Source organism: Marmota monax, unplaced genomic scaffold, assembly GCF_021218885.2.
Source record: "Marmota monax isolate L192 unplaced genomic scaffold, Marmota_monax_Labrador192_F-V1.1 WCK01_AAM20220418_F8-fsc00245, whole genome shotgun sequence".
Lineage (NCBI taxonomy): Eukaryota > Metazoa > Chordata > Mammalia > Rodentia > Sciuridae > Marmota > Marmota monax.
Genome location: NW_026693895.1, coordinates 1,737,405 through 1,860,292, shown reverse-complemented (window position 1 = coordinate 1,860,292; position 122,888 = coordinate 1,737,405). Strand labels below are relative to the sequence as shown.

Below are 122,888 nucleotides of genomic sequence, written 5' to 3'. Positions count from 1 at the left end.
AAGGCCGGGATGCTGGTGTTCTTTCTGGACCCACTTGGTCCCTGGAGAATTGGCGGCTCTGGGTTGCCTGTAGACGGTGTGTTTAACCCAGACCTTGATGGATAAGACAGAGAAGAGTGAAGTGTCAGGCTGAGGTTGTTGAGAGCCATGAGTGAGGTGCCTTACCTGGGTCATCTCAGAAAAAGGTGTTGGGGACACGTCAGGAGCAGCGAGAACTTCCAGGGCTTCTGAGTCAGGACCAGGACATTCAGATGAGTCACAGCTGGAGACACCTGGTGACCCTGAGACATAACACCATCAAATCTGTTTTTATAGCAAGCTTTCACACAAAGCACGTGGACGTGCTATTCAATTCTCACAACCAATCTGGGAAGTATCTCGGTCTTGGTTTTCCAGGTGAATAAAAACAGCCTCAGGAAGCCTAAGTCCTTCAAAATCGCCAGGGGGATCCTTAAGGGGCAGCTGGACCTCGTTCCTGAGGGCCCTCACTTCCACCTGGAGACCCTCCTGTCCGTCTCGCTGTGTCCTGTGTGGACCCAGGTGTGCTGGGCAGGCTCCCCTCCCCTCCGCAGCCTGGTCTTCCTGACGGAGTTTCTCAGAAATGGTGGGAGAGGACCTGTGTGCTTTCGCAGGGGGTCTGAGAGGGCAGAAGCTCTGCCCCCAAAGAACTTGATAATAAGACGACTGTAACGTCACAGTTCTGCTCCCCTGTGGAGGGGGCCCGGGGCCCAGCACTGTACTTTGGTCTGTGTTTGGAGACCAGTGACACCAGGGGCCCACTGGGGTGGCAGGAGGTGGAGAATCGCGCGGGCCAGCGCTGGAGAGGGCCGGAGACCGAGCAGTAGGGCTCCTCAGGAGCCTGCCTCACGGGGCAGCCAGGGAGCCGGCTGCGCAGGACACCTCAGGCTCCAGGGACAATGTGGCCGCCTGTGCCGGGAACTTCGTTTGCTTTTTCTAATTTTTTTTCTTTTTATTCTCTTCAGTTCATTGTATCTCATCCTCTGTGGTATCTCTGTGGCTCTCTAGAGGGAAGGCGCTGGGGACCCAGGGCTTGCTCTGCACGCTGTGGGTGGACACAGAGACCCCAGGTCACTACAACCACAAGAATGGGATCCTAATTAGAATCAGCTATACTCCATGTACGTGTAATATGTCAGAACACTCTACTGCCCTGTGTATCTACAAAGAACAAGTAAAAAACGTAGAGGACATTATACTAAGTGAACTAAGCCAGTCCTGAAAGGGCAGATACCACATGATTCCACTTATAGGAGGCGTCCACAGCAGGAACACTGATAAGAGCAGAACGCAGAACCGTGGTTGCCAGGCTGGGGAGTGGGAAATGGGGAGATGCTCTTCCACGGACATAAAATTTCTGTTAAGCAAAATGAAAACGTTCTGGAGATCTGCTGTGCAACCTCGTACTTAGAGTTAGCGATGCTATATCATATACTTATAATATTTTGTTTGGAAAAAGAAGAAAAAAATTCTTCATTATTGGAGATCCTGATGGTCCAGAGACCAATATGTGCAAAAGCCATGATATTGGCCGAGATGTAGAAGGATCAGCTATGAATGTGGTGTCGTTTTAGAAATAACTTAACCAACTTATTGAGTTGGTTAGGAGGACACAAGCCAGTTGGATCTCTGGAGTGGAGTATTCTAGAAAAGCAAAGCGTGGATGGGAAGCAGGTGTGATTGATGTACTTCAGGACACGTCTGCAATGTGCTTTCAGGTTAGTGGCTCAGAGCTCTGGAGGTGGCAGAATGCAAAACACTGAGTCCCTAACTTAAGGCACTCAGGGAACAGTGCTCATGGCCCTGGGAAAGGCCCCAGTGCTGGGTACATCAGGGGGCTGCACCTCAGGTCCTCAGGGGGTTGGAACAGAGCCAGCCACTGAGGGCTGGTGTGGATGCTCCTCAGTGTTGCCATGGAAACCATCCCCCAAGAACCTGGCTCCAAGGAGATTTTATAGGCTTTAGGTGGGGCAGCAGGAGAGAGGCCTCACCAGAAGGGAGCCTGCGGCCCTGAAGGGGAGGACTCCAGAGTTCCCCAGGCCTGTTCACGCTGCAGAAGAGCTGGGCTTCCTTGTCATCTCCCACCAGACCTGCACCTGCGGAGCCCCTCCCTGCGCTGCAGCCATAGGTGTGCACGGGAAGGGAAGCGACCTCTAGGCCACACGAGACCATTGCCAAGGTGAGAAGGGGAGGTGACCGTGTGACCCACCGTGGCCCCAGGAAGAAGGCCTTGGCCGTGGGGCTCAGACATGCCCATCTCCTGGCAGGAGCTCCTTGGAGTGGAGCTGGAGTACAGGAGTGGGTGGCCGAGGTCATTGGCACTAGGACAGCCCCTCTGCTCCGAGTCTGTGTCAGCTACCCCTGGTGAAAGGATGTGAGTGTGATTGTCCCTGAACAGATCCATTCTTCACTATAATAAATGTCTAAGTCTTGTATCTGTCTTTGAGGTCTCCATCCACCATCCACCAACACTAAAAGCCCTTAGAGAAAGATCATTGGCCAGTATGTCCCCCCAGCCCTCAGTGTCTCACAGGGTCATGGACACAACAAAGCAGGCATTTCCAGGTTTTATTGTAACAGGGTGTAAGAAGCTCTCCACCCAATGCACACAGCACCTGTCCACCCTGTGCCAGCCAAGGGCCAGGCTCAGTCCCACAAGACCTGACTCTCACACAAGTCCTGCTCCCTCCTCTGAGAAGCTTGGCCTGGAGGGGAGCCAGACAGAGGCACAGCCAGCTTCCACTCCAGTGTCTGGGTCAGAAGTGCCAGAATGGGCCAGCAGGAGGGACCTGGGGAGCCACATCTGCACATTGCCCTCTCAGGCCTCCAGGGCTCTGCACTGAGTCCAGCAGGTGGGGGTGTGTTCCGGGGCTGAGGGGGTAGGATCAGTTCCACACTTGAGTCGGCCATTCAGGGAAGAGGTCTTCAGCAGGAAGCTGGACCTGGGAGGGGGGCTTTAAAGCAGGTCCAGAAGGCCCTTGGAATTTCCTGGGTCTGAGCCTCTGGAGAACAGACATTAATCAGATACTGTCAGGGGCCAGGCCCTACATGTACACTATGAAATGTTTACCCCAAATTAGTTTAAGTGAAAATGTTTAAATGAAAAAAAAATAAATTTTTCCTCGAGAGAAATCCAGAGTTTTCTTAGGGAGTCTTTAAAGCTATAACCTCCTACACTCTGAGGTCTGCAAAGCTTAACATTCCTCAACTGAACCAATGGCAGTGTTTGTGTTTCTGGGGACCTTTCCAGAATAGCATCAGGCACGTTTGAAAGGCTGCCCCCTGGTGGACATTTCCTGAGCTTCTTTTCTTGCCCCCTCCATACTTGAGGCAGTTGGAGATCTCTTGGTCATTCTGGCACATTCTTTGGAAAGTCCCTAGTACCTCTATTCAAATGTTCTTCAGTTAGAGGTGAAGAACCCCCAAATCTATTTCCAATCTTCCCGACATTTCCTGATAAAACAAAGTTTAATATCAGCTTGTTGAGATTTGCTGCTGTGGCTTAGGGATTTCATAGTGACCCAAAGAGAAAACACAGAATTATTTGGTTTCTCCAAGTTTTGCAAAAAAGTATTCCCCAATTTGGCAAAAAAAGCAAAATGAAAAGTGAACCTCAAAGAGTCTTAACCAGTCTTGAGATTGAGAAAGTAGAAAACCTTCTACCTTTAGCCCAATTTAGCAAGTAGTTGAAATGTACCGCTGACTTGGAAAGGATCCCCTCCCCAAAGTGAGGCCATCTGCCTCCTTTACATTGACAGACACTGCCAGGTGTGGGCAGCTAGGAGGACGTGGCCTCAGGGCCCCAGAGGGTCTCAGCAGTGGCTGAAACGTCATTGTGCCACCCAGGCCACCAGGCCAGAATCTCTGTGGGGATGGGAAGGTCAGGTATTGGCACTGAATGCAGATCTACTCCAGTCCCTTCCTTTTACCAGCGAGAACATTGAGACCCAGGAAGGAGGGACCGCTGGACTTGGCCACGTTATTGAGAACTGACGGGAATGTGGGTCAGAAAACCTTGAATTCAGTTGGAAATTTCCAAACTCGTTCTGGATTCTGTGGTGACACCTAGAGGTGATGATGTCCCACCTGGGTGCTTGTTCAGGTCTCTTTCTCTGCCTTTCCTCCCACAGAGACCCTCCTGCCTCTCAGTCACCTTGCACTGCCTCCTAATAGCCTGGCCTGCTCCCCAGGCCTAGCTGTCCAGAGCCACCTCCCCGTCCTCGTATCACACAGAGGAGCCACAGCTGGGCTCTGGGTACTGAGTAGGAAGTGGGTTTCTTTGTTGTAGGCTGAGACCAGATCCGTTAGCTCAATACCTCACCTGCCACCAAACTCAAATGTTTGCACATCCAGTGACTTAAATACAGTCCAAAGAGGCGACTGTTTCTCCATTCAGAGCTGCTTGCTTTTCCTCCTGCATGAAGCTGTACCCAGGAACAGGGACAAGGACCTGGCTCCAAGTTGCTGCCCTTTGGAGCCTTCTGAAGCAGAGACTCCCCATTGTACTGCAGAATGACATCTGGGCACACAGTCCACCTCCTGTTCCCTGTCCCTGGGAATCCCCTTGGCCTCTCCCCACCTCCGCACTGTGACCTCTGGACAGACCCCTGCTGTGAAGAAATTCTTCCCATCACAAACCATCCAGAGAGCATCAGGGCATCGCCCAGCATTGCTCATACTACTGTCACCTCATGGTCATATCTTTTCCTAGCTAGGTCCCCAAGTCCCTTGAATCCCTGTTGATATATCAGTGGCCAAGTCATTGATTTTCCAAGTAGCTGATGCGTGCAGAGCATGCCAAGCCTCGAGCTGGGGACTTGGGACACACAATGGAAGAAAGCAGACAGAAACCTCTGCCTGTGTTGGGCTGACATTTTGGCAGAGTGGTGACAGCCAAAAGATTTCCCTTAGAACAGCTGGAGTCAAAGAAAGGCAGGAAGAGGGGAGTTTGGGGATTGGTCCCAGAGCTAGTGGGATGGAGAGCAAGGACAAGAATTGGGTTTGAACTCATAAGAATCCCCTGGATAAATATGTCAGAGCTCGCACGCTGCATGGGGGCTGCACTTTAGAGCAGCCTTTCTCAGACTTTAACCGGCTGGGCTCACGGAGGCTGGGTGAAGACCAAGATGCCAAGCTGGGAAGTGTGACGGGAGGCCAGGCGTGTGCATTTTAACTCCGAGTGGTGCTGACAGAAAGGACCCACAGACCACACTGGGAGCAACAGGGCTTTAGGGCAGATCGCTCTGCACACAGACTCTTGCTGGACTCATTGCAGTAACCACAGATGGCTGTTGCTGGGCTCTCTGCATTATCTCTTATTTACATTGACAGATAAGAAAACTGAGCCTCTGAGATTGGAGCTGACGCCAGTGTGCCCATGGAGCAAGCAGGAGAGCCAGGGTGTGGCTAGGCTCCCAGAGCTCCCCTGAGGGTCCCTGGGACTGACTTGGCTGGACCTGGCTCACACAAAGCCTCTGGGCCCTCGGGATCCTCAGACCCCACATCATGCTGTAAGATTTGCCTGTCACGTCGGGTGCCGCTGGCTGTGGCTTATTCACTGTCTTTGCTATGAGGGTCACACTACATGCAATGGATGGAGGTGATGGGCATTGGTGGTTTTTCCGGTTGGGGCTCTTTGTGGACAGTGCTGACCACACCTGCCAGGCTGGGACATTTGCTCCCATGTAATCCGGTGACCGTGAGGACCAAGGAGGAAAGGACTCTCAGACGAGAGGCTCTCAGAGAGAAATGGATCATTGGCCTGCCTATCCACCCAGCCCTCCGTGCCCCGAGCCTCACAGGGTGACAGACATCTGCAACACAGTAGGCATGTTCGAGGTTTTATTGTAACACAGCGCTGAAGTCACAAGGAGTAAGTTTTCCACCCAACGCACAGAGCACCTGTCATTGTGTTCTGGCCAAGGGCCAGGCTCAGTCCCAGGGACCTGAGACACACACAAGTCCTGTTCCCTGCCCGAGGAGCCCACGGCCTGCGGGGGAGCCAGACGGAGGCAAGCCAGTCCCACTCCAGTCTCCGCATCAGAAGCGCCAGAATGGGCCAGGAGCAAGACTCCTCCGTCCTGGCAGAGCAGGAGGGACCTGGGGAGCCCCATCTGCCCGGTGCAGAGGAGGGGACTTATGTGGAGTGCAGATGGTGCTCGGGGCCAGGCATGGGCTCAGAGTACGGGAATGTTTCAAAAAGAACAAGAACAGGACTCCAATACAGTCCACTAATGTTTAATTTCTAAAGTTTGGGACATTACAAAAGGAAGGGACATGAGGTCATATGCCGCCTGCTTTCTCGTTTCCCGCCACCTCACAGTTGCAGGACATCCTAATGCCCCATCCCTCTCAGAAGGGATCCAACCTCCAAATTCCTTCATAGGGAGTAGAGTTGGCTAATAAATATTACCATGAACTCCTTAATCTCTACTTTCCATAGACCCTTAAAGACTTTGCCACGGCCAGGGATGGAGCTCAGTGGAAGAGCTGGTGCCTTCGCACAGGGAGACCCCGGGTCCAATCCCCAACACCAAAACCAAAACCAACAACAGCAAACTTCTCCAAGGACCAGCCTCAGCTGGTAACACGGGTCATGAAGCCACCTGGGGAGGGCACTGCCCTGATGGATGGGGGTCATGTGTGGGGCAGGGGGAACGGAGCAGAGGGAGGAGACCAGGGGGCACTCAGAGGGCAGGTGGTCTGGATTTCCCCACCTCACCTCGCCCAGAGAGAGGTCAGAGGCAACCTAGAAGGGTTTGGAGCAGGGGCTGCTGGGATCCCATCTGCACTTGGAGAGATGATCATTCTGGAGGCAGCATGGAGGTGGGGGTCACCAAAAGGCTGCAGGCAGAATCCTGTTGTGGGGTTCTGATGCCTCCTTCCAGGGTCCACCCTGCAAAGGTCCCGCCTCTGACCTCACAGCTGTCAGGAGCCCCCAGGCAGGGGTGGACAGGCAGGCCCTGGAGTCATCGATGGCCCGGGAGTGTGGAAGGGCAGGTCTGGCCTGTACTACTGGTCCTCCTGGAAGTAGAACTTGGTGACCACAAGGGTGTCTTCGGGCCTGTTGGTGAGGCTGACAGGCTGGTCAGCTTCCAACGCCGTGCAGATGAACCAGCCCGGGCAGGCTGCAGACTCAAAGCTGGTGGTGGGGCCGTTGTCTGAGCGGATGAAGGAGAAGCGCTTGTCCTGCTCCTTGGTCCTGCTCAGGTCGGTGATGTTAACTGCCTGGAAGTCAAGAGTCAGGTGGGTGATGGCTGAGGGCCTGGGAAGTCCTGCCCTCACCGTGCTGTGGGCCCCTGGCTGGGCCAGGCTAAAGTGTTGGAGAAATGCCTGGACCCAGCCAGCAACCACAGCCCAGGTCTCATAGGACAGCACCAAGGTCTCCAGAGACCACAGGTCCCAGGTCTCATAGGACAGCACCAAGATCTCCAGAGACCATGGGTCCCAGGTCTCATAGGACAGCACCAAGGTCTCCAGAGACCATGGGTCCCAGGTCTCATAGGACAGCACCAAGGTCTCCAGAGACCACGGGTCCCAGGTCTCATAGGACAGCATGGATACAAACAGTTGGCCCCTCATCATACCCTGACTTTGGAAATGTGGTCACTCTGGCCACAGACCAGGAAGTCTGCTAAACACAAGACCCATCCACAGAGGCCAGGGCTGGAGTCTGTCAGGGTTGAGCCTCCAAGGAAAGTGGGTGGAGGAGAGATGGGCAGAGTCTCAAGGCTCATTTGATTTGTTACATGAGCTATCCTGGCCAGCCCTGCTCCACACAGAACAACTGTCACCCTCCAAAAAAGTTCTCTTGTCTACTGGTGGAGGGAAGTGACATTGTCATGGATATGGACACTTGCATTTGGATGAAGATCTTGCCCAACAAGCCCCTGAGACAAAGCCATCTTTCCCCAGACTGGTACAGCCCATTACTATTGAATGGGACCAGGAGTAGCCAGGGTCAGGATGGGATCCCTACCATTCAAGCTAAATAGATAAGATTCAGAAGAGAAAGGTCCTGAGGATAGGCCTTGTTCAAAGAGGCAGGTCCCCCGGGCAGTGCTGTGGCCCATAGTAGTTCAGAACCTGTGATAAAGTGTCATGTTGGTGGTCCCAATGAACTGTGCCCCCTCCTAGCGTTCACACTCTTGGACCATCCCCTCCCAAGCTGAATCCAGACTTAGCCATGCAGCCGCCATTTGCGGATAGGAGCACACAAGTAGAAGTTTAATAGGTGCTTTCCCATTGAGGCTTGTCTCTTTGGGATGATCCCTTGTGGAGGCCAGCCACCATGTTGTGAGGAAGTCTGGCTAACTCCCAAACATTGAGAGCCTCGGGGGCCAGGAACCATGGTGGACACCAGCACCAGTCAAGGTCACTGAGGAAGGCAGCCGCAGGAGGACCCCAGCACCTTTCTCCAAGTGAACCCGAACAGCCCAGCTGATCCTGGGCCACTCACAGAATCATGAGAACAAACTGCTTTAAGCCACTGGGCTTTGGAGGGGTTGGATGCCCCAGAACAGATCCTTACCTCCAACTGGAGCCGGATGTCATCACCAGACTTGACACAGGACAGGCACAACTTCCCCCCATGGATCCCCAAGAACATAGCATGAGGGTCGATGGGTACCATGTCTATCTTTTCTGGGGAAGAGAAGAGAGGAGGATCAGGAGGAAGGAAGAAGAGGCAGGGATGTGGAGGAGACCCTGAGTATTGTTTTTGGTCCCCTCTCCACAGCTAAAATCCAGAGTCAGAAGGACAGGGAGGCCCCACCTTCCTGTCTGTGTCCAGAGGGAAGTTCACTCCCTGCTTAAGCACTCCCCAGAGGCTGAGGCTCTAGTCTCTGCTTCATGTGACTTCTCCCCTCGCTCTCCCAGGACACCTGTGCTCCAGGTCAACAACCTGCTGCCAACCGCCAGGGACAGCAGCACACAAGAATGAGTGGGGCTCCAGGGGACCCTGGGGACTGGGAGTCCAGCTTCCCCATGCTCTTGTGTAGCAGGAATAATCTCAGCCTCCCTGTGCTTCAGCAAGTTCATGGGGAGAACTACCAGCAGGACAGGAAGGGTAGGTCTCTGATTCTTTCCACGTAAGGTAGGGCAGAGGGAGCAAGGGGTTGGGCAGGGTGGGGCAAGGGAGACAGCACCACGCTACCTACCAAACAGGGAAGTGAGAGTATCTGGATGCCAGGGCTGAAAGAATCTCAAATCCTCCACCCCAGGACCCTCAGCTTACTAAAGGGAAAACTAGGCACGGGGTGAAGTTCATCCAAGTTCATCCAGCTGGTTTGGAGTGTGAACCAGAACACGGTGTCCGTGATTATTCATGGGACATGGCCCAGCCTTGCACAGGGGGTCTTAATCAGGGGCTGGCTCAAGTTTGAATGACACAGGAATGTGGGAGCCCTAATAGGCACAGAAGGAAGGGAAGGTCCCGTGTGACCTGTAGTGGTTCCCATCTCCCCAGCTTCCAACTCACAGGGATTAGAACATGGCACCTGAAATTGCAGGGACAGATGGCAATGCTGGGACTCCTGGAACAGAGTGAGCCAATTCCCATACAACACTGGTTCCCCTGGAAACTACTCACCTTCTAATTTGATATTTGGCCCCTGCAAGTATCCGGCGACTAGTTGGTTGTTCCTCAGGTAGAAGGTTTTCTGATTAATATCCCAGATCCTGAAAAGGAAAAGAACCCAGTTGTAGTGGACACCTGGTATGTGCATGGTCCACTCATCAGCACCTTCCTGTGTCCCCCAGAGCTCACCTAGTCTGCTTCCGGTTCTACCAGGAGTGTGGACTTGCACACCCAGGACATGGGTGAGAAGACTGAGGCCGACAGCCCAACTCCCCCAGCTGGTGAGTGGAGAGCCCCTCCTACCCATCCCCTCAGCCTGCTTCTCTACAAGGGATTAAGGTTATTCCTGGAGTTATTGATTCTGATTATGCTGGAGACATTAAGATTTTAGTAGAGCCCTCATCTCAAAAAAGTTTGATTATTCATTAAGGGCAAAGGATTGCTCAGATCTTGTTACTTTCCTATCGATGATAGGAAATTGAGCTATTTCAGAAGATCAAAGACAAACTAGAGGTTTTGGTTCTAGTGACTTGGCATTCGGGGTTAAAAAAAATTCAAATCTCTCGTCCTATGAAAAAATTAAAGATTCAAGGAAAAATAATTGAAGGCTATTGGACACAGGAGCAGACGTTACTTGTGTAGCAGGAAAAGCTTGTCCCTCGACCTGGCCTACAATGGTGACTCCGTCAATACTCAGGGGACTTGGAACTGCTACTAATGTAAAAAAAAAAAAAAAAAAAAAAAAAGCACACAAATACTTAAATGGGCTGATGACAAAAATTCGGTCACTTTTCTGCCATACGTGATTCCTCCTCTTCCTTTTACTCTATAGAGTCGAGACATAATGTTTAAAATGGGGGTTTCTCTCTGTACTGCTCTTGTAGAAGAGGCTCAACAGGATTTTTAATTGGGGCCATTGTTGAAACAGCAGATAAAATGACTTGGAAAAATGATGAGCCTGTATGGGTAGAACAGTGGCCCCTTATAACAGAAAAATTACAGGCTGCAGACTTGCTGGTTAAGGAACAGCTAATTTAAAACACATAGAACCCTCCAATAGTCCACGGAATACTACTATATTCGTTATTAAGAAATCAGGGGAATGGAGATTACTACAAGATCTAAGAGCTATCAATGCCACCATAGAAGATAGGGGGTCCCTACAACCAGGACTCCCTTCTCCAACAGCTGTCCCTAAAGGATCTCACGTTATGGTAATAGACTTACAAGACTGCTTTTTTACTATTCCATTACATCCTGATGATTGTAAGAAGGTTTGCTTTTAGCCTTCCCTCTGCCAATTTGAAACGACCATGCCAACAATTTCAGAGGAAGATATTACCTCAAGGTATGAAGAACAGCCCTACTCTCTGTCAAAAATATGTTGCATCGGCAGTACAACCACTAAGAGATAAATATAAAGATGCCTATGTTATCCATTATATGAATGATATATTAATTGCTCATGAAAACATTCAATTGCTTTATCATATTTTATTGATGTTAACAATCTTTAAAAATTTTTGGTCTAATCATTGCCCCAGATAAAATTCAGCAATCCCCTTCTTATAATTATTTGGGTAGAATTATAAGTACTCAAGCTATTTCCCATCAAAATTTAAAATTAAGAATTGAGCATTTATAGACTTTAAATGATTTTCAAAAACTTTTAGAGATATTAATTGGATTCATCCTTTTTTGAAACTCACTACTACAGAACTTAAACCATTATTTGATATTTTGAGAGGAGACTCAAACCCACATTCTCTTCGGGTTTTGACAGAAGAGGCTAATCTGGCCTTATGCAAGGTAGAAGCGGTTAATAACAGTTGCAAAGAGTTGGCTATACTCAGATTTGGGATTTTCTTATTTTAGCTACTCCTCATACACCCACAGGGGATTTGTGGCAGTCAGGTCCTTTAGAATGGATGCATATGCCAGTTACCTCTGAGAAGGTTATCTGTTCATATCCTGCTGTGGTTGCATTATTAATAATCAAGGGAAGGCATAGAAGTAGAGAGTTATTTGGGAAAGATGTGCATAATTTTGTGATTCCTTATGCTAGAGATCAACCAAATACACTATGGAATATTCTGAAGACTGGCAAATAGCCCTACAGGGATTTTATGGTCACGTTAAATTTCATCTGCCATCTCATCCTTTGTTATACCTGGTTAAGAACCACCCTATCATTTTTCCAAAATTGTTCTCTTCTGAGCCCTTACCTCAACCAGCAGTCTTAGTTTTTTTCACTGATGGTTCTTCAAATGGACAAGCATCTTTAGTTATTAGTGATAAAACTTATGTTCAAAAGACAGAGGAAACTTCTGCTCAGAGGGCAGAAATGGTACCTGGAATCATGGTCAAATGTGAAAATCTTTCCTCATATAGAAACAGCCTCTCTTTCTCAGCATAAGACTACAATTTTTCATTAATTCCTTACAAAAGTTGATCCTAGAAAGACAACATCTATTTTATAGGACACATCTGAGGACATTCTAACTTTTCAGGAAAGTGTCACAAGGTAATGCTTTAGCAGATTCATAAACCCCCAATTCTTACTGTTCAAGAAGCTACAGCTAGTCACACTTTGTATCATCAAAATGCCTCCGCCCATCGACAGCAATTTCATATCCCTAGGGAATCAGCTAGGACTGTTGTTAGAAATTATCAAACCTGCCCAACATTATGGCTCTACCCATGGGGGTTAATTCTCGGGGTTTAAGACCTAATGATTTATGGCAAATGGATGTCACTCATATTCCTTCATTTGGAAAATTAGTTTATGTTCATGTCATTGTTGATACATTTTCCCATGTGATTATTGCCTCAGCAAAAACTGGGGAAGCATATAAATATATGGTCCAACATCTGTTTATTTGTTTCTCATATTTTGGGGATGCCTAAAGCACTAAAAACAGAAAATGCACCAGCTTATACTTCAAATGCCTTTAAAAATTTTTATGACATGTTCACAGTCTCTCATTCTACGGGGATTCCCTGTAACCCTCGAGGACAAGCTATAGTTGAGAGAGCTCATCAAACACTAAAGGCTCAAATTGCTAAACTTCAAGGAAAATATAAATACAGTTCTCCTCATCATGGTCTACAACATGCCTTGTTTGTGATTAACCTCCTTAATTGTGACTATAAAGGAGTAACTCTCATGCTAAGACATTGGGAAAATGAGAAAATATCAGCAAAACCCTTAGTGAAATGGAAAGATCTCTTGAAGGGAAAATGGAAAGGACCTGATTAATATATTATTAACTTGTGGGCGAGGGTATGCTTGTTTCTTCCCACAGGATGCGGATTCTCCCATTTGGATCCTGATAGACTGATTCTGTGTCCCAGCCTTCAGAACAGGAAGCGGAACAGATGGTTCCCTCCAAATCTCTAATACTTCCCACAGTTGACCATGGTGCCCAAGGAAGATCTGACAACCACCTTGATTCCACCTCTTTCTCAATTACACTTCAACACTTCTCAACTCTTACCCAAACAAGCATCTTCTATGAGATCCGCAAGACCACCAACTTGGGGACAGATAGAACAACTGACTGATCAAGCTCCAGTACTTATTTTTTCTCAAATTCCTACGCACCATTAATCCTTTTTGCCTGTCAAGTAGCAAATATATCTTCTGAATATTTTGGGGCACATTATCCTGACCCACCTTTGTTTCATCTTACTATCTGGGGAAAAGGAGACATGAGGGTATTTACCAATAATACTGATCTAATTATTTTATTACTCCTGTATCGACTCATAATTTTAATTTTAAGGGTGACAGTCATTTATCTCTTCTTTGTTTTACTCATTGTGTTGCTAGACCAATAGGCTGTTTATCACTTAATTATAGGACATTTTAAGCAGATTCCCCATCTAATAAAAACAAAAAGGATCTTTGGGCACTTTCTATTTTAACCTTAGGTTTACATAATTTTAAAGATTATTTATGTACAGAAAAGGCTCCTCCTGTGGTTCAAAACTGTTCCCAAGTTGAGGTTCATCTTAAAAGTTCATGGTCAGGAATAGATAGACTATTTGGATTTCCTTCCTGGAATAAATGTGTGTATATTGAAAAAGGATTTAAATTTTTCCCTCGAGATTCTTCTTTTCCAATATGTGATCATTCTATCTTTTTCTCCTGATCATGATCATCACAGATTTTCAACAACAAAGTCCTTTCTTTGCTAGACAATGGCCAAGTATTATGTTGTCTAAACCGGAACCTATTTATCAATGGTTCTCAGTTGGATGGGTTACTCCTATCCAGGAGTAGACTTTAAATTCTAGATGGCCAAGAACATAACTGGTGGTTCATGACTTAAAGGCTGTTTTACTATCTCTCAGGACCTTGAGGACAAAACAGAAAAATATCCACAATCATTCTGGGAACTGCTACAGGAACTCTGGACACCACAATTGATTATATCAACTAAGAATCCAAATTCATGTCCTCAGTCTCTTAAAAAGCCTAAGCAGATAGTTATCATGCCTGTGGCACGAAGCCCACCATATGTAGCCTGTTTAATTAAGGATAGGTTATGGTATTCATCCAGGGGAGAAAAGGTTTGTAAAAGTATGTTGTCCTTCTAATAGACCCTCTCTTACTTTCGGGATTTATGATGAACATAGATGATGTTATCGGCAGGGGGATTGACAGGCAGAACCTGGCCTTTCGTTAAAGATTACAAAGATTTAAGACTGCTGTACTTTGACTAAGGAACAAAGACACTCTCTGAAGAAGCAGCTTAACCAGTTTTATGAGAATCAATGTAGGCATTTTTAGATGCTTTTAGAATATATTATAAGATTGTTAGAGGGGTCTTTTAGATGGGATCTTAAGTACAGGTGTGTACCCATAATGACGAGAAAAAGCAGAATAAAAGGAGAGAGAGAGAGAGAGAGAGAGCAGCTGACAGCTCTCTCTCTGGAGATTGCTCCAACAGAACGACTCCTGTCTCATCCTTTGCACCGATGCCACTCGTCCTTCAGGACCCCTTGGACCCCACTGGGGCAGGACCCCAGCAAACACCCTCCTGTGTCCCCCAGAGCTCACCTAATCTGCTTCCAGTTCTACCAGGAGTGTGGACTTGCACACCCAGGACATGGGTGAGAAGACTGAGGCCGACAGCCCAACTCCCCCAGCTGGTGAGTGGAGCCCCTGCTACCCATGCCCTCTGCCTGCTTCTCATCCCAGACCCCAGCACGGGCACCTCCTGCATTAGCAGAGCATGCTCTAGAGCATCCCTGTCCCATAGACCTTCCTGGGATGCAGAAAGGCCTTGCAGTCACCCTGTCCAATATGGCAGCCACCTGTGTCCATTGAATTTCAGAATTGCCAGTGGGGGGGTGGGGGTTGACTTGAATTTTGACTCTATTGTCATTCATTTCAATATAAACAGCCCCCTGAGATTGGGGGCTACTGCAGCTCAGTGTAAGAAGTTCCAGGGACACAGCACCTTGCCGCTAACTCACTGAGCCTTGGACCCACAGGGTCTGTTGCTAGAAACCTTCTCCTATCTAGTGACCTGCCCTGGGTCTGGCAGGGGCAGCTGTCTCCCCGGGGGACAAGTTGGCTTCCTCTAGCTCACCCAGTCACCTGTTGGTGGATCCCAATCCTCTCTTCTCGCTGACGTGTCCCTGTGGCTGACAGCAGGACTGGCAACTTGAGATGGAGTAAACAGAGCCAGCCCGGGGCCCAGAAGGGCCTCATCTCCTCACCTGTGAAGCCCTCTGATGACACCTGCCATCCTGGGGTTTGAGCAGCACTAGCTCAGGGAGGGGTCCTCAGGCCAACCAAAGGGCTGTGCACGTGTGAGCATTGGACTTCTTTTGATTGTCCTTAGTTCCCAGATGAGTCTCAGCCTGAAGGGATCCAACATCCCTGCTAGAGAACCCCAGAGCCCTTCTGCAACCCCCAGCTGGTGAGAGGCACTCAGAAAGCAGACAGTCCTGCGTCTGGGAAGGGAGGGCCTCGTCTTGGGACCCACACGGACCCTGACACACTCAAAGTCCCAACCTGCAGCCATGGACCAGAAACATCCAGGGACGGAGATGGATTTCGCTGAACATGCCTTCCCTCCTGGGACGAGTCCTGGCCCGGGGGACCCACACAGGCAGCACACTCATATGCACTAGCGGTGCCATCGCCTGGGGCTCCGGACCTAATCTCAAAACTCACAATCATTTTTAGGCACTCTCAGTCACCAGGACACTGTTACACTGTCTTCGGTGCAATTGCTTTTCATTCACGACAACCCATAAGACACGCAGGAAGTCATCATGAGCCCAAGTCAGAGACAGGGAAACTGAGGCACCAGGAAGTGAAGCCTCCAATAAGTCAACACAGACCGGGGTCTCCACAGTCAGTGGGGGTCTCCGGCTGTGTCCTGCCCTGCCCCGCTCTGCTGGCCCAGACACCAGCATCTCTGCACGTGCCTGACCCTGGGTGAGCTGCCCTAGTCTCTGGGGAGGTAGCTGTGCTTCAGCCCTGCTTCACACATCTGGGGTATTCTAAAACACAAGCCCTAGAGACAGTCCAGGCAGCTCGCAGATCTTGTGCACAGCACTTCTGTTGCCCACCCAAACCCAGCTCTTGGAGCCCGCAGAGCCGGTGGCCCCAGAAGGCCTGTGTGCCCTCATGTCCTTACCTGAAGGCTTGCATCCTGCAGGGTCTCCTCCCCAGGGGGCGGCAGGCTGCCTCTGAGTGGAGCAGGAAGAGGAGAAGAGAGATTAGGTGGCTGCAGGTACCCCTGCACATTTCCATCCTGTGGTCCCAGCGAGGCAGTGGAGACTGCCATTTGGGGGCCGGTGTTGCTGCTTATAAAGAAGGTAGTCACTCACCGGGGCCAGGCTGCTGCCACCAGTCCCACTGCAAGAAGCGGAAATACCCTCGCAATTCCAAAACGAGAAACCCTTGCTGTTGTCACTTTCAACCCCAACGAGTGTCGCAATGGGGTGTTGTAACCGATGCCCTCCCCTTTTTCCCCTGTGCAATTTCCCCAAAATCAAGATTTCTATTTCCCCTTCACTGGGTTCGTGGGAAGAGAACAATGAAAGTCCAAGTCCCTCCTTTGCCTGACAGGTAGTCTGGGATGTTGACTTGTTAAAACCAGATCTGAGCAGAAATGTCCCCTTGTCCCCACAGAGCCCAGAACAGGGCTCCCAGTACGTGGGATTGTATCATGTCACTCTGTTTTCTGTGAAGGAGGGATGGCCTGCTGGACTTTGGGCAGGGGACTGCCAAACACTCTGTACAGAAGCAGATTGTAAATATTTTGGGCTTTGTAGGCCGTCCAGCTGACGCGATCACCCAACTCAGCCGTCCCACTGAACAAGCGGCTACGGACTGTCTGCAAACAGGAAGGTCACACTGTGCTCCAACACAACTTTATTTACAGACCAGGGGGCCACCAGAGTGCGCCAGAAGTGTGCTGATCCCTGTTCTAGAGAAAAGCGAGTCCTTCCCGAGAGGTACTCTCAAACCAGTTCTCTCCCCACTCCCCACATCTTTAAAGACATGGTCTTGGAGAAATGGAGGGCACTCAGCCCTTGGATAGAAATAGGCCCAAATTCTCCCTCTGCATCTAGGCCTCAGCATGAAGATGACGGTGTCCTCCTTGCAGGTGGCGGGGTGGGGGGGGAGGATGGCAGGATGGAAGGAAAGGGCAACTCCTGGCCCGTTCTGGGTTGATAAACATGAATTTCCTGTCTTCCAATATTCTAAACAGGAAAAGGCCATCATGATTCCCGTTTATGGATGCAAAAAGCTGAAGGGGGTTTCTATGTGATGGGAAAGGGCATTGCAGAAGCACAGATTTGGCATTTTTAGATAAGAGGGTAAGGATCAAACATCTCATTTGTTTTAAGGAGATCTGAAGGTCCCAGAAGGGAGAAGGGGCATGCCCAAGGTCACAGAGCTTGTTAATGCCAAGTGTATGTCCAGGAATCCTGGTCTTCTCACCTGCAGCCCGGGATCCTCCCACCACCACACTTGATCTCAGTGCATTTGACTTCATCTTCAACCAACAAATCAAAGTCTGTGGAGGTTGCAAATGAATTCCCTGGGTCTTTAAAGCAAATGAACATTTCTGCAAAGCTCACTCTGGGTGATAGCTTTGGCAGGCAAGGTGGCTCGCCTGTGTCCCTTCACAGTCCTCAGAAGCTGTGTGGACTTGAATGGATCATTTGGCCTCTTTGAAACCATAGAAAACTATGAACCCACGGGGCTGTTTGGTCTGCTCATATGTTTGCTTTGGTTGTTCTCCTGAGCCCTGGTGGAATGATGCGATGAGCATGGACCTGTGCAGTTATTGGTCACTTCCAGAATTCACTGAAATTTCTGGAACAGCTATTAATCATCTGGGGCATATCACTGTCATTACGTCTGCGGAAGGGCAGGCAGCCAGCCCGGCTGTGACAAGCTCCCTCCTGCCCGGCTCCCCTGGGCTACTCTACAGCCCCCCTGAATTTTAACTTAGCACTCTCTCAAAACACATCTTTAGAGATGGGAGAGAAGGGGCTCTCCGGGGTGGGGTGGGGTGGGGTGGTCTCCATCCTGGTTCTGCCTTCAGGCAGCATTCCAAGGAAGGGTCTCACCCACGCGGGTGAACCGCTTTTCTGACTCCAATTTGAATTCAAAGGGAACGAGATTTCTCCTGTGGAACAGAGTTCTGGGCTCCTGGACTCTCTAGGCTCTGCATCCTTTTCCCATGCTCTCTGCAAAAGACCCCCAGCCAGTGGGGAGGGAGTCCCTGGGGCCCAGCTGAGCCTGAATCCTCCCCTGTCATTTACTAGCTGGGTCATCTCAGACGATGAGCCAGGCTGTCTGGGTGCCAGTTTCATTATCTGTTAGATGGGGCCAATAACAGAAGCACATCCTGGGTTGCTGTAAGAATGAAATAAGATGCTGTGTGTGGTGTCCTTAGCCCTGTCCCTGGCACGTGAGAAGTAGCCAAGTAGCAAAGATCATGTGTGCTCTTTCACCCTAGGTAAAGTGGGAGAAATGAGTCACACTGCCCCAGCCCCCACACCCTGCCCTGCACTCCCAGCCTCTCCTCTGCTTACGGACTTACCCTCCTTTCCCTGGGTACTGATCCCTGATCTTTTCCCTGTGTACTGACCCACCTTCCTTTCCCTGGGTACTGATCCCTGATCTTTTCCCTATATACTGACCCACCCTCCTTTCCCTGGGTACTGATCCCTGCTCCTTTCCCTGTGTACTGACCCACCCTCCTTTCCCTGGGTACTGATCCCTGCTCCTTTCTTCATGTACAGACTCACCCTCCTTTCCTTGGGTACTGATCCCTGCTCCTTTCCCTGTGTACTGACCCACCCTCCTTTCCCTGGGTACTGATCCCTTCTCCTTTCCCTGTGTACTGATCCACCCTCCTTTCTTGCTCCAGATGCAAGTCTGCTCCCCTGCCCAAAGGAGGAGACAGGGAGAAGGGGGACGGGAAGCTCTCTCCCTGTCCTCACGCTTCTGGCCACAGTTCCAATCCTGGTTCCATTTATTGCACCAAACCAGTTGGTGTCCATGTGATTTCTGCCCACAGGACATCTCTGACTAAACTTCTTCTCAGTTCTAGGTACTTAGCCCCCAACTCTGCTTCCTGAATGAAGCTAAATGACCACAGTACTTAAAGGACCCTGCTCTCCTGACCAATACTGGTGACTTCCCTCTGGGCTTCGGGTCACACAGCTGTATCTAGTGCCTTCTAGACACTGAGCCTGATGCTAGTAGACAGTGGCACCATCAGAAATGATGAGGACCTGCTTAAGGGGACCCTGCCGAGCGGGAGATGGAGGCAGGCTGTCCACGTCTTAGGAGGCAGCAGAGTAAAAAGAAGAGTGCTACCACAGGGGACCGGGGAGCCCCGAGGAGACCCTGCAGGGAAGTGGGAGGGCGACTTTGCCACTGTCTTCTGATGCTGCCTGTGAAGTGCTAACCATGGCCCCGGCCACGTGGGGCGTGTTCAATAGTGTGAGCTGTTTCTCAATCCCAGTTAATTATATCTTTCCGATCTAGGATTTCCATTTGGTTCCTCCTTTGCATGCTCACAGCTCTCTGCCAAAGTTTTCAATCTTGCCTTCTAAATCTTTGAGCATATTATCCACGGGTCTTTTAAAAGCTGACAACTGCATTATTTGAAGCCCTGCTGGGTCTCCTTCTGCTGTCTGTTTTTCTTTAATGCACAGGTTGTCTCGCACATATGCTGTGGGTCGGATAAGTGCTCCCCCAAGGTTCTTTTGCGGGAGGACTCGTCCCAGAGTGGCACTAGGGGAGGTGGAGAGCCTCCAGTGGCGGGGCTCGTTGGGTTCCTGGAAGCGTGCTCCCGAGGGGGGTCATGCTCCCCAGCCCCTTCCCTCCCTGTTGCTTTTCCTTCTTTTCTTTTTCTTTTTTTCTTTTTGGTGTTTTCAGTATTGCAAACCAGGGGCGCGCTCTACACTGAGTTGCACCCCCAACCCTTTTTATCTTTATTTTGAGACAGGGTCTCACTAAATTTCTCAGGCTGGCCTTGAACTTGTGATTCCCCTGCAAGTTGCTGGGAGGACAGGTGCACACCCCCACCCCTGGCTCTTCCTGCTCTTTGCCCTTTGCTTCCCGGCTGGCAAGGTGAGCAAGTTTGTCCCATCATGCACTCCCTGCGGTTGCCACCTGTTACCCTCACCAGAGACCCAAAGCAATGGGCCCACTTGATCTTGGACGGAAATTTCCAAAATCATGAGCTGATTGAACCTTTTCTCTCTGTAAATTAACTATCTCAGGTATTTCATTATGGTAACCCAAAACTTACTAATGTAACATGCCTGATTACTTCTTATTGATTGATGGACACTATACATCAAAACCTGTGGAGATCATTGGCACCGCTGGGTGGGGCTGTCTTTACTCCAGATGAGTGACTTTGTTCCTGCCGGGAGCTGGGTAGGGAGAACTGCAGCCCCAGGTGACCTTCACCCAAACATGACTTGAGGTGGTTCACAGGGGGCCTTCCCTGCTGGAGAGGGCTGCTGAATTTCTCCCCCACTTTTACCCTCCAGGTACCAGCCCATACTGTGTGGGAGTTTTCAGGACCCTTCATCCTAAATAGAGTATAGTTCAAATCTCACCCACGTGCCCCCACCAAGGAGGACCCAGGAATCCACAGCTCAGCTTGGTGGGCCGGGTGCTGGGGACGGAACCAGGGCCTCACCCATGCTGAGCATGTGCTCTAGCACTGAGCTACCCCAACCCAGCCAAGCCTTTTGGAACCTGCAGATGGCCCTGGTGAAAGGCCTCTGGGCTGGCCCCACCTCCCTGGGCCCTGCAGTCCTTCAGCCTTGGCACCTTCGAGCATCTTATCTGACTGTTCTAGATGTTTTTGCAGGAGGGTCTATCCTGAAAAACCTAGCCAGAGGTAGAACCTGGGGCCATCTTATTCGGGAAGGTTGGAATGTGAGTGTCACCCGAGGGTAGAGGCAGAAGTGACTGCAGAGCTGGGGGGAGACAGAGCAGAAGGACCTTGGTGTCATCCCAAGGATCGGGGAATTGACCTTTGGTAAAATTGAATCAGAGCATGATGTCATATTTTTTTTATGTTAAGGTCCTCCTGGTTGGTGAGAGTGGACAGATGGGGTAGATTTGAATCAGCGTGACTAACCCTGAAATCAGGGCTGTGTTGAGCTGGTAAACAGCAAGTGTCCACTTGTGGCATTTGCTGGTCCCTGTGGTATGAGTCCTCCCACCAGAGATGAGCTCAAGCCACTGACGTGACTGCACTGAACGGGAACTGGGGAGACGTGGGCACAGTCAGACCCTGCAGGCTGCAGCGCCCCAGGGCGTCAGGGAGGCTTGGCTGCTCTTCATCCATTCTAGAGAAAAACCATCTCCACATGTTCCAACTCCCACCTCCTTCCTCTCAGCACAAGTGACTCTCCAGAGGTCCTCTCACCTTTGCAGGAAATAATCCTACTGATGAATCCAGTGTATCAGAAACACTTACTGAATCTGGATGCAGACACTTTCCATGAGCCTGCTGGATCTGCGAGTGCATCAGCCAGTGCTGTGGCTAAGACGCAAGCACCCGGCTTTGGTGAGCAGCTGTGCACCCTGGGTTCCAATGGCTTTATTCACCATCTTCCGCCAGCATGCCATGCCCTAGGGCCTACCACCCAGAACAGGCACTACTGTCCAAACTTTGTAATTTTTTACTAAGACAATGGTACAAACACCCTAGTTGTTCTTTCCAAGTCATGGATATATATTTTAATATGAAGAGGAAGAAAACAAAATACAAACCCCTACAGTATAATTTGATGTCTCTCTTTGTCTATCTCCCCTCAGCCAGCCCTGCCAGGTACTAGTTCATTTGAACCACATCTAGCAGTTTATTAGAAGGTGCCCTGGCAGCAAGCCAGGCTTGGAGTCTGGCCTCCGGGGCGTCTCTGCCCACCAAGCTACATCCCTCCCGCTAGCTGACATCAGAGTGACCACATTTGCTCTTCTGGCTGCTGCAGAGCATTCTTTGTGTATAAACCAACCATTATGGCTCACTGTTTGCAAGAAGCTTGTTCTCCTACCAGATCCAAATAGTAACTCCTACGGATCCTTTCTGAAGTTCAGTCTTGCCAAGTGGTTTTTGCTCCCGTGTGTTACTACAGATCTGCAGGGAAAGTCAGCATTTGTCAATTTCCCTTAAGTTTTTGGAGATACGTGTTTGCTCTTGCCTTCTTGGCTTTGATGATTAACTCTGCAAGACAGCTTCTCTGCAGGCAAGAGGAGCCAGAGAGGAGGAGGAGACAGCTGGGTGGCCGCAGCTGCGCTGGGGAGTGGCCTGGGGCCTCGTGCATGCTGGGCTCACCTTGCCACTGAGCTGGGCCCCAGCCTGTGTGACACTACCTCCTCCAGATCTCTGGTCCTCTGGTCCATAACAGCACCCATTTTCATGATGGAAACATTCTCGTAGCTACTTTGCAGAGAAAGAACTTAAGGCTCAGAAAGATTAAGCCACTTCTCCAGACCCCAGTGAGCTTGGATTTGAATCCAGTTTGGTTAGTCCTTCCCACACTGGAGTCAGCCAGAGAGAAAGCTCGGGTTTCTCTGCTCATTGAATGGTTGAAAGAAGCAAGAATTGTGTTCATTCTTGTGGCGCTCCATTGGTTTGAATTTACACTGCTTAGGCAACTATTTAGTTCATATTTTGGAGGTTATTTTTTTTTTAATTTGTAGTAAGGAAAGAACAAGTCTAAAACTTTAATCGGGGTCACAGGGCAAGCTTTTCACCTAATTGTGTCCTCAGGTGACCAATTGCCCTAATTTGCAGGATTTGACTTTTTTGTTAGCCTTTGACACATGAACATTTGGAAGACATTCCAGATCCTACCGTAACCGCATTATGACTGCAAGTTCTTCATCTCAGCAAACCTCTCAGCCCCTGATAAACCAGGACCACCGGTCACTCGTTCTTTTTCTGTCTTTTTGGTACTGGGATTTGATTGACCACTGAGCCACATCCCAGCTCTCTTTATTTTGTACTTTGAGACAGGGTCTCTCTAAGTTGACTAAGGCCTAGCTAAGTTGCCAAGGCTAGTTTTGAACTCGCAACCGTCCTGCCTCCGCCTCCCAAGTCGCTGCTTGTGGGTCATTCTAACTTATGAAGGCTTAAAAGGCAAAGGCACCTCTGACGGCTGGTGCCACAAATTGCAGACACAATTAGTTTATCCTTGTACCCTGCCAATTCAGCTTGTTTTTGTTGGCAGAGAGGTGACCCATCTAGAGAGAGATCCAAAAACCACAGTGAGTCTCCACTCAGGAAAAGAGACTGCAGCCAATGCGGCAGCGATCAATCACAGCAGTCAACAACTGCCACTCTGTCAAGCTAATTTTCAACTAATCCATTCATCCTCAACATCTTCCAGCTGCATGATCAAGATACCGTGGACACGGGGTAGCTTAAAGCTGTGTTCAAACCTGGGTCCTCAAAGGGATGGACATTTTCTTCATCTTCTCCTTCCTCTCCTCGTCCCCCTCCTCCTCACACACGTCAGCTGCAGGGTAAGTGGGGACCTCGTTGTACAGAGAGGAAGCAGAGTCCTGGAGCAGTGGGCCCGAGCCGTGCTAAGCGTGTGCAGTGACCCCATCCTTGTCCTTGTTCCTTGTCCTTTCTCCTAGCTTTCATCAGAACACACATCTCCCCGGCTTCTCTGCCTGGCAGGGTCGATGCCTGCCGTAGTCCTGGCTTAGAGGGAGACTGTGGTTCCTTCTTCTAGGTAGCATGGTGTCTTCTCTGGGCTTGCTGGTACTGGTTTCCTGAATCCAATCCAGGTCAAGCTCATGCACATTTATTTAGCACCTATCTGTGCCAGATCAATCTCGCAGCTCTGGGGTGAAACCAGGGCCTGGCACACACTGGGCAGGTGCTGTGCTCCTGTGCTACCCACCCAGCAACTGCCTTTCTGGAATGGACTATTTAAGTAAAGAAATTTCTTCACAACGTACCACCGTCTGGTTCTGACAGTGGTTTCAAGCTCCAAGCATTGTCTGTACACCTGAGGAAACCACACAAGACCCTGAGCTAGATCTTAGCACATCCCACTAGAGATGCCTGCAGCCTGGGGAGGGGCGGATCTGCTGCCTCAGGATCACTGCTGTGGCTTCCCCAGCTCCTCCTCCCATGATCTCATCCAGCCTAGGCCCGTACTGCAGCACAGCATGGTGGATGGGAGATAGACTCGTCTGCAGTCCACCCGGGCTTAGACTGGCTGTCTGGCTTGGGCAAATGACTTCATCTTTCTATGTCTATTTCCTCTTCTTCATCTGGCACTGTGAGGACAGAACAAGACGAGCCGGGTAAGGGCATCTAGCGGTAAGCTGGCGGGAATGTGAGCATCCTCCTGACCGTGAACCCCTGAGCATTTACCCCCTTTCTCCTGAGACCAGGAAAGCCAGACCAAGCAGGGAGAAACTGTCTGCTCACAAGGGCCAAATAAATGCAAATAGAATCTGGGTTCTCAGATCAGCAATCCTAAGATTTTTTTTTCCTTTGCCCCATACGTATCCTAATGAGAGGTTAAAACTAGTGACTCATAGATGGAATATTTTACCTGCTTGCTTTATGGTCTTATTTAACCGGAGCATTACTCACAATGAAATCTGAATATTTGGCTTTTCGAGAGAGAGAGAGAGAGAGAGAGAGAGAGAGAGAGATCAGTTTGGCTCCAGGCCTGCATTCTTACGGGTCACCCATCTACTGGAACTACCTGGTGTCAATCATTTAATTCTCTGCAGGCCCCACCCTCCCCTGTCACCACTCCGACCTTGTGAATCACGGCTGGGTTCTATTGGTATCTCTCATTACACACAGACTCTTCTTTCCCTCGTTTTACAGAGATATTTCCCTGGTTCTATCATTGACCAACAGACTCCAGGGCTCCCTGAGCGGTCCTGTGGTGGTACAGCCTCGAGCATGGCCCCACTTCCCTGGCCTCCCAGACAGACAGGCCTAGAGGTCATGCTCTCAACGCTCCTCTGGAAGCACTGGGTGAATACTGGCCCTTCCACCAGTGGAACACGTTTTCCTCCCCCATGTTTCAGATGGGAAAATGGGATTGGAAGGAGCTTACCTAGAGCCATGAGGGCCTGATTGGATACGAGGTCTCCCGAGCTCTCCCGAGGTCCTCAGCCTCCAGCTCTAGACCGACTTGCTCAAATAAAGACTGTGGGGGCGGTACCTGTGCCACCTCCCAGTGTGGCGCTGTCCTCCCTCCTGACCACCTGAGGACAAGGGAGGAGGGAGCGGCCCTCCCACACACCCACACAGGGCCAGACAGCCCCAGGAGGAGGTGGGCCCGCTGGGGAGTTGAGCTCAGCTTCCAGGAGGGTGACTCAGGCCGCAGAAGCCAAACTGGTTCTTATCTGCATAAAACGGGACAGTAGGTAGAAACCCAAGTGGGTTTATGGGCTTTGTGCCCACCCCAGCCCCGACCGCCACCAGTTCAGACAAGTGTACATACATTCATCCAAAAAGCATGTGTCGGCCTGACCCTGCCTATGGGACTCTACCAGGCATGGGAAGCAAGACAGACAAGGTCCCTGTGTCCCAAGGAAGAAATCAGACTAGAAATGAATTGCAAGAATGAGGCTTGAGGGGTGGGTGAGTGCTCTTGGTCACCTGGAAAGCATGGCATGCCTCTGAGGGACACAAGGGTGGGTGGGTATACAGAAACTAAGAGCAAGTGGCACTTGAGCTGGAATCGGAAGGATGCCTAGGACGGGGAGAACATTCCAGGTGGAGGAAATCTCAGGCAAAGGCCCTGGGGCAGAGTCTTGGGCCACTTTGAGTATCACCTGGAAGCTGGTGTGGTCACGTGTGACTTCAGCAGTCACGGAGCGTCCACCCCTTCTTCCATTAACACTGAGCCTCACATGCTGGCCACTGCTGGACTCTGTCCAGAAGGCCAGATCGGCTCCCTGCACTTTCTCTGGGAGATCCCAAAGGTCTAACCCTTCTGCCTCTTTGCCTCCCAGCACCCACCCGCTCCAGCTTCACACCCCTGTGCCTGCCATCAGGGAGCCCACACCCCTGTGTGCTCAGAACCATCAGTGGATGCGTGGCAGGTCGCAAGGGCTCCCTGGGTTGGTCCCCAGCTCTACCCAGCTGGGTGAGTCTAGGCACCTCACTCTGCCCTCCGGGTCTTGGTTTGATGGTGGCAAAATGACCCTGGCACTTGCTGCCCTAATTGTGACATGGGCTGGCTGGAAGAATGAGCAGCCTGCACGTGACAGTTCCCTCTATCAACTGTGCGTTTGTGCAGGACCTCACTCCAGGCGGGGACGGGGAGGGCGTGCGGCTTCCAGTTCTGCCACCTCTGAGTGTTTAGGGAGTCTGGACTGGTTCCCAGGATCTCCTCAATGGACTCACATGCCTGGCAATGGGTCCGGGAGATACAGGAGCCCAGACAAGAAAGGCTCCCTGCCAGGGTGCCCCTGACCACAGGGACTTCCCGGCCTCACTTCCTGCTCTCGTTGGTGGTGGCTTCCCAGGCTAGAGGGCTAAGACCGCTAAGCTTTGCCTGACAAGTCTTCAAGTAGCTTTTGAAGAGAAATGCCTGTTTGCTGAGGAATCAGAAACCAAACTTGCAAACCTGGAAACTTTGTAAAGGCCACTTTGCAAACCTGGAAAGTTGAGCTGAGCGCAGCCTGTGAAGCTGCTGGCGAGCTGGTCACATCTTGTGACAATGCACATCATTGTGCATTTCTGGGATGACAAATAGGAAGTCACGTGGTGCAGGGGGCTCTGGTGCCCAGGAGGTCAAATCTCAGCCTCACAGATTTTATCTCGGTGCTCTTTGCAACATCTACAAAATGAGGGCAGACTGCTGCCACGTCATAGTGCAGTTTAGGACTGAGCGGACTAGTGGAAGGAGCTTAGAATAAGCACGAAGTCCTCAGCCCTCTGTGTCCGCAGCTCCGCATCTGTGGGTTCAAACAACCGTGGACTGAAAATAACTTCAAAAAGGCCTGTGTTGAGATGCTGTGGAATCCCAGCAACTCAGGGGGCTAAGGCAGGAGGATCGTAAGTTCAAGACCAGACTCAGCCACTTAGTGAGACCCTGTCTCAAAATAAAACATAAAAAGGGCTGGGGATGTGGCAAGGTGACTAAGCACCTCTGGGTTCAATGGCCGGTACTAAAAGAAAAAAAAATACTTAAAAAAAATGGCCCCTGTTCTGAACACATTCAGATGTTTTGGGTCATTATTCCTTGGATAACACTGTGACAGCTATTTACATAGCCCTCACATTACATCAGGTGCTAGAAGTGATCTAGAGATGAGTCCAAGTGTACAGAAGGACGTTCTCATCGTGTGTAAACACTGTGCCACTCCACATAAGGGACTTGAGCACGGATGGATTGGGTATCTGCATGGGGTCCTGGAGCCAGTCCTCTATGGACACTGGGGGACCACAGCATGAGCTATGATTATCGTGGGCTTGGGTTTGATTTCTTCCCTGGGAAGCTTGCATCTGGACTAGTCTAGGGCTGGTCACTAAGAGTAAACTTGGCTGCCAGTCAGGGCCAGAGTATTACAAGTCCATCAGGGCAGGAGCCTGGGGTTTCCTGTTGGCCCTGACACTGAGCATGTCCAGAGGTCGTGAGGGTCCTGTTATGGGCACCTGAGCCCCCCAGTGCCTGGCCCACCCAGAACTCCCCTGTGCAGGATTGCCACCACTCCTCCAAAGCTTTGCAGCTTTGAGGGGGACAGTGGACTGGCAGAGGGTGCTTGGAGCATCTTTCCCAGAGCTGGGGGCAAATGGTAGAAGTGAGGAGGACTGGAACTCAAGGACTTGGGAATTCCAGGTGTCCAGGGACCCTGGTCCATGGGAAGGGGCTTCTGAAGAACGTTTAGGAGCCCTAACCTCAGTGACGGTGATGCATTGCTTGCTCCAGCACTGACCCACCTGGCACCAGAACACTGCCTGGAGACGGGACAAAGGACAGACAGAGGAGGGGGGAAGGCAGGAGGTAGCAGGGGAGAGGAGTGAGACATGAGGTCAATGTCCTCAGAACCCCTCTCTTGGTTTGTCTCAAAGGTTTGTCTCTCAGGTGAGAGAGACCCCCAGACTCCCCAAGGGAAGTGTCCTGGGGGGACAGAAGTCTGGGCCATTAGCTGGGCTCAGGGCAGGGCTCGCGCCGCTGTGGGAAGACCAAGGGTTTTAGCTGTGGGAGCCTGAGCAAGAACCCTGAGGTCTGAAGAGGGTGGGATTGGTTTCACAGTACCGATGACTAAACCGTTGAACTTTTCCCATGGTCACAGGTAAACCCCAAAGACCTGGTTCAGAGTCTGCAGAGCTGGATCCAGGTCAGCCTATAAGACAGCCCCTGTTCTCTGAGCCGCGTGGGCCTTCTTTTAGTTCCTCACAGTCACCTCCTCCTTCCGCCTCAGGACGTTGACATGCACCAGGCTCCCTACGCTGCTCTGCGCTCCAGCTGGACCATTTCCACCTCAGCTCAGATGCTTCATGGGGGGTCCACCCTGTAATATCTGTCCCCTGGGCAGGTCACAGTAAGAACCACATCCGTTTTGTTCACCATTGTGTCCCTAGCTCATAGCATGGGACCCGCCCATAGATGAATGGACCCACACGTACTAAGACTCTCCCACCCTGGCGTGCAGACACACACACACACACACGCACAAACACACTCTCACACACACACATACACACACACTTAGATATTCACAGGTGACTGAGACTCCTGGACATAATGTTCACAAGTGGCCGCACATTAAGCCACACAAGCTCACATCAACTGAGTCAAGACGGGCCCGCTCTGCCAGGCCGAGGGTCTGTTCTGCTAGGAACAACCCCATCTCCGTCACCCCAGCTCACAGGCAGTCAGGTGAGACCGTACCTGACCTTGTCCCCAGGTCATGGCTAACTGACCAGTGGCCGGTGCCTGGTTTAAACTAACACACTTCCAGAAGTAAGGAGTGACCTCAGAGAGGCCAGGCCACATACTGTCCCCAGGCTGAGGACTCCTAACTCCACGAGCCGTGGGGTGGCCACCTTCGCAGGGGCACGGAGCAGCAGGGGTGGCCACCCTGCAGAGAGAGAACCACACAGGTGGACAGATGCAGAAAGCGAACACGGTGACCTGGAGGGATCCACCATCGCGGCTGCCTTTGCTCCTCCCAACTCTCCTGTTTCCAGTGAGCGTCTCTCACGAAGCCTGAACTTCCTGTCACTGTGTCCCATCCCTTTGCAGCCAGAGCAGGTTCAGACGTGTCTGTCCCCTCTATTATTTAGATAATCCTACAAAATCCAGCAAGCCGCACAGAAGGAACTGAAGAAGCAGGAAAAGCAGGAATGCGGAAGGGCAAGAATCCAGCCAGACCCGCTGAGGAACACGAAGCGCCACTGGAGGCCACTCGGCTGTGACGCAAGTGGACTGGCCTGCGGCTTCGTCTGCCCGACCCCGCCTCGAGTTGGTGACCTATTCCTCTTTTTCTCACTCCAACCAAAATGTTTAATGATGATTTTATTGGGGTACAATCAACATCTGAAAAGCCGACCACGTTTAATGGATGCCTCTCAACTAGCTTGGGGATGATTATACACCTGTGAGCTAAATTGTCACCCCCAAGGCCAGAGATCATCTAATCTACCATCCCCTTTCAGCCTGCTCCTGCCCCTTCATTGTTATTGTTATCGTTAGCATCATCATTGGGGGAAGAATAAAACCTACTCTCAGGACAACTGGAAGCATATAATGTCGTTAGTGGCAGAGGCTCTTCTCACACAGACGGTCTCCAGAACCCATTGATCTTATGTAACCGAAACTTTGCACCTTCCCAGTCCCCTTCTCCAGCCTCAGCCACGGAGACCAGGGCAAAGGACAGGTAGCTGATTATCAAAGGAAAGGAAATGGGTAGAGAGCATTCCTGCTAACCGCCTCCAGGGGAGGGGAGGATTCCATCTCCAACAGAAACAGTCACCCGTGACTCTCTTCCTGCCCTTATGGTCACGTAGGCAGGATGGGAGGGAGCATGAGAAGAAAGGAAATCTGAAATCTATAAAAGGGGCAGGACACCCCACTCCCTTGGGCACCAGCTTGGACCCCTCCTCTACGGAGGAGTGTCCCCCACCCACCCCACCCCCACTCTCTCTCCTCTCCTTTAAATAAACGTGTTTGCTCTCGCCCCGGCCTTTCCTGGGCACCCAGTCTTCGACACCGGGGGAGCAGGACCGATCCGGGTTTGTTTCCACACTGGTGTCATCCTCTCCTGCAGAGGCTCCAGAACCCGTCCACCTCTCACACCTGAAACTTGGCGGCTCTTCCCCCTCACCTTCCCCGCGCCCCTTCTCCCAGCCCTGGCAACCGCGGGTCTCTCTTCCGAAGTCCGACTATTCCAGATCCGTGTGTGGGTGAGAGGCACTGCATTGCCGCTCAGTGTCTGGATCCTTCCACGTCACACCATGTCCCCCAGGTCTGTCTGTATCTCAACAGCAGCAGGACGCCTCATTCTCAGTTTAGACAGCACTCCATGTATGGTCACACCATGGTCACTTCCCCTCTCGCCCTTCCCTGTCTTGGCTCTTGCCACCAGTGCTGCCCACTCAGCCGTCTTCCCATCCTCGGCCACACACATGGGACACGGACCTGATCCCCAGTTGGAATCCTGCTGATATCCTTCAGGCTGAAACCCAAGGGGCGGCTCCTCTTCCTCTCCCAGTGGCCAAGGAAACGGCAGAGCTGTGGGCTAGTTCAAGGTGGGGTTTTGTCCCCTGTAACAACAAATGATGGAGACAGCAAGAGACCCGTGAGCTCCTCTCGGGCATCTGCTCTGTGACATTTGCTCCCAAGCTCCTGTGCCAGGTGCTGTGTTAGATTCTAAGGAGGCAGCGCGTCTCTTCACGGAATCCAGACCCTTTACACCCCAGAAAACTGCCAGCCATCGCAGGATAATACACAAGAGGGTGAAGGGAGCACAGGGCTCGGAGGGAGCTCAGGCTTGGAAATGGCTCAGGGGAGGAGGATGGGGGGAGGGAGGAAGAAGGACTCCAGGGTAGCGAGGCCAGGGGACCGGCAATTTAGGAAGCCTTCAGATCTGAAGCGTAGCACTCAGCACAAAGGGCAAGAGGGGGCACCTGGTCCCCAGACCCCTTCACCCCGAGAGCCTTGGGCTTGGGGCAGAGCCAGATGTCCAGTGGGGGGGCAGGCCAGATGTCCAGCCTGGCTGGAGGTTGCATTTCCTCCATTGTATCCTCTTGTGGGGGGAGGGGTTGGGGGCTACTGGTAATTATAGGACCCTCTGTCCCTACACCAACCAGAACCAAAGTGCCTCTCTGCTGGTTGCTCCATATAACACGGTGGCTGGGCCTTGGGAAGCTCTGCCTCAAAGCTACCAGGGTCACCTGAACTAGTTCCCTCTCTGAGGCCAGGGGCTTTCAATGGGAAAGTAGAAGGATTTAGACCGTGGGATCTTGCAGTGCCTCAGAAAGACCCAGGGACGCGCCTCTGTGTGCTCAGTACAGGAACGAGTGACCAACCTGTGGTCTGTAACAGAGTTGCATCACCAGGGAGAGGAGGCTGTGCCCAGGGACAGAATAGTCCACCGCTGGAGGTTGCTTCAGACCCAGGGCCGGAGGCCAAGGTCGTGGACCTAGATCTCAGGAAGGCCTGTCTTCCTTTCTTGCAAAAACACAGGATGCATAGCTAACCTAGACCAGCCTCTCTGCCACTCTGGAAAGGGGGCCCAGACAGAATGTGTGCGGAGCCCAGCATGCAGTGGAGATCAGCATGCGACAGAGATCAGCATGCAGTGGAGATCAGCATGCAGTGGGGATCAGTGTGCAGTGGGGATCAGTGTGCAGTGGGGATCAGTGTGCAGTGGGGATCAGCGTGCAGTGGAGATCAGCATGCAGTGGAAATCAGCATGCAGTGGGGATCAGCGTGCAGTGGAGATCAGCATGCAGTGGAAATCAGCATGCAGTGGGGATCAGCATGCAACAGAGATTAGCATACAGTGGAGATCAGCATGCAGTGGGGATCAGCATGCAGTGGAAATCAGCATGCAGTGGGGATCAGCGTGCAGTGGAGATCAGCATGCAGTGGGGATCAGCATGCAGTGGAGATCAGCATGCAGTGGGGATCAGTGTGCAGTGGGGATCAGCGTGCAGTGGGGATCAGCATGCAGTGGGGATCAGCACGCAACAGAGATCAGCACGCATGGCCTTCCTGGGGGAGACACGGCAGGTTCCAACCTGTGTGGGTGTGGAGGAGGAAGAACTGAACAGAGAGGAGCTGAGCTGGGCAGCCACAGCACACCCCTGGCATGTGGCACTTACTATTATCTTATTTCTACCCCATCCCCCTCCACATTGGTTTATATATTCTTTGTATAGAAAAAATAATTACTGTGAAATTTTGCCATAAATATTTGACTTTTGAGAGTCTGAGGTTTACAAATGTCTGATTTTCCTTCTCCCGGTACATGGTTAAGAGTGTTTTTAACTCCGATCATCTCCTTCTCAACCTAGACATTACTGCTGAATGGCATTTGAATGGCATTTTAATTCTATCCTTGTTCTAAATTTTTGGACATTTTTTTCCAAACAAGACAAGCTTTGTTCAGAGTTTCCCACTTGGTTTTGACATGGGCGCCCCTTCTCTCCCACTTCCCAGATCTCCTGCAGGAAGCAGAAAAACGCCTCCCACACCTCCTAGAGCCACATCCTCTCCCCTGGGGGCCGTGAATAGGTTATGTCACACGGTAGAGGGGGAATTAAGATTATAAGTGGAACTAAGGCTTCTAATCAGGTGACCTTGAAATGGGGAGGTTATTCTGATGGCCTAGATGAGCCAGATTGAATTCTCTGAGTCTATAAAAGTGGAAAAGTGAGGTAGGAGAAGAGCTCAGAGTAACCAAAGGGATTCAATGACCATGGCTGGCTTTTAAGATGGAGGAAGGGGCCACAAGCCAAGGAACTGGGTGGTCTCAAGCAGACTCTCAGAGCCTCCACCAGCCCTGTGACACCTTAGCTCTAACCCAATGAGGCTCATGTCACACCTGCAGAACTAGAAGATAACTTTGTATTGTTTTAAGCCACTAAGTCTGTGGTAATTTGTTACAGCAGCTAATAGGAAACTAATGCACCTCCCCTTTGGGGGTCATCTTGAAACATCCTGTAGGTATTATTTTTTAGGAGGTAAGCACATCCAGAAATGTCTTTATTGTGTACTCTTCAAAGATCATTTTGGCAGGTACACAATCTTGTCACAGCTTTGTTAACAATTAAATTTTTCCTCAGCATTTCTAGGATGTCATTCAACTGTCTCCTAGTTTCTGTGTGGCTGAAAAGTCGGCTGATAGTCTGATTGCCAACTAATCTCTTTAGCTTTGGGTTTTACGCCACTCTCTATGATGCATCTATGAATTCTGTTTTATTTGTTCTTTTTTGTAGAATCTCTGTTTGCAGAATCTGTGGAGTCATTTATTTGCAAGTTCTAAAATATTGTCAGACATTAACTCTTCAATGTCGTTTTTCTCCTTGTTCTATTTTTGCTTTAAAGAGCTGTGGTTAGAGGTGTTGGGGCTTCTCCTCTGACCCTCAGGCTCATGACATATCTGTTATACACTGAATTACCTTGCTTTATTATTATGTATTCTGTGTAACTTTTATTCTTCAAGTACAATGGTTCAACTTTATTCATGGTGCTGTTTAAACCCATTTATTTGAGTTTTCCTTTCAACTCAATTTAATTATTTTTCAAATCTACCAGATCATTTGTTTTTCTTATCTCTTTGCTCCTGTTTTTATTCAATTTTTAGCTTAAATGTTTCCAAAAAATATTTTAATTTCTGAATCTAATAACTCTGAAGTCCCCAAGGGATCATTTTCTGCTTGAATTGTGAATGTCTGCGTGTGTAGAAGAAATTCCCCCTGAAACTTGTAAAGAAAAGAGAAAAAGCAAATGAAGTAAATTAAATTTCATATTAAATTATTAATAAACTTGACCTTCTAGTATAACAATGTAGCTCTTTGTTAAGGAAACAAAGCAACAATTAAACAAGAATTCTGGTTGCAGCAATTACTATACATGGTTCTTAACCTGAGAGGTGTTTGTGGAAATGACTCAGAAGTCATATAATTTTTTTTTTTTTGCTGTTTGTAAGAGTACAACATTTGCTTTTTACTTATTCTGATTAGTTATGTAAGACAGTAGAATGCACGTTGACACATCATATATAAATGGGGTATAACTTCTCATTCTTCTGGTTGCACATGATGTAAAGTCACAACCATCACATAATCATACATGTACATAGGATAATAATGTCTGATTCATTCTGCTGTCCTTCCTACCCCCGTGCCCCCTCCCCTCCCTTGACTCCCCTCTACCTAATCTAAACTGACTGTATTCTCCGCTAGCCCCACCTTAATTTGAATTAGTATATGATATATAAAACATTTAACACCAAAAAAAAAAACCCAATCAATAAATGGGCTAAGGAATTGAACAGACACTTCACAGAAGACATACAATCAATCAACAAACATGAAAAAAAATGTTCAACATCTCTAGCAATTAGAGAAACGCAAATCAGTATTACTCTAAGATTTCATCTTACCTCAGAATAGCAATGATAATAAATAAATGTTAGCGGGGATGTGGGGGAAAAAGGCACACTCGTACATTGCTGGTGGGACTGCAAATTGGTGCAACCATTATAGAAAGCAGTATGGAGATTCCTCAGAAAACTTGGAATGGAACCACCATTTGACCCAGCTATCTCACTCCTCAGTTTATACTACAGTGACATAACCACTTCATTGTTAACAGCAGCTCAACTCACAATAGCTAAAGTATGGAACCAACCTACATGCCCTTCAATAGATGAATGGATAAAGAAAATGTGGTATATATACACAGTGGAATATTACTCAGCCATAAAGAAGAATAAAATGACGACATTTGCTGGTAAATGGATGGCGCTAATATCATGGTAAGCAAAATAAGTCAAACCCAAAAAACCAAAGGAGTCATTTAAATTTTATGCAATAGGTCAGGCTCATTTGGGAACTAAGAACCCTTATCTCAAAACTATGTATAATCTCAGAAAAAAATCAAGAATCACTACTCCATAGGTGCTTCAGAAATGGAAATAAGCTGTAAGTTATTATTCTGTATATTTCTCCACTGTTCTTGCACCTATTTCTTCAGTTATGTACCTTTGAAGAAAGATCTTTCCTTATCTTCTCATGTGTGACTGTGGCGTCACAGAAGGGAAAGAAAAGAATTTAAATTCCTGTAGATCAGTAAGCAAAGTAACATGTGCAAAAAGCAGAATTCAGATGGGAAATAACCAGTACAGAAAATGCTGAACTTCCATCATGAACGTGGAATAAGAGTTAAACTAAGGTCCTCACACCTAACGGCTTGGCCAATGTTAGGAAGGCACACTTCCAACTCCATGAGACAGCAGCAAAACTCAATACCACCAACAGCACACTATTGCTCCAACTCTTGGTCACAAAAGGAATACCAGTCTTTGTTTCAGTTGGCCACTGAAGCTCGTGAGTGAAAGGTGCTTTGAGAGCAAAGCATGGCGCAGCCTTCAGAAGGAAGACATTGATCCCCAATGATCCCACGCAATAGAAAATCATCCAAAGCGTAAAGCCTCACGATGATTCCATCACAGACCAAAGCAGCTGAACCGTGGAAGGACACCTACGTGTGCAAACCAAGGAAAACCAATCAGAAAGTCTACACTTGGAGAGAACCCCGCGTCTATGTGAAGTGCTGAATTTGAAAGTCCAGGAAGTAAATCTGAGAAAAGCTCATAACACGCTGCCTGTGTCCCAGGTGTCCCAGTGTGACACGGAGGATCCAAAAGGGGAACTAGATGAGGAACCGGAATGCAAATTTCCCCACGTTACAAAGTCCTGGGCTGCTGTTTCCCCACGTTACAAAGTCCCCCGTGGACCCGGTGACGAGGTGTGGCGTCGCGGTGGCAGGTCCAGAGCCCACATTTCAGAGCAAACAGTTCTCACGGGAGAAGACGCGAGTTTCATGGGCAAGCGGTGCCCGAGCCGGGGGATGAGCAGGGGAGGGTCTGCGGTCCCACCGGGGACCGCGTGTGGTCAGCCCGGCCCTAGGGCTCAGCGGGAAGGCTCACCGGCTCTTCTCAGGGGAGCTCCAGTCACCATCTGGGCCCACTGCAGCCCCTGATGTCATAAGTCCTCGACTCATTGTGCTGGTCACCCGCCCACTCACTCTTCCCCATCCATCCCCACCTCCATGCCCTTGGGCATGTCCTCCCTCTCCCAAGAATGCCCTCTGGTCAGACACTCATCCACCCGAGCCAGCTACAGGGCCAGCTCCTCTGAGAAACCTCCCTCTCGCACCTCCACGTCGGTGTCAGGGCTTCCTGCCAGGGTTCCTGTCCCTCTCTTTCTACATCACTGCACTGTGTCATGTTTCCTTCCTGGAACTGGAGTGTCTCAAAATCAGAACCACCGTGCTTCAGTCATGGCAGGATGGGCTGAGGATGGGATGTGGAGTTGGAAAGATCTGATTTTAAACTCCAGCTTCCCTCTTTGCTAGCTGTGTGATCTTGGGTGAGTTACTGAGCCTTTCTGAACTTCCATTCCTTCAGTACAAAGGCAGTCAAGAGAAACGCGCTTCAGAGAGCTTCACCTGTGAAGTACCCAATGAGCATTGGCTACGTCCCCGAGCCTGTGAACCACCAAGCGGAAAATACCAGTCTCTTGGATCCCAGCTCAGCCCCACACCAGAAGGACCAGGGGAGGAGTGGGAAGTCCAGAAGACCCCAGCCCCTTAAGCCAATAGGCTTCAGGTCTAAGGTTGGAAATCAGCCATGACTGGTCATGTTTTCTTGGAACACGGAGACATTGGGGAAGTCCCCCTGCTTACCTCTTCCCCTGTAGTGGGGAGGCCCACTGTGGGGGTGAGGAGCCCAGCCTCCCACCTCTGCCTCCACTGGCCAGCAGTCAGTGAGTCAGTGTTAACAGGGTCCACAATACCCTTGGACCTGGGGCCAGTGACCTCATGGTGTGGAGAACTTTACTTCCAGGAAACCTCCCCCCCAGGTTCCCAAGGAGTCCCCCCCTTCCCCCACTGCCATTGCCCTGAACTGCACCTACCCTTTACCCCTCTGTGCAACCCCTTTTCTCGACACCCCCCATGGGGGTGCCCACCTTCCGTGTCACTGAGATCCCTTGACTTTCTCCCTCAGTGCCGCTGCGGAACCACGAAACTATGCGCATCTCAGTCCACAACCAGACTGACCCTATGGGACCCGAGCTCTGTCTGTTATTAGCCGAATAATCTATGGCCACTTCTCCAAATCCGTGGCCACTTACCTGGTCCACTTTGGAAAAACCTGGTAAAACAAAACAACCCACTTCCTGGGTGTCACGAGAATCAAATAACTTGATGAGAGAACCAAAAACCTTGTGGGTCCTGACAATACTGATTGTCACCTGTTTCTCCTCCTTTCAAATTACTCATGTTCCTTTCTTCCTACTCCCAGTTTCTGTTTGTTGGATGTTTCCCTCCAAAATGTGCTTATGACACCCCGAATGTTCAGGATGGAGCCATTGGCTCCCCCACGCCCCCGACCTCCCCGGGCAAGCTGGGCCATCTTCCCCCGCTGTCCCTGTGAGGACAAGCCCGTCTTCTGTTCATTTCCTCTGGCTGCTCTAACCAGTTACCCCGGACGTGGTAGCTGCAAACATACACTTCTTGTCTTGCTGTCTTGGAGAAGTCTGAGGCAGGTGACCACGGGCTAAAGCCAAGGTGTTAGCCAGGCTGCGCTTCTTCTGGACTCTAGGGGACAAGCCACGTCCCGGCCTGTTCCAGAGTTAGGGCTCAGAACTGCTCCTCTAAAGAGCCTAACAGCCTCAGAAGCAAGGTTTCTCTGAACTTCTCCGGTCCTGCCGCCTCCTGTTCCCCTTCCTCCCCCACAAAGCAAGCTGAAGATACTCGAATTTTTCTTCCCGAAGATGGACATAGAAACTAGAGCCCTCCTTCTCCAAAATAAGTCATAGATCCTAAAAATATTATTTTTCCTCCACCTTTCTTCTTGGAGTTGGCCCCTAAGGATGCTCTGACCCACCTCATCGGACTTAGGTCCAGGAGCCCATGCCTGAGGGGTTCCACCCCAACCTGGGAGGAAGGAGTCTCAGAGATAACCAGGAAGGGTCTGAGCAGACGGCCTGGCAGGGGCTCCCTTCAGTGAAGGGGCCCCAGATCCCAGTCTCCATGTCCAGCCAAGTTCTATGTGGCTCCTGTGCTTCCTCCAACTTATGTGTCAAAACGAATAGTTGATCCTAAGTCCTTGGGGGTTCCATCTGAAAAAGTTCCATGTCACGTAAAACTAGGACCCAAAAAATGTGTTGTGCTTTTCTCCTGTCAACCTGTCACCAGGGATCAAGGTGTTGCTGGGCCCCTTTATGATTGTGCTCTCTGCCAATCGTCTTCTCGTGGTCACTCCCACTCCTGCCCCCCACCCTCACACTTCCTCCTCAGCCCCACCCTGCTCCTCCACAGTGAGGACCCTTGTGATCCCACAGGTGCCACCCGTGAAAGCCAGGATCATCTTCCCATCCTGAGGTCTTGGCTTGATCTCTTCTGTAAAGCCCCCCTTTCCATGTTCGCGGCCACACTCTGGCCAGACCTTCCGGAGGAGTGATTTCTGCACACTGGCCCTAGATGAGCGTCAATCTTAATAATGAGCCCAATGAAATGAGACCTGTGCTGGACACTCCACTGTGGCGGGGCTCTGTCCTCGTGCTGCTGTCTTGAGAAGGGTGGTCTTTGCTTCTGAGACCATGTCTCGTGGAGAAGAGATGTGAAAATGGCCTTTCTTCCTTCAAATAATGGTGATAATCGATGCGACTTGTTACTTAGTGTCTGTCCTCATTCAAACAAAAAGTTGGTTTCCCACATTTTACAAAAGGTTGCTGGTACAAATTGTTGCCTTCAGTCACAGCTCTGATCCTATCAGGTCCCCCTCCCCATCTGAAAAAGGGTGTGCCTCCCTCCATGGAGGAAAGGAAATGTCCCTGTCTCTTGGGCCACTCCAGGTGACCCCTGGCTGCCCACTGCCACCTGTTCCTGCATGTACTCCCACACACCTGCCACAGGGACCACAGACTCTCCCAAAGTCCCCCCCCCCCGCCCTCCTGGTTCCTTTGCCTTGTTTTGCTCCTGGGACTTCCCCATCCCACTGACTCATATTTACCTGTTGAAACCCTGGGGAACCCTCAGAGCCCATTCCAACCCTGAGGGCTTCATAAAGCCAAGGGAACCAGAGACCGTCCTCCAAGACCTGTGTCTTGTACGAGGACCATTAAGCCAAAGGCAATTAAGAGCAGCAGATAGGGTCAGGTGTGGTGGTGGCTCCCGCAGCCCTGGCTACCCAGGAGGCAGCAGGTCCATCTGAACCCAGGAGCTGAAGGCCCGGCTGGGCACACAGTGACATGTCTCCAGAAAAGAGGAAGAAGAAGGGGAGATGGAAGAAGGAGGAAGAGGAGGAGGAGGAAGAGGAAGAGGAGGAGAAGAGGAGGATGAGGAGGAGAAGGAAGAAGAGGAGGAGGAGGAAGAGGAAGAGGAGGAGGAGGAGGAGTTGCCGAGGGTGCAGGAAAGCCCTGACCCTCCCCCTGTTTGCCAACAGTAGGGTACAGATTTACAAAGGCACAAGGTGCCCCCCTTCCTCTTCCACCAGTGGGAACAAGGGTGACCGTGGAAGACCCGTGGGCATGGAAGGACCTACATGGACCCGTTTACTAGCTGGTTTCTATCTTTCACTTTATTTGGCTTCCCCCAACTTGCTATCCCTAGAGACTCAGAGCTCTTTGCTTTTGTCTTGTCTACACATTTCTTGCTCTTTGTTAAAGATGCTACACAAACGGAATTCAAAGCCACCTCTTTGACACTTCTCATTGCCTGATGTCTTCTGTGTACATGGAACGTACATTTAATAAACTCCTGTGTGATTCTCTCTTGTTACTCTGACTTTGGTTGCAGGGGTGCAGTCCAAACAAGAATTTATGAGGGCGGAGGGAAAAAAGAAAGTCTGTTGCCTTCCCTACACAGCTTCCTGATCTCCCGATAGTGCGGTCTCTCCTGACAGGTTGTTTGGATCTTCTTTGTGGCATCTAAATCTCAGCTTGTTGGAGCTTGTTGGACACCCTCCAGCAAGGAATGTGAGCATACAGTGATTTCAAACACGGCTTTCCATCAGAAAGGTCTGAGTGCCAATCTTGTCCCCTCCACTTACTAGGAAGGACATGTTGCTTAGACTCCCTGAGCCTCGGTTTCCTCACCTGAACAATGAGGTCATGGAGGTGCCTCTCAAGTGAGGCCCCACAGGTAATGCAGACAGCACGGTGCCCAAGGTCACCACTGGGCCCACTTCCTGGGCGTGTGGACCGTGGCTCATCCTGTCTCCCCTGGTGGCCACATGTGGCCTGATGTGCCCCTATCCCTCTTTGTCATTCAGTGCTACTCTGACGAGCGTAAACACTGTGACTAGCATAACTTGAATGTGTCCAACCACAAAATAATCTAATTTTTGTGCTTTTAAGGAAGAACAGAATGTCCTGGCGGGAGGGCCTTCCTCTGTCAATGGCCTCTCTTGTCCTTCCTCAGCTTCTCCAGCCTCCCCAAATGCCCCCTTAATATCTCTGTCCTGAGCTCGCTCCCACCACCCCATCCATCCCGGGAATTACGCGATAATCTTCTTCAATAAACTGTAATACATTTTTTTCAAACATTTCAGTAATGAATTCCTGTTTCAGTGAGTCTGAATTCACTCCACCGGCTGTCCCACAGAGCTCTGATGGCCACAGAGACGCACCGATGATGGTGACTTGTCACACCCAAATCGTGACACTTCACCCACCACCTACCCTTCATGTTTCCCTGTGGCAATTCCCCCCAGCGTGGCCATCTCTAGTGGTGCATGGGATAATTTCAGAACTCAATATTTTAAAATATTTAATAGCATAATTATGTGTTTAAGATGTAACAGAAACAAATACAGTCAGCACCTCAAAGACATGATTTCTTGGATTGATGCTCAGGGGAAGGCCAAAATAGGTGACCCTAATTAAATGCAGATGTGAAGGCCACATGCAGGGTGGAGTGGCCATTTTGCTCTCCGTTCATCGACCACACAGGCTTCCATGAACCTGGGGGACGAGCCCCTCCAAAGTCATGGTTTGGTGGCTTCCACGCCATGACCTCAAAGGACCCAATGCTCCCCGCTCCTCCCCAGGTAGTGAGGAGGGTGTGGCCCAGTGGGACAGATGGGTGCTCCTACTGAGGACTTTGATTTTGCAGAATGACCCAAAGTTGCGGAAAGCACTAGGTTCCAGGGTAGAGGAGCAGCCGCCGCCATAGTGATCCTTCAAAGTATCGTCATGTCCCCGTCATGTCCCCGTAGGCTACCATGGAGCACTGACTAAGACCCAGGACACTGACGTCATTCCCAGGGTCACACAGCTATTGAGGAGGGCTCACAGACAGAGGGGACCTTCTCCCACCCCTGAGGTGCTCTGCCGACCACAGTCCCCCACACAGAGAAGGTCAGATTGGTCACCGTGCATCAGCCACCACATGAGGACTGTCCCCTGATGTGCTCTCGGCTGTGAGGTAGAAGCTCAGCAAAGTGCATGAGCTGTCCCGATGCGAGGGTGGTGTCCCTCCTGACGTGGAGTGAATGACCAGATGCGAGGGTGGCGTCCCTCCTGTCGTGGAGTGAATGACCAGATGCGAGGGTGCTGTCCCTCCTGTCGTGGAGTGAATGACCAGATGCGAGGGTGCTGTCCCTCCTGTCGTGGTGTGAATGACCAGATGCGAGGGTGGTGTCCCTCCTGTCGTGGTGTGAATGACCAGATGCGAGGGTGGTGTCCCTCCTTTTCCTGGGTGTGAATGACCAGATGTGAGGGCGGTGTCCCTCCTGTCGTGGTGTGAATGTGCCACAAGCCCATACCGCCCACCAGGTGGCTGGGAGAGCAGGAGACATGGCCCTGCACAGGGCTTTGGCTACTGCTGCTGTCACACCCAAGCCATTTCTGGTCCTGGAAACTCAACGGATGTGGGAAGAGATCCTGTGGGTGGCAGCTGGGTTCCTCAGGACGTCTGTTAGGGAGACCGCGGGTCACTGGTGACGAGTCCTGCTTCCCCACATGCTGAAGTTTGAACACTGGAGACACATGCCCAGGCAAGCATAGAAAGAGGGGTTTATTTAAAAGGGGTAACAGAGTCTCCCGGGAGGGAGAAGGGGCCATAGCTGGTATCCTGGCATCCCCAGAAGCGAGGTGTTCTGCCCTTTTTATGTCCTAGGCTGCCTTTGTCCTGCCTTCTCCCCTTACCTCTCTCCTTCCTGCCTACGTGACTAGGCCCAGGAATGCTCGGTGGGGTGGCCCAAGGGTGGGAAGCAGGGGGTCTGAAGGGCAGGATGGAGCAGCCCAGGACACGTTAATTAACAACCCATAGCTGCCTGTAGGGAGGGCAATTCCTGGGACAGGTGACCTGGGCAACAGGCTGGAGCAGGGCAGTCTATCCTGATAAGGGTGGGGAAGGGTGCTGAAGGCAGTAGCCTGTGAATTCCTCCATTTTGGGACCTGACCTGGCCTAGCTGGCTTCATCTGCCCCCTTCCAGCTAGTCTCTGCAGAGCCCGGAAGGGGCACCGTCTTAGGATATTTTGTGTTACTATAAGAAATGGTTGAGACTGGGAATGTTAGAAAGAAAACAAGCTTGCTTAGCTCACTACTCTGGAGGTTGGAGAGCATACTGCTGGCCTCGGCCACTCTATGAGGGCCTCACGGGAGATGGCACCGCAGTGGTGACAGCACTTACACACACAGGAGGAGCTTGTGCAGGAGAGGGGGTCACGCAGGGGCCAGCCCCACTCACAGCCGCCCACTCTGCTGAGGGCTAATCTAGTCCCTCGAGACTTGACGCCCCTTGCCAGGTACATCAACCCACCCTGAAACCCCACGACCTGATTCCCTCCCACCAGTACTTCCACACTGCCACCCCGGGGACCGGGCTGCCCACATGCAGCCCTTTGGGGCAAACCATCTCCATGCCCATAACCACGCTTCTCAGACGCCCTTGCAGCTAGAGTTCCAGATGTCACTCCAACTCTGCCCATCGGACACGTGGCTGAGAGGCTTGAATTTGGCTGCATCATCAGGGGAAAGCCACTGGCCCTCTGACCCCGACTTCAGCCAGCACGGCTCGCTCCAGGCAGCAGGTTCTGGATCTCGACTGCAGGTGCAGCAGGGTGGTCCCGGAGCCAGCAGCCCAGCGGCCCCTTTACCCAGCTCCAGGGGTGGGCGACAGGGGCCAACGGAGCAGCAGCACCTTCCTGACTGTGACAGAGGGACAGGCAGCTCCCAGCAGGCCCCCTCTGGAGACTTCCTTGGGACGGTTCCCGGATGTGGACTAAGGCCCGCTCCTCCAGGTCTCCAGCCGAGGCTGTGAGGGTCCAGTTCCTTATGTGAAAACCTTCCCGACAACACCCCAAGTGCTTTCTGTCACCCGTCACTGAATCCTGACGAAGAGACCAGCATCTCGCCCTTTTCCTTGACTATACTTCAGGGCATTTCCCGGCTCTTTCCAGAAACTTCCTTTTACTCTTCACTTGGCACAGACATGGCCTCTTCCTGGAAGGCTCTGCTGCCCACTTCAGGGAGGCGGTGGCTGGCTCTCCTAGTCGTCCCTGTGCCCCGTTTCTTTCCCTCCTCCTCTCTGTCCCCCTCTCCCTCTCTCCTTTCTTCCTTCTTCCCCCTTCCTCATTTGTTCATTGTCACACATTGTTAAATGGCCCCCTTAAGACACTGGCGATGCGACCCATGGCGCAAGCCGCCCTCAAGTTGCCTGTGGAGTGTGGGAAAGCCTCCCGCAGGCACGGAGCTGGCAAGTCTATGCTGGCATCCAGGGCCACAGGTGCACAGAATGTGGACGGTGCTTACTCTGCTGCAGAGCTGCACATGGCGTCCCCCAGGGAGAGCTGAGCTCTGAAGCACGAGGAAGAGAAGCCAGCAAATGGAAGAGGGATGATTGTCTAATCCCAAAGAGTGATGCATGCAAGACAGAACTTGTGAGAGACCACGGGGACCTGGGGGACCTGCCAGTATTTCACGATGGCTGTTCTTAAATATACAGTGATACAACCGCCTCAATGTTGATAGCAGCTCAATTCACAAACTATGGATCCAGCCTATGTGCCCTTCAACAGATGAATGGATAAAGAACATGTCCATAGACGCAATGGAATATTACTCAGCCATGAAGAATAAAATCATGGCATTTGCTGGTAAATGGATGGAACTGGAGACTATCGTGCTAAGTGAAATAAGCCAGTCCCAAAAAAATCAAAGGCCGAGTGTTCTCTCTGATATGCGGATGCTAACACACAATGCAGGGGAGGGGAGCTAAGAATAGAAGTTCATTGGATTAGGCAAAGGGGAATGAAGGGAGAGAGGATGGGAATGGGAAAGATGGGAAACGCCTGGGACATAACTTTCCTGGTTCCTATATGAATGCACAACCAGGGACACTCCACGTCATGAACAGCCCAAGAAGAAGATGTTCTCCGTGTTCGTATAAATGAATCAAATTCTACTCCACTGCCATCGAGGTGCAGTGTGTGCACGGAGGTTGGAAGGAGGCCAGGCTTTGCAGTGAGGAGACGGGGTGTTGGCCTCCGTAGCCTCCAGACGAGGAGTCACCAGGAGGGGAAGAGCCTGGGAAGACATGACGATCAACAGGCCTCAGTGGCTGCTGAGTGACCACAGGGGTGACTGTGAAACATGGAACAAAGGGGAGGTCAAGGACATTCTTATCTTGAGGCTTAGATGATTGAAGTGGGAGGAGGAATAGGAGCTTCATTTACAGAGAAAGAAGACACAGGAGGAGAAGCGGGTGTTCCTGCAGGTAGCGGGGGTGGTCCCTTCTCTTTGAATGGCATTTTGGATGTAGCTGTGTAACCCAGCTGCCCAGTGGTGGCTGGACATAGAGACCCGGACATGAGCAGAGACAAAGGCCCATGTGGGATGGCTGCAGCTTGGTGCATGAGTGTGGAGTGGAGGGTAAACCAGTGTCTGCGGTATTTTGTGATGTCATTCAAAATCACTTTTTATTCTCCCTATTGCGCTAGGAATTATAACAATTTTATCCTTAAGTCCCTGTTTTGGGGACTAGTATGTTTGTTATAATTTGGATATGAAGTGTCAATGCAAGAAGATTCAGAGGTGAAATGATTGAGTTAGGAGAGCCTTAACCAAGTCAGTGGATTAACCCACTGATATGGATTAACTGGGTGGTAACCTGGGGCAGCTAGGGTGCAACTGGAGGAAGTGGGTCAAGAGATGTGTCTTGGGGACTTATATTTTGTGCCTGGGGAGCAGAGCTCTCTCTGCTTCCTGATTGTCACTTCCTGAGATGCTTGTCTCCAGAACACTCTTCTGCCATGGTGTCCTCCCTCATCTCAAGCCCAGAGCAATGGAGCCGGCTGTCCATGGACTGAGACCTCTGAAACTGTGAGCCCCAAATAACCGTTTCCTCCTCTATTTTGTTCTTGTCAGGTCTTTCGGTCACAGAGATGAACACCTTACAGGAACACCCTAACAACTCAAAAAGTGGGAATACGTGAATCAATAATGACCTAATTGGCCCATTTCATATAGCTCAAGATCGCAAAAGGCGCACAGGTTCAGGGAGAATCACGACAAAGGAACATCGGAGGGAGGGACACCAATCTCTAATTCTCAGACCATTCAGGGCACCAGAAAGGATCCCAGGAGCTCAGGGCCACCTCTCTGTGACTTCCCTGTGTGAGGACGCCCTCGTGTTCCCAGTTCCCATTGACAACCAGTTGTGACTCTCTCCCTGCAGGTACCGGTCCTGCTTTCCTCTAACAGCTCCAGACGTCTACTAAGAAAGCAAATTGCTCATGTTTACTAACCCTGGTGAAGTAAAACTTCCTTTTCTGTGCCCTAAAGACACGTCCTCTGAGCCCGCATGGTGTCATGTCTGAAGCGCTGGCCACTTCCCTTTGCTCCGCTCCAAGAGCTCTGTGGCTTCCTGAGCTGCGTGCAGATGGCCTGAGAGCCTGGGAGGCTGCCTCCAGCCCCCGCACGAGTGTCAGCTCTGCTTTCAGGGCTTCCATGACCCACGGGGATGTGGGCAGCGATTGCAACAGCCTGCCTCTGGTCTTGAGGTCCAGCAGGTAGGAAAGAGCCTGCACTGCCCTCGGCTGCCCCCAGGGGGCCCCAGTGAGAACACATGTCTGAGAGAACCTTGCAGGGCTGCAGGAGCCTCAGGGTCCCACAGGAAGGCCCTAATGTGCCGTCCCATCTGCTCTTCAGCAGAGCTGTTCACTCCAGCAAGCACTAACCCCCTGAAACCTATCTGGGCCTCTTGCTGGCCCAGCTCCCAGGGCACCTCCATTCCCTTGGGAGGATACGATTTGTGACAAACCTGTCCCCACTTCCTGCCCACACTGGTCAGTCTCCATCCAATAGCTTTCTTTTTTTCTTCATAACTTGTGTCACTGTCTGAAATTATGCCCAGTATGAATTTGCATAGGTATTTGTCGTCTGTTCCAACCGCTGAGATGTCCATTCCTCACCTTGTTCAGGAATGTGCCTCAGCGTGCTCCACAGTTTTTGTTAAGTAAATGGTTTTTACCTTTCTTTTTTCTTTTCTTTTTTTTTTGGCCCTGGGGATTGAACCCAGGGGCGCCTAACCACTGAGCCACATCCCCAGCCCTTTATTGTATTTTAGACAGGGTCTCGCTAAATTGCTTAGGGCCCGCTGAGTTGCCGAGGCTGGCTTTGAACCCCCGATCCTCCTGCCTCAGCCTCTCAGCCACTGGGTGACAGCGGGGGCCCCACTGCCTGGCCTGCTCTTTTTTCTGAGTATCCCTGGCTCTTCCTCTGGTGAAATCCAACACCTCCGCGCTGCGCTTCCCCTACGCTTTTTCAAAAAGAGAAAGCTCGCGCCCCACCCCCACCACCCAGATTCCTCAGGTCCAGGGGCTTGGGGGTGGGCACAGAGTCATCCCCACTGTCACTGCCGTACTGTGACTTCTCCCACTTTGTAGAACTTAAAAGCAACCTACGAAAACTAAGTTCCAGCCCCTCAAGACTCCTACCATCCTCTCCCTCTCAGTCGCTCCCAGTGGCTGACCCCTGGTCACTCTCCTTTACTTTTTAAGTCTTTGCACTTGGTACCAGTTCCTCATCTTTGTCCTAAACCCCAAGAGACCTTGATGTCCGTTTGGATGACCAGCTCCGTGGTCAGTACTGTGCCTCTCTCCCTGTGACTCCCATCCCTCTCTTACTCACCCGCCCCCAGGGCCAAGCCCTGTGGCTTCTCATCATTGTTACTGGAAGCCTGGCCAGGGAGACTTCCTGGTCCCCAGATGGCCGGATTCAGCCACCTACCCACATAAGAAACAGGCAAATGATAGAAAAAGGAGAAAGACTTTTTTTTTTTTTTTTTGGTACCAGGGACTGAACTCAGGGGCACTTGACCACTGAGCCACATCCCCAATCCTTTTTTGTATTTTATTTAGAGGCAGGGTCTCACTGAGTTGCTTAGCACCTCGCTGTTGCTGAGGCTGGCTTTGAACTCGCGATCCTCCTGCCTCAGCCTCCAGAGGGATTACGACATGCTCCGTGGCCCTGGGCAGGAGGAGGAATGTGAATCAGCATGATCCGACTGGGGAGAAGCACCTGGTGGCTTCCGCATCAGTTACAATCTAGAGAACCAGCAGCCGGTGGATGGATATACGTGGACGTAGCCAGGCTGCGCTAATCACAAAACCGCCACAGTCTGGAGTTGGGCGCCAGGCAGGCCAAAGGTGGTTTTTATTCACAGTGTGAAGAAGTTCAAGAACTTTCTGTTTCAGTTCACCTCTAAATAGTCCAACATAAGCATCCTGTTCTCAGGCCGCGGGACCCACTCTCCGTCACCCCCACTGCTCATGTATCAATCACACAGTGACCTCCAGACCTTGGCCTACTCAGCTTTGCTCTGCCACCTCCCCTTGGTGGTCTCCACCTCCATCCAGTCACTCACGAGACCCTTCCTGTGTGGTGTATCCCCCGTCTGTCTTCTCTGCCTGCCCGCTGCGCCGCTGGGCAGAGCTCTGGATCTGTCCAAGGTCTGTCCACTTGGACTCTTCGCCAAAACCACCGAGCCCCTAGGGAGAACAAGGAAGACCGTGCACACTGATGACATTGAAAACCAGTTGGCTTCTGTGGTTGCTTAGCAACCGCTCCCTGATCCGATGATTAGTCAGCTACTCCATCTCCACAGAAAATATTCCAAATCATCCCCAGTTTCTTCCATCCCTGGCCACACCTCCTGTTTCCTCACTGAGAGCAAAATAACAAGAGCTAGCAGACCTTCTCCATCCCCATCAGCTTAGCAATTCGAGAAGGATCCCCTCTTCCTCGGGGACTCAGGGGGAGGGATGTGGTTCTGCGACTCTAACTTGTTCACAGAATCCCTCTGGAAGGCGTTGGGTTGAGACCAGCCACAGGACCAGCTCGTTCCCCTGTGTGTCACCAAGAGTGCCAAGAACCCACCTATATCCCCAGCTCTTCTGGTCTCAGGTAGAATAAATAGACCCTTGCAAGCACTCAAACAAAAGGGTCTGATGAGACAGACGTTAAGGTCACAGAAATTGTTGCTGCCTCAGTAGAAATCACCCTGAAAAGGAGCCTGTCGTTGTAAGTTGTTGTCTTCATGGGCTCCGTGCTGCCGTCTGTGGTGGTCTTAAAACATGTCCACAAATCCTTCCAGACTTTTCTCATTCACAGGTGGAGCCTGGTCTCCCTCCCTCTGGGTGTCCGCTGGCATGAGTGATTTGGATGAAGCAGAAGGACTTTCAAAGCAAGGTCATCAAGAGTGACACAGTTTCTGCCCGTCTTTCCCAAGGCCCCTTCTTGGAACCCAGTCGCCATACTGCATGCAAGACCAAGGCATGGAAAGTCCGTGTAAAGGACCTTCGACTGACAGTCCTGCTGCAGACCCAGCAGAGCCAGCCAGACCCACACTCAGAGAGCCCTTAGCCCACGCCTGGTCCCACCTGGGGACCTCCTCAGCCTGTGCTCGCTGGAGCAAAGACATAATGTTCCCACTGATGCCTGAGCAACCGCAGAGTCACAAATAGAAAAAGTAGTGTCTTCCTTTATTTTTGAAGGCCACTAAATTTGGGGGGTAGTTCATTCCACAAAAGATAAAGGAAACCAATGCTTTGGAAATAATACTGGAAAACCACTTCGGTGTCTTCCAGTGGTATATAAAAGAGATTTCCCTTAAGTCTAAATGTCATTGGTACTTTTCTCCCAGATGTGTCATGGGACAATCAAAGCACATGGTTTTGCTGCACTGAGCACTGCAAAAGTAATTGGAGAACATCTACCTATGCCACGTACTCAGGTGAGAGCCACACAGGGTGCTCCGAGCCCACACAGGGCCACTCACCCTTGCTGCGGGTGTCCCGTCCTGTCATCAGCCTGTCCTTCTCCACGAGCCCCTTCCTGCCAGCTCTCACACTTGGCTCAACCATCACATCTTGAAGCTTTCCTGAGCTCCACGTCATCCTCTCTCCTCCCCTTCACAACCAAATTGATTACAAGAGTCCTCTCCGCCCACCGCCCCATGTTCTCACCTCCTGAAGACCCTGTGCTTCTGCTCAGCTCCTGTCTTTGAATGTGCTCCGGCGTCCCCCAACTGAGGCCCGGTGGATGCGTCAATGTGTGTGCCCCTTGCTCTGAGACCCTCTCTGATCTGGACCCCGTGACCCTACCTCCTGGCTTCCTTCTGCCCGTCCTCCCTGGCCTCCCCCGAAGGTCTCCACCTGCCATCTGCCTCTCCATCTCCCTCTCTCCTGGGCCATCTTCTCTTAAACTCCCCTCTGCCCACTTCATTCATCCCATGAGCCCAGTCACCTTCTTGATGCTGAAAACTTCAGAATTTCCATCTCCATCCCAAGTTTCTCTCCTGCACGTGTAACTGGCACTGAACGCCCTACCTGCTGTTTATGTGCCGCTTAGAATCCAACCGGCTCAGAAGCTCAGCTTACCCGTCTTTCTCCCCAAACTCCTCCGTCATCTCCTGCCAGGGAACAGACACAGGACAAGCCTCTACCTTCTGCCAGCAGGGGTGGGGTGGGCTGTGCCACACTCCTGCCCCCTCACCTGGACCTGTTCAAGGCAAAGGCAGCCATCACTCTGGCCAAGTGACTGCCAGGCCTAGGAGGTGCCATCTATAAAGCTGTACCCCAGGACAACACAGCAAGGAGAGGGGCCCAATCCCAGATCAGGGCAGGAGGCAGCAAAACCTTGAACTCACCCCAAACCACCTTCCTGTCCTCCACTAGCCAGCCCTGGGCACAGCCCTGCCCGCCCCCGGTGGGGCCTGGACCCTGATTTTCACATCCCTTCCTTTGGGAAAAGACATGAATTCTCAGAACCAGTCTCCCCTGGATTTCTGTTTGGGGTCACAGACTTTGCCTGTCTTGTGGGGACATGGGGGAAGTGGTGACAGATGAGCAGCCTCTCAGACTGAGGACATTTTTCCATGATCTTTTCTGACTAATAAGGCTGAGCAGAAAGTGACAGACTGGTCCCCCACGGTTCCACAGAGGGGAGCTGGCTGTTGATGTTTGACTTCCTGTTTTAGTGACTCCCTTTCTGTCATGGAAACCCACACAGAGGGTCATGTACCCTGCTTGGCATTTACTCCTGTAAGGCTGACTCATGGCTCCCAGCAGGTGGCTGCGTTTTAACATCACGTGACAAGCACATCTCGGAGCTGGGTCAGAGATTCTGTCGGCTCAGCACCGATGGCGGAGACGGATCAGGCGGCAGGAAAGTGCTGCAAACTCCGGGAATCCTCAGACTCTTCCCAAACCAGGTGCCTGGGAACAGCACTGTGGTCTGCATCAGCAGCGGTGGGGGTGGCAGGGGTCTACTCACCCCGCACCCTGGCTGGTGCTGACACACATGGTCAAGGCAACGTGGGAGTCTCCGGTGCTGAGACGCACACTATGGAGCGGAGCACATGGCAGACACTACCGCGGGCCGGTGAGGGAGTGGCAGCCGCTGGACATGTGCTGGGCACATAGCGCGTGTCCTGCAGGAGGCCAGGCTGCCCTTATCTGTGAAAATGTCCTCTGGCCTCCCTCTCAGGGTGCCTCCGTGGCTCTGAGCATCCGGAGCCCTTAATTCCACAGTCTCAGGTTGCTCACCACTGAATCTTGGGACAGTGAGAAGGGGCAGGGCGGCGGCTTGAACTTGAAAGCGAAGCCCAACCCCGCACGGAGCTCCCGACATAGAACACGCTGAAGCAGCACCCAGTTAGTGGACCCCCCTCGGTTTGCAGGGAGATGCAGTTCCAGGACCCCCAGGGGCACCCAAACCCAAGGAGGCTCAAATCCCCACATGAAATGGCACGGCAGTTCCGTGTAACACCCACGTCCTCACACATTTCCGAAATCATGATGGGTCACTGACGGTGCCTCATGCCAGGTGAGTGCTGGGGAACAGTGGTCACTCTGTACTGTTTACGAAATAGCAACAAAAATCAAAGTCTGTATGTGTTCAACACAGACACGCTTTCTCCCGAAGATTTCAATCCGTGATTGATTGACCGAGTGTGTGTCTGTGTGTGTGTGTGTGTGTGTGTGTGGAAGCCACAGGTATGGAGGGTTACTGAGCACATGGAAGGGGTGGGGAGAGAAAGGACGGAGGCCCTGGGAGAACAGCACGAGCCCTTCTCATCATGGGGACCCCAGCAGTTAGCCCTTCGGAGGCAGAGGGGCTTCTCCACCTAGGATCCTTTGCTTTCATTCCAATGCTCCTCCTCTGGGTTCTTGGGGTCTCCTCCAGCTGTACTGACGTGCCTGAGCCCCTGCCCTCAGTGTTCCCATTCTGGGGTTCCGATGGGGCATCACCTCCCTCTGCACGGCCCCCCAAGGGCTGACCCTCTCCCCAGGTTCCCAGTTAGCATGAAAACCACTGAGCAAGATAAGGAACCCAAGAGGGCCTGGAAGCCTGGCCTTCCCATCGGAGCAGGAGCACCACGCACTGGGACCCACTCACTCCTGAGTCCCCGGTGCCCAGACAGCATTGAGCCACGGGGTGCCCGGTACCTTCTGCAGAATGAGTGAGTGGGCATTGCCAGCCTGCCTGGCCCACGTCGCAGCTCCTCACCAAGGTGGCACAGCATGACCGACAGGATCGGGCTTTCAGGGGTCAGGCAGCCTGCTCTCAGCCCCCTCCTCCCATCTGCTAGCAGTGACCTTGAGCAGTTCTCTGCAGCTCTTCCCTTCGACAGGTAGAATCTACTTCTCTGACAATTTCTCCCTTCCCTCAGGGCAGCCTGCTTTGACTAAGGGGATATGCGGCAGTGGTTTTGTGAGCTCAGGACCCTGAACCTCAGAGGATTTTCAGTGTCCATTTCAATGTGGCACCAAAATTGTCACATAAGGAAGTCACTCTGGTCTGCCAGAGGGTGAAATACCTGGAGGGAAGCCAAGGTCCCCTACCAATAGCATAACTGCCAGTCCTGTGGGAGGGTCCACCTTGGACCCTCTAGCCCAGCTGACCTCCCACTGAATGTGGGTGAGCCCCAGCAGCCCAGCAGAGGACCCACCCAGCAGGTCCACAGAATAGTGAGGAATGACAAGTCGTTGCTGCTCTATCACTAAGTTTGGGTCGGTTTGTTACACACCAATAGCTAACTGAGACACCAGGTAGGCCCTTTCTCCACGACTCCCACCTGCAGCCACAGTCCTTCCTGATGACTCAGGACACGTGACCCAGCACAGCTCCACGCTGGAATTCTACTTGGGCTTCCTGGGACTGGTATCCATGACAACCCATCAAACAAGAGTTCTCCACCCCTGCTGTGAATTTGTCCCTTTGTTACTTAGCAGTGTTACTGAGAGCCCCCGGCACAGGGCACAAACACTTGCACCTGCCAGTCAAATACAAATGCACAAAGCAGACCAGAGCCTCTGCCTGTGGATCTTGTGTTCTAGCAGACACAGAAGGAAAAAAGTACAATAAGTAAAAAATGAATCACAGTGTATGTCAGATGTAATGGTACCATGGTGACATAGGAGTGCTAGGATTCATGGGGGTGCATACAGTGATTTTAAATAAAGTATCCAGGGCAGGCCTCCTTGAGGAAATGAGCCATGCAGGTCATTGGGGAACAAGCCTCCTAACAGAGAGTGGGTTCAAATGCCCTGGGGTTGCATGGTGCTGGAGTTGGAGTGTCTGTCTTTGGAGAGCTGGGAGAGACCAGTGTGGCTGAAGCAGAGAGAACAAACAGGCAGAGACACACAGGAGAGGTCAGAGATAATCCACTCTTCCTATAAACCTATGAGCATTCACTTTAAAAAGTGTTCCCAGGAACCAGTTTGGAAAATACTTAGCTAAGGGATGCTGAATCCGTGGTCCTCTATGTAGACGAGATCATGTGATCAGTGCTAGGACCATGATTTGGCTGTGGACCCTCAGAAAAACATCCCATAGAAGACACTCTGCCTTAACGCAGAGCCTGGGTAAGGGTGTCCCAGGAGCTGGAGGGTGCGGGAGGATTGTTCCCTGCAGCCTCTGTTTCAGGGTAAGAGGGCCAGGAATGCATGCCCTGCTCCTTCACATTATGCAAGAAACCCCAATGTGAGTGTGTGCTCAGTGTCTAACTTCCCACCGGGCCTGGCACTCTCAGGGGGCAGGGCCAAGTCCCTCTTGTTAAGGGGGTGCTAGGAGACTTGATATGGGCTCCAGAGGCAGGCAGAGTTGATTGGGACCCCTCCTCTTTATTCCAAGAGGCTCTGGAACAACTTTGCACAAGAGAGAAATGTGTTCTGGGTCTTCATAGGATCCAGGTCTGACTCCCTCTCTGTTTCAGAAGGATGAATCCATTGTGAGACAGACTTTTGGGGCACAGGGGCTGCCGGGTAGGAAGTGTGGGTCTTCAGGGGCTCAGAGAGCTCCCAGGCCTGCAAGGCAAACGCAGAGCCTGATCTCTGCCGCCCCCTGCAGCCCAAAGGCTGCACTGCAGGCTGTGGGTCTCAATTGGAGGTTGTCATTTGGGGTGGGGTGGAGCATGCTTTGGTAGAATGGTAGCATGCCCTTGTCGCCATGTACATGTGAAATAAAATTGTAGATTCACAAATAAATAAAAACTGAATGTAAATACTTCTATCCAAGATGTTAACTTCGGTTTATGCTGAATGCACTCACCTGTCAAGTTCATTTACGGACTGATAGTATATTTCAGAGAATTTTCTAGGAACAGTGATGTCCATTACAGTTTCCTTTGCTTTTCTTCAGTTTTATTTTTCCTCCCTAAACCTAGGTCGACTTCCTGGAACTTACATGTGTTGTGTGTGTGCTGCAGGGTTTTTTTGTGTGTGGCTTTTAGAGCAGTTGTTCATAAATCCTGAGATGAAAAATTGGGTCAAAGGGAAGTGGGACTAGATTCTGAGTCTTGGTTGGAATGATTTAGGACACACAGGTTCTAGTGGACCCTGAATGCAGTGCTCTCCTGTGTAAGGTTGATCCAGAGCCTTCTGGATAAAGAGGAGGGGCCTCTTAACCAACTGCTCCTGCCTCTGGAGCCTACAGTGGACATGCACCATGCGCACACCTGGTCACGCATCTGCACCCAGCACACACACATGCAGACCCAGACATGTGTCCATGCTACATAAACGCACCCCATACACACATGGGCACGTGCAGACACCTCCCCACCCCTGAGCCTCCCAGTGCTGCCTGATTGAAAGGTTGCGACACTGTGCGCCAATTACCTGTTGACCCTGTCGCCTGAACTACCAGTTCACTCTGAGATGTAAGTACTGGATAAGAGCCGACGTGGGCCTCTCCCGCAGAGTTACTTAATTTTAGCTCTCATGGCCTGGCTGCTGAGGGAAGACTTTGGGGCGGTCTCCAGGGAGGACAAGGAATTCAGGAGACAAGCCTTGGGACATGGGAGGGGGAATATCCTTGGCACCTGTGAACTGCACCTGGCAGGAGCGGCCTCCATTTCCTACTTTTCAATCTCTGGAGCCCGAATAACTTGTCATTATTTCTATCAGAGTATGCATAGGTCACAAGAGGAGAGCCAGCAAAAATGAGGGACCCGGGCTGGGATGTAGCTCAGTGATAGAGCTCTTGCCTAGCATTCGTGAGGCCCTGGGTTCCATCCCCTGCACCACCACGGGGGGGGGGGGGGAGAGAGAGAGAGAGAGAGAGAGAGAAACACCAGGTATTAAGGCAAGTAACTGGGAGGCTTTGGGGGGGAAATAGCCCAGAACTTGGGTTCCTACTCCAGAAAACTGAAGTGCAGCTCAGAGTGAATGGTCACAGCGTTTGAAAATGAAGTGCGCTAACCCCACCAGAGCCACGCCACCCTCTAAGTAGAGACTTTGCCATTTAGAAACCCCCAGGCAACACCCAACTGAGGACTTCCCACTTCAGCCAGCCATGCTCCTCTTCTCCTGCTTCAGGCATGCCTCACAAAATCGGCCCCCACACGCCCACCTGGAGGAGCCCTGAGCAGCAGCTTGTGTTCTTTTAATACAAAAATCACAGTCCGCTCAAATAAACTCTTGCTGGGTATGAGTTCATGTCTGCAATCCCAGAGACTCGGGAGGCTAAGGCAGGAGGATTGCAAGTTTGAGGCCAGCCTCAGCAATTTAGTGAGGCCCTAAGCAACTGAGCGAGACCCTGTCTCAAAACAAAAAATCAAACAGGCTGGGGATGTGGCTCAGTGGTTAAGCACCCCTGGGTTCAATCCCAGTACCAAAAAGAAAAAAAAAAAATCTAAGTATGCCTCAGTTTATCTTTTAATCCATGAGTAAAGGAGATGAGCTGGCCATGGGAATATGAATCAGGGGTCAGGCTGACCACAGAACCAGACAGAAGGCAGGTCAGGCCGGGGGTGGAGACCTGAGGCCCTGTTGGCATCTGGGTGAGTCCAGCACTGCCCATGGGGGCCCAAGCTTAGAATCCCAGTCCTGCTTGAGGTTCCTGAATGACTCCTCCAGGTTCCCAGGTGCACCCTGTGGCCAGGCAGGCACAACCAATCAAGCCTTCGCAATCAACCCAGGCACTCCAACTGAGGCCCCACTCATGGTGCCCCAGATGCACGGGCTGTCCCCAGTCCCACTTTCCTGAGTGGCTCTTTCTGCCTAGAATGCCCGTCACCTCATTCTCTGTCTGGACCACTTTTTCCCTGAGGCCCAGATTGAAGGCACAGCCCTCCCTGGTGACTCTAGCTCTGTGCCAAGGGCTTCCCCTCACTTTTCTTCTGGAGTCCTCCTTACACTGCCCATGGACATCCTCCCAGAACCTACAGAGATCCCCTCACTTGTTAGAGACTGTGCGCTTACTCAGCACCTTCTGCAGACCGGCTGCTGTCGCAGACACAGGTGAAGTGAAGGCCATCATGTCCCTCCTCTGCTGAAAACCTTCCCAGAGCGCCCCTTTGCACCCAGTGTATGGACGCCCTTCGGCCTCAAGGCCTCTCTGGCCCACACCTGCTGGTCCTGCTCACCTCCCCAGTGTCCCTTCCTGCCCCTCCCCACCCCCAGCCTTATGTCTCAGGGCCACAGTGGTTGCTATTCCTCTGCCTGGGTCATTCCGAGTCCCAGCTTCTTCCTGTCCTTCAGCCTCACCAGAGTCCAGGCCCGGAGCTGCCCTCCCTGAGGGACTCGGCACTGAATCCCAGGGGCCTGTAAGTCCAGGCGTGAGCTGCCTCATCTGTTTGCTTTTTCTCTTTCTTGTCCATTTTATTTGCTTGTCCGTGTTTCGGCCTCTCGAGGACAAGCTCCAGGGGGAAAGACTTTGTTGGCCATTCGGTCCTCAGCTCCTAGAGTGGAATGCAGATTTGTGGAACAGCACTGGACTCAGGTGGGCCAGGTCTGAGCTTGGCCTTCAACATGGAAGCCTACCAGACCTTCAGCTAGCCATGTCACTCTCTCAATGTCCTCGTGGTCAAGTGCAGCGAGAATACTTGCTTAGCTGGGTCACTCCGAGGAAGAAGCCTCACTGCTGCTACAGGTTCTGACAACGGCGAGACTCCCGAGCGTCCAGGAGGGTGCTGAAGGGTTGTGCGCAGGAGGAGCAACACCAGAAGCCCACCTGTCGGACACAGAAGCACAGACTCCCTGCTCCAGCCTGAGCCCAGCCACAGCCCTCCACGAAACGGAGGAGGATCACGCTCTGAGGACCACATCAGTTCCAGTGCAAGCTGTCAGCCAGGCTCCAGCCCAGCATTCCCCAGTATGCCAGGTCACCGCCACTCAGGGGCCCCCCTGGGAGCTTACACTCAGCATTCCCCAGTATGCCAGGTCACCACCACTCAGGGGGCCCCCCTGGGAGCTTACACTCAATGCATCCGGGAGCTGTGGTGGCCTTCCAAGAAAAATCTCCATGTGCCCCACAGCCCCTGCACTGAACACTGTGCACAGGACAGACTGAGGCCCCGTGGTCATCTCCTGTGGTCACACTAGCCAGTTACCACAAACTCCGTGGCTTAAAACAACACAAGTTTATTCTTTTTCATGTTTTGGAGGTCAGAAGTCTGAAAGGGTGTCAGGGACTTCTGGGGACTCTGAGGAGGATCTCTTCCCTTGCCTTTTCCAGCCACCAGAAACACCTGCTTGGGTGGCACGTGGCTCCCTTCTCCATCCTCAAACCCAGCAGCATGACATCCTCCAATCCCCCTCTGCCCCTTACCCTCCTGCCTCCATCTCATGTGTCCCCTGTGGTGACCACAGGCCCACCAGAGAGCTCAGGATGCTTAACCGAGGCACACTTGCTAAGTGCCTTCACACTTGCTAAGGGTACACATTGAGATTCTGGGGCTGAAGATGGGGATGTTCTTGGTGGGCCACTATTCTGCCCACCACAAGTGGGATGAGCTTGGTTTGGGGGCACAGGCTGGACTCCGCCTCCTGCCTCCCTACCGACTCTGTTCAAAGTAGAACTCAGTGCGGGCTGAGGGCTCGCTCTCCTGGGCAAGCCTCACGGGCTGCTGGGGCTCCTCCGGGCCGCAGAGGAACCAGCCAGGGCAGGCGGCTGCCTCCAATCTGAAGGCGGAGCCCAGGCTGCTCTGGAAGAAGGTGAAGCGCATGGCCCGTTCGCCTCCCTTGTACAAGTCCTCGATGTTCACGTCCTGCGGGGGCAAGGTGGCCACTGCAGGACCAGGGTGCTGATGGGGGTGTGGCCCTACAGGCCTCTGGGGCTCTACCAAAAGGGACGTGCCTTGTGCAGATTCCCATAGGCAAGGCTCTTAGTTCTGGGCACAAGGGGGAGGGTGGAAGTCTGAGGAAGAGGGACGGCGGCCCTGAGAAAGGTGGACGGGGCCCTGAGGAAGGGGGACCATGGCCCTGACCAAGAATCCACAAGTGGGTGCAGAGCACCTCGGGGCCAGGCAGGGTCCACACCGCCCCCAGAGAGGGGCGGGGTCTCACCTCCAGCTGCAGGGAAGGTCCCTCTTCTGTCTGTACACATGCCAGGCAGCGGCTCCCTCCCTGGAGCCCCAGGAGGATGGGGACCTTGGCCCGGTCCAGGTCTCTGTTAGGAAGTACGCAGATCTTCTCTGGGAAGAGGACAGAGACGGGAGATGAGGGCAGCCCAGGTTCAGGGTCTCAGGGAGCAGAAGCCCTGCAGGCCTGGCCACACCTGGGCTGCAGGGCCAGCAGGACTCTGCAGGGTCCTTTTGGGCCAAAGCTGCCCCCTGCCTCTTTCTGTCAGGGGACAGCTGCTGCCCCTCTGGTGGGGACAGAAACAGAGAGAAGTGGGGGCTGCGCTGAGCGGAGCGTGGCTCAGGGCCCGGATGGAGGCCGTGGGAAGCTCACCAGCGCTGCAGTCGTCGGTGTCGGGGTCGCCCACCAGCAGCTGGCCGTCTCTAGTGTACAGCGCCTTCTGATCCGCATCCTTGATTCTGGAACAGGATGGCAGTGCTGAGGGCCTGTTGCATTCAGGCACCACTGAGACCCCAAGCCTTTCCTCTAACCCGCCGCACTGAGAGCAGGGATGCTTGCTTCTCCACCAGAGCAGGTCAAGACCGCTCTGTCTTAATGAAGCCAGAGAAGACCTCCTCCCCTGGGCTCCTGGTTTCCAGAGGCTTGGAAGAGTGAGGGGAGCCAGCCTTCTCGTGGAGGGGTAGAGAAAGTTCTCTCACGAGGCTCAGGTGTCTCAGAGATACAGTGAGCCTTATCCCAAATTTTCCCAGCTTGCTCCAATTTTTAATCAATGTTTATTTTATTTAATAAAAGGTTTATTTTATTTAATCAAGTGGATAATGAAGCATGATTTGCTTCTTCAGATATTTTAAAGACTTTCTGTAGGAGAAAATCTGCAAATTGGAAAACAAAAATTAAAATATGCTGTGCTAGGTAGGTGTCCATCCAGCCCCTGGGAGCCAGGGCCTGGTGTGCTCCAGGTGGACCAAATACAGGTCAGCAGAAAGCCCAGGCAGAGCCAGATTGCAGTCATCTGGGGGTGGCTGTGGTCCTAATGACCAGCCTGGGAGGGCAGGGACGTGCCGGGCAGGCTGGGGAGAAACCCAGGTGAGCGGGTGGAACAGCAGAGTCACGCAGGCAGCTTGGTTGCCCGGCTGGTTTCCAAGATGCCCATCAGCTGCTCCCAGAGCCTGGGGAGCTCTCGACAGGTTTGAGGGCAGAGTCTCTGGACCCATGCCACTGCCTCCAAGCCCTCTCTCCCTCAGTAATAGCCCGATATAATACCTTCAGCTACTGGCTGTATGTTTAAAGCAGTTTTACTTGTATATGAAAACAGATCTGGACCATCTTGGGCTTGCCCGTGGACGTTCTCCCTCACACCTGGACAGCCGGCAGCACCCCACTTGGAGACCAGAGAACAGTAACCGAGGATGCAAATGAGGCTAAATGCAGGTCAGGGTTGGGGGCCTGGGCTCAGGGCCAAGGCCACAGACAACACCAGGAAGACAGTGTCACTGGGATTCAGGGTTGCCTCAGCTTTCAGAGAGGCCGGTGTGGCCACACAGGTAACATGAACTCCACCCCAGGCTCTGCCTTTTGGTAGCCGCCTGGCACGGGGGCACCATGCGCCTGGTTCCCAGAGTTGGTAATGTTTTCTTTACAGGTTTCTCTGGGTGGGGGGGAAGCATAGAATGGCTGGTATCTCGGAGAATTGGGAAAGAGAGCTGTTGTCACTGCAGAATGTGATGATGGAGAGTGATTACGGGTTTCTGTGGAGTCCCTGACCAGCTTTCCTCCCTCTCCCTATATGGGCCCAGCCCTGCGGGCAAGCAGGGCCACAGCAGGACGACTTACATGTAGTATTTCGCCATGGGGAGGGAGCACATCCTGTAATCAGGGGTGTCTGGTCCTCACTGGGGGAGAGAGAGAGGGGCTGTTAGAGAGGGAGGGGCAGCAGGCAGGGGCATGCATCCAGGGCACAGAGTCACCTGCAACAGGCTGCAAAAGCCACCTAGCTCTAACCAGCCTACTGGAATCCAGCAGCGCCCCAGCCCAGCCCATCCAGCTTCAGGGAGCTCTGTGTCTTCCTCACTGGGGATCAGGAGGAGCCAGCAGGACTGTGAGCCTGGAGGGGGTGTGTGCCTGTGCATGTGCACGTGTGCGTGCGCGCGCCTGCATGCGCTCACTTGTGCCCATCTCTGGTGCTAGCTCTGGGAAACTGGAAGACAGGTCCCCCAAATAACTTATCAGGACGCTTCCTGGCTGAGAGGGGCTGTGTGATTGAGCCCCACAGCTGGAGATGAACCGGAAGCAGATCCTGTCCCAATTCCCAGCCTGGAGGTCACCACATTCCTGTCCCCTGACCTAGCAAGGGCTTCCATGTCCCAGAGCCCGAGCGCAGAGGGAAGAGCAGCATCGCTAGGAGGCCTCTCCAGCCACCGTCCAGGCAGGGGCTTCCTGCAGGGCTAGGCACACCCTTCCTAGGGACACCTGTTGCTCTGCGGGGCCTTAAAGGAGCCCACCCCCCTGTCCTGGTGTGCTCGCTGTGGAAAACGGGTCAGCCCTCAGAGTCAGAGGCTCCTGCAAAGAGACTGTCCCTATGCAAGCCCGGTGTAAAGCTTCACAGGACCCTGCTCCTTCCTCAGGGGGGTCATCCTATCCCAGAGTGCCGCCAGGAAATGACCACCCTGCAGAGAGGCCAGCCCAGACTCGGGCATGGAAAGCAGCCAACCGTGAGAATGGCTAGGGCTGCTGTTGGCCAGGGGCGTCTGTGGAGTCCCTGACCAGCCTTCCTCCCTCTCCCCATGTGGGCCCGGCCAAGTGAGAAGGGAGGAGAGAAGAAACACGTGAGAACACAGGAAAGAAGCCCGGAGGGCCACCAGAAGGAGCAGGGCTAGAGGGGCAGGGTGCTACCCTGGGCATTGGGGCGGCAGGCGAGGGGATCGGCTGGAGCAGAGGGCTCGAGCCCCATGGCCTGGGAGCTGAAGAAGTAGGGCCGAAACCAAGGTGTCCTTGGGTCCTGGATCTGCCCCTGTCCCCTTGGACAGGTCACTTTGGATCCCTGGGCCTTGAAGCAAGAGTTTGGGGGTTGATGGACGTGAAGGAGAGCAGGGTAAGGGTGCAGATGCCGGCTGGACACGGGCATTAGGGTCATCCCACAGCTCTGAGGTGGCATGAGTTCTCCTTGGTCTAAATAAAATGACAGATTGCCCAAATGTCCAGTTATAACGATGCACACTGCATCACTTTTTATAATATGATGAAGATGGGAAAAGCCTAAGTGTTCTCAACGAACCTAACAGGCGATTGGTTAAAAAAAAATATTATGGCAATTACAGAAAAGAAGACGTATGTGTACACTGAAGATGACATCATCGATGAAGGTTTAGAACGTGAAATTTTCAAATACACCTGGGAAATGCGCAGGTTATGAATAATACGTACATGACAGCCCGTCCACACACATACAGAGATGCACACGTGTTAATAAAGACAGCTAGTGTTTTTATAACACTTGTCTATGACCGATAGGATTATAAGTGACTTTTTAATACCTTTCAACATTTTTCCTACAATAACCCCAAATTTTCTTTGTAATATAAAGTGTTTTTTTTTTTAAATTAAAAAAAAAAGTGTTCAGTCAAAAATCATTGGCTCCCAAACATGCTTGACCACCTGGATCACCTGGGGGATATTTTTTTTTTTTTTTTGGTACTGGGGACTTAACTCAGGGGCACTTAACCACTGAGCCACATCTCCAGTCCTTTTTTATATTTTGTTTTGAGACAGGATCTTGCTGAGTTGCTTAGGGCCTCACTAAGGCTGGCTTTGAACCTGCCATCCTCCTACCTCAGCCTCCTGAGCAGCTGGGATTACAGGTGAGCGACACAGCACCTAGCACCTGGGGACTCTGATGGACATTATTTCGGGGGCTGAGGGTACTGACTGAGTGAGGCCTGAGGCGGTTCAATGATGGCCAGCCTTGGGCCTCGGTGTGCCAGCTCCGTCCTTCCCACTGTTCAGTGCACATGCCAGTCACCTGCAGCTCTGGTGAAACTGCAGACTGGTTCCCTGGGTCTGGGACAGGGACCAAGACTTTGCCTTTCAAACATGCAACTGGGCCGTGTTCACACTGCTGGCCCCTGGACCACACTTCTAGTTACAAAGTACCAACCAACACCCAGTCCAGGTGGTCCAAGAGCAGTGTGGCCTAGAGTCCAGCCCACCTGATATGCTCCCACCTAGCCACACCGCCGAGGCACCTTTGGTGATGGCCACAGACGTGGGCAGCCTGTTAGGTGCACTGAGATCCAGAAGGGGCGGGCCTAAGCAAAGGGCCTTGTGTGCGGCTGAAGACTGCCCCTCCTGGTCAGTCGGCTCACAGAGCAGGCGGAAGCTCAGTGGTGGTCCAGCCCCACTGGACCCTCTGGGTTCTGTAACCCACCCTAGCGGGTGTCCCATGGACTCCATATTGGGCCTCTCTGCCTGGGTCCTGGCTACATTGAGAGGAGGTGAGTAGGGCTGAGAAGGTGGCCGCTGGGCTGCCCCTGTGCCGAGGCCCTTCCCAGTGCACCTTGAGCTCCCTCCCCAAGCCTTCCCTTCCCTTTAGGCCCCAGATGACCTTGCACTGGACCTTGGCCTCTATCCCTCTTTCCTCCTTTACTACTCCCTGGACATGACCTCTAGCTGTCTCAGACCTCCTCACTTCTCTTCTGGGTCGAATCCCAGTGACCAGTGGTGCTGAGCTCTGTCCATGTCCACCTGCACATCACAGCTGCCCTGGCCTCTCCTTGTCCCCCTGCACATCACAGCTGCCCTGACCTGTCCTTGTCCCCTATATATCATACCTGCCCTGACCTCTCCTTGTCCCCTGCACATCATCTACGTGGAGTCTGTTCTCTCCGAGACGGTGTTAGCTCCCTTGGAGCCACGTCCACGGGCTCTGCTTTGACCTCTTGGCTCCCAGGAAGGCTTGACATTGGGTGATGCCCTTCCCACCTGTCCTCTCTGTCTCAGGTCCATTGCAGACTCTCCCTCCTTCTGGAGCTATCCCAAAGGTCACCACTCCATGTCCTGAGCACTTCTGTGCCATGTCCTATGGAGCTGCAGTCCATGGCTTCCCACCGCAGTGACCTCTTGATCTAATGTCTCCACACCTTGACCTCCAGCCGTCTGCAGTACACCCCACCATTACACTTTGGGTATCCCACCATTACACTCCACCACATTACACTCCTAAGCTTGGGGTGGTCAGCTTCTCCTCCTCCCACCCACTTCCCTCTCAGTTCCATTCCTCACACCTCCAGAATATGCATTGGGCTCATAAAATTCATTATCAAATTCAAAACCTGAGGAGAACCAAACCTAGCTCCCACCTCTCTGTGTGTCTGCCTTGTCCTCAAATCCCAGTGGATGGCTCCTTTGACAACTTCCTGCTCTCGATGGCCACGCAACTCCACTGCATTCCTGCTCTTCTGCCTTCAACCCAGCCCAGCCCTTGTGAGGCCCCTGGACTTGTTCTCAGCTCTTCTCTCACCACATCCCACCCAGCTCTGGAATCTGAAGTGGCTCCTCGTTTTGCCACCACCTGGCCCCATCTTGACTATTATAGGTGGCACGAGTCACCTCTACAGGCAGCAGACTCCTTCCTCACCTTTGCAGAGGGCATCCTTAACTTGCCTCTCAATTTCTCTCACCGCTGTCCATCCAGAGCTCTAGTATTAAGATTGCTGGACATTGGTGTCCACATAGAAGGGTATCCAGTTCTGTCCCATTAATTATTCACACAAAGAACCCAGACACGCAGGGTCATGTCATCTAAGGAAACCCAACTGTGACAGCCCGTCTTCAGGGTCAGTGTCTGTAAATCCCAGGGTTAGATGACGGGGCTTGGGTTCTTTCTAGGTCAGATTCTCTTTGGTTCCGTGACTCAGAGTTTAATGACCCTTCCTTTACTGCTGTAACCCTGCTCTGAAGGCCTATTAAGTGTCATTGTTGTTTAATGTTGTACATTAAGACATTCGCTTGTAAAAGCCGGTAAGCTCTCGAGGTCACGAAGCCTGGCACCCAGCTCTCCCGATGCTCTCCCCAGCCGCCCGGCGGACAGACCCGGGTGCTCATGAGCAGGACATGGGAATGCACACCCCGGGCTCTGAATGGCAAGGCTGGGTTCCAGACCTAACTCGGCCACCAATTTGCCTTGCTGCCTTTTGTCCCTAAACCTCCAATTTATCTCTCCTTGGAATGAGAGGTTGGGCAAGGTCACCAGTTTTCACAGTGAGAGTTTACACAGAAACTACTGAACATACTGCTTTTGCTGAACAGGGTGTGACGAAGACGCGGGGACCCTGCTGGTGTGCCTCTCGTCTACCAGAGCAGGCACTAGACATCCCCAAGGTCTCGCGAGTTCACCAAACACTGCTTGACCTCACTGGCCTAGATGCTGCCTTCTGGCATTGTCTTTGAAAGTCCAAGGTTCTCAATATTTAAAAATCTAGACTTGATTTAGCCTAAACCACTCCCCAGATCCCACCATGAGCTGCTAGATCTACCGATCATCCCCCCAATTCTATGAAGGGGATTCTTTGTTAACCAGATGGCTTGACAGGTGGCACTAAGAAGGGGACATTTTGGGGACATAGAAGAAAAAGAAGAAGGCAATACTGCCAGCCCACCACTGACCTGCAGATCCGGGCGCCTGGAACCCTGGTGTCGGAGCCTCCAACTGCTCTCTCCAGGGCGTCGGCCCCGCCTTTATATGTGGGTGAGGGTGGGTCGAGCCTGCGGCAGTCGCTGCCATTGATTCCAGGACAGGGAGGAAGAAGAGCCCAGAGATTTCACAATGTCTTTGACACAGTATGGATAATGAGAAGGTGGGGAGATTAATGAGTATTTATCGAAGGGGGCGAGAGTCACCCATAAAGCCCTGACAGAGGCCAGGCACTGAGCCCCACTCTGTGGCTACTGTCATTGGCCATGTTATTATTGGTTTGGCAGCCAGGGACATAGTGTAGGGTCAGACATCAACGGTGACCCACGGGGCTCCATCAAGGCTTGGGACGTGGTTACTTGGGACGTCGGGTAGGTCTGAAGATTACTGAAAGTGAGATCAGGGGCTGAGAGCATCATGAGTGTGTGGCCCTATTTGGAAAGGTGGGGGGTGTCTCTGCTTTTCAATAGGTTTAATTAGTTGGCATCACCTTGATGAAACAGATCCTCTAAGGAAACCCAACTGTGGAAGCTGTTGACCTTATCATATTCACCCTGGGACTGGCGAGGTGCTATGTGCCCCACACTAGCAGGAACGATGTCAGAACGAGAGGTCAGCACTGAATACCCAGTTCCCTAACTGACATTACCTAACCCAGGCTCTCCACCCATCCATTCATCAATTCACCCATCTAATCATCTATTCATCCCATCATTCACCCACCCACCTATCCACATATTTCTCTATCCATCCATCCATCCATTCATCCATCCATCCATCCATAGATCCACTTTCCCATCCACCCATCCATCTATGACAAGGGGCAAAGAGATTGGTGTCATGCCCACTGGAGACTAGCAGCCTTTCTCTAATTCATTCTCTCTCTCTCTCTCTCTCTCTCTCTCTCTCTCTCTCTCTCTCTCTCGTTCTCATATCATTTGTAAATTTCCATAGAGGGCTTGATGGGGAGAAGGGAGGGGTCCATCCAAGACCCAGATGGTTGCAGGACGAGAAGGGAGAGAAGATGGGCAGGAGGGAGGCCAGAACATTGCTTCTACAGCCAGCGCTCACTCTCCACTCCTCCCACTCTCCCTCCTCTCTGTGGGAAGGAGTAAAGCGTGGGTGTCACATCAGGCAGTAAGTGCATGTTTACTAAGCTTTTATCTGCTCTATGACAAAGACATGAACAGTGCTCAGTTCCTGCTGTTAAGTAGCTTCACAGTTCAGCTGGGAGCAAAGTCACAAACACTTGAAAGATAATTTAAATGACCAGAATCTCTAAACTGTGGACCAAGGGCATGTTGGAAGCCACAGTTGCAGAGAAACTCCTTGTTTAAAAAAAAAAAATCTTGGGGAATTAAAATGACCTTGGACATGATGTCCTGGTGTCCCTCCAGATGGAGAGGTCAGTATTATGGAGCTCTGGAGATATAGGTTGATGAGACTTTTCCTCCGCATCTCTAAGGCCAGGGACTGCACAACCTCTGGAAGAAGCACTAACAATGTTTGTGGAGTTAGTGGTTAAAAATCTGGAATCATTCAGGAAAAACCGTCTCCACATCATTTCCACCCGTCTATCCAATTTGTGCTTTCTGGAATGACACAAACAAGGATACTCTTCTACTCGGCAGAACTTTGAGTGTCTGCGGGGCTCTCTGTGTGCTACTTCTTCAGCGTGAAGACCCTCAGCAGCTTCACCTCTTCCCTTGTGACCTGCCCTTGGGACCTCCTCTGCTCTTCCATTTCTGGAGCTGTCATGACCCCCCACATGGTGTGGAGATTGTGTCTCTGTGACATGGGTCCAGGCCTACAGTTTAATCAACAATTGCAGAAATCTGAAACCACCAGGTCTTTTTCACTGGAACCACCATGGTGCCAGCACCCACGGCCACACATACCCCAAGGTAGTGTTTAATGTCCTCCTTTTCCTACTGACTTATAAATGCCTGCACATCCAGGCAGAAGCCCTTGTGAATCCTGTCATCCCATAAATGGTGAAGCAAATCACTTCAGGCTGGAGAAACCTTCAAGAATGAAGTGGAATTTAAGCTCCACCCTTAGAGGCTTAGTTGGGTGGAAGAGAGGGAGAGAATGTTCCAGGGTGGAGAGAGAGTGGCCACATTCCATGCTCACTAGATTCCAGTGTTTGCCAAGCACCGTGCTTATGTCCGGAAGCAAACTGATGCAGCCCTAACCTCGAGGTCATCCTGGGGCCACAGACTCCAAGCCAACTCACTGCAAGGAGGTGAACATGAAGCATTGCCAGAACAAATGACCAGGACTCTCAGCTCATCAAAGGCTTCCTGGAGGATGTGACATCTTAGCAGGGTATGAAAGATGGGCAGTTTTTCTAGACAGGGAGTGGGGTGAAGAGCCCCAGAGCAGAAGGGCAACCTAAGACTGTGTCTGGACCCACAGAGAGCGGGAACAGGAACCGGTGTACAGAAACACAGCCTGGTACCTGGAGCCCATGGGGACCTCAGCAGTGCCTGAGCTGGAGTTGCTGAGGCCCATGGAGGTCATCCCTCCTGTCCTGACCCTGTTCTTGTCCCTCCCTCTGAAGGCTTTGAACCTGCCAGTCTGGTCCAACAGGTGAGCTGCATGTGGAATAGCTGAGGCTCAGATATGGGACCCTGCTGTGGCTTTTGGGTTCAGTCCTCAGGATGCTGGTAGGGACACTAGAACAGACCCTGGCTTGTAGAACTAGATGTGTGCAGCTGTCAAGAATGATCTAATCCTTCCTGAAACAGAGAACATTTAACAAATTTTGCATGATAGGCATTTAAATAGACTATTTGGATCAATAAAGTATCGGAGTTCATTTTGAGAAGGAAATAAATTGGAAAAATTGCAATCATAATCAAATGAATGCAGTGAGTCTCCCTTCCTTGGGTCTTCATCATCTACGCTTCAGAACAAGTCACTCCGGAACCGAGCAATGAGCTCACACAGTTTCTGGTGCAGGACTCTGGACGGCTCTGCTCTGTGTCAGGAGGCTGCAAGCCAGCTGTCAGCTGGGCGGCTCTCATCACTGAAGGCCAGACAGGCTGCAGGACTGGTTCCATGCCTGTGGCTGTGGTTTGGAGACTCTGGTTTTTCACATGGGTGTACGTAGGAAGCTACAGAGCCAGCGGAGAAGAGGAGGAGAGATGGATAGCGAGAGAGAGAGAGAAAAGGCATCTCAAGATAGAAGGCCCAGTGTCTCCTATAACTTACTCTCACAGGGGGCAAGCCGTCAGTCACTTTAGCCACATCCCACTGGCCCAGGACACCTCTGGCGCAGTGTGGGAGGCGTGCATACAGGGTGTGAATTCCAGGAGTTGGGGTCACGGCGGCTATGCAGCCAGCCACCACACACTTCACGCGTCAAACAACAAAGATTTATTCTCTCACAATCCAGGAGGTTGCCACTGTCCTGATGTCCTGCCTTGGCGAGTGGCAGCCTCAGTCCAACCTTCCGGTGCTTCCTCTGAGTCTCTGGGTCCTCTTCTTACAAGGACACTAGTCACAGGAGAATTTAGCCCACCCTAATGCAGCCTGACCCTGTGGCAACCATCCGTAAAGACCCCATCCTCAAGGAAGGCCACAGGCTGAGGTCCAGGAAGGACATGAACTCAGGAAGGACACTATTCATTTGGTACAGCAGCCCTCTTGGGAGCTGATCCCAGGTCTTGGGCTTCCAGGGACTGTGGGCCGTTCCAGCTCAAAGCACAGGATTTTTAAAATTATTATTATCATTATTGTTGTTGTTGTGATGATGATATGATGATGATGACGATGATGATGATGGTACCAGGGATTGAACTCAGGGGCACTTAACTACTGAGCCACATCTCCAGCCCTTTTTTACTATGTTCTTTAGAGACAGGGTTTCACTGGTTTGCAGAGGGCCTCACTAAGTTGCTGAGGCTGACTTTGATTTTTTAAAAAGTTTTTATTATATAGGGTTTTTGTTATTGTTGTTGTTTTTTCATTTGTTCTGTTTGTCTTTTGTCTGGGGTATTTCCTGTGACTCCCTTACTCTGGAGACTCCAGCCACACAAGCCCATCGCATCCTCTTCTTGGTGCTTTGCTGGGGAGGTTTCTGCCCCTGCGTCTGCCCCCCAGAGCAGCGGGCTCAACTCAGCTTGAGGCTGAGGACAGTCAGAAATGGTGTCTTTTCCAGTTCCTCAATCTCCCTCTTAGCTTCTTTTTTATAATGACAATTGGAACCCATCCTCATGATAGAAAAATTAGGAAACAGATTAAAAATAAAAATAGACAGAAAAGTCACCTATAGCGCCACCACCCAGAACCTGCTGCTACTGACGTACCTTCCAGGGAGGTTTGATTCAGAAATATATACTTAGGTATTTCTTTTAAACTCAAAAGAAATTGCAAGAGCTCTGACTTTGTAATATGCTCTTCACAACATGCTGTAAACATCTTTCCATGGGAGGAGAGAACAGCACTGGAGGTTTTCTTTGTATCTTGGGTTTCTAAAAGAGATGGCATGCCCATCTCCTGTCTTCTGAGGTGAAGCTGCTTCCCCAGTGACACCCTCCCAGGCCCTCCCATGCCCAGGGCCAGAGGAAGAGGGCAGAGACGGAAGAGGCAGACCATGGCAGGAATGGGGAGGGGCTGGACCGGCAGGGGATCGTGGTCCATCTACCTGTGGCCACCTCCCTCTCCTGCAGCCCGGGGGGTGACAGGACCTCAGTGGGCACCTGGGCGCTGAGTCAGGCACCTTTAAGCATGAAGGAATCCCACTCAGTAATTTTATGCTGCTCCCGGTTTATCCCACGAGGTGTTTTAAGGTTCCACAGTAGGACCACCCCATGGGCAATGAATGTGGGTACTGATCCCCAAACTGAGAAGACTTTACACAAACTGGGACCAGAAGAAGGGAGCTCGGCTGGGTGTCCTGAGTTCTGAGAGCAGGGATGGTCCCCCTCACCCCTGCCCCCGCTGGAGCTGGCACTGCCCCGGGAGTTGTGGGGGCGCGTGGCCCTAATCACAGGGCTGGAAGTAGAAGTCCGTAATGGGGGCGTCCCAGGGGGTGTCCCAAGCAGCGTCCTCGGGGATCTGGGTGAGCCTCACAGGCTGGTCAGCCTCGGGCGCTGTGCAGAGGAACCAGCCTGGGTAGGCGGCTGACTCAAAGCTGGAGGTGAGTCCCATGTCCCTCCGGTAGAAGGTGAAGCTCTTGGACTCCTTGGCGCTGCGGTAGAGCTCCATGATGTTCACGGGCTGCCAACAGAGGGGCAGGGGTGAGGGGTAGCGGTAAGGGGCAGGGGTGGGGGCAGCAGTGAGGGGCAGGGGCGGACAGTGGGAGGCCCAGGCTAGGCAGAGCCCTTGGGGAGCAAGCAGAGCCACAACCAGCAGCAACTTTCAGGGTCCCTAAGGTGCCCAGAGGCAGTGCCCAGCCTCAGAACTGGCCAGCTTAGTCTCCAGATGGTGAGGACGCGGGACAGGGCTCACCTCCAGTTTCAGTGTTGGTTCCTTCTCTGTCCCACACGACAGGCACTGACTCCCTCCCTGGACACCCAGGATGACTGGAGACAGACTGGCATCCAGTGACCGATTGGGGACAACACTGATCTCCTCACCTGTGGGCAAGAGTCAAGGTACGGGCCTTTGGGGGCCTTTGTTTCCCTCTCCCTGATCTTGGACTCTGGGAGCAGGGCCAGCATGAGGCCTCCTGTCCTCACGCTGGGCAGAAGGGGAATCTTTCAGCAGTTGTCACAGGGAGAAGGCCACCCTCCTGCCACTGTCCCAGAGTGGACATCAAGGCACAGAAGCACCTGGTGCCACCTGACACTGCAGCCCCCACATTTAGAGCTGTCTCCAACACCAAGAGACCCTCCCTAGTACCTCCTTTGATGCCCAGGCCTCCGTTCTGAGCCCTGTCTTTATGAGCCTCCCAGAAGAGGACTAGCTCCCCCTGCACCCCCCACCCCATGCACACACACACAATGCTCACACACACAGCAGCACACATGTGCACACTACAGCAGAGGGGCCCACTGGCTCCAGTGACCCTTACGAGTGCCCAGGTGGACAGGTGTGCACTGTCAGAGAAGATCCGCCACAGCATGTGGGTAAGCACGAGGCCACACAGTGTTCCCTGCTGCTGAGGTCTGCAGGCCTGCTGGGAAGCCTCCTCGGGTGCCTCCCGCAGAGGGACACGGACGGGGACCACTCAGGTCCTGCTCTACACCAACCTTTAATGACCTTCCCCTCGTGTAGCCCTCCGGCCAGAAGCTGGTTGTTGTGCAGATAGAGCACTTTCAGGGCTGAGTCCTTCATTCTGAAACGTGGGGAAGGAGGAGGCCGTGAGGAGCGGGTCTCCTGCAGCTTGCCCTGGCCCAGAGTCCCCCAGTCTGAGCATCTTGCTGCCCTCTCTTCCAACAATGCTGGGTACCACAGCCCAGCCTTCCCCCAGGCCTGCTGGGCTCCTACCTTACCAGGAGGATGACCCCAGGCCCCCACCTGAGTCTCACCCTACCCAATCTTTCCTATCCACAGTCCCCACATGGTCTCTCAGAGAGAAGTGACTGCAGCTGCCGTCCATGCTGCTGAGCCACAGGGACACATCACCTACTCTCTCTGGGCCTGAGTCTCCTCATTGCTAAAGATGGGTTAGATAGCACCCAGGTCTCTTCCTGATTAAAATCTGTATCTTCGGGCATTATTGAAGACTTCAGTGGACATTTACTTCCACTTGGCCATGTATTCCTGAGTGAGGATTTTCTCCAAATTTAAAATTGATTTATTTTACTTCTCTTAGTTATTGCTTGTATATGAGTTGATTGGTTTTCTGATATACTGTGAGGTGAAAGATGTACTCTGAAGCAGGTTTCTGCAGATATTAACTGGGGAAAAGTCTGCAGTGTAAACATTGGCTGCATGTTTGACCTAACATGATTAAACAAGCTCCATTACTTAGTAAGATCCAAAGTCACTGGCATGCTGAGTGGCACCGAGAGCTCTTACCAGGACAGGGAAGGCACCACTTGCCGCATGTACTTGATCAGAGAGCTCGAATGTACAAAGAACCCCATGGGACTGAGGCCCATAGAACACACCTTGAAACGCGCTAGCCAGTCGTCCCCCAAGTGCCCAGGCTGCTGGTCCCACAGACGCCGAAATCCACAAGGCTCAAGGCCCCAACACAGACTGGCGTAGTGTTTGCATAGAAGCATCACACATCTTCTGCCATACCATGAATCATCTCTAGATGACTTACAATACCTACCATCATGCAAATGTATGCAAACACTGTCATACTGCATTGTTTAGAGAATAATGACAAGAAGATCATCTGCACATGTTCACCGCAGATGCGATTTATACATACATATATATATATATTTTTTTAACTCCACAGTTGATTGATTCTGTGGTTGTGGAAACCAAGGATATGGAGGGCCAGTCAGACGAGACTCACGTCAGAGAGGGCTGCTCTCCCCCTTCACTGTGAAGTTCACACACAGCTGAGTTTCTGGGTCAGTACACACTTGTGGGTGGGCAGACCTCTGGAGATTGTTTTGGTTCTATTCCCCCCACCCCCAGGGCTGCAGGGAGGTGGTGGCTGGAGTGACATTAACTCATGGCGTGGGGAGCAGAGCAGAGCTCGGAGGGGGGCTCCTGGCTCCCATCTTCCCCGTACATGGACCAGGCTGCAGCCCTGGCCCCGTGGTTACTTGTCCCCTGAGGTGGGCTGCCAGGTCCTGTCCCAGTCTGAAAGGCTGGAAGAAGGGCAGGGGCAGCGACTGTTGGCCCTGACTCTCAGCCGCCTGTCCTCCGCTGGGAGCCCCGGCTGGGGCAGCAGGCCCTTCCCGCCCTCACAAGGCTGGACAGGTCCACCCAGATCGCACTCCTCTCGGAGGCCCACACACTCACCGGAAGCACAGCGCCCCGCTCAGGACCATCTTGAATTCCTCGATGTGCAGATTCCCCTATTTTGAAACAAACAGCAAAAAAAAAAAATTAGGTGCAGACAAAGGCTGAGGGCTGTCAGGGGCCCGGGGAGCAAGCAAGCTCTTGAGCCTCCCAGCGGGTAACCACATCCGCTGGGCCAGGGCTTCTGGAGCTGGGGTCAGGAGAGCCTGTCCTGCCAGCACCCAGAGGACACCTCGGTGGCTCCTTTCCCTTGGCGGGAGCCTGCGGAGTCTTCGGCTCCTCGAGGATGCTCCGGCTTTTTAAGTGCATACTTGATTATTTATGCACTCCTCCCGGGTCGCTGGGAGGAGACTGAAACTGCAAGCCAGGGAGGAGCAGGGTGATGTGACACCCTGGAGCCTCCTGAAGCACCTGCTGCTCGCCCAGCCTGGGAAAGGGAGTTTCTGGAGACAGCCTCCCCACAGCTCTGAGCCGGGCTCTTGGGGCTCTGAGGAGCACACAGAAAAGCAGCTTCTGCCGTGCTTGTCCCTCCCTCCCCTCCCCGCCTTCCTTTGCCAGGCCCATGGAGACACCGGCCATGGGGAATTCCTACTGGGGGAGCATGTAGTAGGCTACAGGTTCACTGCAGAAAAACCTGAAAATCCAGAAGAGCAAACCAGGAGAAGAACGTGAATGCTTCCGTGAATGCACCATCAAAAATCCCGTGAGGACACTCTTCCTCCCCCACGTCACTGCAGACAGCTGTCACTGCAGACAGCTGTCCTGCTGCAGCATCAGAGGCCACTCTCAACCTGCAGCTCTCTGGGGCACCACAGCAGACTCGTTTCCCACACTAACATGAATAATGACTTCCTAGGTTTGAACAGCTGTGCAAAAATTCCTAAGGGTCTTTTATCATTCATTTATTCCAGCCCATTAATATTGGTCCTTAATTTGTTGGGTTGTATTGGTTCATTTTTGCTATTGAGCGCTACGTTGTGACAAACATCTATGATTCCACAGTTGATCTTTCTTAAATATCTCATTGACAAAAAAAAAATCATGATTGTGAATCCATTAATATGCTTTTAAGACTCTCCGTGATGGCTCTGAATTAACGCCCGTCAGTGCAGAACAATTTAACAACATCTTGACCACCATCAGTAACTATTGATTGTAAAAGCATGAATTTTAAAGAAACCGTATTCAAACATGTGGGACAAAAAAAAAATCCTTAAAGGGTTTAAAAATAAATATCGGGTTGATTGAAAGACAGAAAATAACCCCTTATTCACATAAGACTACCAATGTGATAAATAGCATTCAGAAAAATAAATTTAACGTAGATGCTGCTTATGCAAAATCATTAAATGCACTATAAATTGGCCAGATAGAAACGACTCAGAAATTATTGCCAATTACAAGAACAAATTCCAGAGTTAAGCTATTGACAAAGTGGTTTTCAAAAAATAGGCTCTTGTCTGCAAAGTGATCGTAGAGGTGGACACAGTTTCCCCTAAATGCCAGGGTGCCACTCTCAACAGTGAATCAGCGGACACCTGGCTGGCTAATAGAGCTCCTTCAAGTTCTGCCCATTCAGAAGGGAGCATGCATGTGGCTGGCCCTGCAGGGACGCAGCGAGCTGGCTGGGTCACCGGGGGTGCCTCTACCAGCTCTGTCTATTACAGAACGTGCTGAAATGAGAATCCAGATAGGAGGAATGAATGGACAACGCACCAATGAGCTCACGTGTGGTGCACGCTTGTGAGCCCAGTAGCTCGGAGGCTGAGGCAGCAGGAGGATTGCAAGTTCAAGGCCAGCCTCAGCAACTTCATGAGACCATATCTCAAAATAAAAAAAATAAAAAGGGCTGGGGATGTGGCACTTGGAGATATATCTATATCTCTATCTATCTATCTATCTATCTATATCCCTAAGCTTGAAAATAAGACAAAATGACCACAGTGTGGGCTTTCACATTGTCAAACAGACCCCCCAAACAGTTAGTTCCCTCAGAAATGTGTCCTTGGTTGTCTCACAAATTGGTATTGGTTGGCTCCCAGTGCATCCCTAGGGTCTGAACGCCCCACCACTGATTGGATTAAGGCTCTCATAACCCAGTGATTTCACCTCTAAGCCTTCTTGCATTTTGGGGGTCACATCCAAACCATAATAGTGCTATTTTTTACTATAAAATGCCCTATGCTGCCTTGGGACTCTACAGAGTTCTCACCAGGAACAAAGATCTCACCAGATGCAGCTGCCAATCTTGAACCTCCCAGTCTTCAGAACTGTGAGCCAAAAACAAAACAAACAAATAAACAAAACCTCTTTCTCTCACAAATTACCCAGTCTCAGGTATTTTGTTTCAGCAACAGAAATCAAACTGAGACACAGATTCTCTAAAGTTAGATGTGAACTAGGAGAAGATTGATAAATTCCAACTTATTTTTGTCTGGTTAAAAAAAAGAAATTCAAAGGCAGTAATTTTTAAAAATTGTAACTTAGCCAGCCTATTCCAGCATTTCTTTGCCAATGAATACTAAAGACCTTTGTTCCTTGAGCCATCCTTAGATAATCAGTTTTATCATTGTGATTCCCTCACATATTAATAGTAAACCGTTGACTCCTACTCACTGCATATGTGTATGAGAGTCAATTTTTGAATTAAGAGAATTTAAACTTTGTCTCTTTTGACAACGTGAAAGCCCACACTGTGATCATTTTGTCTTATTTTCAAGGGTGGTGCTACTTTGCCCTGACCTCACAGCTTCCGTGCGGGATTTTTGAAGCTTGTTATAGGGTACTAATCCTATAACAGGCAGCAGCACTTCACGCCTTCCCTTCAGTGTGGCCTGCCCTTGGTCACTTGCTCCTGATGAATGTGTTACCTGGTGGGAAGGGACAGTGTATCGCATTTGAGCTAGGTCACCTTGCTCATGGCTCACCCAGTGGAAGCCAGTGGCCATGGGATGGACCTCAAGCAGCCCTGAGGGACCTGTGTGGGGAGGAACAAGGCCTTGTGACAGCACCCTGGGAGGGAGCCTTCTGAGGCGCAGATCCTCCACCCACACAGGCCTAGCATGCTGCAGCCCCTGCTGACCCCCCACCTGCACATGGGAGGACCCCGCCTGGCTGGTCCTCCCACTCCCAGGCCATGGGAAACCATAGGCGTTTCTCATTTTCAGCTGCTGGGGTTGGAGTCGTGTTAAGCACTGACAGCTTCCTGCAGCACCTGCCCCCGAGCTTCATGGTCAGTGGGGACCCTCCCTTCCCAGCAAACTCCTCGCTTCCTCATGGGGACCGTGTCCCGGGGCGACTCATCACCACATGTGTGAGATGTCAGTGCCCCTGGCGGAGGTGGAGGGGAGGACAGTCGGTCAGTGTATTCTCCCTGGGAGTTTGTAGGCTCACACGGCTCACCATCCCAGGCGGGAAGCTCTCGTTAGGGAGCCCGATTTAATAATGATTAAAATGACCATATCCTTCAGTGCTCACCTTGTCCCTGGAATCACGTTTAGGGGCCTCCTGAATTTTTTCATTATACACTTATCTAACTACTGATCTGCTAACCACTATCATTTCTGTTATTCGGAAGGGGAATCAGGCATAGAAAGACTAACTACATCGCCTGATGGTTGACCACTAATTAGGATTAGAGTCAGACCCAAGTCCAGGAAACCTAGTTCAGAACTATTGGCCCCACGGCACTCAGGGTGACCCTTTTGCTACCTGAGTCAGTCCTGTCACTCCTCTGTCCCCACACCTCTGTGAGTAAAAGGCCAGTCTCCAAAGGCCCATGCCACTGGACTCCCATGGACTCTCAGCCTCCTCCTTCCCCACTAAGGGGACCAGGAGCCAGGTAGACCTCTTGCTCTTCTTGAACAAGATGACATGGTCCTCCTGGGGCCCCTCGCTCTTCCTCTACAAGCCAGCGTGGCCCTTCTCAGGGACCTTCCCACGGGCTCCGCTCCCCACCCGGAAGCTGGCGTTGTCCCCACCTCCTGAGGCCTCTGCTGCGACACCCCTCTCAGCGAGGCCATGTTCTCCCCTTTGTGCGTCCCTCCCCTGCTCCCACGCCCCCCACTGTGCCTCACTTCTTTCCGTGGGGCTCATCACTTAGCAGACTGTGTAATCCACCCAATGTGCCCTGCGTGGTATCTACTGCCCGCTCTCGGTGGTGCCAGGTGCACAGGATGTCTTAGTGAATAGATGCTCAGTTGTCCCCATCCACGTTTAAGAAGCCAAGGAGCTGATGACTATTTTTATCTCCGTTGTTTTTATTATGATGATTTCATTTCCCAGAAAGTATTGATGCTTGTGAACCCTCCTTTTTTTTCCTGGAACAGTTAAGACCATGGGTTGGCAAAGATGGGCCTGTGGACCAAGACCAGCCCACTGCTTGGTTTATAAATAAAGTTAGTGGGAGCACAGCCTGATGTCTATGCCACTTTTGCACGGTGATGTCTATGGCAGAGACTGTGTTTACTCCACAGCCTTTTATAGAAAGAGTTGGCTGAGCTCTGGTCAAGACTGTGTGGGTTCGAGTCTTACATCTGTTGCTGACTAGCATGTACATTTGGTCAAGTTACTTAAGCTTTTAGCTTTTGAGTTTTCATTTATAAAAAGGGAATAAAATTCTGCTATTGTTATGAGGACTAAATGAGTTAATATACATGAAGTGTTTAGGACAGTGCCAGCACATAGTAGGTGCTTACATGTCAACTTTATCATCATTACCACCATCACCATCACCACCATCATCATTTTCACCATTACCCACATTACCACTATCTTCACCATCATCTTCATCACCACCACCTTCATCACTATCATCTTCATCACCACCACCTTTATCACCATCTTCATCACCGCCACCATCATCACCACCATCATCCTCATCACCACCATCACCACCATCTTCATCACCACCATCATCACTACCATCTGCATCACCACCATCATCACCACCATCTTCATCACCACTATCATCACCACCATCATCACCACCATCATCACCACCACTATCATCACCACCATCTTCATCACCACCATCATCACCACCACCTTCATCACCACCATCACCACCATCTTCATTTCCAGCATCATCACCACCACTATCATCACCACCATCATCACCACCACCATCATCACCACCACCATCTTCATCACCACCATCATCACCACCACCTTCATCACCACCACCACCATCTTCATCACCACCATCATCACCATCACCATCTTCATCACCACCATCATCACCACCACCATCTTCATCACCACCATCATCACCACCACCATCTTCATCACCACCATCTTCATCACCACCATCACCACCATCTTCATTTCCAGCATCATCACCACCACTATCATCACCACCATCATCACCACCACCATCATCACCACCACCATCTTCATCACCACCATCATCACCACCACCTTCATCACCACCACCACCATCTTCATCACCACCAGCATCACCACCATCTTCATGACCTGGGAAGTTTATTTCACCACTCTGATTTGAGGATTTGACCCACTTGTTTCTGATTCCCTGTGAAGAGGACAGTAACAGCCCTATCCCTGGGGTGTCGTGAGGCCTGCATGAGGCGAGGCTGTGCCGAGCCAGCTCAGTCACCCATGTGCTGTGTGCTCTGTGCCTTCAGCAGTCCCCGCCTCCCTCCCTCTCCTGGGTACAGTGAACACCAAGTGCACACTGGCGGAAGCCCACGGCGGCTCAAGACCCAGTGCTTCATCACATGTGCCTGTGCCTCATCCCCAGAGAGGGAAAATGCCAGACTCCATCGCTGCAGGGTTTGCTGTGGGGTCTTAGTGTCTAACAAGGACAGTTAACTTCTGCTACACATTCACCCTGTCAAAATAAATGTCGCTTTCGTCCCCTCTTGTTGTGACATCAGTCCCACGGGGTTAGTACAACTTATATTCCTATTTAAACTGACTGAGGCCAAGGAGGCTTGGAGAGGGTGAGCGACTCACCCGAGACCACAGAACCAGCAGGAGGTAGCCGGTACTCTGGCAGTTCAGTCCAGGCCAGGAAACCCCAGTGCCCCTGTGAAACACAAAGGGCATCTTGCTTACAGATGCAAGGAACAGAGGGCGGAGCTAGAGCAGGGACCTCCCTTCAGGACTCTCTTTCCATGAAGGACCAAGGGGCCACTGGAAAAGAGCTGGCCCAGGGTGGCCCAGAGCAGCCCATACTGAGATGGGGACTCCTCACTCACTGGGGTGACCTTGATAGCACAGAGCACCCAGGAGGGCCTCGCTGGGCACCAGAGATGGTGGCCATGTGCAGAACACCTCTGGGAGCCAGCCGCAGAAGTGGGCCTCCAGTTACAGCCTGACTCTGCAGCCACATCACAGGGTGACCCTGGGGTCCACAGAAGGGGCAGGGCCACCTTGGCTACTAAGACATTTGAGGACCACAAAATGCCACGAGGTCAGAGAGGCTGGGCCAGGTCAAGGCACTGTGGCCGGTGCTGGGCAGGGGCCCCGCTTTGCTGCCCTTTTTTGTCTCCACCTTGTTGTGTTGTCCTGTGGCACCTTTCAGCACCCGGGGGGACGCTGGAGCGGGGGTGGAGGAGTAGAAATTTCTACTGGGGGAATAGAAATGGCCAGTTCTGCAGGGAGAGCGGGTGGCAACCAGGAGGCAGGTGGGGCCCCATGCACGTCACACCCACCGGCAGGTTCTCCTGACTGAGTCACCAGGGGCAGGTCCAGAGCCACCGGCAACCTCCTTACCTGAGATCCAGCTGAGGACCTCCAGAGCCTTCCCAGGTGCCTGCCTCATCTGAACCTCGAGGCTCCAGAGCCTGACCCCCTCCCCTGGGGTGTTTGGGTGGCCACTGATGGAGGGGACGAACATGACATTGGAAATAAGTCCAAATGGGAGAGAGCCAAGGGTCTGGAGGGTGAGGGCTGGCTCTGCTGGCCGCTGGGGCACCGGGAGGGACCACACAGGAAGGCAGTCCCCATCACCTGGACCAGAGGACACACAGGCTTCCCATGTCTCCACCTCCCTCCACAGGTATCTGGTCAGCTCGCCCAGCGAGCCTCCTAGCAGACGCAGTCGCAAACAAGCCTGGGCACTGCAGCTGCTCCCAGAGGACCCAGGGGGCTCTGCTTCCCTAGGCTCCATCTGGGGGCATGGCACCAAGGGGATCACCCTCTTTCAAAAGTGCCTCAAAAACGGGATTGTTTTTGTAAACTAGGCTCGTCTCTTTATTATACAGGTCTCTGTACATCTGTCTTTTTTGATAGATTTTTAGTTATCATTTTTAATTACAGGGAAATATTCGTAAGATGAAAGTTACCATTTTAACCACATTTACATGAACTGCTCAGGGGCGTCATTCAGACCATTGAGCAATCCCCACCAGCCCTCGCAGGAACGCTTTCCACCTTGCAAAACTGAAACTCTGTGCTTAGTAAACAATGACTCCCACTGCCCCCGCCAGGCCCTGGCCACCACCCTCCTTCCCATCTCCATGACTTTGACTCACCTGGGTATCAAGTGGAAACTCACAGCACGCGTCCTGATTTGTGGCTGGCTTATTTCACTTAATGTTCTTGGGTTGTGGCTTATATCCGGACTCCAATTCCTTTCCAAGGGTGAGTAATATTCCAATGTGTATATATGCCCCATTTTCTTCATCCTTTCAGCAGTCAGTGAATACTCTGGGGTTGCTTCCACCCTCTCACTACAGAGAATAATGCAGCTATTGCCTGTGGGTATGCAAGCAACTTTTCAGGTCTCTGTGTTTAATTCTTTCTAGTGTACGCCCACAGGTGGACGTGCTGGGTCATGTGGGACTCCTCTTGCTGTTGCCACTGGGGTGTTGTCATTGAGCCCCAGGTGCTCACAGCATTGTCCAGCTCTTCTGTCCTGTACCTTCTGGAGACCTGAGTCTGCCTACTTTTCAATCAGTTATGAAGGAAAGACTACTGAATGCCCCAACAAAAATTGGAGACGTGTCTACTCCTCCTGTTGGTGCCATCTATTTGGGGCTTGGAAGCTCTGTTGTCAGGAGCACCTGCATAGAAGATCCTTTATGTGTTTTGGGTCCCTTTATCATTAGGAATGTTCCTCTTCATTCCTGCTAACCTTCCTGGACTTTAAATCTGCTTTGGCTGACATCCATGCAACTCCAGCTGTCTTCTGTTTAGTGTTTGCATGGGACATCTTTCTCCACCTCCTTACCTTTAAACTATCATTGTGTTTATAACTATGTAATTAAATATTGTATACTCAGATCTTGTGTTTTTTAATCCAATCTGGAAAGCACAGTCTTTTAACTGGTATTTTTGCATCATTTACATGTAAGTGCTGATATGGTTAGATTACTATCTATCATTCTACTGCTTTCTATTTATTCCATGTGTTCTGTATTTCTTTTATCCTCTTCTTCCTTCTCCCGAGTTAAAATATTTTGATTCCACTTTACCTATTATATTGTCTTATTATTTATACCTTTAAATAATTTTTTGCTTACCCTAGGGCTTGCGTGTCCTTAATGCATAAGACTAACTTCCAATAACACAACACCACCTTATGGTAAAATAAGGGTGTACAACAGTATGTTTCCAATTCCTCCTTCCCACTCTTTATGATATGGTTGTGACTATCCCTAAAGCTAAGGATGAAAACTTTTCAAAGAATTAGAGAGAACAATACCTGTTCCCACGGCTGGCCTGGAAAGACTCATAATTCACAAGGCCTTGGGTTCAATATGCAGAAGGACCTGCTTAAGCAATGGAAAGTAGTTAGATCCAGACGAAATGCTTCTCTGGTTCTACCTCTCCGATCTCAGTATCATGCTCCAAAGGATCAAAACCTTTCCAAGTGCCTCAGTTGCACCAAAGTATAAAAATGGAGTTCATTCATAGTGATATACAAACACTCAGCACCCTTGGGGAAATGGCTGAATTGGGGCTGGGGCAGGAAGCGCATCAGAGTGGCCTGTGACACTTGTCATGACAGAAAGTAAAGAAATACCTTAAAAAATAAAAAGGAAAGAAATCTGCACTGACTCGGTAGATCGAAGGCAGGCAGGAAGTAGATGAAAAACTTCAAGGCCCAAATCAAAGCAATCTGGGAGAACTAGTGGGGTCCTGTGGGGCAAAGCAGGGGAGGCAGAGGGGCTGAGTGTGGGAGGCGGGCGTGGGATCCTGTGGGTGCCAAGAGCCACGCCAGAGCTCCAGTTACTACACTGGGTACAAAGTGGAGCCACCAGGGGCTCTGAGCAGGGAGGGTGTGACTGTGTTCCTGTCTCCAATCCCGCTCACTGCTTGGTGGACACTTAATTCCAGGGAGGTAAGAAAGACGCAGGGATAACATTTGGGGTTATTGCAATGCTCCAAGGAAGAGACGTAATGGGGAATTCAGAGAGTAGAAGCTTCACTACTCATTGGAGCTTCACTACTCATTTTGGTACACGGGGTGATACTGGTGTTGAGAATCAGGTCCCAGACTCGTTCCCCGGTGTTAAAGACTGAACACCCAAGAAACACGGATGCAAGAGCAAGAGGTTTTATTTAAAGGTAGAACAGAAAGAAAGACACAGACTTCTCCGCGGGGGAGGGGGGGTCCGAAGCTGGTGCCAGAGGGAGTGGGGTGTCTTGACCTTTTTATAGATTATTTTAGATTCCCTTTGTTCTCATGCACCCTCCTCCCATACTGCCTGGGTGACTCAAAGGTGGAGTAATCCAAGGGCTGAACAAGCCACCCAGGGGTACAGGCAGGAAGGGAACCACCCAGGGACTACTCATAACAGCTCCTTGCAGGGAGGAACAGTTCCCCGGAGGCAGGTAACCTTGGCAACAGGTGGAGGAGGGAAGTGCTCTGAAGGTATTAGCATTTTAATTTCCTCTAGATTCAGCCCGCATCCCATCTTCCTGACTCAATCATTCTTTACATACACTAACTGTCCTTTTGTCTCCCTGGCCTCACAAGGAATAGGAATTTTTTCGTGTTTCGGGCTGAGCAGCAATGTTATGTTTCAGGGGTGATGAGTTCCTTACATTGCCCCCGCTGAGGCTGCATCTGATTGTTGATTCAGAGTTAAGGAACCGCTGGCCTTCAAGACCACTCCTGCCGTGTCAGAGCTGGGGCCTTCCAGGAAACTGAGGCAATGCAAAGACCACCAGCCCTTCAACCACGATTCATGGGACCAAGTCAGAAAGATTTCAGACATGTCACTCCGAGTGACAGGCATGAGCTTATGGAAGGGATAAGAAGAGGGAAGGAGGATATCTCAAGGGGGAAAGTGGGTCCTCTCAGAGAAGAGAGGGACAACCTCCCTCTCCTGCTCTTCAGTTTTATTAGCAATCCCAGAGAATTTTCTAGAAAGTCCTGCCCAGGTCCACCTCCTGACATTTGACTGACGATGGGGTGACATCAGACTTTTCAAGTCCCCACTGCAGTAATTCTAAGTCCCCTTTGCCCATGCTGACCAGTTCTAATTGAATTTTTAATCATTTTTACAGATATCATGGTTAGGAAGAGCTGTCCTTATCTTCCAGGATCTGGTCCATGAAAATGGTCTTAAAAAATCTTTCCCTTCTTGGGCTCCTCTTATCAACGTTATTTCCTGCCTGCATTTCCTTACTGATAACGGGTAGTTTGCTGAGGAATGAGGCATACCCTCCCCACTTAAGCCAGGAAGGGCTACAGGTAAATTGCTTTTAGGCAAAGAAAGCATGTGGGTCAGCACAGTGAGATCATTTTATAGAATTTTTCTCTTACCCTTGTATTCCCACCATCCTCATCTGTCTGTCCCCTAACACTACCACGTGAGCCTCCTCCCCTGGACACACATCAGGTCCTCAGTATCCAAAGCTAAACACAGGACCACCTTTTTCTCAGCTAGCACAGTAAGCAGAGGACCAAGACCCCAAGGAAGCACGTCACGTAGTGCCTAAGGACCCAGAGACTGGCTTCCACCTTGCTAGGTGTCTCTGGACGTGTGACTCGGGGCCTCTGTTTTCTTATACAAGAAATAAAGATTAATGGCCCCTAAGGGTTATTAAGAGGATTAAAAGATTAACCAGGTAAAGCTCTTAACACTCAGTAACAGCATAAGCTTTTGATATTTCTACAAGTGTGGCATATTTGGTGTGTAAATCCCCTGAGCGGAGGCTGTGATTTGCCAGGTTGGATGTGGCCTCATGCCACTGGTGCGTCAAGGGGGCCACACCCCTGCCTCCAAGGCTGTCTAGAAAGTTGCTCTCCTCCCTCAGTCCAGCGTCCAGCCCCTGCCTGTCTCCTCGCTCTTGTTTCCTGGTGTCTCTTCTGCTCATATTTCTCAAGGAGCCCAGACCTGACACACCCGTGTTGCTTCCCTGCCACTCATCCAAAGCCTCCCAGGACCTCTGTGCCAGCCCCGCTCCCTTACCAAAGTGGGACACCCAGGACCAGAAGGTAAGACTCCCTCCTTGCTCAGTAGAAAGCCTGGAGGTCCTGACCCGGCTTCCTCTGCCCTTAAACACAGCTGGAGCCGTGACTTTGAATCCAGGATCAAGAATACCTCTGGGCAAAAGCAACTTCTGCTGCTCAGAAGCCAGGTGTGGGGAACCTTCTCTCATAGCTTTGGCTATCTGGAGATGCCCATGGGCTCCCTGGCCCAGGCACAGAATGCTGGAGGACCTGGTGCCATGTTTAAGAGAGTGGTTGCTGATTTGCTTGTTCACTGTTTAGGGGTAACTGTGGAGTCAGGCCCTGAGGATCTCGAGGCAGGGAACGTTGAGAAAAACTGGTTCTCATTTTGAAGAGTCTGTGATCCTCAGGGAACTGTCCTGGGGCCCTAACCAGAAGCAGATGTCCCTTGAGAGTCAAAATGCCTAATGTGGCCGTGGATGGCCACAGGCAGGATCCTTGGAGATTCCTCTTTGAAAAAGAGCAGAGGAAGGTGGGGGCCAAGAGGCTTGCTGGCTGCCAGTCACTCAGGAGGGTTCATCTTAAACATGGCGGAGGAGGCTGCTCAGCAGCTGTGGGAGGCCTGGGCTGAAGACAAGACATGCTCTCTTCCTTCCTCTCGACCAAGGGCCTCGCTGCACATAAGATGTCCAGGTGATGTTCTGGACCCTCCTAATGCTCCCATGTGTGATGACAGAGTCCCCAGGCATTGCAGCCTGGGCAATCAGTGTTGCCCCAGACACCAAGGGAATGGAGCTTCCATTCAGGGTCTGCTGGCCTCAAAATATGCTCTTCCCTTCCTTCCTTTCAAATATGTATGTGAGACAGGGACTCGGGGAAGCTCTCTCTAAAGAACTTTGACCACGTTCCAGGTGCTGAAGAAGAAGCGGCGACATGTCTTCCTCCTCTCCTCCTCGCCTTGAGCAGCCGCAGACAGGCAGCTGTCCACCACCTCACACGCCCGTCCCCAACACCAGCAGCTCCGAAGACCCCATGTTCACCCCGGAGCGTAAGTGGAGAGCCAGAAACCACCCAGCCCCACCAGAGATAGGGTGCAAGGACCCTGAGTCATTGGCTCAGCTGTAAATGTTATCTGCTTGGCTAAAATCTCAGAAATCTGCAGTAGAAAATCTCTTTTCTTACTGTCTCTGTTCCGAATTGCTTGTTTATTTTAACTAAGAGGGTAAAAGGGGAAAGAAACCAATGTAATGATGACCAATTAAGTAGTTTTTGTTTCTATAACTACCCAGAGACTTTACCCATCAGGAAAAAATAGCCCCAGGAAAAAAAGGGGAAGCAAATCTTTAAAATCTCTTGGCCCCATGAATGTGCTGAGATCCTTTCTGATGCTTTGATCCACAAACTGGTCCCACCTCATTTCCCTTTTCTTTCTCCCTCTTCTCAGAACAGTCAGCCTGTCTCGAGAACCCAGAAGCCAGTATTATCAGGGTGCAGTTGGGGTCCCAACGTTAGCAATAACAGTGCCTGTGTTCTGTGATTCTGTCTTCCGGCAGTTCAGGATAGGCCCATATTCTACACCATTCGTGACTCCCAACAGATGGTGTGGGTCCTGAGTGGAGATGTTTTAATAGCAGCTCCTTCAAGCAACAATGTGCAGCCTGGTAAGTGATATCAGAAAATCCACAGTTGCTCTGGCCGGGGCCAAGAGCACGAGTTCCATGAAGTGGGCTCTGGTCCTCACCAACTTCTGGGCATCAGCCCAACGTCCAGAGGAAGGGCAGGAAAGAGCAAGATGGTCACCTTCCATAAAAGGAAACCCATACCTAGAAGCAGGGGTGTAGGGATTGGCAGCTTTCTTACCTGAAGAATCCACCTTCAGGTTACTGGGGGACTGTCCTTTCAGGTATGGCTGAACTTGGATTTTCTCTCCTCTAAATTCCAGCCATCACTCCCTCTGTCAAACTTCCCCATCTTTCCATTACACACTTCTCTAACTTGGCATCATCTCTTCTAATAATGGGGGCATGTTCCCTCCTTCCACCCAAAGCCAGCCCCTCTCGGCTTCTTTCCCTTTCTGCAGGACTTCTGCGTTGGATGGAGTTCCTCTCTCAGCGGGTACCCCACCTGTGTCCCCTGCGTCATCTCTACTGCTGCTGACAGACACACTCCAGTCTTAACACCTGCTCTTGATCCTTGCTGTCTCTTCCTGTTGCTGTCCCATTGCCCTGTGCCCTTCAGAGGCTGATTTCCCTGGAGAGTTGCCCACACAGCTTGCCTGCACCTCACTTCCTTTTCACATTTGCAGCAAAACAATCTGACTTCTACACTGCTCTCTTCTCTCCCCTAAGGTCCCTCTTTCCAAGTGCATCTTCAAATGCCAAATCCCAAGGGCACCCTTCTCAGCTGTCCTGCTGTGGAGCAGTGCCGGTTACTCTCCACCCTCCACCTTCTTCTTCCGCAAGAACGCTCCTGGGACTGAGGTCCACTGGCTCCTCTTCTGGGTTCATCTTTATGACTCAACTTTCTCCCAGAAACCTCCAAATCATGGGGTTCTTCAGGGCCCCATCTGCAACCCTGCAGGCCCTGTGAAGGGGTGGGGAGCAGGTCCTGTGGTTGGGTACATGGCTTCTCCTCTCATCACCTGACATTTGTGCTCCTGGCACACATCTCTCCGAACGATCTTCTCTGGCATCTCTAACTTCACATGCCCTGGGGTGGAACTGCAGAGACCTGTCTTCTCAAAACGGATGATGGCCCCCACTAGGGGCACTGCCCGCTGCTCTACTGGCTTGGGCCAGGAACACAGGAGGCATCTGGATGCCTGACCTCACACCTCCTCCATCCACCAGCGAGACCACTGAGTCTGTATTTCTAAGTCAGTATCATCTCCAGCTGGGACTGGCACCCCGCCCCCGCCCTCCTTCCCACTTCATTCATGGAACCTCCAATCCATTCTCCGCAGAGCCTCAGGAGGGACCTTCTTATGTGTAGAACTGAGCAGAAAGGACTTTCCTTTCCCTGTGAGCCCTTCTTCCAAGCCCCGATTTCTCTCTCTTCACTTAGTGGCCTTCCCTGAACTTTAAGGAGCATTCTTAGAAATCCCACACAACATCTCCACTTCTGGCTCATGGTTCACAACCTAAGTGTGTGGCCACATTTATCTGCCAGAGGGGTAGGAAATCTTATTTTTTATTTGGGGAAGCTCTGTGCCCTGGTGAACAATTAGGGTTCTCATATTCAGGAATAAAAAGGAAATGAGTTTCAGAAAAGCGACAAAGGGACCTGCCATGGCTAATGGGGGGAGCCATCTGGGGAAGTCCCTGACAGTCCCCGTTAGCCTCCTGAGTGTGAGGCCAGAGGCCCAGACTCCCCTCTGTTCGAGGCCTGACCCTTCTCCATTCTTCCTGTGTTTCCAGTCACTGTCACCTTGATAGCCTGCAGGGACACAGAATTACACGATGAAGAGAAAGGCAACCTGGTTTTCCTGGGAATCAAGGGCAAAGACCTCAGCTTCTGCTGTGCGGAAGTTGAGGGTCAGCCCACGCTGCAGCTGAAGGTGAGTCGTGCAGTCGATGAGGGAAGCATAGCAAGTGGGCTTTTATCTTAACGGGTGACAGTGAAAAAATATTCCTGCAATCCTGGGTTGTCCCACGCAAGGAAGGAAATCTGACCTGGCTGGTCCCCACGTCCGTCAGTGGTGCCATTGGAGGGGGGGTACCACACTCAGGTCCATGCACAGCATGGCTCCTCGGAAAGCCAGAGGATGCACACAGCGATGTTCCTGAAAAGACAGGGGAAGTGGCTTCTCTGTTCTCCGTCCTGATTTGCTACCCCCTAGGAGCCCCCAAGGGAATGGGAGGCTCCCACTTCAACAGACTATCACATTGACAAGTGGAGGGAGAGGGTTCATCTGGATTTCTGACAGTGTTTGTTTATATCCATGTACCCAAAGGAAGATCAGTAGGTACAAAGCCTCTGCTCATGATGGGAAGTGTAATGTCTGAATCGACGGGGAGGTTGGGACTCCAAAGAGTGCCCAGGTCTGCAGATGAAGGCACCCCGGGAGCTTCAGGGAAGAGAGCATGCCAATCCCTGTTACAGAGAAGACAGCACCTGTGTTGCAGAGCCAGGCTCCTGGAACCTGCTAGGTCCATGCCCTGACAGCCTGGTCCTACCGGACACCCCAGTGCTGGGAACTGACCCTGGGGAGCTCTATCACTGAGCCACATCCCCAGCCCTTTTTAAAATTTTTCATTTTGAGACAGGGCCTCACTAAGTTGCTGAGGCTGGGCTCAAACCTGCATTCCTCCTTCCTCGGCCTCCCAAGTTACTAGGATGATAGGCCACCATGCCCTGTATCCCTAGCCTCCGACCCTCCCTCCTGTGCACAGAGTGCTGAGTTAGCTTAGCTCCCCACTGCAATCCTCCTCACTAATGAGCCTCTTTCTCACCCCCAGGAGGTCAGTATCATGGAACTGTACAGGGAGAACAAAGCTCGGACGCCATTTCTCTTCTTCCACAGCCTGGAGGGCTCCACCTCTGCCTTTCAGTCGGCCTCCCACCCCGGCTGGTTCATAGCCACGTCCTCCACAGCCAAGCAGCCCGTGACGCTCACCCGGGAGAGGGGCCTCGCTAACACAAACTTTTATTTAGGTCGTGAGAATTAAATCCAGCCTGGTCGGAGGGTGACAGATTTCAGGATAGACTATGAAGCTGTCAGAGAATCCTTCTGCTTGAAAATACAGTGCCATCTGACCAGGTCACCATCCCCTACGAGGTCATCCACAGTTCAGCCCATCCGTGGCCCACCTCATTCTGTCCCCCCTCAAACCTCTGCCCCTCTGTGCATCCACTTCTTCCCCATGTCCCTCGCCTGAGCACTGTCCCCACAGGAACCCTCAGAATCGCTTTTTATTCTTTCTTGGTCTCGACCCACTGTCCATTCAGCTGCCACATCCAGCTAAGTCAACCCCACATGCTTCTCACGTGACACCCTCCACCCTCTTCCTTCTGCCAATCATGGCCCGTCAATAAATGCCATAAGTAAATCCCATCAATAAAAGAACGCCATGTATTGATTTGGGGCATGTTTATTTAATACATCATATAATATAAACATTCTGTTTATGCTATAAGTGTTGTCATAATATTAACATTACATCATATAAACATTTAATATAAACATACTATTCATATAACATGTTTACATTATAAACATTATGTTATAATATAAACATCATAATGTTTATAATCTCAAAAGATACATTGAAAAGATGAGATGAAAACGTATCTTGATAAGCATGATGGATTCATAATCTAATTGGTTAATAATTCAATACACAGTGTATAGTTTGGCAGTGATTAATTATTAACCATGATGAAATTAAATTAATCCACATTTCAGAGAATTATTCATATCAGTTACAATTTCTTCCAGGCAACTTCTCAGAGCTAATTGTACTGTCTTTTTTTTTTCTTTCTAAAGCAGTTAGAAATAGAAGAACATATTAATATTTCCTTATTATCTCCTGGAATTGCAGTGGTCTTTTTCAATTCACAGCTTCTCTTGAGGGATAGTTTCAAGCCCGTTGTTCATTTTGTGAGACTCCTGTAGGTACAGCCTGCACATTCTCTACCAGAGCACATTTAGGGTGCCGTGTTCTGGAACATGCACCACACAGACATCCTTCAGCGTGACAAACCCGCCTCCCTCAGAAGGCCAGGCCCTCTCTGCCCAGGAAGCGCAGAGGTATCGGGTCTTGCGACGTATGCCCACTGCTGAGTTCAGTGTCCCAGCCAGGCAAGCTGGGTCCCCTACCCTGTCTTCCGGCATCACCTCCTGTTGCTTCCCTGCCAGGGGCTGTTCCAGAGACTTCTGAGCCCCCCTCTCGTCCTGTTAGCCTCCCTTTTGCTGTGAAAAGATTGGCTCTTCCAGCATTTCATGGCAGCCCCAGTGAGCAGCTCTCCCTGAGCCAGGGCTCCTGGGACACCCCGGGAGGACACTGGCAGGAATCTGCCTGGCGCTCACACAGGCATAAACCTAGAAGTGGGAGGGACCACAGGGACCTCTTGACCCATGGGGGTGGGAGCAGCTGCCCTCCCTCACCAGGACAGTTCTGAGTGGCACGGCAGGGCTGGACTCGAGACCCACCCCTGCAGAGGCTTCCCCCATTTCCTGCTCAACTCCCAGGCCCCTCTCTGGGCCCTGGACTCACCTTTGGTCACTCTGCGTACAAACCCTTGTCTCAGGCTCTGCTTTCTGATGAGACCGATTCTATCAAAGCCAGACCTCTCTGCTCACCACCGGCATGTTGCACTCCTCACCTCTGTGCCCCTGTGTGTGCCTGGAACACATCTGCAGCCCATCTGCCACTGTGTACCCCACCTCCCCCAGCTTCTCAATAGCCCAAATCTGCTTGCAAGGCTTAGAGGCCTCTCACCTTCCCCACGTCACTTCCTTTTGTGTTAAATCACATTTTTGCCTTTTCATGGGACAATTTCTTTCGTTGGACTTTGTGCTATTCTTGCCTCGGAATAACAGTTTCTACTACTATTGAAATAAATGAATCCTCCTTGCATGCCGTGAGGTCTGTGATAGCATCTGCCCGCTGATAGGGAAGCATGTCGGGCAGGATCCTGAATTGCAAAAGCAGAAGCAGCCATCGGCTTCGAGGAACATCTGAGGGACTGAGATTCCCTCAAAGAACATGCAGTGGGGAAGCACAGAGAGGTTCTTGGGGCTTGCCTCTTCTGTTCCTCCTCCTTTCCCCCACACCAGTGAGACCCAGGGACTGTGAGGTGGCTGGGACATCCACTTGGGTGTGCTGCAGAAACGAAGCACAGCCCAGAGCGTCCCCCAAGGTTGCCAGCCAGTGTCCACAGCCTGCCTCTCAGAGGGCTCAGCACATGAGAGTGTGCACTTTTCCCAAGCCCCAGCCCACGCATGCCGGGCACCACTGCATGGGCACACAGGAGAAGAAGCCCACGGGATTCACGGCTGCAACTTTTTTCTCTGACTCAGTCAGGTCTCAGCACAGGAGGACCCCAAAGATGGCTTGAAAGACTCCTGACAGTGAAGTTGGGCACATAGTAGGCACAACTGCAGAGCATGTGAGCCTGTAAATAGTGAAATCTATGGGAAGAATGGCGGGTGGTGTTGGAAAACAGTGTCACAGGGATGTGCTTGTAAATGTTTGCTTCCCAGCAACTCCAGGGGCCCTGGACATGGGCAAGAGACAGGCACCCACACTGCCCCATGGCCTCCAAGAGAGGGGCAAAGACACAGTGGTGGCAGGAGGGAGAAGAGGAAGAGGACGTGGAACCACAGAGGAGTCAGCATATCCCCTCCCTGGGTTAAGGTGTGTGATGCTCTTTGCTTGAACCTAAGCTAAGAATCAAAGGAGGAAGCCCAGGAAGAGGGATTTCTGTTCTGTCGGTATCAGAAAGCACTTCCCAAACATTGTGATTCCACAGCTTAAGAATTTGGGCATCCTGCAGAAATGCCTCCTTTGCAGGGAGCTAGGTGAATCCCTTGTCCATCCGCAGCATGAAGAGAATCATGCCAACATCAACACACAGGAGAAGCAAAGACAGACAGCGGAGTAGGAACACTCTAGAATCATATCTCCTGTTCAGTCTCTGAAGCATGGGCTCCTGTCTGTCTTTCCTCCAGTCTATGATTGGATACAGAGAGTCCGCCTGAATCTCCCCCAGTCAGCAACCTGGATGCAGGTCCGAGTCCACTTCAAGTGCTCCGACCGTCCTTCGTTTCTCCTGCTCTTTCCTTCCCTCAAATCCAGTTCCCTTTATTCTTTGGAAGAGAAACTTTTCAAGAATCTACAAACTTAAAATTGAAAATCTTTGCCTCCTACTTAGTCAAGAAGTTTGTTTTTATTTTGTCTGTGACCTAATGTGAACGGGGAACAAGAAAACACCTACACTGCCAATGAGAACGAAATACAAACATGCCAAAGACAGACGGACGGATGGACCGACCGGGTGCTGAGTCCCTTACAAGCAGAAGGTTCCTGATTATGACAATAACACTGAGCAGTCGGCCTAGGCCATATGGTTGGGTGTGACTCTTGAAATAAGTGGACATTAAAAAATGCATAAATTTACCCAAGCATCACACTATGGCCCATAAAGACGTTCAACTACTATCCATTAATAAAAAAATTATGGCAGCGGAAAGTTGGTGGACCCAGCATGGAAACCCAGTCAGTTACTTCTTCCAAGGCAGGATCTCCCAGGCCGAGCAGAAAGGGGTGGCTCTGGTTAGGCCTCTTATCAGCAGCCACCAAGTGGCCACCCTGGGCACCCATTCTCTCACCCCTCTGCTGGTTATCTTGCCAGAGGAAGTCCAAGTCCAAGGACATGGCCAGGACCCCAGCCTTTGAGGCCCTCGGAGCCCCTGCTCACACTCCTGTCTTGACCTGCCATGTATTCCTCCCTCTTTAGGAAATGTTAATCATCAGCTGTCACTAATGAATTGGTGCATTTACTTTGTAAAAAAAAAAATAATAATAGAAACTTAAAACATATCAGATAAATCCAAATTCCTTTCCTCCAATCCTGGTTCCCCTCTCCCCACCCTAATGGTAATCATTGTTATGTGCTGGGATCCCTCTGATCTATTTCTCCACACATGGAATGTGGAAATACACAGGGTGGTTCTGTTGGTGCCTCTGTGCATGTATGTGTGTGTGCTCGCTCGAGTACATCTCCCTGATTGGTGTAACACCACCCTGTTTTTCTCTGTGCAATTTTGGGTTCAGCACCACAGCTGCCTAGAGGGCTCTCTCAGGATAGACCTCCTGTTTCTGCAGCAGCTGCCAGTCATTCCTTCCTAGATAGTTAGTTTCCATTTTCTGGGAGTTTCCCTTATAAATAATGTGGCAACAGAGGTCCCAGCGCCTGCCTCCCACACACACCCACGACTTTCCTTACAAGAGAGAGCAAGTTGCCTGACTGTGGAGCATGCACATTCTTTATTTTCAAGCCCTCCCTGTGTCCAGGACAACTCATTGTCGTTCCGACTTGCTCATCCCTGATTACTAATAAACCACCCACCCCTCAGCACACTGCCGTCGGACTCTGACTTCTGACTTCTCCACCCAAGCCTGTTCCCTGGAGCATCACAGTGACACCTCTGTTGCCTAATCCAGGACACGGTGTTTTAGGCCCAGCCTGCCCTGTCCTCAATCTCCACGCTCACCTGCCGGCCGTTCTGCAGCAAGCTGCTCCTGGGTTTTCCCCATCTCCCTGGATTTCCCTTCTGGCTCCCATTTCCTGGTTCCTCCCCAGGTGACCTCTGAAGGCTGAAGTTACTCAGGACTCATCCTTGGGTCTTTCTACCATCTCCCTGGCTGACACTAGGGATGCTCATGAATTTAAATTCTAGCTGTAATCCAGCAAATCAATCTCTGGCCCAGAACTCCCTCTTCACCCGAGATTTGACTGAGGGGGCGACCAATCTGGACTGTCTCAGAACTTCCAGGATGAATGTGTCACACCTGGAACCCTTAATTCTGCCTCTACCACCCCAAGGCTTCTCCATCTCAGCTCCTAGAGACAGACATCCGGAGGTTACCTTCTGTTTCTCTGTACCCTGAAACCCCTCAGTCACTCCATCACACCGCCATAGCTGCCACCAAAGTGCACCTGGCCTGCAGATCTGCCTCTCGTCGCCTGTCAGCAGTGCCCACTGAATCGGTCCTCCACGTGGAGCAGGGGTCACTCCACAAGGGAAATCTCAACCCTGGCATCCCATGTGTGGCCATTTGCATTTGGAAAGCAAAGCAGATTCTTCACCACGGATCACAGCCTGGAGGACCTGGCCCCTGCACCAACCCTACTCCAGGTGACTTTCTCTCTGTGACCATCTCAGCTATGGCAGTCTTCCCTGGAGGTGCCAAGTTCTCAGGGCCCCAGGACTGTCACCTACACTGGTTCCATACACGGTCCTCGACTTTGATTGGTTTATTCCCATCTATAGCTGCCTCCTTCAGGTCACCCCCTGATATGTCCCCATAGTTTCAGGTGCTGTGGTCTGGAGGTGACGTGTAAGGAGGTGACTTGTGAGACAACAGAGTATGAGAATGAACTTCCTCTGTATTTCCTATCTCCTGCCTGCACAGTTCATTATCAGTGTACTCATTTCCCTTGGTCCTTCCCCACTTGACCCATTGCATTATTCCATTGTTATTTTCTCTCTTTTATTTTGGGGGCTGCTGGGGAAGGAACCTGGAACCTCCCTGGGGATGTGCCCTTGCTTGAAGCCCATAGGCCCTTTTTTCTTCTTGTCTCCAGCCAAGGGCTGAGCAGTTTTGCTCTACCATGCCCTTCCGCCATGACGTGCCACTTGGTCACAGGCCCAAAATCATTGGCCCCAACTGACCTTGGATGGAAACCTGCAAAATTGCGAGCCAAAACCACACTTTCCTCCTTATAAGTTGATTATCCTTCCCTTCCCTTCCCTCCTACGCTAGCTCTGTTTTCCCAGGTGGGGTGGCCCTCTATTCCCATGTCCTCCCTGGTGGGGTGGCCCTCTATTCCCATGTCCTCCTGGGTGGGGTGGCCCTCCACGCCTGTGTCTTTCCAGATGGCCCTCCATGCTGTGGACAGTCCCCCTCTGGAAGTGTCAATGAACCTGACTTTGTTGGGTCACAGAGTAGCCCCTTGTGGTTTCACTTTAATGGGGCTAAAGCAGCATGACGGTCAGGCATGACCCTTCACAGCTGGACCCCAATGGCAGACCCAAGTGTGCATCATGACATCTTAAATCAATGGGCACACAGGCAGCTGCCCAGCGATGTGCCAGGTGCCCTCCACAGTGCTCCCCTGCCCCCAGGTTCAGCTGTTGGTCCAGCTTAACCCCAACAGTAGGCCTGTCTGGCATGGGGAGCGTCCATCCATACCAGTGGTGTTGGCAGTGAACCAAGGATCGGGGTCTGCCGTGTTGATCATTAGGTTTTGAGGGGTGGTGTGACAGGTAGTGTCCCTCTTCCCCTCTTGAGTATGCACCAACAGAGAATTAAGACAAGGCTAAGTTTTTCATTCATTGATTTATTACAGTTGGTGCTGGTATTGACAGTGTGGACTTCCTACAAACCAACAAACAGAGCCAGGCCTGGTGGCTCCACAGTGCCCTGGCCTCCTCATGCGAGGATGGCCCCTCAACAATGAAAATCACAAGGGAGCAGGGTAGAATGGACACTTTCTTCAGTTCAGGTGGCTCCCAGTCGCCAATCCCTATTTTTCATAAGTAGCATGAGCACATCGTTTACCATATTACGTGGCACTTTCAAGAGTGGAAGGTGGCCTCGGTAATTATGCTGGGACAGCAGGTGTGCACCAGGACGTATGGACATGCCTCCACTTGGGTAGAGTGAGGAGAAGAGAGTCAGATGTACCACAGACGAAAACACCAACAGCAGAGAAGAGCTGTTCTCCCCTTATGTGTTCTACATTTTAATGGGATCAAGGAAGAGTATTGGTTGAAGAGGAGTCTATGTCAGGCCAGGAGCATGAAGTGGGTCTGGGTCTGTGTCCCCAAAGGTGCACAGGTGAGATGGACATGGAAGGTCACATCCAGCAAACTTTTATCTGAACCTCTGCACCCAGGCTGGAAATTGAGGCTGCTTCTTGGTGACGGGGATTCATATCACTTTAGCAAAATTGAGATGCTTCATCCTTCCTGTTATAATCCTGACAGTCGAATTTCTGATTTTCTGTAGTTTTAAAGAACAAAACCTCTTAGTGAGAACATGGTAGTCCCTTCAAGAAGGAGGTGTTGTGACACCTTACAGCTGGCATGTCCCTGGGAGAAACACTGCTTCCTGCTACTTGGCAGCTGGTCTCCTCTGTGCAGGGTTAGTCTGGGCCCCTGAATGGCCTTCCTGTTTTCACTTTCTCTCTAAATGCAGTGTCCCCAGTCCTTCCCTGGCCCCAACACTGCTGTGAAGTTCAGGGAGCAGGTCCCACCAACTCGGCTCAAGGAGAGCAGCTGTCCCTTGGTTCCAGCCCAGATGCTCCGTCTGTGATCAGGCCAGGGGCACAGCAGTGATCTTGGAATGGCAGCCAGCAACTCGCCAGCATGAGCAGGACTTGGGGGACACCAGTGTGGACAGGGCCTCCTTGTTCCTGTGGACACCAGGTTGCAGGATGTGACAATCCATATCCATCTCACCTGTGTACTTTGGGGGACACCTGGCTTCTCTTCCAGCTCCCTGTGCTCTGACCAGCTTAGAAGGGGTGGGGTGGGAGGCTGTTCAGTGTTTGGCCACAGGAGCACATGGAGGTACCTCTCTCTAGAGAGCTGCTTCCTGGTGAGGCCGTGGGTGGGGCAAGGACAGGTGCAGCACTGGCCAGACAGCTCAGAGCTACTGAAATCTCCAACACTGCAGGAACAAAACAAGTGACAGGAGCACGTGGCGGGACTCTCCCAAGCCAGGCGCCTGGAAATTGTCCCATCTAGATCGTGAGCTCCCTGGGGTCAGGGAACACCCCTCCTGGGGCTGAGAAAAGGAGTTCCAGTAAGCACAACCCCTCCCAACAAGTCCCAGGGCAGGTCACCGGGGCGGACACCCAGGTCTCTGAACACGCACTTGGCTCCCTCTTTCAGGAGTGCAGAAAGGGATGCCTCTCCTCCAGGGCCAAAGCTCCAGCTCCCAGCTCCTCTCAGCCCCCTGTCCTTCCCCAGTGCTGGAAACAGGAGGGCAACACGGAGGCAGTTTTAGCACCACCTTGATGTATTGGACTGTGGGACTCCATTCGGCAGCTGCGCGTTCAGAATTCCATGTCACTACCTTCCAGCTGTATGTCGTCTGTCAAGCCTTTCACAGCCCTGAGCCTCAGCGTCCCCTTCTGTAAAATGGGGACAACTTTCAGGTGTGGTTAAGAGCACAGCATGTCAGCTCATTATCCACGCAGCAGAAAAAGCCCAAGGACCTGCTACCCCGGGCCCCCGCCTCTGTCACACTCCATCAGGTCTCTTTCCCACTCTCTCCTGGACACTGAGGCAGCAGCCACGAGGCCCTGGTTCACCTTTTCCCCCCCGACAGGTTCTTCCCTTATGGAAACCGTGTTGGGTAGCAAATGGACAGCAAATGACAGAACAATCATGTCTTTATATTAAATGAGAAAGTGATGACACTTTCCCAATCCATTCAAAATCCCAGTGAATTCCCAAATCGCACCAGGTGCCCTAAATCTCTATGCAATACCACAGTACTTCTGTATTAAAAGGCTACTTAGCTAGTCATTTAACAGTAATGAACTCGTTAGGAGGTGTGCCGTGTGCCAAATACAGTTCTGTAGAGTATGTCAGACTTGAGTATCAGCAAACATACAAAGTTGTCAGTGTTTGTTCCACGTGATGCCTCTTCAGTGCCAAAGAGGACACCGGGGACAGCACTTAGTGGTGGGCTGTCCATCTTGTTCCCACATAATGCTCCACAGTAAGCTGGGGGCTGCTGGCCTCCTGTCCACAGTTTTGACCATGCTGCTTTTGTGGACCTTCAAGAGGTGTCAATGGAAGATTCATCAACAACAACCAGGATTGTGTTCCTTAAAAAAAAAAAAAAAAAAGGCTTTTTGGCCAGTCACGGTGGTGCACACCTATGATCCCAGCAGCTTGAGAGGCTGAGGCAGCCTCAGCAAAAGTGAGATGCTAAGCAACTCAGTGAGACCTTATCTCTAAATAAAATACAAAATAGGGCTGGGGACGTGGCTCAGTGGTAGAGTGCCCTGAGTTCAATCCTCAGTACCAAAAAAGAAAATAAAAGAAGCCTTTTGATGATTTATTGAATGAAACATCAAAAGGGGAACATTTGTCCAAACATGTACTTGCACACGTGACAACCAAGGCATGACTGTCACCTGGCCCACTGTTTGCAAGATGCCATCTATTTTAGTGAAATGCTTTGCGATTACAGAGATGCTAAAATGCAAAAAGGCAGATGTGACCTTTAAATGATGAAATGATGGTGTGCACAGCCAATAGCAGACTCAGGAAAACATCAGCAACAGCCTGAAGATCAGCCAGAGAAGATACGGCACGTGGGAAACACGGCGTACCCAGCAATTTAGAGCCCAAAGTAATTTAAGCAAACCGTGAAAAGTAGTAAGATAATCTGGCTAAAAACATAGTCATAAGCTAAGTGGAGTTGCCTATGTCTATAGTCGAAGATGTTCAGGACCCTGAGGCAGGAGGATGGCTGGAGCCCAGGAGTTCAAGCTCAGCCTGGCCAACATAGTAACATTCAGTTTCCAAAACACAAACAAAAAAATGTTGTCATAGTAGCATAATTTAAGACCCCTTTCTCAGCAATTGAAAGACTGAATAGACAAGATAACAGAAATTCAAATATAAAAAGAAAATAACAAAATTCATTTATAAATATATATTATATATATATATAATATTTAATAGTAGGCATGATATATCTGTTAATATTAAAGTACTTATATAATATACAAATATGTAATCCTGTATAACATAATTTTATACCATGTTTATATTACACATAAGTAAAAATCTATGTATGTGTGTAAATGTATATACTTCATACCTAAAAAGCATGGAACTCATTTTTTAGGCTTCCATAGAGCATCTATAAACTTATACATGAAGTCACAAAGGAAATAACAAGTAGCCCCAAATCAATATCATACAGGCCATTCTATCTGACCATAGGCAATAAGAGACTAATAGCATTAAAGCATGACCCCTACCCACTTGGACATTTAGAAATAATGCATGTGAACTTCACATAATGGCTGCAAACAGACCACAGTGGAGATGAACCACAGTAAAAGCACATGTCGTAATAGTAAGAGGAGCACAGACAGCCCTTCAGGTCCCTGTCTTGGTTAGGGAACATGCACGCCCAGAGGAGGGGCTTCCCACCACACAGTGCTGCCCCTCCTAACCTCTGAGAGCTCTAGGCTGTTTTCTGCAGCCACTGCACCCCGGCTTCCCTGCCCAACCTGCACAGGCTGCACCCCACCACATCCCACCAAGGCTCTGCGTTTCCCTGGTTATCAGTAAATGTTGGGAAGCTTTTCAAAGGCCGCTGGGCACTTCTGTGTCTTCCTGGGAGAAGTGTCTGTTCAAGGCCTTTGCCCATTTCTAAATCGAGTTAACACTGGCCTTTAGTTATTGAGTTGTGTGGCTTCCTGTGGGTTTGAGGTCTGAGCCTCTTACCAGACCCAGGGTTTTCAAGTATTCCTCCTGCTCCGTACATTTCCTTGGCTCTCTGACCCTCCTTTGCTATGCAGAAGCTTTTCCCTTCAACCTGAGTCTCACTTGGCCATATTTGAGGAGGTTTCCTGCCTTGGGGTCAAGTCCAAGAAACCTCGTCGTGCAGATTTCCCCTATGTTTTCGCCTAGGAGTTTCCTGTTTTGGGTCTCCTGCCAACATCTAAAGATGTGCATTCTTCTCTCTCAAGTTCATTGTGGCCTGATGCACAAAGCCATATTATGAAACAACCTAAGTGCCCACTGGGGGTGGGTAAAGAAAACGTGGCATACACATGCCATGGGATTTTATGAAACCTTAACAAAGAGGAAATCCTAGCCTTGGGGACAGCCTGGATGAGCCTGGAGGACATTGTGCTAAGTGAAATGGGCCAGTCACAGATGGCCAAATAAGGACTGTGTGATCCCCTTCAAGACGAGGAGCCTAAGTCAGGAAAATTGGTGGAAACAGAGAGGAGACGGTGGTGCCCAGGGGAAGGAAAACAAGGAGCTGCTTTTCCACAGTATCAGGCTTTAGTGCAGCAGATGATGAAGTTCTGGAGACCGTCTGAACTACAGTGAGCTTCAGGTAACGATGCTCTGACACCTAATCATAGGCAGGTGACCATGTGTCAAGGGCTCTTGCCAATGTAAAAATTACAGCATGTATCCCAGGGGGCACTAGGAGGAAAGGTCGTAAGTCCTAAGAAAACAAAAAAGAAGGAAAGCAAGTAACAGAAATTCCTAAAGCAGTCGAGTTCCTTTTAGAAAAATTCCAGGTGACGTCCAAGGTGGCCCGGCTCCTGCACAGCTCTGTCTTTAGGAGACCATCTGCCTCAGGTGGTCCACGAGCATCTCAGTATGTGCCCATCAACCCAGCTAATTATTAATTATTAACCCAGCTAATCAATACCCCTAAGTGTCCTGGTCACCCCACAGCTCCAGGGAAATCAACACAGGGAGAACTAGTCCCTCTTCTTGAAGGAATCCCAAGAAAATAAAAACTCAAAGAGCTCTGTGCCAAGAAAACTATAATCTCCAACAGCAACACGGCTGTTCAAATGCCAAAAAGAGATGATGTTAGGGTGGGGAGAAGAGGTCAGGATGATGCCTGCCAGGCCCGGGGGTCATCAATATCCCCACATCCATGTCCAATGCTTGGGGAAAAGTGAAAACATGAAAGAAAGTAAAAAAAAATAAAAATAAAAATAAAAAAAATTACAATGGGACTCTTCAGATGATTTGAAGAATTGTCCTATTACAAAGGATAAAATTTCAAGTGATATTCTATAAGAAGAAACCCTGTGTTTAAAAAGACACAGGAAAGGTCAGGCCTTCATCCTAATAAGCACCTCACAAGGAGGGACAGCCCTATTTGTTTGTGGCTTGTAAGTTCACAGGAAAAGCCCACCGGAGGCTCCCAGACACCCTTGCCAGGGCAGAGAGGGCAGTTTCCGGTGGCTGTGTACCCCACCGTGCACAGAGATATAGAGTATGATTCTATGGGTGGAGCCTGGCTGTCCCAGCCACCCAGTGTGGGGCCTGGGAGAAGCTGGCTTATGAACTTATCACCCTCTCCACCCATCTCGCTGGTCCCTGACTGCCACGAGAGACTTCGTGTGAGCCTACCATAGAGGCTAAAGCGCCTCGAGAGGCAAGGAATCAATGTCACAACCAGCTACTCCATTAACGTCACCCACTCGCAACACAGCACCCGAGTGAAAACACTTTATTCCACAAGTTTAACTCCTGGTGAGGTGGAGCGATGAGACTTCAGGTGAGGACTTTACAGACATCAAAACCAGAATACAGACTTCACTGAGGGGAAGCCAAGCCCACGAGGGCTCGGCTTTCTTCTGCTCTCTCTCCTCTTTGTGGAAACTTCCATAGTTGCTTCTTCCTGTCAGGATCCAAAAGGTCTTGAAACAATGCCACAGAGCGACGTATCAGACAATCCAGAGACCTGGAATTTAAGGCAAAAGAGTTCCATCCTCATTTCGTGGTTGGAGCATCACTAGCAAGTACGTTAAGAAGAACTTTATTCATTCTCTTGGTAACGGTGCCGTGTGTCAGCTGTATGGCTGTGGCAAAGGCCTCGATTTCCCCTGGTTATTTTCCAAGCAACCTAGGTCATTGCATGGATGTATTGGGGGGCACAGCCAGAAGTCCTTGGATGGAAAACCCAACCTTTGATTCTCTCTTCCTACCCCAGGCTGAGGTTGTACTGTCTCTCTTCCCTTCAACCTGATTTCCATCCTTGAAAACTGGGCCCAATAGTGGCAACTCTACCTCTCCTTCTTGAAGGGGTTGGTGTGACAATGTTCGTGTCAGAAGCACTTTAGAGCTAGACTGGGGAAATCAACCCAAGCCCCAGGCTGACCTCAATTCTGTCTAATCAACTCAAAGTCCGTGATGTACGTTTTTCCCAGTTCCTGGGTCATAAAGAGTGGACAGTCTCCTTTGGAACAGACGGCAATGAACCAGCCAGGGAAGGCCACAGACTCGAAGGTCGAGGTCCTGCCGGTCTCACTGTGATAGAAGAGAAAGGGCTTCACAGGCTCACTGAAGGCATGCAGATCTATTATGCTTCTTTCCTGAAGAGTAAGAAGAGGGCCCCGGGGGAAATGTCACCTCTGGAACTGTCCCATGTTCCTTGAAGATAGGTATTTCTATAATTGCATTGCCCATCTACGTTTGCATCCCCAGTCTCTAACGCAGGCCTGGAGAGCTTGGTTTCATACCAGGGAATGAGGATCATGCAGACCCCAGGGGCTCTTCCCAGAAGCCAGGGGACAAAATCATCCCTAACTTTACAACCACTGTTTCATATCTTATCATTGAATTGAGTGTCTGGTACTTTTTTTAAATAATGGGAAAATCACAATTATTGAAATATTTGTTTTAGAGACTTATCTTTGTTTACTTAAAATGGCAAACAATTTCAAAAAAAAATTTTTAATCAAGTCATGCCCTTTGTGATAGGTTGGCTAAAAATGTCCTTGGTGGTTTTACCCAGTGAAAGAGAGAGAGAGAGAGAGAGAGAGAGAGAGAGAGAGAGAGAGAATGTGTGTGTATGTGTGTTGGAGTCAGGAACCACTTTAAGAGCCTTTCTCCTTGTCAAAATCCTTTTCCAAAAATTCTTTTTAGTCACATACAACACCAGGATACACCCTGACATCATCACAAAAGCATGGAATGCAACCAGCTCCCGTCCAGGCTCAGCCCTCCCCCTGCTAAATCACTTTTGTAGAATAAAATGAGTGATTTTAGCGAATGGATTCAAAACACCACTACCATTTATTTCTTATCCTTTCACAATACACACAATACCTTTGGCAACCCCAAAAGAACCCAAAATAAACATGCATAAGAATAACAAACTGTCTTCTGAAAGATTCTAAAATCACAGGTTCCTTCAAATGAGCACCTTGAAAGACAGGTGGGCATCTTCTCCCAGTTGGGCAACGGTAGACCCTCGCTTGTTGGCCTTACCTCAAGCTGCAACACTGGTTGCTCCCCATCCTTTTTACAAAACAGGCAGCAATTGGGCTCCAACAGTCCTAGGTACATGGGTTTCCCTCTGTCCTTCTCAAGGGTCTCCAGGTGTCTGCATGGCATCAAGGTGACAGTGACTGGGAACAATGCAAAAAGTGTGAATCCGTCACCCCTTCCACAGATGCCTCTCTGCAGAGATTGAAGGCAGCAGAGGTTGCAATCGCCTGACCAGCTCTTACAGAGTGGCCACCCTGTCCCTCGCCACCCCCTTGTCCCTGAGGAATTCCTTCTCTTATAAATTCAAAATCGAGCCTTCTGGTAGATCCCACTCTTTGGTCTAACTCTTTGCAGTTTCACAGAGAAGGTCTTCCACCCTCTCCCTTCAGCCTGCCTGGACTCGTTCCTGTAGTCCCAGACAACCCCAGGACCACCCTCTGTCCATCATTGCCCACAGGGGGCCTTCTCTCTGGACACCCAGAAACCATACCAACTGTGAAATGCAAGGCTGTCCACAGCAGCACTGGCCAAAGGGGCTGCCTGCACCAGGCCTTGGCTACTCACTTGGAACCATCCGTTCCTTCCTTGGGACTATCATGAGGGTCTGGTCTTGAAGAACCCATGCGCGGTGGTTGAGATCCTGAACATACCTCCTGGACGGTACTTCCGAGGCTAAAGCTGTAGAGAAAGTCAAAATGCAAGTGTGTGCAGGAGAGTGCAGGGTGTCCCCCTTTCCAAGGCCTTGCCCTTCGGTGAAGATCTTTACCTTTGGCCATTATGGTGGTGTTGCTTCAGAACTGCTGAGCTCCAGAACTGTTTCTGTGCTGACTGAGTCAGTCCCAAGCTACAGTGTGACCCAGGGTTGGAGGGCTGCCCAACAGAGACCCCAGTTAAAATCTGTGCTCTCAGAAAGCACCAGTCTTCCTTAGCTTCTTGGATTCAGCAGAAGCAGTCACACCTACGACTCCTGCTCCACCTGGGCCTAGACTCCTAACAGGACAGAAGCAAGAGGAAAGCAGAGGTCAGCAGACTTCCCAGGGGCTGCTATCACTGTACCCTGCTTATGCAGGACCCTGTGTCCCTGCCTTTGTGAGTTGTGGCTTCTATTGCACTCGGGTGCTTCACCAGGGTCAGGCCTTTTATCCACCCAGGGAAGGAAGAAGGTTCTGCCTCATTAGAGCCGGAACTACATGGCAGGTTAGGTAATCACTAGTTCCTGGTGTCCTGGGATTTGCTTAGTATTTATATTAATAAATATCAATTGTAGCATAGTCATGACTTATCCAAGCCTTCTACAAAAGGAGGAGACTTTAAGACCAACAACCAGGAAATAGTGTCATAGAAACTGGCTTTGAGGAAAAGAACATGATGGGACTGTCCCAGGGCAGATCACTATCCTCTTGTGATGTCAAATGACATGCAGCCACGTTATTCCTGACAGCAGGATCCACCAGCAGGTGCAAGGTTGCAAGGTTGCATAGGTCTCCCAAGACCTCTACAGCTGCTAGCCAGCCGTAGACCACGGTCACTTCATCTTCTGGCGATCTCAGACCAGGCAAATGCCGACCTCAAAGCTACCATGCATGCCGCTTCTCCACCAAAGGAGCCTCACCCACAGCAAGGCCAGCTCCTGGGGCTTGTCCCCCTCAGTGGACTCCTGGTCACTATGTTGTTACAGGGGAAGGGAGCCAGGCTGCCAGGCGCCCCAGTGCTCTGAGCCTGCAGTGACTGACATCAGGTCTTCCCCAACGAGAAGCTGAGACGATGCTGTTGATGTCTCCCAACCTTTCTGGTGGGTCCCAGCACCAGTCTACTTCCCGCCTCAAGGGCTTCCATTACATGGACAACTTCTGACAATAGGTGAAGGGACTGGTGGATAAATATCCCAGCCTCTCCGTCCTCTGGTGGGACAATATGAGAGCTCCTCAGACAGCCCATGGGGATCCCAGGACCAGTTACCCATGATGGTAACTATTAGCATTCCCTTTATTGACATTCCTGAGATCATCTCCCAAATGAGATCCCCACACCCAGGGTCTGCCTTGGGAGCAACCCAAACTAACATAGTATTCAGGGTGCAAAAGTAAGAGGCTTGTATTAGAAAGACATGTTCAGAATTAGGATTTGCAGCCTTCACAATTGTGCACATCCTCGAGACTCAAAGTGTGATCTGTGGGTGAGGCATTGGCATCATCTGGAAGCATGTCAGAAATGCAAAAATCTCAGGCCCCAACCCAGACCTAAGAAATCAGGATCTGAAACAAAGGAGCATCAAAACTGCTGTATGTTCTGCACACACTCATGCTCAGTAATGTAGTCACACCAGCACAAGAAAGAGGTCAAGGCTCAGGGTGTGCCTGAACTGGGACAGTGACAGCTCGCAAGATCTGGACCCACCTTTGCCTTTCTCCAGGGTTCTGGGAACTGTGGAGTGGGCTGTCCCAGCACAGAACAAAGGGGAAAGATTCAAAGAAGCTATCACTGGAAAGCTGTGGCCATAGACACACCCTCACAGGGATTTTCACCTCAGGACTCACAAGTTCATTGAGTCAGGAGCTCAAATTTTATTTGGTTTAATGTAATCCAAACTTATTTCATCAAAAGCCAAAAGAAAGCCTCTTTAGAGGAAGGCAGAAACACTCAGATTTTAAAGGGCACAAGTCACAAGTAGTTGAAGATTACCAGGCATACAAGCAAACAAGATCATAAGAAAGAGAACCAAAGAGGGAGAAAGGAAAAGAAACAAACAAAAGGAAACAACAGATGCATACCCACACAATCTTCAGAGTTTGTAATGATTATGCACTGAGCTTAAAACTACTACCCTAACCACGTTTAAGAAACAAATGGCAAACATACAGTTTTTTTTCTGAATAGAAAACCTTGCAAAGTGACAGACTGAAAAAGCCAAGGAGCACTTCTATAAATACAAAAAGTCAATAAAGTAAATAACTGTATTCAGCAGCACACAGAAGAGAGTTAGTAAATTGGAAAGTAAATGAGAAGAAACACATATTGCATCCCAGACAGAGGAATGCAGGAAAATGTAAAAGAATGTGGAGAGAATTTGGAGAACTAAGTGAGAAGGTTTGGAACATTGATTCGAGTCACAGGAGAAAAGACAAATGGGACAGAATCACTATTTGAAAAGAGAATGGCTGACACATCCTAAAACCCAAGCTACAAGATGCCAAGCTACAAGTTCAAGAAACACTAAAAAAAAAAAACCCAAGTACAATAATAAAAAGAAATGTGCATATAAACCCATCAGAATAAAATTTCTATAGGACCAAAGACAAAACTTAAATAGTAGAAGTGGCAAAAAATAAAAGGATCTTTCCTTCAAGGAAGCAGAAGACTGGCAGCTGACTTCTCTACTATAATAGTGGAAACCAGGAGACGACAGATAATACCTTATAATGCTGCATTCCATACTCTACTCTGCAAAATTTCTTTCCAGATTAAAGGTAAGTCAAGTTGTTCTCAGAAACTCAAAATTCATCATGAGCAGAGGATGACTTAAGGAAATAACTATGAATATGTTTCCAGCAAAGAATTCTCTATAGCAGAAAAGTGTACATTTTTTCAGAAATAGTTCTTGATCGATTTCTGGGCCCTGGTGGTGACAGAACACTTGCATAATGAGGCACCAAGAAACTATTGGAGTCATCCATTATGATGAGTCCTTTCAAACCATCAAATCACAAAGTATGAATGAAGCCTCCAGAACTGGGCCTTGCAGGGAGGGCATGTATGTGAAGCATGAGCAGTTAGCCCAGATGCCCACCTCACCCACCACGTTGCACCAGTGTCCTTCCCTCAGCTTCAACCTATGGTCACACAGTGCCACATTTCCAGCTGAAAGAGGTGAAAAAGTCAAGGTGGTCTATATGCCGGTCACTTCAGTGTGGGGATATCAGCCAGAAGTTAATAGCATCTGCATCACAGCCACACAGGCCAGTTGGGGTGGCCTTGAAAGATCATAAAACGGAAATGTCTTTAATAGGTAAATCTACAAGTAGTGCCACTGGTCGTTGACTTGGTATGGAAATAAAGTGGCCCAAGGGGGAAATGCATACAGGTTCCCAGACAGTGCCAGCTTGTCAAGAACCTGAAAGACAAGATGGCATGGAGCACAGCACGAGGATGGACATAAGGGAGTGGACACACAGTGTGAATCCATATCATATGCTAACTCTCACAGGAAAGCTCAAGCTGGCAAGATGACTGCTGGTTGATATCGGCCAAACATCAGGGCCACCTGGTGGAGCACTGGAAGGCCACTGAAGGCACAGCTGAAGTGGTCTTCAGCTGCCCCGGAACTGGTAGCATGAGCGCCGGTGGTGGGGGTGGGGCTGCTCGTGGGTCTAATAGAATACACTCCCACTGGCCAAGGATGACCGTGCAACCTGCTGGCAGCAGAGGCCAACAGTGGCCTCCAATATGGCAGCAGTCCTCCAGGAGGCCCGCTTACCCTGTGGAAGCAGCTGGATCTATCAAGCCACTTCCTTCTAAGACGGAGAGCAACTTATCCTCACAGAAATGGATTCATATTCTGGGTGTCGGCTGACCTTTCCTGCCTCCTGAGACTCGCCACTGTCTCAATTCATGGACCATGAATTCCATATAACTTCCAACCAGGGGGCTCCCAAACAACACAGTATGTGTCCAAGGAACTCCCCCTCCAGGGAAGGAAGAGCCGTGTGGCTGCTGACTCCAGTCCGTGGAGTGCCACTCAACGTGTAATAACCGGCTTTCCAGAAAACAAACCAAAACAAAAGCCCCGATGTGTGGTGTTTGGCAATTTCCACAGTGTGAATACTTCCAGCATGGGCGATTTCAAGCTACCAACAGACTCGACCAAAATCCTAAAAATATAGCCACTGGCTGCCTCAGGCCTGCGTGAGCCAGCTCTACTACTTGCCTGGGCCCACTGGTCAGTCCAGAAGCATCCAACTTGACAGCCCATTGGATGGGCTCCTGAGGTACGCCCAAGGTCCAGGTAGGCGCCAGTGCCCTGAGAGGCTGGAATGCCATCCTGCAGGATGCCAAATGAGGAGGCAGCAGAGCTGCTTTCACATTGAGGGCACGGTGGATGTGGTGCCACCATTGTGAAAACCATGTCACCTCTTGGTGTCCCACTCCCTTTACGTAACCTGAATGGACACGTGTAGCAACTCTCAGCAGATGGATATGATACCAAATAGCTACGATCCTCAAGAATTAAGGTTTTGACTGCATTACCAGGAAAGTCACTAAAGCCTGCCACCTGACAGCTGAGGATGGGGGGCGGGGATTTAGAAGGGGGAGGATAGGAGCAAGCCCTGGGCTCAGCTGGAGAAATGGGCACCGTCACTTGGGAGGCAGGAGGATCACAAGTTCAAGATTAGCTTCAGGAACTTAGTAAGACCCTGTTTCAAAATCAAACGTTATTCAAAGGCTGGGGATGTAGCTCACAGCAGAGCGCCCTGGGTTCAATCCCTGGTTCTGGAGAGGAGGTGGGGGGCTTCCCAGTACTGGAGGGGGGGGATGCTACTAGGAAAAGAGCAGGAAGACAGCCTCCAGTCTTGCACAGTCTTGGCCGCCACAGGCTCCCACCGAGGCTCCTCTCCCGATTGCTGCTCCCAGCCAGGGGCTGAGGGAGGGCAGCTGGGGGTCCAGGGCCAGGAATTCCTGCCGACGGGAATGCCTCTGCAGCCAGATGTGGCTGGGGGCTCTGTTGCCCACTGGGGACGTCCTGGGGGCTGTCACAGCTGCCGCAGTCCAGGGCTCTTCCTCCCACCCTCCTTCCTTCTTGCTCCTCTGTCACTGGTGCCAGTGTGCCCTCCCTTCCTGCCCTGTCCCCTGGTCATTCCTGGGCACTTCTCTTGGCATCTTCTCTGAAAAGCTCCCAAACTGACAGGACACGTCACCTGAATGAATCCCAGGAGCGTGAAGAAGAGGTGAATGAATGCATATATACTGTGATTTCATTTAAAGTGTTCACACGTGCAGACTGAACAAGACCCGTTTTCGGGACACATACTCATGTGATAAGACTATCACAGAAGGTAGGACCACAACTAACTGCAAGGGAATGGCTCAGCCAACTCAGTTTGGCAGTTCCTCTGCAGGGGATAGAAGAATGTGTAGGAGGGGAGACAGCAGACAGGGCTCCCCAAGGTCCTGGGTCTGCTTCTTCGTCTGGGGGATGATTCGTGTTAGCTCCCTTTACCCAGACCCCAGGTATACTGTTATAAATATTTCTTCATACCTCCTCAATGTTTTAAACCACAGAAACAACACAGATCCTAAAGAAGCTTACTGAATTTTCTTAATAATAATAAAAATTACACAATCGCTATTGCATATAGGGTGTTTGCTATAACCTCATTCCTTCATTCAAGTCTTGCAACTTTTTGAAAAGCTGAATGCAATTGTGAATTGTGCTGCTATAAACGTTGATGTGGCTGTGTCCCTGTAGTATGCTGTTTTTAAGACTTTGGGGTATAGACCAAGGAGAGGGATAGCTGGGTCAAATGGTGGTTCCATTCCCAATTTTCCAAGAAATCTCCATACTGCTTTCCATATTAGCTGCACCAATTTGCAGTCCCACCAGCAATGTATGAGTGTACCTTTTCCCCCACATCCTCACCGACACTTATTATTGTTTGTCTTTATAATAGTTGACATTCTGGCTGGAGTGAGATGATATCTTAGAGTAGTTTTGATTTGCATTTCTCTAATTGCTAGTGATGATGAACATTTTTTCATATATTTGTTGATTAATTGTATATCATCTTCTGAGAAGTGTCTGTTCAGGTCCTTGGCCCATTTATTGATTTTGTTACTTGTATTTTTGGTGTTTAGCTTTTTGAGTTCTTTACATATCCTAGTGATTAGTGCTCTATCTGATGTGTGAGGGGTAAAGATTTGCTCCCAAGATGTAGGTTCTCTATTCACCTCACAGATTGTTTCTTTCGCTGAGAAGAAACTTTTTAGTCTGAGTCCATTCCATTTATTGATTCTTGATTTTAATTCTTGTGCCACAAGAGTCTTATTAAGGAAGTTGGGGCCTAATCCCACATGATGAAGATTAGGGCCTACTTTTTCTTCTATTAAATGCAGAGTCTCTTATTTAATTCCTAGGTCCTTGATCCATTTTGAGTTGAGTTTTGTGCATGGTGAGAGATAGGGGTTTGATTTCATTTTGTTGCATATGGATTTCCAGTTTTCCCAGCACCATTTGTTGAAGTTCTATCTTTTCTCCAATGCATGTTTTTGGCACCTTTGTCTAGTATGAGATAATTGTAATTTTGTGGGTTAGTCTCTGTATCCTCTATGCTGTACCATTGGCCTACCAACCTGTTTTGGTGCTAATATCATGCTGTTCTTGTTACTATTGCTGTGTAGTATAGTTTGAGGTCTGGTATAGTGATGCTACCTGCTACACTCTTCCTGATAAAGATTGCTTTAGCTATTCTGGGTCTCTTATTTTTCCAGGTGAATTTCATGACTGCTTTTTCTATTTCTATGAGGAATGTCATTGGGATTTTGATTGAAATTGCATTAAATCTGATAGTGCTTTTGTTAGTACGGTCATTTTGATAATATTAATTCTGCCTATCCAAGAGCAAGGTAGAACTTTCCATCTTCTAAGGTCTTCTCTGATTTCTTTCTTTAGGGTTCTGTAATTTTCATTATATAGATCTTTCACCACTTTCATTAAGTTGATTCCCAAGTTTTTTGTTTTTGTTTTTGTTTTTTGAGGCTATTGTAGATAGGGTAATTTTCCTCATTTCCCTTTCTGAGGATTTGTCACTGATATGCAGAATTGCGTTTGATTTATGGACGTTGATTTTTTTTAATATTTTTAGTTGTTGATGGACCTTTATTTTATTTATTTGTATGTGGTGCTGAGAATCAAACCCAGTGCCTCGCACATGCTAGGCAAGTGCGCTACCACTGAACCACAACCCCAGCCTCCAGGTGTTGATTTTATATCCTGCTACTTTGCTGAATTCATTTAATAGTTCTAGAAGTTTTCTGGTGGAACTTTTAGGGTCTTCTAGGTATAGAATGACCTTACAGAGTTTATATTATTATTGCAATGACTGGGCCACATGGTAGACTGGGACTCTACTTCCTCTTCTGCACGATCTAATGTTTCTCTGGAATGAAGAACCATCTAGTCTTTGTTGTTCTTAATTTGCACTTGCTTTTCTACAGAATTCATCATCCCCTACATCCCCCACCCACGTCAAATTCTTCCTAACTCTCGGGGCCTGCTGCCAGCCTAGCCACTTGCCCTGGACCCTCCAACAGCATCACACTACCTGGCTGCCTGGGGGTGTCCTGGTGCCCCCAGGGTGCAGGCCCCCAGCGTCTCCGTGGAGGGGAGTCCCGGCTGCAGGAGTCCACATTATTTCTCTTTTGCTTTTCTTAGCTTAAACTTCAGTTTGGGCAGAGCTCATTCTCCAGCAGCTTCTCAAGTAAAGTGTATGAAAACAAATCGTGAAAACAGGTTTACTCCACTCATACTTAATCGACAGAATTATTTGCTAGAAATTATTTATCTCCCTTCACCAACTGGGAAGCATTGCTCCTATGACTTGGGGCTTTCTGTGCTGCTATAGAGGAAAGCTGAGCCACGTGGCTTCTAGTTGGCTTGGATGTGACCAGGGTCATCTCAGTGGCAGCTTTTAGAATCTCCTGCCTCCTCCCTTCACAATGCAACCATGTCCGATTTCCATCATCAAAGATGAATGCTGCCCATTCTTGAACTTTTTAGAAGTAAATATGCAGTAGATATCCTTTGCGTCTGGCATCTTCAATATTTTTACATTCATCTGGTTGAATCTCTATGAGTAATCAATTTCCTTTCGTTGTTAAGCAACATTGAATACACACTACTGATTTATCCATTCACTGTTCATGGAAGCTTGGGTTCTTTCTAGCTTTAGAATGTTATGAAATTTTACTTGATGGCTTTTTTATTTGAGTCATTTTGTTCAATTCACTTTTCAATCACTCAAGAGGGGAAAAAATCCTTAGAGAAGTAAATACCAACAAAATGAGCAAAACGTATATGTAAGTATCTCTTTATTTCTGTTGAAGCACACAGATTATCCCAAGCATGATTAATCGAAGAGTTTTTGCCCATGAAATTCCACTGGGATAATCCAGGAAAGTATTTCCCAAGTTTGGTCCATCAGTCAGTATTCCCTAGTGTCCTGGGGAAAATGTTGATTCTGAGGCCCACCTTGAAGTTGATAAATGGCAGTTTCTAGAAGAGGGTTTTTATGAGGTGTGGGGGTCCCTGGGGTTTTAGTGCACCACCCAGGGAGTTTAGAAATACAGTGTGCAATTAGTACATTCCACTGATTACATCATTCCATCAGGGTGTCTGGGAGGCCAGAGATTCCATTTGACGGATCATCTGCTGAAAATTTGCAAATTAAGGGCAACCCCAATGGAGGGAGTGAGGAGGCTCAGACTTGGCTCTGCTGCCCTGCTGGGGTCACTGTTGCTGATTTCTCACGATTCACAACCCCCTCCCCAATTCCAGCACACAGCACTCTAAAGACCCAGCCTCGAGCATGCCATTCCTCCAGTTCTATGAAATGCAGTGCCCCTCAGCAAACCCATGCACTCTGTGTACCTCCCTTCCCTCGCCCAAGAAATGAAAAGGCTGAAGGAGAGGGAGAAATTCATAAACATTATCCAAATCCTGAAAAAGAAGGCCTGACCTCCCAGGCCCCTCCTAAGGCGTCTCAACACCTGTGAGTACGACCTCACCGGTCTTGCAGCTTGGGATTTATTTCTTTGTAGAAAACAGATAAAGAGCTTGCAATTTTTGTAGAGATGCAAATGCCATCCATCGGGTAGGAAAGGGGGTGTCAAAAACTGCTAATTCTTGAAATGGAAGAAAAAAACAGCAGAAAAAGAGGCAAAAGCGAAGCTACCAGGTGCATGCAGGACAGGACAGAGGACGGGGTGGAGGACGGAGCCTTTAAGCACAGACATGCATTGTTTGGTAAGAATCTTAAAACCTTTAAAAGAGTCTAAGCAGCAAACGTTCATGTTTATTGACATGAATTAGGGATTGTAACACTGTGTTCAGTGGGGGACAGCGTCTTCTGCCCCATGCCCTGTCTTTTCTGAGGCACCAGGCAGCGTCTTCAGGTCCGGCTTCATGAAATGACCATTAAAAAATAAAAAATAAAAAGCCACCCTCGTACCTCAGCACGATGTGACAGTTCTAATCACCTGAGCACTGTTCATTCCTCTCGGGGTCCAAAAGCCCCTCTCCTGGTGTGTCCAGCCCTCTGTAGCTCCCCATTGCTAAAGGTCCAAAGAATCCCATTTTTCAGTGAAAGTTAGCCTGGCTCTCCCGCTGCTCAATGCAAGAACGTCTGCTGTAGCAAGTGGGCTGAAAATGAGGGTGTCACTCCTCACAGGGCCTCCCATGGTCTCACACACCGTGACACCATGCACCACTTCTCAGGTGACACGCCGCGGGCTGGTTGGCTTCTGCTAGAGAGGAGCCTTCAGCCCGAGCTGCCTGCTCTGAGTCACAGCCTGCTCTTCAGTGGCCACGAGGTCAGCGCTTCTTCCTCCATAAAATGAGCTGATGACAGCAGCTTGCTCACCTCTGGCGCTGGCACGGAGCAGCCCTGAGGTGACACAAAGTCCTGCTGGGAGCTCAAAAAATGGAAGACAAAGGCCTCTGAGCAAGCGGCCACCTCCACGCTGAGTTCAAGCCTTTAAATTCAAATAGAAGTTAATGTTGTTGGTTGTCCCCAGGTCGGAAGTGAGGAAGATGGGCTGGCCAACCTGGGAGGAGGCGATGAGCCAGCCTGGGAAGGCCACGGACTCGAAGGTGGAGGTATTCCCATCCCGGGAGTGGTAAAAAAGGAAGGGTCTCACGGGCCCCACCTGGTTGTACAGATCCAAGATATTCTGCTCCTGAAAGGTGGGGCAGAACAGCCAAGAGGAGAAAAGGAAGTTGCTTGAAATGTTCCAAGTAACCAATAAACATTTCAAAGTTCAAGAGAGCCTTCCCCACCTATGAGCAGGACTGGAAAGGTAAGTTTCCAAGAGCAGCAGAGTCCCCAGGTGGAATTTCACCTTCCCAACCCCACCCTCAAGTCCAGAGCAAAGAAACAAGGGTCAGGTCCGCGAACCGGTGGCCGCCCTTGGATGATGAGTTGGAGCTCTTCTTGCACAAGAGACTGAGGGACAAAGATGCAAATTTGCAAAGTTGGCTAATGACCTCATTTACCAAAGCCCAATGGTGAGAGCAGCACCTAAAAAAGCAACTGTCCCAGCAAAGGACAGCCAGGCTGCCGGAGTGTGTCTCATGTCAATAGCTGAGCACAGGAGAAAGGTCACACACGAAAGATATGGGTTCGAATAAATCAGAGAACTTGCACCCGAAGGAGACACAGCCATCAGAAAACGCCTTCTCTATTGTATTTAGAAATCATGTCGTATGTGTGTACATTTCTATGTGCATTTATTGAATATTTAGGTAAAATAAGTTTTTTAATTAAATTATGTATGTGTAAGATCTCAAGAGAGACCCAGGAATGGATCAGAATTAGAGCATCTTCCACCCTGAGTAGGGAGTTCTCAATGGGATTCCTTTACTCTGGTAATGGCTTACCGTCATTCAGCCAACTCTCTGGGTGGCCGAATACCTTCGAGTCAACCTTGATATCTCCTTTGACCTCCCTCCCAACATCTACACCACAGCCTGTGGACTCTACTTCCAAACACCCCTAGAACTGAGCTGCTTCTGGTGCCCCCCACCCCTGCCCACACTGCCAACCAGGACATCGTCACCTCTGGCCAGGATGATTACAGTGACCTCCTAACTGTTCTCTTGGAATCAACTCCATTCCCTCTCAGCCATTCTCCACAAAGCAGCTGAGCAAGCTTTAAACTGAAATCAGGACAATAAATAAACTCATGATGTCTTCTGACTAAACTTCTTGCATGATGTTTTGTTGTACTTACCATGAAATCCACAGGAAGCCTGTCTAAACTACCCAGCCCTCGCCTGCCTCACTACCCTACCTCTGACCTCTCCGCCAATGCAGATCTGCTAAGGCTACACCTGTCTTCTGCCTTTCGCTCAGGGACGCCGAGGTGTGCCCACCCAGGGTCCTGATGTACCCTGCCTGGACCCTCTGCCCCCACACCTGCCTGGCGGGCTCCTCCCAGGGACTCAGGTGTCAGCTCCGAGGCCTGCTTTTAGGGAGAGCTCACTGAACATCCTCGCTAGAGTAACTCGAATCCCACCCCTCTCCCACCGTCAGCTCGTTCCTGGGTCTCTTTCCTCATTAACACATCACCAGCTAAACTTAGCCAATGGACCCCTCGAGAATCGCCAGGCCTGTGCATCACTGGTCCTCAATATGTGGCAACGCCCGGCATTCTGCTCAGCAGGGATCTGCTACTTCACAAATGGAAGACGCCTTCTCATTTTAGACCATACCTCTTCCTCCCCCCATCAGCTCCCTGCTCACTGAGATGACAGGAGTCATCACCCCACAGCCCAGGCTCAGGGCGTCCACCTCCCAGCCTGCTTAGGACCAGGCATCGGCCCCTCTAGGGTGCCAGCTCAGGTGCCCCTCCAGCAGCTGCCTGCTCCCTGTGCCCCACCAGCCTCACTCAGTCTGTGCCCCAGTTCTCATCAGCACCCCTACTTTCATTACTATCATCTTTAAAAGTACAGCACGTGTCACCAGTTGACAGGGACATCAGAGGAAAGCATTCTTGGGTGACTTCCTCACTGTGTCAACACTGTGGAATGTGCTTCCCAAGGACGGGTGGGCAGGAGGTCCAAGAGGAGAAGGACAGACAAAGGACACTTGGAAAATATGGAGAACATCTGGAGATTGAAGGGGGATCCTCAAGGAGAGGGGGTGGAGACACTACAGGAAGTGCTGTTGCTCGCGTAAAACTCAGGAGCTAGGAATCAATACGCTCAGGAGAACGGGAACTTCTGTTATGATTCTAAAATTAGAACCTTTTGCCCAATAAAATTTTCATGAAGAAACATTGGCTGTTTAAACTGTCATTTCTGTCCGCCCCTCACCTTCAGCCACAGCCTGGGCCATCCGTCCATCTCCTCACAAAACAGACACATGTCTGGATCCTGGGTGCCCAAGTGGATGGGAACCCCTCGGCCCTGCTCGAGGGACTCAGGGTACTTGCATGGGAGGATGGTGACAGTGGCTGTAAAGACAAGCAGAGGACAGGCATCAGTTTCCTTTTGAAGTTTGGAAAAATGAACGGTTCTTACAGTTCTTCCTGACTGAGCAGCATTGGGTGCTTCCTGTGGGGCTGGAAGACCCACTAGGAGCTAGGAATCAATACGCTTAGGTAATGGTGGTCGGCCACACCAGACCTACCATTGGTCCAACCACTGCGTCAGTCCTTTGCCCGTCATTCACCACCCACTCATCCCATGTGGCAGTCCCTAACCTAGAAGCTGGAGCAAACAGAGACTCAGATGGCCAACCCTGCCCTTGAGATTGGGACACCTGCACTTGAACATCTGCAGATGGCCATCTCCTACCCCAGGCCACTCCTCTGATTCTCAGAGAGCTTTGTCCACTAGCAAGCTCTGTCTCAGGCGGTGCTGAAATTTGCCTTCCTATGGATGTCCCCACTTGGTCCCTTTAGGACACTTGAGGCCACACAGTACAAGGTACTCCTCTTGCACAGGACAGATCAGCTACCTCAGATCCCTGAAGGTGGCTCTCCCAAGCCCTAGGGGCTCCGCACCCTGCTTTCTTTAGTCTAAAACAAACCTCTCTGGCTTTTCTTGCCAGACCGGTATGAAGTCCTGCCTCTTCCAGATGGGCCCACTGAAAGCCACACTTTGGGACACATACTAATTGTACATATTTATGGGGTGCCATATGACAACTCCATACATGTGCACAGTATGCAGTAGTGACATGATCGGGTGATGAGTACATCCTTCCTCGGACATTTATCATTTCTTTGTGGTGACAGCAGTTGAGCCCTCTCCTCTGGCTCTTTCAGAACACGTCATTAAATACAGTCACCCTCCTGGGCTATGGGCCGTCTGTCCTCACACTTTGACAAAAGGCCATGGGGTGAGGGGCAGGTCAGCACAGTGGACCACTCACCCGGAGTCACATTGCTGCTCCGTGGAACCATCACCAGGGTCTCTCCCTGAAGGATCCACACCTGCTGATCCCGATCAGACACCTCCCAAGTCTCAGGCCTAAGTGCTGCTGTTGGGAAGGGGGGAAATCAATGAAGGAACGTGAAAACAAAGGCTGCTTTCTTGACTCTAAGAGAAAGACCACCCAGTCCAGGCTTCCGTAAGGAGGACCAGGGGTTACACCCCAAAACAGGCCACACTCACGTGACTCACCTCCCAGCCTTGCCAGCAGAGCTATGGGCTCTGGTGAGGAGAGCAGCCCCAGTACCTGGTGTCAAGACCTGGTCACTCTTGGTGGCTGTTGCTTGGTTGGCTGGGGCCAACCCAGCACTGATGAGCAGTGGTCCCCTGCCACCAGAATCCCCTGGCCCCAGTGGCAGGAAGGGCCATGTGGTAAGGGCCACACACAGGAAGGGACAGAAATGTTGGGGTGTCTGGAGGATACAGAGGTGATTGCTAGTGGTCTGGGCCTCGAGCACCCCATCCCAACTCACCTGTCCCATAAACTTGTCTCTCGGGGTCCATCATGGTGGTGTTGTATCAGCCCGGCCCTGCGGGGACAGTGACAGTGACCTCAGGAGACCACCGCAGGACCTCCCCAGGACACTGGTACCTCAGGTGCTCATTCTCCACTGGGAGCCGACTGCCTGACCTGAGATGGCGCTCTGGTCAGATTGGCCACCTTCTGGGACAAGAGTTCACAGCTGCCTCAGGGAGGGGAGTTGGCAGCATCTCCCTCCACCCAGCGCCCCGGCCAACAACCTTCCCTCCCTCCCGACGTTCCAAGGCAGACATGACCCTTGACCTTGAACTCCCACAGGCCCTGATGCTGGTGTCTTCTCCTGGAGATCCTTCCTGCTCACTGGCTTCCATTTCTAGGGACAAGGGGAGCCTCATTCCAGGGCAATTCTGCAGAGGTCCCAAACTCCCCAAGGAGAGGCAGTGAGCCCTGCCCAGGACAAGGCCCAGAGCCACCCTGACACATCCCATCCCTTCACTAACCCCCAACACAGAGGCTCTGGAGTTAGAGACCTTCCAGCTATGGGTGGCACCTGCGTGGAAAAGCCCTTACCAAAAGTCCAGGGCACCGGGTCATGGCTCGCGGAGCTTCCCAGAGCAGTGACAGCCTCCTGCCAAGCCGGGGTCATCTGTTTGGATGAGCAGAGAGGGAGGCTCCGGTTCCTTTGGTGGGTGTGACAAATGTAAAGCATGAAAGAAATCCAGTTCCTCCTGCCAGAAAGTCAGAGAGGTCCAGTGAAGTCACACTCAGGACAGCAAGAGTGTGACTCGTCTGGGCTCCCCGAGAAACAGACGCTGACCCCACGTGGCTGCCACAGGGAAGCAGAGACGATGACAGACCCCAGGTTTCCCAAAAAAAGGGGAGCCTAAGGGACTTCCCTGGAGCTTAGCCCTCCTGCTGTGTTGATGTCAAGGGAGAAATGAGGCTGGACAGATAGAAAAATGGTCCCCAGGTGACCTCCTGAGCAGCACCGCACAGCCACTGCAGGCCTCTGCTGAGAAACTTGCAAGTTATTTTTAAATAGAGACACCCGTGACCTACAGTCCATAGGAAATCGGGACACACGTGACCCAGAGTCCCTGGCCTCTCCAAAGAAGGAAAAGTGCCTGATCAATACCTTGACTGGACAGGAGGCTGCCTGAAGGCCTCGTGGACACAGAGTGCCTTATCCAGGATGGGGCAGGGGGCTGGCTTCCCCAAACCTATGGATCCACATAAGCTCTAGACAATAGCCATCCACTGGCAACCCTCCCAGGTCCCCTCCCAGCTACGGCAGCTATACTTGGGTTTGTTTTAATACATTGTTGGACTTGGCTTTCACCTTCTGCTGTCTGTGAATCTCAGTCTTTGAATATACAAGACAAAGGGTCCACCCAACTCTGTGCTCCAAGTTACCTGGTCACCCTGTGGGCAGGACTAGCATAACCAGGTCTCCATGTCCTGGCCCTGGGAGCCCGGCCCTCCACAACCAGGCTAGCCCCTTAGGTCCCAGAAGAGTCTCCTTGCCCAGCCTGTCCCACTAGTCATCCCACCTCTCCTCCCTGCCCATGGAGGAACACCACCTTTTCCTGATGAGGCCCAATCCTACCAGTTTGGTTGATCAATTACCATAGGAGAGCGTGATGATGAATTCAGACACACGCCTGTGTAAAGTCAGGCTTCAGCAATGTTACTCTCTTGAGTCCCCTCCATCCAGCTGAACATTCCCTCCATTAAGCCTCAGTCAACATATCCCCTTTCTTGGGGCACTCGCCACAGGACAGCAGCTTAAAGATCCCATCATCTGGCTTCCAAATCCCCCTGGGTCTCTGTTTCTTTGGGATCCAATCTGGAAGACAGAACCTGCACTTGGAATTGCAGACAAATGTAACTGAGTTCAAGGAATCGCATCGGCATACGTTGGAGGGCTAAAGGTAAAAAGGGCATGCTGTGGGATCCCAGATGTAAGGTCATGGGCCGGAGCAAAAGGACCCAGGAGCGTAAGTGAGTGCTCTTGTAGGATCAATACCTGGATCTCAGGGAGGAGGATCCTCTACCTCTGGTTCTCAGACCCCATGCAATCTGGTGGATGGCAGAGGGTGGGGGTCAACCAGGAGATGCTTGCAGGACCCAAAGGACACATTTTCATTGATTCAAAAGCCCGTGGGCATAATTTGAACTTTTCGTGCCCAGGTGAAGATTGCAAAAGCCCATATAGTCTGGTGAGATATATATATATATATATATCCTCCTGAGCCTCAGCCTCTTATTTCACATGACCCTCTCCTTTCAATAGCTTCCTAGCATTCAGGGAATATAGCTCTTCCCAGATTTCCCAGCCCTAGCCATCTGTTCTGAGGTTCCTAGTTTAAACTTTAGTGTGAATGAGTATAAGAGAAATTAAAGGGAATAGGAGTGAATGTTTCTGTTTTCTATTGCCATAACAAAAATGTTTGAGGGTGAGTACTTTATAAAGAAAAAAAAATTAATTTAGCTCACATTTTTGGAAGCTGAAAGTCCAAGATGGCCCCATTGACTCAGCCTTTGGTGAAGGCCTCAGGTGAATGGTGTCAACAGTGGGAGAAGCTGTGAAAGCAATCGTGTACAAGACAGAAAGCCAAAATTGAGGGGGCCAGCCTTGCTTTTTTCTAACAACACTCACTGAAACAAACAGAGGGCCCCAGAACTATCAAATCCCTTGACCTAATTGGCCCACTGACCTAATTGGCTCCCTTTCGGCCCTCCCCCAAAGATCCCGACACCTCCCAAGATCACACACTGGGAACCAAACCCCCAGCACATCAATCTCTGAGGGGGGGAGGCGCACATGCAAACCTTACCCAAAGCACAGCACTGAGTGATGGTGATAAGAGGAGATATGAAACACGAAGGTTCATCATCCAAGAGCAGAGGGTCCATCTGCAGATGAGAAGGACCAGAACTTTTATCTCAGAATGGAGGGTGGACATCACGATTACCTGGTAGCCTGGCTTGACTTGAGAAGACTAGCAATATTGACACCAGCCATAAAAAGCAATCCAGTCACCAGACTCTGTTAATGTTGTGTTTCTGTGGAGAACAGTGACAGTGATGTACATCATTAACCTTGGCTTAAACTGAGTTCCAGAATGTATTCAGTAGGCCAAATTTCTTAGACACGGAAAAGATTTTAAAAAAGCATTTAGTCCAGATTCCAATTCTCAAGCCCTGTGATGCAATCAACCATGAGTGTTGGGTGATAAGCTCTGCTAACTTGCTCACTCCCCATGCTCATGAGCTTACTAAGTTGGGAAGACATCAAAGGAGGCAGGTAGGGTTAAGAGTTTCATCATTCACCACCGTGGGAATCTCTAGAATTTGCTAACAGATAGCCAGTCCACAGTGCCTTATTCATGTAACCAGGCTTACGATCAGAACTAATAAAACAGAGGGAATTGTGGAGCGGTGAAAATTATGTGGCCTTCAAGAAGGTCAACTGCACAGAATCAAGTTAGTCTAGAACGCGACTCAGGATCTGTGACTCCCAGATCCAGACCTTGCTGCTGGGAGGCTCCAGTTCCCTGGGGGCTCCAAAGAGGCCCAGACCCTACAAGAGCTTCATAGGAGCAGGGCTGGCAGTGTGGTCTGGCGAAGACACCAGAAAGGAGCCAGAACTCGCCCCTGCTGAACTCGTGGGTTAACATGGCATGCGCCATGAGCCACGAAGACCAACGCAGGTCCATTTGTACTCTCATAGACTTGAGGCAAAACCAAGGAAGTTCCTGGGGCAGTCTCTGCAGTGTAGCCCTTGCCCAGTGTTGATGCCTCGTGGTGACACGTTCAAAGGCTCTGCTCCTCTAGCAGCCCAAGCCGTGGCCTGAGACCTGCTTCCTGGTTGCTGGTCCCTCACGTCTTCCTGAAGCTGGTCTCTGTGCAAGCCCAGACTCTCTGAGCCAACGTGCTATTTAAGATCTTCTGTCTCCCTCATGTGAAAATAAAGGACAATGTAACAACCCCACAGCTACTCAACAAAACGGCAGCAGTCAACAGAATCATTGGAAGAATTAAGACAAAGAGCCACACCATCGAAAACCACCAGAGAGATGTATTGCTGTAAAAATCAAAACAGCTATTGACCAAATTGTCCACTTACCTACTGCAACAACAACAAAGATAAAGCAATAAAAAGCCTTAATTGGACAACACCTAAGAAAGAAATGCTAAATTAAATGTCTACGGTTTGAAATTTCCAGACAAAGAGAACTTTTAGCCTTTGCCTAGTGGTTCATATGGCTCAAAATGCCAAAGTCATGGAAGAAAAGATGGGAAATTGGGTGGCATAAAAATTTCAGAATTTTGGACAAAACACACCATGAAAGAAAATTTTAAAAACGAGTGACCCAGGGGGAAGTATTTGCACCACACCTAACAAGCAAATAATATCTAAAGCTTTGGGATGGTTCCTACCAATGAATAGGAAAATGCAAAATAGTTCTATAGAAAAACAAGCAAAAGATATAAAAAGCACTTACTGGATAGAAAATATACATGCCTGGAAAATCTAAGTAATTCTAATTAATCACACTAGTAATTGGCAATATGCAAATCAAAGCAATAAATGAGATTGGGTTTGCACCCATCAGGAAGACACAGATTCAGGGACAGCAGGCCATGGTGTGAGGAAACAGATTCCCGCACCAGAGCAATGGGCATCGGAAACTCTAGTGTCTTTTTTAGCACACATTTCAAAGCAGGTCTTGCTCTCCAAATGCCTACTGGCAATTCCCAATCAAGACTTCTTAGCAATGATCTCTTCAAATTTTTGGCAGCCACCATCAATGCGAAACTGTTCACATGAGTGACTGGTTGGAAATAGTATTTATCATTTTTTTT

At 50.6% G+C, this 122,888-nt stretch overlaps 6 protein-coding genes and 1 long non-coding RNA gene across 10 annotated transcripts; 2 read left to right on the top strand and 5 right to left on the bottom strand.

The window, feature by feature from the left end:
- Positions 1-5,845: 5,845 nt before the first annotated feature.
- Positions 5,846-25,307, bottom strand: Il1rn (interleukin 1 receptor antagonist). Of its 3 annotated transcripts, none has more exons than XM_046462860.2 (5): positions 25,208-25,307; positions 16,255-16,306; positions 9,608-9,696; positions 8,549-8,661; positions 5,846-7,245 (listed from the first exon to the last, which is right to left on the bottom strand). In XM_046462860.2, exons 1-5 carry the CDS (start codon positions 25,215-25,217, stop codon positions 7,030-7,032), a joined length of 480 nt encoding a protein of 159 aa, XP_046318816.1. In that variant the 5' UTR covers positions 25,218-25,307; the 3' UTR covers positions 5,846-7,029. The 3 variants fall into 3 exon arrangements, with proteins under 3 accessions (XP_046318816.1, XP_046318818.1, XP_046318815.1); XM_046462862.2 differs by lacking the exon at positions 25,208-25,307 and adding an exon at positions 16,448-16,786; XM_046462859.1 differs by lacking the exon at positions 25,208-25,307 and having other exon boundaries at positions 16,255-16,440.
- Positions 24,267-29,844, top strand: LOC131424892 (uncharacterized). The gene is made up of 2 exons (XR_009228507.1): positions 24,267-24,434; positions 29,395-29,844. It is a non-coding gene; the product is annotated as an uncharacterized LOC131424892 (long non-coding RNA).
- Positions 29,845-48,162: 18,318 nt separating this feature from the next.
- Il1f10 (interleukin 1 family member 10) lies at positions 48,163-65,389 on the bottom strand. Of its 2 annotated transcripts, none has more exons than XM_058585171.1 (5): positions 65,320-65,389; positions 60,493-60,551; positions 59,032-59,117; positions 58,645-58,772; positions 48,163-48,342 (listed from the first exon to the last, which is right to left on the bottom strand). In XM_058585171.1, exons 2-5 carry the CDS (start codon positions 60,522-60,524, stop codon positions 48,211-48,213), a joined length of 378 nt encoding a protein of 125 aa, XP_058441154.1. In that variant the 5' UTR covers positions 60,525-60,551; positions 65,320-65,389; the 3' UTR covers positions 48,163-48,210. The 2 variants fall into 2 exon arrangements, with proteins under 2 accessions (XP_058441154.1, XP_046318772.1); XM_046462816.2 differs by lacking the exon at positions 48,163-48,342 and adding an exon at positions 57,685-58,346.
- A 3,062-nt stretch (positions 65,390-68,451) lies between these two features.
- On the bottom strand, positions 68,452-73,525 carry Il36rn (interleukin 36 receptor antagonist). The gene is made up of 4 exons (XM_046462858.2): positions 73,229-73,525; positions 71,548-71,633; positions 70,805-70,932; positions 68,452-70,573 (listed from the first exon to the last, which is right to left on the bottom strand). The coding sequence occupies exons 1-4, from the start codon at positions 73,255-73,257 to the stop codon at positions 70,337-70,339; spliced, it is 480 nt and encodes a 159-aa protein (XP_046318814.2). The 5' UTR covers positions 73,258-73,525; the 3' UTR covers positions 68,452-70,336.
- Positions 73,526-84,451: 10,926 nt separating this feature from the next.
- LOC124105628 (interleukin-36 beta) lies at positions 84,452-89,677 on the top strand. Its single transcript, XM_046462849.2, has 5 exons — positions 84,452-84,644; positions 85,511-85,647; positions 86,153-86,260; positions 88,016-88,155; positions 89,057-89,677. Exons 2-5 carry the CDS (start codon positions 85,533-85,535, stop codon positions 89,264-89,266), a joined length of 573 nt encoding a protein of 190 aa, XP_046318805.1. The 5' UTR covers positions 84,452-84,644; positions 85,511-85,532; the 3' UTR covers positions 89,267-89,677.
- Positions 89,678-102,221: 12,544 nt separating this feature from the next.
- On the bottom strand, positions 102,222-104,108 carry Il36a (interleukin 36 alpha). Its single transcript, XM_046462857.1, has 4 exons — positions 104,099-104,108; positions 103,897-104,010; positions 103,333-103,472; positions 102,222-102,434 (listed from the first exon to the last, which is right to left on the bottom strand). The coding sequence occupies exons 1-4, from the start codon at positions 104,106-104,108 to the stop codon at positions 102,222-102,224; spliced, it is 477 nt and encodes a 158-aa protein (XP_046318813.1).
- A 9,900-nt stretch (positions 104,109-114,008) lies between these two features.
- On the bottom strand, positions 114,009-118,744 carry LOC124105639 (interleukin-36 gamma-like). Its single transcript, XM_046462856.2, has 5 exons — positions 118,590-118,744; positions 118,012-118,068; positions 117,480-117,587; positions 116,417-116,556; positions 114,009-114,279 (listed from the first exon to the last, which is right to left on the bottom strand). Exons 2-5 carry the CDS (start codon positions 118,043-118,045, stop codon positions 114,070-114,072), a joined length of 492 nt encoding a protein of 163 aa, XP_046318812.1. The 5' UTR covers positions 118,046-118,068; positions 118,590-118,744; the 3' UTR covers positions 114,009-114,069.
- Between the last annotated feature and the right edge of the window lie 4,144 nt (positions 118,745-122,888).

What these genes read in the sequence shown, in the direction of transcription:
- Il36a (XM_046462857.1), bottom strand. An exon ending in GAAGGAACGGATGGTTCCAA is followed by an intron (nt 103,473 to 103,896) that starts GTGAGTAGCCAA and finishes CATTGTTCCCAG; the next exon opens with TCACTGTCACCTTGATGCCA. An exon ending in AACCAGTGTTGCAGCTTGAG is followed by an intron (nt 102,435 to 103,332) that starts GTAAGGCCAACA and finishes CTTACTCTTCAG; the next exon opens with GAAAGAAGCATAATAGATCT.
- Il1rn (XM_046462859.1), bottom strand. Translation starts at nt 16,370, where the DNA reads ATGGAAATGTGCAGGGGTACCTGCAGCCACCTAATCTCTCTTCTCCTC. An exon ending in GCCAAATATCAAATTAGAAG is followed by an intron (nt 8,662 to 9,607) that starts GTGAGTAGTTTC and finishes TCTCTTCCCCAG; the next exon opens with AAAAGATAGACATGGTACCC. An exon ending in ACATCCGGCTCCAGTTGGAG is followed by an intron (nt 7,246 to 8,548) that starts GTAAGGATCTGT and finishes CTTGACTTCCAG; the next exon opens with GCAGTTAACATCACCGACCT.
- LOC124105639 (XM_046462856.2), bottom strand. Translation starts at nt 118,045, where the DNA reads ATGATGGACCCCGAGAGACAAGTTTATGGGACAG. An exon ending in GAGACAAGTTTATGGGACAG is followed by an intron (nt 117,588 to 118,011) that starts GTGAGTTGGGAT and finishes CCTTCCCAACAG; the next exon opens with CAGCACTTAGGCCTGAGACT. An exon ending in GGCCCAGGCTGTGGCTGAAG is followed by an intron (nt 114,280 to 116,416) that starts GTGAGGGGCGGA and finishes CCCACCTTTCAG; the next exon opens with GAGCAGAATATCTTGGATCT.
- LOC124105628 (XM_046462849.2), top strand. Translation starts at nt 85,533, where the DNA reads ATGTCTTCCTCCTCTCCTCCTCGCCTTGAGCAGCCGCAGACAGGCAGC. An exon ending in CCCCATGTTCACCCCGGAGC is followed by an intron (nt 85,648 to 86,152) that starts GTAAGTGGAGAG and finishes GTCTTCCGGCAG; the next exon opens with TTCAGGATAGGCCCATATTC. An exon ending in AGCCCACGCTGCAGCTGAAG is followed by an intron (nt 88,156 to 89,056) that starts GTGAGTCGTGCA and finishes TCTCACCCCCAG; the next exon opens with GAGGTCAGTATCATGGAACT.
- Il36rn (XM_046462858.2), bottom strand. Translation starts at nt 73,257, where the DNA reads ATGGTCCTGAGCGGGGCGCTGTGCTTCCG. An exon ending in AGCGGGGCGCTGTGCTTCCG is followed by an intron (nt 71,634 to 73,228) that starts GTGAGTGTGTGG and finishes CCCACGTTTCAG; the next exon opens with AATGAAGGACTCAGCCCTGA. An exon ending in CGAGGGGAAGGTCATTAAAG is followed by an intron (nt 70,933 to 71,547) that starts GTTGGTGTAGAG and finishes TCTTGCCCACAG; the next exon opens with GTGAGGAGATCAGTGTTGTC.
- Il1f10 (XM_046462816.2), bottom strand. Translation starts at nt 60,524, where the DNA reads ATGTGCTCCCTCCCCATGGCGAAATACTACAT. An exon ending in CACCGACGACTGCAGCGCTG is followed by an intron (nt 58,773 to 59,031) that starts GTGAGCTTCCCA and finishes TCCTCTTCCCAG; the next exon opens with AGAAGATCTGCGTACTTCCT. An exon ending in GACCTTCCCTGCAGCTGGAG is followed by an intron (nt 58,347 to 58,644) that starts GTGAGACCCCGC and finishes TTGCCCCCGCAG; the next exon opens with GACGTGAACATCGAGGACTT.